Raw genomic sequence first — 144,179 nt, 5'->3', positions numbered from 1 at the left:
ACTTCTATCCCAAGTATGCTCTATGCAAGGTGTTTCTATGCGATGATCCAAGGTGATCGAGTATGACAATCTTAATGTTGTATGATGCTATGGTTCTTGCTTAAAAGCTCTTTTCTTATCTTTCCTCTTTGCTTAAAAGCTTGTTTGGCTTTTTGTTGTTTGAGCTCTTTTCTCATGCAATGCTTCACGAACCAAGATAGCAATTGTGTATGCGATGACAACTTTGTGACACAAGAGATGATACCAATATATGCAACAATGATGTATGTATGCTATGGGAAGTATGATCACTAACGTGCACAAGTCTCGTTGCCGGCAATACTCAATGGCTAGTCTCGCTGGGTAAGCAACTCAAAGGAGTAAGGCTATTATGGCTATCAATGTAATGGCAAGAATGATGTATCACGATACCAAGACGAGGTTACCGTTCTTTGGTTCCACGTCCGTAAGAGAGAACGGATGAAGGTGGTCCAAACATGAATATCAAGATGTAGTCGAGGTGGTCATTGTTGATGACGCGATCGTGGCGAAGATGAGCGGTGGTGATGTTGATGTCGAACCGTACCTAGATAGCCCAAACACAAAAGGATACGGAACCGCAACTCAAATTCTCAAAGCTCGAAGTGGAAACACGTGTCGGAGTATGAAACGGGTAAGCAATGGTGGTGGTATGCGGAAGTGGTGATGGTGTATCGGTGGTAGGAGTGCGTATGCAGAAATGTGGGTCGGTGGTGGTGACTAAAACTGGAAAAATTCAGTTTTGTCAGTGTGGGTCGGACGTCCGGTTTGGGCCGGTCGTCAGACGTCCGGAAGGGGTCGGACGTCTGGTGCCTGGGCGAAAATTGGGCACGGCATGAACAGCTAGGTTCGTGGTGGAGATGCGGGAAATCGTCGAATCGGGAGGATTTTGTGGGTGGAAAATGTGGAGACAAGGGGGAAAAGCTAGATCCACTCAAAACAAAGCAAATCCATGGATCCAAACCAAAAAAAATTCAAAACACCAACAAATCACAAAAAACAATTTGGGGCTATTTTTGTGGGGAATTTTTGAATTTGGGACAAAAACAACAAAACTAGGCTAGCAACACAACGGGGAGGCTCTGAAATCGTGATCAACCTGGCTCTAGATACCAAGATGGTGTAGGGTGGAACAATAATCGGCCGATCTTTCACGAAAGGAGCGGATCCCGTGAAGAACACGAGGAGGGAAACGAGGGAAAACACAAGGGGAAACACAAGAGGAACACTCAAACTAACAAGAACAAGTCACACATGTGCTAGATCCTTGAATACATAAGAGAAGATACACGATCCACGGACAACTAAGGACGATACAAGGGTAGCTGTTCTTCTCCGTGAGGAGGTCTTGAGTTCTTCCCTAAAAGGGGTCTTGAATCCGCTTGGGGGATCTTCTCCGGTGGAGGCTTGAATCTCCGAGGAGAAGGTATCCAAGTGGATGAGCAAGCTCTCACAGAAAATATGAGCTAATCCTTTGCTAACCCTAGCTAGAAGCAATATGAGGTCTATATATAGTCTTAGTGCAAAAGAGGGGGCGAAGGGGTACATGGGCTGCGTCCCAACACGAAACAGCACACAGGCGTCGGACGTCCGGGAGTCACCGGTCGTCTGGAGGCTCGCGAGGGTCCAGATGTCTGGTGCCTGTCGGAGGTCCGTAGATTCGGCTTGGGTGGTCCTTGGTCGGACGTCCGGTCGGGATCGGTCGTCCGTGGAGCGTCGGAAGTCCATCGTTTTGGCTCGGGTGTGGAAGTGTCGGACGTCCGGTCAGGGTCGGACGTCCGGAGCCTGGAGGTCGTCGGACGTCCGGTCCTGGATGGTCGTCCGGAGCCTGTAGCTTCCTCTTCATCACTTCTTCTTCTCCGTCTTCACGTCCATCTTCCTCTTCTTCTTCTCCTTGCTCCTTAGCTTCTCCATGGTACCTGAGTATGCACAATGTATCCGTATGAGGTAGTAGCCATGTCTCATGTGTATCGAAGTGGAAACGTGAGAGGAGTGATGTCACCTAGGTTTCGAGAGCTCTTGCGTGTGCTCGTGTCATGGGTCTGCTAAGCACTTGGTGAGGCGATGGTAGGTCCATGGGGATTACCTTGGGATGCTCTGCATCAAAACAACAGCCATCGGAATAGGGATGTACGTGGAGAGGCTGACAGTAGGGACCCCCATGGTCCATGGCCGCACGCAAGAAACTGCCTTCTTATTACGCGAAAAAAATTATTCCTACCCCTGACATCTAGGGCGCACTGGTTCGGAGGCTGACTCGTGGGCCTACTAAGTTGACGCGTACGCAAGGCTTTGTCAACTTAGTCAACAAACGATTCTAGCAGCAGTGACCGTTGGATGTTAAACGAACAATGTTGCTGCTTCTTCAATCTTTGATCTTTTTCCATCAGCCACCCAAACTAGCGATGGAGGGACTGCCTACTCCTACCTCCAGTGGCCGGTTGTGCTGCCGCACAGGCCTCACCACCCCACCCTACTCCCTCCGCTGGCCAGGCCTTCCCTCTACTCACCCAAACCCCCTGTTATTCTTCGGTGACGGCAGCCTCGAACCGCAGCCGAACCAGTCAACCCTCATACTCCCCTCCTCATGGGCTTCCACTGATGCGTATTCCCCGGCTCCAGGTCGTTCCTTTCCTAGGTCGCGCCATCGTCCAGCACCTTGGTGCTCTCAGACGGTACGGCGTCATCAACGCGGTTAGAGAATAACAACCATCATAAGAGGACTGTATGTGGAGAGGCTGACAGCTGGGTCCATGGTCGCACGCAAGGAAGTGTCTCCTTATTACGCGCAAAATAATGATTCCTCCACCTGATAGCGGGGACCCACCGGAAAGGCCTCTGTATTTCACGAAAAAATGTTCCTCCCGCTGACAGCTCGGACCACCAGCTATATCTTTGCATGCAAGGAAGTGCCTCCTTATTCCTGCCCCTGACACCTCGAACCCACCAACAACATCTTCACACGCAAGTGCCTCCTTATTACAAGAAAAATATGATTCTTCCGCCTGACAGCTAGGACCCACCAGCTATATCTTCGCACACAAGGAAGTGCCTCCTTGTCCTCCCTGGCAGCTGGGACCCACCCATTCGAAGCATACGTAGCGTTATCTGTCTGGTCGCGACCATGTGCATACATACTGGTCGATCGGTCTCTCTACAGCGACGAACCGTGGCCGAGTAAGGAGCGGCAGTTGTCGTAGTAGACCCGCCGACATAGCATGTCACGCAGTCCTGTCTATATCGTCTACATGTACGTACAACCACGCTGCAAGAAAGTAAATACGGCTACGTACGTACATGCGGGCGGTGTCTCAAACGCGTACAGCGACGATATCCTATTCATCGGCAGCCAACCGGCTAGGAAGGAACGGAGGAAACAACATTGTGTTCATCGGGAGGCAACCGACTGGGTCAGAATATGACGTGTTCATCGGGAGCCAACCGGCTTGGACGGAACAGCCGAAACGAGGAGTGGCGTACCGCAGAACGGAGGAAACGGCCTTCTGTTCGACCGCATATGGTCGAAACGGGTCTTATTCATCGGGAAGGGTCTAGCATACGGCAAAATGGAGGAAACGGACATCTGTTCGAGGGCCTATGGTCGAAACGGGGTCCTATTGATCGGGAGGGATGTGGCGTACCACAAAACGGAGGAAACGGACTTCTGTTAGAGCGCCTACAGTCGAAACAGGGTCATGTTCATCGGGAGGGGTGTGGCGTACCACAAAACGGGACTCCACTGGCTACTATTCATCCACCGTCTATTGCCTCGCCCCAGCGGCTACTGTTCATCCACCATCGACTTCCTTAAGCCTCCATGGTCTATTGTTCATCCACCGCTGACTTCCTCCAGCCTCCATGGGCTACTGTTCATCCACCGTCGACTTCCTCCAACCTCCACCTGCTACTGTTCATCCACCGCGACCTTCCTCCTGCCCTCCACCGGCTATTGTTCATCCACGGGCTGCCACTACTGTTCAACCAACCCTCCACGGGGTCATGTTCATCCACCCCCAACCTGCTCCGGTGTGGCGGCCTCCTCAGGGTCCTATTCATCCAGCAGCAACGGCCTACTACCACGAGGTCCTATTCATCCAACCCCCAACAGTGGTCACTGTTCATCAAGAGGAAGGTTCGATCGGCTTCAGTTAGCAACATTAGCGAAGGAATCGCTCAGGTTCAATCAACAGCGAAGGAATCGTTCGGGTTCAGTTAACAGCCAAGGGATCGATCGCTCAGGTTCAGTAACGTAGCTTGTGCAATCGCTCAGGTTTAGTAAGCGAACATCTCACTCGGGTTTAGTTAGAGCCCAACGTCTCGCACAGGCACATGAGAGAAACGTGCAAACCTCCGTGCACCGCTCGGCCCCGAATTTCATGCAGGTGCATCCCCAGCCCACCCAGGACGAAAAGCCCACTTTCTATCATGATTTTTTGTCATGGAAGTAGGAGCCCACCACATCTATGATGATACATGTTTTTGTCAAAATTATCATCATAGAAGTGTCATAACCATGACAGAATTTTTTTCGTTCGGGCCAAAATGTCATTGATGTGTCCTTTTTTGTAGTGATATACACCGATTATTTCCTCTCCATCATTATGTCAACAATCCTTGTGCAGATTCTAGAAGGAAACAAGTTACGCAACAAGGCAATTATCATGTTCTAAAACTACATGCAGGCAACCTCTAGTAGTCCACTTCTTCCTCAAGGTTCAGTGAATCAAACCGCGGTTGGGTAGCATAGTATCTTCAATTCGGTCCTCTTTTTCCAACATATGCAGTTAGTTTGTTTTGTCAATATATAGTGTTTAGCCTTGATACGTGTCTCCCGATCTTTGATTTTGTTTTCCATGAGAGGAGGAAGGAGTAGCAAATTAAGGAGGCAAGATGGTACATGGATCTTCAAAAGATCTATATGTTAATTTCCTGTTGCTGGTCACAACGAGCCAGGAATAGAAATTAATGTAGTGACATGAGCCCAAGAACAAAGACGTGGTTGCTCCTTGATGATGTTTAGTGGTAGCTGTCGCATTGCTAATTTGGTACTCCTTCCTCCTCACTGTACTCACCAAATGTTTGGCATCAAACAGAAACTATCAAGTACAATACATTTTCAAGGACTTGTTTGCAAATATTTGAAAGTAAGAGGACTGTTGTGCAAAAGGTCATATTTTTCGGATGGAGGGAGTACAAGTTGCATTTTTGTTAATAAAAAATCCACCGATTTTAGATATATTATCAAACTGCAAGGATTTTGTGAACGTTATGCATGAAATATGACTGCCTTTTCCATGGATTTCCAGTGATATATTACATGCCACATTTTGAAAAAATACATAGAAGTTCTAGGTTTTGTGGAGATGAGAGATTTCAATGCAATGTACAAAATATATTCTGCAACCGATTGTAGAATAGCTTGTTACGCAGCAGTCCTGGCGGAACTACATAGTACATGTCGTGACCCAACACATAGCAATACACATCATATGTACGCAGAACATGCAAGTATGTGTTGGTACAACATGGCATCACAACATAACTGTACGACTCAAGGTATTCATTTCAGAGGCTCCAAAGAACCATACATAACATGATATTACAAACATGGGTCTCATGACCCAACATACAAAGTCATACAAGCAACAAGCGGAAGCATAAACATGTCTGAGTACAGACAGCTAGAAATAAAGAAGGCTAGAAGCATGTCTACCTACAAGACCCTCCAAAGGAACCAGACCTCTGTCTGGGATTCCCAAGCTACTCATCGAAGCCCACGTGGAACTACTAGTGAGACCGAAGTCTCCTCTGCCAAACATAAGTTAAGCAAACGTGAGTACAAATGTACTCAGCAAGACTTACTTCAGAACTAACTTTTTTTTAGAAAAGGAGGATGACCCCGGGCCTCTGCATCTGGATGATGCATGCAACCATTTTATTAATTATTCAAAAAGATCATACAAAGTAATACATCATTAATCTGAAGCCACCATCTTGGCAACATCTATTGCTACTACTATCCACTTGATGAAGGGGTGCCGAATGTCCGAGCCGAATACAAAACAGACATCGCACCAAAGCCTAACATCTAAAGCCGGAGGCCCCAACCAAGCCTCTTGCCGGGTCTGGGGCAACACCAGTCCAGCGCAGTCTCAGATGCCACCGCCACCGTCTTCCACATTGGTCCGTCTTCAGAGGAGATACTGACACATCGACCTTGCCAAGCATGTTGCCGATGCCACCACAGCGTTAGACAACACCACCTTCCTACGCGCGTCCATCATCATACATTCGTCGCTGAGACCCTGCTGCACCACGTCGCCGAGTTTCCACATTGTCGATGTGTGACATGAAACGCCGCTCCGCCGCTAAAACCATCCACTGGTCCCTCAAGCCAATGCACACCTCCATGAATGATGCCCCAAGGAGGGAACAAAAAAAGAGCGCCGCCATCATCCAATCGACGAATCAAGGGTTTCCCCTAGAGGAAGTAGGAGGAGTTGGGAGTTTCACCTCGATGATGCCTTCATGAAGGAAACGACGCCAAAGGGGGTCACCATCACCGGCTCTGGCCACCGACCGAAGACCAGGTTTTCACCCGGATCTGTCCCAAGAACATCCAACTGACAACCTGTGCATTTGCAAGACAACCTTCAAAGCCCTAGAGTTGGCCGCCCAGATTCGGCGATCATCCACAGCTGCACTACCACCGCGGTGCAACCTAACACTCCTGCCACTACCGAAGAGCACCATCGTTAGAGCATGGAGGGAAGGCTGCCACCCCACCGCGTCATGTCGGAAGAGCCGTTAGTATAAATCCCAAGCACGCTCTTCACCCTCTCTGTACCGAACGGGATCCGGGGTCGCTCCGCCGAAGATAGTATGGATCAGGATGGAAGATAGTATGAAGCCAAACAATAACAGTCTTCACACAATGAAGTCAATCAGATCATGCAAGCAGACAATGACTTCACAAAGACAAACTATAAGTAAAGAGAGAGGTAAGGATAGAACCAGTTGCTTGCTGAGGACAACGATTTGTTGGACCAATTCCAGTTGCTGTGACAACTATACGTCTGGTTAGGGAGGCTGAGATTCAACTCAGAAGACCGCGTATTCACCTTATTCCCCTGGAGCTAAGGACACACAGTCCTCGCCCAATCACTCTGGTAAGACTTCAAGGCAGACTTCCAAACCTTCACAGACTTCATTCACCGGCGATCCACAATGACTCTTGGATGCTCAGAACGCGATGCCTAACCGGCTGGAGGATTCACAGTCCTCAAGTGTAACAAGTCTTCAGATCACGCAGACAGAAAGACTTTAGTGATGCCTAACACTCTTTGGCTCTGGGTGTTTAGGGCTTTGTCCTCGCAAGGATTTCTCTCTCAAAGGCTTTGGAGGTGGGTTGCTCTCAAACAACAAAAGCCGTGCACTAACTCTGAGCAGCCACCAATTTATGGTGTAGGGGGTGGGCTATTTATAGCCAAGAGGCAACCCGACCTGATTTTTCCGAAATGACCCTGGGTCACTAAGGAACTGTCATGTGTCTAACAGTCAGATCTCAAACACACGCGGTAGCTTGAGTTGGGCTACAAGTAAAGCTGACTTATCCAGCTCTGGATAAGATTTGCTCTCATTGTCTTCGCTCGAAGACATAGGATTTGGTTGAGCATCACTTCAGTCACTCTAACTTTGTTCACTTGGACCCCACTTAACAGTACGGTGGTTCCTATGACTCAACAAAGAAGAAAAGGAAAATACGAAACAACTATGTCTTCGCAGTCCATAGTCTTCATGCGATGTCTTCACATGTCATAGTCTTCAATGTGAATCTCTTCACAGACCATCATTGTCTTCAATGTCTTCACACATTTTTAGGGGTCATCTCTGGTAGGTAATCCGAATCAATGAGGGACTACTACCTGTGTTATCCTACAATTCTCACAAACACATTAGTCCCTCAACCAAGTTTGTCGTCAATACTCCAAAACCAACTAGGGGTGGCACTAGATGCACTTACAGTCTCCCCCTTTTTGGTGATTGATGACAAACTAGTTGAAGTTTTCAACGGGGATAAAGGTATGTGAAATTGTAGGGGTAAAGGCATTGTCTTCATAAGTAGCAAAAAGGCTCCCCCTGAAGATGTGCATATGAGTAGTTTGCTCTTGAATGCAAATGCACATGGCAGGTTTTAATTGTGGAGATCCTCTTCACTTTATGAAGACAATTCATTATGAAAATAAAGATATAACTAAGATAATGACATGCATAATGAGAAATGGACGTCTGTGGAATGACTTCATGCGGAATTTATCATCGCATCACAAAGTGGCAGACAAAGTGGCAGACGACCATCAAGTTTTAAGTGTTACAACCCAAAGAACCAAATGTATCAAAAACGAGAGTTGTAACCACTTAGCAAAAAAAGATAGCAACCACCCATATGGACCCGCTTGAAGACTATCAACTCATATGCTTCTCCCCCTTTTGTTAGTAAGGACCAAAAAGGTTTGAAGACATAGAGCGTCTACTTGTTCCCATCAGGAGTAGATGAAGGAGCAGGGTCGATGTTGACGTTCGGTGGTGAAGAGGGGCCTGGTGCAGTGTCGAGACGTGGTGAAGCCATGGCTGGTGAAGTGGCATCATCTTCTTCGATGACTCTCGCAACAACAGTTGCAGCCGAAGATGAGTACTCCGAATCTTCAATGGGTGGAGCTCGACGCCAGCTTGCATTGCGAGGAGTGGAGTCAAATTTGAAATCCTTAGTGAAGCCATCTTCGCGAAGATCGTCTTCAGAGCATAGAAGTGTGAGACTCTTCCAGGACCTCCTACAGGCTTCATGAGCAACAAATGAGTTCTTGGTGGCCAAGTTTCTGATGTGATTGACGTCCACCAAGACGGTCTGCATCTGACGCTTTAGCCAGTCGTGGTGCCTATCTTGTTTCTGATGCAAAGCCACGAGAAGCTCTCGGTCATTGAGCACACGAGATCGCTTCCGAGGCCTTTGAGCAATGGTGCTTTCAGTGGCTTCAGTAGCTGCATGACAAGGTGCACGTGTATTGCCAGCCAGAGGATAGACACGAGTAGCAGCGAGAACTCCTTCAATTGGTTGCGTAAAGCTTTGGCGATCAATGTTATGAAGATGAAGGGGATCCTTGTGTTGTAGGGTGGAACCCTAAGTGGAGATCTTTCACGAATTGGAGGGGGATCCCCAAGAACAAGATGAACACAAGAGGGAAAACAAGAGGAACACTCAAGAACAAGTCCAATCACACATCCACTGGACCAACAAACACACAAGATCCACAAGGTACATGAACAATCAAAGGGAAACAAGATACATGGTAGAGTTCATCCCAAATCCTATGAAGGAGATGAGGGCTTGATGATCTAGATAGATCCTTCCCTAGATGGGGGCTTTATCCACTAGGGATCTTCTCCAATGGAGGTCTTGTACTCCAATGGAGGTCTTGTACTCCAATGGAGTCTTCTCTCTCAAGAGGAATCCCACAAGGGGAGGTACATGAGCTAAGCTCTAATATCTAGATCTATTCTTAGCTAAGTCTAAATGGAGGAGGAAGGGGAGTATATATAGGTCCAAGGGATGAAGGGGGAAGTAGGGACGAGATGGGGATACAAGGGCCAAGCCCAACAGCCACGCATAGGGGTCCCCGTGTGCACGGGGTAAGTGGAGCCCGTGCACACAGGGTATCCAGAGACCTAATGCATGAGCCCGTGCGCACAGGATCCGGGAGGCCCGTGGGCTTGACGATCCTGTGGACACGGTACACGCCCGTGTGCACGGGGTCTTCAGGACCGCCAGCCTTGGAGGACCGTGGGCACGGGGTCAGAGGGGCCTATGCGCACGGGGTCGCCTGGGAGCTGCTGCCTTCTTCTTGGCGCTTCCTTCTCTGCTTCCAGGATTCCCTTTTGGATGGTGTAGATGTTCTCTTCTTCTTGGACTCCTCCTCTATGAATGTGTAGCTCCGCTCACACCTATGTATGCACAAGAGAGAGGGGTCAAGTAGTATACCATCCTTGAAAGGTACAAGTGGACACGTGTAAAGGAGATGATTCACCTTTGTATGTATGAAGTAGATGTGGCACGTGTCACTTGCCAAATGGACTCTTGACATGGTGATGTCCATAGGATGCCCCGCGTCATCCCCTCCCCCTTTGGAAAGATCTGACCTCGGATCAAAATCCAAATCACCATGGGAAAGAGATGATGTTGCCGTGTAGAAGTGGCCGATCACCAAGCATTCATCATCTTGTAGTTTCAAATGGGCACTCTCCAATGTCGCACCGTCTTGTAATTCCTTCAAAAGGAGCAAAGATAACAAGCACTCAGAAAAAAAATGTGGTTGGCGTAAGAGCAAAACCAAGCATTCAAGAGGTGATTCACCCAACAAGTGTTGTCATCAAGCATAGCATATGGTTTGACAAAGAAGTGTGGCATGGAATTTATGCATATAAGTTGAGGACACTCAAGGACAGCATGGAAACAAGCATGCAAATGGGAGGTGAAGATGCTAATATGTGTGAAAAGTGAACAAGCATCTACCTCAAGGTCAAAGCAAGCATGCATAAAGCACTCAACAAACGGTCTATGGTATGCATAGGAATCATTCACAACACCAAATATAATTAGATGTCTAAACACATGGGGCAAGTGCAAGACAATCCAAGCATAATGTGCATATGGTGTAGTGAAGATATCATGGAACTCAACACAAAGGAAATAGTAATTTTTCGATATGTGTGAGGCAATCAAGTCAATCATGTGACAAGCAATGGGACATGGCGTATGTGAAGAAGTGACATTGTTGCAACCAAACATATGATAGGAGCAAGTAATCCAAGAATTGGATGCAACATGGAAAGCAATCATAGTAATCAAGTCATGCAAGCTAGTAGTGCGAAGATGCAACATACTAGAGGAAATCATGGCAATCATGTCATGTGAGCAAATCATAGGCATAGGCAATGCACATGACATATCGCAAGCACGAACACAAAGCAAGATCATAGTAACATCATAGGCATGGGGCACAAATGGAACATGGCAACAACAAGCAATATCTCCACCAAGCTTGCGAATACACATACAAGTATGCGAATCTAGAAACATGTGTAATGCAAAGCATGGGTCACAAATGCATGGCAAAGGTATAGGAATTATAATATCATGCAAATGAACATGGCAATATGGGCATAAAGTGAGAAATGATATATAACCCATAACCATGTGATGGCCATGTAGAAGAGATGCGCAAAGTCTTTGCGCGAAGGGAGTAGTGGTAAGGACAATCCACGGAATCCCAAGTCATCATTGCTCTCTAGAGCTCGTTTCGTCAACTCATGGGCTTTTGAGGTTGACGAGTGTTCATGGGTACCTACACAAAAGAGACACAAACGAAAGAAATTGTGTGTGTGGTAAATGTACACATCATCCATCATGATGTGTATGTGCACGTGAGAGTTAGCACAAGATAAGCATTGCTCGAAGAAATGTGATGCATGGTATATAAACCTGTCATCCATCATGAAAGAATAGGTGTTATGTATAACACGATGGGGACACAAATTGAGCAAACAAGTATATGTCACATCAATAGCATGGTTATTCATGGGGAGCATATGGTGCACACAAGTATTGGGATCATGCAATGAATGGGATGAATCAAAATCTCCTAAAATGTATGAGGAAACTATGGGGGTCTCCTCATGAGCAATATTGGAAACATCATATGGAGAAAATGGACAACATCCAAAACAATGCATATCCGAAGCTAGGTGGCTATGGCATGGCATATGAGATAAATTATGCAAATGAAGCATGTCAATATCATCACAGGAGAAACAAATGCCAATAACCACAGGCTTGTCATCTATGCCATGTGTGCAAATTGGGTTTATTTAATATCATATGCATAGTCACTATGAAGAGATTGCAAATATGACATATGATTGATCTCATGCATAGCATATGACAAGTCAAGCGGATTGGCAAACATGATGTGACCAAGAGAATTATCACAAGTGATCCTATGCAACATGGCATCACAACTAATGGACTCCACATGGCAATCATCAAACTCATCATAAATGGGTAAATCATTGCATGGGGAAATCATACTAGCATGAATCATAGCAATAGGGGGATCAACATCATGCAATCAATCAATGTCATGATAGTCCACTAGTGGGACTAGAGCATCACCTTCACCTATGTTACCTTGTTCATTCCACTCAAGTGGTGTAGGTGAGGTGGCGAAGACCAAATGGTGGTCATCATCTTCATCTTGATGGAACCATGTGGGGGTGCATCATAGTCCACCATGGCCATCATCATGTCCAAAGGAAGGACGGAGTCGTCGAGGATCGGCGCATCATCATATATGGGACCTAGCACCAAAGGATAAGACATAATAGAGGGAGAGGTTAAGTTGTTAGAAAGCAAAATGGCCTCATATGCCTCATCAACTACCTCACTCTCTCTATGTGGTGCCTCACTCACTCCCTCAAAATAGGTGCACTCAAACTCACATATGGTGGAGTCACTCATCTCACTCAAGTGGTGGGGGTTGTGGATCTACTCACATGGGAGTTGTGGCAACTCATCATATATGGGGCTAGTGGTGAAGTCACTCTCACTCTCAATATGGTGGCACAAGTCGCTCAAGTCATCATATGTCGCCGTGGTCGAAGGCAAAGTCCATGCTCAACCGTCTCGTAGTCGTTGCCGTGGATGAAGGCCGAAGATGTCACATCATCACTCTCGTCGTGTATGAAGGCCGAAGATGGCACATCATCACTCTCACCGTCTTGTAGCGTGGTCAGTGCGAAGTGAGCTCAGGGTCGAGTAGAGTTAGCCTTCATGAGTTCTTGCTCCGCCTTGAGAGCACCAATGTAGTTTTCGTCAAGGGACTTGTAGTTCTCGAAGAAGACAGTCTTGGAGATGTCGTTGTTCAATCCCATCATGAAGTAGAACTTCATCCAAATGGGGTCGTCCACGCCGGCACGTCGCAAGGCTTCTTTCATGTTCTTGAAGTACTTGTCGAGGGACTTGCATCCTTGTATGGTGTTCTCCAATTGGCGTTGAAGATGTTCCGTGTAGGTGGAAGGCACAAATTATCGCCTCATTGCTTTCTTCATCGCGGGACATGTCATGGTGAAGCTTGTTGAAGGTCTATGAAGCCACCATGTCGATGCATAGTCATGGAAGATCCTTGTGGCACACTTCACTTGATCGTCGAAGGGTACTTGGTGCAGCTTGAGGTAGTCGTCCATCTTGCACTCCCACTCGAGGTACTCTTCGGGGTAATGAGTCCCAAAGAATGGACACTCATCATCGTCGGTGAAGTCAAAGTATCTCGTGGAGGTAGTGGACTTAAGCTCGTGGAGTAGGCGAAGATGTCGTACATCCGAAGGCGAAGATGCCTTGAAGTCACTTGGCGAAGATGCCAAATGTGTTGAAGAAGCTGCAGCCTTGTAGTTGATGTCGCGGTTCTGTAGAGCCCGTGTGCACGGGGGTGTGGGAGACCGTGTGCACGGGGTCCCGTGTGCACGGGGGTCGATGGCCCGAGTGCACGGGGTTGGCAGAGCAGCCAATGCGTGTCCTGAATCTCGCTCTTCACGGTCACGTCGATGTCGATGCTTCTGTGTACTCGCCAGAGATGGTAGTTCGGGAGTCTTTGCACTTGAGCGTCTTCTCGAAGATGAGGAAGATCGCTTGCGGTTCTTGATGAGGGCCTTGAGCTCCTCCATTTTCTTGTCCATCTTGGCGTCGATGAAGTTCTTCATAGCATCGAACTCGTCGTCGTGGTTGTAGACCGGAGATGATGTGCTTTGCCTATCCATCACAAGACTCGAGCAAAGGTGAGTAGGAAATGAGATAAACAATACCAAGCTGCCTTTTCTCAATGTTGAGGATGTATCTCGTATCACTCAATGTGAGATGAAAGAATAGTGGAATCGGTACCGGACTTGTTCACTCACACCTACAAGTAAAAGCTTATCGAGGGGCTTGGTTAGGACAAGTGGCCCAAATTTCATGCAAATTGAAGTCTAAGATATTGTAAATGTTGAAATAAATCCAAAGGACTCAAAAATGCAAAGCAAGTGATCACAAATATAGAGGAGGGCAATAAAGAAACACACACGGTGGGATAATGGGGCTTGTGCAACTATAGAGATGAGCAATGCAAAATTGCCTAACGAAGACTAAGATCGTGTTGCACAAACACTAGGAGAGCACTAGCTTGATTACACACTTGGGCATGATTCACCACTTGGCACCAACCTATATGTATGCAAGCTAAATGTTTCCTATTCCATGTATCCTCATGCACAAGTATCTCTTTTCATGCTCAACTCACTTTTGCTTATAAGCTTATGATCATTCTTTTCTTGCTTAAAAGCTTTTTTTGGACTTTCCTCTTCCTTTCCACTATGCTTAATGAGCCTCAACCAAACACATGAGATAAGTATCACAAGATATGCACGGGAGCAAGCAATTGCACTATATGATATATCCAATGATGCAACAATATGATATCGTATCACCATGGTGCACAAGTATTCGCGAAGCCCGGCAATACTCGAATAGCTAGTCTCAATAGGTATGAAGGTATTCGCAAAGATGGTGGGGCTATCAAGATGTAATGGCAAGGAAGGAAAAGTTTTATGACGGAATGGATACCTTCGTCACACTTAACCTTTCACGAAGTCGGGTGTAACCGGCCTTGCTTTCGGTTGAAGATGGTCTCAAAGAATGGATGGTCATCGTCGATGTGGAAGCTCGTGGTGGATATAGTCGATGGACCGATACAAGTCACCGGTGGTGGATGAATATGTAACCATGCCTAAGTAGCGGAAACACCTTAGGAGACTCAAATCACAACTCAAACAACCACAAATGCACTAAGAACCAAAATGGGTTAGTTTACGTAAGTTGTATGTGGTGGTGCGAAAGTTATGGCGTAAGGCCTATGAAAAATATGCAAAAATGGCAAAAATTTGATGGAGTCAAATGGTGGCAAAACCAAGATGAGCATCTAGGGCACGTCGCTAGCTTTTCAACGAGCCAAAGAACACCCAAATCGGAGTTCGGGAGTAGAAGTTATGGCCGAAAACGTAAAGTGCACGCGGCTGATTCTAGGAGGGCCGTGCGCATGGGGTCCAAGGCCCGTGGACACGGGGTCCCGTGCACACGGTACATGTACCGAGGGCACAGGGTCACCTGGGACTATGCGGGGGCCCGTGGGCACGGGGCTGGGAGCCCGTGGGCACGGGGTAGGCGGAAATTTCACGATTTTCTTGTCAAATTCGATGGGGGGAAGAAAAATTTGGGTATGGGGACGCAAGAGGGGGGAGATCTACTTGCTATACATCAGATCCACTAATCAAAATCAACAAAAACTCACAAGAAACTTCAAATGACAAGAAAATTTGTATGGCTCTTTTTGTGCGGATTTTCGAAATTGGGCAAGAACAAGCAAAATTAGGCTAGAAAACTAAGAAGGGGGGCTCCAATTTCGTGAGAAATCATGGCTCTTGTGACACCCCAAAATGTTGGCCTTGTTTTATTAAATTAAATATTTTTTTGCCAGGAATTAAAACTTTGATTTTTTTGGACTCCATTTTGATTTTTTTTAAACATTTCCTTTCTTATTATCATTGAGTTGTTCCCTAAAATGAAAACCTTTCAAATATGTTATTGGACTTGTTTAACCTCTCAAGAAAAACTTTTCTTTTATCAGTATAACTAATTACATAATTAATTTGCTTGATCTTTATTTTCTTGAAAAATGGTTTTTCAAGGTTATATGGCCATATTTGAACTACAACCATTTGATAAATTCACCTAAAATTCTAACCAAAATTTGGAGATGTCATGTGATGTTTTTAAATCACTTGTATACAAAAATATCTTTTATTCATTAAATATTTTGAGCTCTACACTCAATTTTTCTTCTCCAGTCCAGAGTGCAATTTTGCACTACAACCCATCTAAATATTTCTTTCTAGCCTCCACCAAAATTATGGGATATTGGTAGTAGCATATGATTCAACATTATGCAAAAACCTAGTGCTGTTCTTTGAAAATTTTGAGTGAAACAACCTCATCTCCATTCTGGTCCAACATGATGGTTTGTACAGCAACCATATTCTTGCTTGCTCTTTAGCTCTTGATTCTTTTTCCTACTTGTATTCCTCCCTGCAAAACCCTTAAGTCTAGGAGCATGCACCCTTTGGGTCATTTTTGGTTCATGAAATGATGCCATTCTCATCCTGTCCAGATTTGAAGTTCTGCAAAACTTGCACTAGCAAGTTTGTGCTTTCCACCAACTAACCTCACCACCCTCTTATTCATCTAAAGAGACCACCATCTGGAGTTTTTGGCCACTCCAAGACCTACCTAAGTGCCCTTAGCATTTTGTCAAACACCTTATGGGCATGATCAGTTTTGACATGGGTTTGTGTTCGCTCTATGAACTTGATCCCCTGACCAAACCAGCATGTCCAATGGTGTTTCCCTAGCCTATAGCCTCACCCTGCTAACCCTCTTGCGGTTTGGAAACCCCAGCATGCCATGGCATTTCGTCGAGCACGTTTCGTGCATGCTCTGGGCGCGAGCAGGGCATGCGTTTTGCACGTGCCGTGCCGAGCCGACGCGTCGCGCCCCTGGCCTTGCCCGCTCTGCAGAGCCACGCCACTCGCTCCCTTCTCGCCACAACACGCCAAGAGCCCTCGCCACGTCCCCGGCAGGCCAGGAGCTAGCCGCCACGGCCGCCCGACAGCCCCTGCTCATGTCGGCGCCGCCAAGCCTCTCCCGCTCGCCAGCTCGCCCCTGGAGCAGTGCCCGCTCGTCCGCTAGCTCCTGCCGCCATCCCCAGCCCCGCCACGTTGCCCTGCAAGCTACAGAACGTCGGTCGCCGGCAGCCTTATCCACCGCCGCGGAACCGACCTCATCGCACTATAAAAGGAGGGCCCCGAGCTCGTCCGAGCACTCAGGCGACCTCAAGCCACCCCCATGGCACCCCCACAGCCAGCAATCGTCGAGGGAAAGCCGTCTTCCCCAACTCCGGCCGGTTCGGCCGCCGCCGCGTCCCAGCTCCATTCACCGCAATCAGAGCCCCTCCCGTCCGTCCAACGCCACCAAATGACTCCACTTCGACTTGCGGAGCCGCCCAGCTACTCAAACCCGACCGGGAGCCACCGTAGTTCAAACGCCCAAAACTCCTGAAGCCACCGGCCGCCGTGAAGCTCGCCGCCGGCGATTCCCTCCACCCCCGACGACCCTACAACCACCGGGAGGACCGCCTAGGAGTGGCAGATCCATCCCTGCATTCAGATGCCCGCGAAGAACCGCCGTTCGCCGGCGACGATCGCCGGATGTACCGCCTCCTCTCGGGGCAGAGGAAGAGCAGGGAGGTCGACCAGTCAAACCTGACCCGTGGGCCAGGCGGGCCCACTGTCAGTGACTCGCGCGCCGTCCACGCTGGAGTAAGTGGAAGCGTATAACCAAAATACGCTTTCGACGTGTACATATATTCGAAACGTTTTTCTTTTTCTGTTTTAATTTTAAATAACAGATTTGACCAGAACTTTGACTATCTATAACTCTTTGAATATAACTCCAAATGAATTGATTCTTTTTCCTACATCTCTCAAACTCTGTCTAGTTTATTTTAAGATTTATTTGAAAATTTTCCAAACAACTTTTTTGTACTGTTTTTGAAATATGTGTTATTTGCATATTTTTGAAAATAGGATTTTGGAATAGAAGAAAACTTTCAAAAGTTTTGGAGAACACCCCACCTCTCCACACCTTTAAGGCAAGCATTCTGAACCCCGGAATAATATTTTTGGTGTGTTAGTTGACACGTTTATAACACCACCTTATATCGGAGAACTTGTTATTTCATGTGATATGATCATTTGCATGAATACATATTAGTGATTTCCTTGCTGTTGGAAATGAATATACTTGTGATGGTAATCATCCTCATGTGCCTTGCATGCATGACGAAAAGGAATCCGGGAAAGCCTCTGCCTTGGGTAGGAGTGAGCTTGTCGCCGGTCCCCGTCGGGACGGTTATGTCCGGTATGGCATGGTAAGGTATATTGAGTGGTGATTTTGTTGGTTGAAATATATTTGTTATACATGTCATGCAGGGAATTTATAAACCTCCTGAGTCGACCGTAGATCGAGTCTTGTTCCAGTAACCCCCATACTTGTTTTCTACTACCACTTGTCCCTGCCGCAGGTAGGGTACAGTTCAGTAAGTCGTCAACCCCTTTCAAGCACACACCGTACAGAGAGGCCATGGTGGAAGATACCGGTTGTAGCCGGTAGGCAGGCCACCTGGTCCGGGGGCATGGGTGTTTCCGGTTGGGACCGAGAGGGGAGGCCACCCCTTAGAGCGCGCGATATAAATTTGATCCCATGCTACGCGAGGTTGTAGCCTCCCCACTTAGAGTTTTGCTTAACAAGTGTCGTGGGTGATTCCAGACACCGATGAGTTAAGCTGGTGTGTGCAAGTTAGGCGTGTTTTCAACTAAAAGGCCATAGACGGAATTAGTCCCGATGGACTAAAGGAATCCGTTACTCGTGGGTAAAGAGTACACCCTCTGCAGAGATTAAACCTATTCGAATAGCCGTGTCCATGGTTAAGGATTACAGTCTGGGATGGATCAAGTGTTGGTCTTAGTGTCGGTCTTCGGAGGAGATATTGTTAAACCAAACTTGGATACCGACTGGTTACTTGTGAGGACCATGATTATTATTTTGTGATGGACTAACCCGTTGCATTATCTGTATTATCGAGTATCCCTGGGACGGTTCTACCTCCTGGATATTCATCGTGATTATTATTCTTTAAAGCCCTTTATGTGGTGTCGCTCAGACGCCCGACTGTGGCATTTCTTTTAAAGCCCTTTATGTGGTGTCGCTCAGACGCCCGATTGTGGCATTTCTTTTAAAGCCCTTTATGTGGTGTCGCTCAGACGCCCGACTGTGGCATCTCTTTTAAAGCCCTTTATGTGGTGTCGCTCAGACGCCCGACTATGGCATTTCTTTTAAAGCCCTTTATGTGGTGTCGCTCAGACGCCCGACTGCGGCATTTTATTCCCACTCTATCACTGCTTATTCATGTTGCATGAAAATAACCTGCTTGCATGCATAAAAGATGTTTTATTTATGACTGACGATGTGATCATGAAATTTTTCAGTGCATGATTATCAATTATATTATACCTGTGTTCTTAATGTTTGCGAGTACATTCAAAGTACTCACTGGCTTGTCCCTGGCTATTGTCTTGGCCAGATTTTTGCTTGGAGAGGAATGTGGCGATGACAGCCCCGGAAACTAAGCAACGGTGATAGCAGCCTCGCGAAGATAGGAGTTGACCTGGTCAGCTGTTCCTGTGGGAAATGGAGTCCCATAGACACTGACGACTCACAAACCGCTTCCGCCATCGACCACTAGAAACCCAATTGTTGTACTCACAGGCCAGAATGGTCTTGTACTTCATATTTTGTATTTTGCTTGGAATTTCTGTATCAAGTTGGAGCCTCATCAGCTAACAGTAATCCTGGGGCTGATGAGCACGACGGTCTTTTTCTGGAAATTTATACCCGGAAAACCCGGTCGTGACAGCTCTGCTACCAAGATGTTGTAGGGTGGAACCCTAAGTGGAGATCTTTCACGAATTGGAGGGGGCATCCCCAAGAACAAGATGAACACAAGAGGGAAAACAAGAGGAACACTCAAGAACAAGTCCAATCACACATCCACTAGACCAACAAACACACAAGATCCACAAGGTACATGAACAATCAAAGGGAAACAAGATACATGGTAGAGTTCATCCCAAATCCTATGAAGGAGATGAGGGCTTGATGATCTAGATAGATCCTTCCCTAGATGGGGGCTTTATCCACTAGGGATCTTCTCCAATGGAGGTCTTGTACTCCAATGGAGGTCTTGTACTCCAATGGAGTCTTCTCTCTCAAGAGGAATCCCACAAGGGGAGGTACATGAGCTAAGCTCTAATATCTAGATCTATTCTTAGCTAAGTCTAAATGGAGGAGGAAGGGGAGTATATATAGGTCCAAGGGATGAAGGGGGAAGTAGGGACGAGATGGGGATACAAGGGCCAAGCCCAACAGCCACGCATAGGGGTCCCCGTGTGCACGGGGTAAGTGGAGCCCGTGCACACAGGGTATCCAGAGACCTAATGCATGAGCCCGTGCGCACAGGATCCGGGAGGCCCGTGGGCTTGACGATCCTGTGGACACGGTACACGCCCGTGTGCACGGGGTCTTCAGGACCGCCAGCCTTGGAGGACCGTGGGCACGGGGTCAGAGGGGCCTATGCGCACGGGGTCGCCTGGGAGCTGCTGCCTTCTTCTTGGCGCTTCCTTCTCCGCTTCCAGGATTCCCTTTTGGATGGTGTAGATGTTCTCTTCTTCTTGGACTCCTCCTCTATGAATGTGTAGCTCCGCTCACACCTATGTATGCACAAGAGAGAGGGGTCAAGTAGTATACCATCCTTGAAAGGTACAAGTGGACACGTGTAAAGGAGATGATTCACCTTTGTATGTATGAAGTAGATGTGGCACGTGTCACTTGCCAAATGGACTCTTGACATGGTGATGTCCATAGGATTCCCCGCATCACCTTGGCAGGCTCAGGGTAGATGGCTTCGACGGACATATCAACCTCAGGCAAGAAGATAAGATGGTTGCGCAGAGGGATGATAGTTGACAGAAGAGTGAAGCTTGATTAAGGCATCACCCATGGAGCATAAAACTTCAGTCCAAAGAGATCAATTCCAGCTGCATCAAGTTGTCTCATGAAGAAATCTTGAGCATTGAAGCTGATGCCATTCAGAATATAGAATACCAATGTCTTCATCGCGCCTTCAAGCTTGGCTACAGGGGAATGTCCTTTGATAGGCCATAGAGTTCGCCTAACAATGTGATAAATGGTCTCTGGCAGATACTCAAGGTCGTCGATAAAGAATTCCTCAGGATATTCAGCATCTTGTGGCAGTGGCTTCATCATGCTGAGCATCTAACTCATGTTTGGCTCAGGCTTCTGAAAGATGCTCTCCAATGCATTCATGTGTAGCTGACAACCAGGTTCATAGTATTCACCTGGAGTGGGCATGGGAGTAAGCTCGATGATATCTTGAGCTTTGGCTTCATGGTGCACATCACCTGTCATCCACTCAAGGACCCAAGTCTTCGGATCCCTGTAGTAGCCACGAATGTGAAGAGTAGCATAGAACTGCAGCAAAAGCTCTTCGTTCCAATGCTCTTTATCAATGACAAACTATAGAAGGCCAACATCTCTGAAACAGCCTAAGGCTTCTTCCAAACAGGGCAGTCCAGCAATGGCTTCACAATCCAGATGCATGTGAGGAAAGATCCGCTCTTGATTGTATAAGACGCATGAGTAATAACTGCGCTGCGGAAAGCTCCAGAAGCGATCAGATGAGATCTTTGGCTTCGAGTATGGTTTCTTGGCACTGTCAAAGAATGTGTTGTGTGCCCTGAAGCTGTTGACACTGAACGAGCCTAGTGATGATGCAACACTGGGAAACCTTGGCAGTCTGGGCTTTGGCTTCTGGACCTGAGGCCTATGCTCCAGATGGTATTCATATTGTGGTTCGGGAGCAATGGGAGGAACCATGATTGGCCATTTCACAGTGACCAGATGTCCATGGTCGAAGGCTTGTTCAATTATGTGAGGCCTAGGAAGTGTAACAGTGGCTTCAGCATCCACATGGGCTTCAGGTTGCACACTAGTTTCGGGTGCAACATCAGCTTCAGGCGCCACATTGTCTTCAGCCATGACAACGTCATTGGCTTCAGCAGTGTTGGTTGTGGCTGCCGTAATGTTTTCAACCTCCTCTTCAGTAGCAGGAGGGTCGGGCACTGACACGTTCTCCTCGAGAACAGCTTCTTGAGTGACAGGGGTGTGGCAACTCTCTCTTCTTCTTGTCTTGGTTCTTGATTATCTTCGGCTGATGCAACCGGAATGTCTTCAGCAATTTTGACTTCAGACTCAGAGACATTCACGGTAGGAGTGGCTTTAGGAAACACTTCACGTGTGACTAAGCTTTGTTGCACTTCTCCTTCTGGAATGCTCGACATGGTGACTGGAGGCCTAGGGCCTTTACGAAGCCTGCGGAATGTGCGCGACGCTTGTGGTGAAGGAGTGGTCTGCACCATGTAGTCATCGTCAAGTACCAGAGTGGGGACTTGATGGGTTGGAGTTCTGGGGTTTCATCTTGAATGGGGGTGTCTTGTTGGGGGTGATTAGCCCACGATGCATCCTGGGGAATTGGCGTCAAAGGACGACCAATGCTGATGAGTTCGTTGTTCCTGAGAACAGGTGATGATACCGATTGGTGCTCGATCTGAGGAAGGACTTCATCATCTTCTACATTGTCTTCGCGAGCAATGTCTTCAGCTGTGATGGGGTCAGCAGCTGGTACTTCTTCATCTTCAGGAGCCTCTATGGTAGCAGGCTCATGAACTACGAGTTGACACTCTCAGTCGGAGGAGGCAGGACGTGCAACTAAGATGGGCTCAACAACAAGTGGTTCTGTGGCAGCAGCACCCTCTCTCCGCGAAGACTTTGTCTTCGGCTTCTTGGTTGATGGAGCACCATCAGAGGCATCCTTGTGCTTTCGCTTCCTAGCATCAGCTTCAGCTGCCCTGGTTTTCTTCAGCTCTGAAGCTGCTGAGGGGACCTTAGGCTTCGAGCTTGTCATGCCGGCAGGGAAGACAGTGCGAGGTGCTTCCTGCCTTGGTGCTTCAGTGTGAGCTGCAGCAGACTTCTTCTTCTGTTTGGCAGCCATTCTAGGATCAATGCTAGGACGCCCCAGTGCCTTGCACTTCTCAGCCTCATCGTGCGCTTGAACACATTTCTCTGTGAAGTACCTTGCACTTCTCAGCCTCATTGTGCGCTTGAACACATTTCTCTGCGAAGTATTTCATCCGCTCTCTTGAGCCTTTGGCTTCCTCACGTTTCTGGTGAAACTGCTCCTTGAGGTTATGCAGCATCTGCTTGAAGTTTTGAACATCAGCTACGCTGAGCTTTGCCATGTGCTTCTTCAACTGAGCCTTCTCAAAATCAATTTTGTTTTTTAGCTCGATGATCTTCTGAGCCAAGGCCAACTCATTTGCAATGGCTCCGTGGAACGTGGCGCTGATGTCCACTGGTAGCTGAAGATCATCGATGCTGATGCTTTGGTCGTTGAACCACTCATCAATGAAACTTTTCAGAATTTCCACATCAAAGAGGGGCAGATCTTTGAAGATCTCCGCCTCTTGCTTGCTCTTGATTAGAAGCTCAAGAGCATCATCGCCAAAGTCTTCGTCGCTTGACAGATCAATGGTTTCATCTTCGTTCCTCAGAATGGCGGCTGGAGTCAGTTCATGCCCGGAAATCTTCATGGGCTTCTTCTTGGGCTTCTCCTTCTTCTTGGAGACGCGAGAAAGATCTTAAGAATGCACACTTGGTTCAGGACGTGCAGTGTCCAATGGCTTCGCATGCAAAACTTTTGGTGCAGCAGAGGGCTTTCAAGCCTTTGATTTCTTCTGCTTTTGCTTTGGTGGGGCTGGCGCATCTTTAGAATCTGCGTTGCCAACTGAGTGGTCCAACGTAGCCCCCTGTACAACGATATGGGTGATGAGGCCTTCGAGGTTGTAGAAGGGGCCAATTTCATTGGGATTGGCATCACGTGTGCCATCAGCCCGTGGAGCAGATGGACCAGGGTTGAAGTCAAGGACAAACTGCTTCTTGTTCTTCTTGGCAGACTCTTTAGCAAACTGAAAGTTGGGCTTGAATAGATTGTCATCGCGACACCATAGCAGACTAGATGGGTCGGCATCTTCAGGCTGTGGTCCTCGGACCATGCAAGGATAGAAGCCTTGAGCAATAGCTTCGGTCTTGGACTTGGGCTGCAGACCTCTGTATATAATATCTCCCCATGGTCGCTTGATGGTGTTCTTTTCTGCATACTCAACAGTCACAAATCTGTACTTGGACCATTCCTCTGCCCAATATCTTCGAATCCATTGGATTCGGGTCTTGCGCTCACCATAGGTTTCTTCAGGATCGGACTTGTACAGTTCAAAGAGATCTAGTGGAAGGTCCTTGGTTGTATCCCCACGGTGCTGCCTACTGCCCTTTCTAGCTGATTTCTCAGTGGCCATAGTATTCAAGCTGAAAGGCTTCAAGACTGTGAATGGCTTCCTTCTACTGGTCAAACAGGAACTGGCTTCAGGAGAATTGATTTGTCGCTCTAAGGATTCTGCAAACGAATGCAGACTATGAGAACCAAGGGATTCTCCCACGGACATGTACCTGTGACAACATTAGAGGTGTGAGGAAAGGGGAAGAGGTCATATGCATTCTTAGAAGATTTTGAAGATAAAATCAGTTTGAAGACATTGACCTCATAGAGCGAAGACATTCACTTATTTGTTGAGAGCTGGTTCCATATTTGTACGAATCCAAGAATAAGTACAAGTGAGGAATCTAACTAGTAGTGAAGCATAAGTGAATATACTTGGCATGATATGAGATGCAAACAAGATAGATCCAGATTTGCATGCTTAGAAACCACTTCTGGTTGAAGTGGATGGATCTGATGAATCAAAAGGGACAGTAAAAGTGAGATTTAATTACCACACGAAGAACTGCTAGACGAAGTCGAGAGGGAGGCCGAGCAGTTCAATCTCCCATGCCCTAACTTGGTGACGGAAGACACCTATGGCGGCAGCAGAGAGGACGAGGTCCGCAGCCGGCATGAAGACGGCGTCGAAGATGTCGCGGCAGCTAAGCACTTCGTCTCCGGCGTCATCGCGAGCTAGCGGAGGCGCTAGGGTTTTGGTGCGAGGAGAGAGGTGTAAGAAGAGATAATGACCGCGGTGAGGTGTGTATTTATAGAGACAGGGACGGCACAGCGTTATTACGTAGGTGCCCCTGGCGCTTCACATCTGAAGGACACGTGGCATGCATGCAACACATTGGAAGTTGTTCCATGTTCCCACGCATGCCTGGATTGTCGGGTGGTCGTTCCAGCTTCTCCGGGTTTCAGGAAAAAGGATATAGCATTAAAATAGATTCAATTTTTGTCTCTGTGTCTTCTGCTAACAAGAACTCAGAGAAGACAATCGACATTTTCAATAGAATGCATATGATTTGGATAGATAGAATCTGAGGTAGAAGCATAGAGGGGGTTAGGGTCCAATCACATTCACTTAGATCAAAAGATTCAAACAAGAAGACATAGCTATAAGTGAATGATGTAGAGGACAGAACACAAATGTGTGTGTATAGGAAAAGGCTATTTTGTTACTAGTAACAGAATAATATTCTGTTACTCCAGCACCCTATTGAGAACGAGATGAATTTTCTTCGAACCAGTACGCCTGTGCGAAAAAAAATTCAAATCACCCACTCACAACCACCTCTTCCCACTCGTCGGCCTTTCCCTCCGCCCCGCGCGCCACCAGCAAACCTCCACCCCGTGCGCCCCCAGGCCAGCCTCCACCCCGCGCGCCGCCGGCCAACGTCCATCCCGCGCTCCCGCCGGCCACTCTCCACCCCACGCGCCGCTGGCCAACCTCCATCATGCGCTCCTGCAGGCGACCCTCCACCCCGCGCGCCCGCCGGCCAACCTCCACCCCCCACGCCCCCGACTACCCTCCACCCGGCGCGCCCGCCAGCCATCCTCCATCCTGCGTGCCCCCGGCCACCCTCTATCCCACATTCCTGTCGGCCTTCCTCCAGTTGCGCCACCCACCGGACACCAACATCGCCCATCGCCTGCCTTCATCGTCTACGAGACTGGATATGCCCCCTGGCACCTCTTCCTCCCCCTGCCCCCGCACATGGAAGCTAGTGGCTGGTGTCATTCGATGCTGCTTTGCTCCATCAACTTCAACCACCGGCTCATGAGGTGCACACCATGTGTTTGCTAAATTGACTCGGTGCAGTGGAGCACCATTTTTACTTTGTTTCATGTTCATTTGTAGGTAGCTCGTTCTTGCCAAATGTTGTAGCTTAGATGACTTCAGAATGTTTATCGTGCGTGCTCTACCGTCGCGTGCAAGTCCAAGAATTCCTATCATCACATAAGTCAATGTATTACTACCATGGGAGTTCAAAGAAATTCCTGTAACACGCGCCGTGCCCCGGCCCCATGTTCTGGCGTCGCCCTCCACGGCCTCAGCATGCAGGCCGTTCACCTCCGCCACCCAGGCCGTTCACCTCCGCCACCGATGTCCGTTCAATGCCACCAGGAGAACCCTGTGCGTCAACACCCCTGTCAACCCCGTGCGACTTTGTTCTCTCAGCTTCAAAGAGGGTCAGTTCAGAACTTTGAACGCCCAGAGGTTCAGTTCAGAACTTGGCCTGGTGATACATTTGGTTTCTTTTCTGCAGCTCACACAACCCAAATAACAGCTAATCATTTGATAAATTTTGGGTTCAGCTTCACACTTCGCAGGAGTGCATATTCTTCTGCTTGTAAGTTCTAATAATAGATGGGTGGTTTTGCTAATCAGTTCAAGCTCAAATAACAAAATTCCTCGCTGGATTGCATCATTCTTATATATTGTTTTTTTGCTCGATTGATACCAGCCACTACAAGTCCTTTTCTCCAGCCATGATGGAGATCCATTCAAATTAGTTGTTCTATGTTTACACATTCAGATATACTAGTTGATCTGCTGAAAGATACAATATGTGTACTGTTGATAATATCAAACATGTTTTACTCAACTTTAGAAAACATGTAATATTGTTCTGCTGCTTTGCAGTGTCTCCAGCAATCCTACTTCTCCATGACGACAAGGACGACGTCGCCATGCATGCACACTCTCCTTTCTTTCTACTTCTGAGACGGTGAGGAGCTCCAGCAAGTGGCCATCGGTGGGATCCGCAGGTCAGCCCCCATCTTCCACCTCCCCTAGTCTCCTCTTCAGTAGGAGCAACACCATTAGGAGCTCGAAGTAAAATGAGGACGGCTGCAGCGATGCACCGTGCAATTCGCCCGCTCCTGTCCGACAAGTTCCCACCGTGCATTTTTGTGTGTAGAAATTCGGTTAATCCAGTTCGCGAATTTGGTCTACTTGTTGTAAATCTGTCAGTTCAAGACAAGAGCCTTCTGATCGTAAAAATTAGGTCCTTTGTGAATATTGCTTGTTTCAGAAATAAATAGACTTTGTAATTGCATCACATGGTGTACTGATCAACATAAAGATGGTGTAGTGAACAAAACATACATATTCTATCTATTTAGCCGTGAGTAACACTTAAAAAAGTTTGATATGCACAACAGCAAATTGAGTCTTTGATACAGGAATACACACACCCAATGCCACTGTAGATAGATAGATGGCCACCCCCTACCTGATGTGTTTAATTCAAAGTTCCAAACCCAATGTAAACTGCTCCTGCTGCTTAACAAACAAATCACTTATTTGGACTGAGGAATATTACTTATTGCCATGATCTATTGAAGCCAGGATCCGCTGCAGCATTCAAATCCTTTCAATTCACTTCTATCTCCCTTGATAAGTTCAATGTGTGTAATGGAAAAAACAAAAATATAATAGTTCAGTTCACTTCAACCAGTTGATATTGGATTATATTGGTTGATTGCAAAATACTTTGTTGTTTGCCCATCGTCGTGGCCCTACTCCCTAACCAACACCACCGGCCAACAACATGGCCCTGCGCCCTGACCATCGCCACGACCCCTCCTTCTCGCACTGCCACATCGTGCACTCACCACGCCGTGTGTGGCATCCTCTCGGCGAAGCGCCCGTGCTGTGTCATGGGCCAATTTTCCTGTGTCACCCTCCACCGACTCAGCGCACAAGCAGTTCACCTCCGCCACCCCAGGCCGTACACCACTACGAAGAGAGCCCGTTCAACTACGTGATAGAGAATTTTTGTACCAGACTTAGTATTAGTTCGGTGTGTAATCTATCGTCAGTCCATGAAAAATCACATAAATAGTTGGTGTGTGTGCAGAAATATCGTCAGTGCAAGTTTCAAAATTATGTAAGTTTAGATATGTCACCTAAATAAGTAATGATTTGCAACGAGTTTCTTCAACATTCTGTAAAGTTTAGATATATCACCTAAAGTATCGTCAGTGCAAGTTTGAAAATTCTGTAAGTTTAGATATATCGTAAAGAAAAATTGATGAGTCACCGTCTGCTTTATATTCATGTTCTCTACAGCACAGGTAGCAGTGAGACTGACTGGGAGTGATCCCTGAACCATTTGATTAAATGCCATGGTTTCCAACTATGGTAATGCTACTAGAAAGTGTTAGAGGCCATGAAGCCTCTTGGCTTCTCCAATAAGCAGGTTTGGCTAGTCCTGAAGCGCCTCCTCAAGTTTCTGAGTACACGATGCGTCAATGGACGCATCCTAGGCGGCCAAGCACGACGTGTTTTGTCCTGCACCCAGAAGCTTTGGAGGCGATGTGTTGCCCTTAGTACTTTCTTAACAAATCCAGTAGTGTTGGTTCATATAGAACTTGAAATTACCTATCTGCCACGGGGATGTACTGACCTCAGTACTCTCTCAACAAATCTAGCAGTGTAGGTTCTCTGGTGCACTAAGTATTTTCGGCGGCGATGCCTGCTTATATATTTCTGCTTTCATGTATTAAACCTTACAGTCTGGTACTATTTCATGATAATATGTGAACTGAAAGAAAGGATCAACTATTTGTTATTTTAGCTGACTTTAATTTCTTATTCTCGTTTAGTTCAAATTCGTATTCTACTTCAGTTCAATTTCTAAAATTTTGTTTAGTGTTATACATACCCGAGACTAGAACTCTTGAATGATTACATTAGATGAGTTAATTAATTAACTATGTTTTCCAACCTCAGGTGCAACCTTGCCAGCAGCATGTTGGCGGTTCATCTATTTCTCTTGTTGCTGCTCCAAGCCGCAACACCTCATGCCGTCATCATATCTACAGGGCCACCGCTCCAACATGTCCCTTGTCGCAGCCCCACCACTCCTTACTAATGCACTCCAACCCGAGGACCTCCAAGATGGAGGTCGCCTCGCAGCCTAGCGATGAGGTAACTCATCTTCCTTGTGCGTCCTTAGCCCACTGTGCACCCTGCTGCCCTCGACCTCCTTCCTCACATGCATTCTACCCCAACTTTTATCTTGATTTTTAGTTTAACTTGTGTGTTCTTTTCAGTGCATTATGCTTTAAATGTGTAGAGTCCTGAGGCAAAATGATACATTTTAGTTTGCTTTGCCGCAAGGGCATTGCTCAAACTTAACTTCTGTCTAAACCTATAACCATCCATTTATAAAATAGATGCTACTTTACTTTGCATGGATCCTGAATAAACAGCATAGGGATGGCTAAACTTATTTGCTTAGTCATCCCTGGTGCCCTTGCTGAATAAACACCACCAGGAATAGAAAGCAAATAGCTTCTATCTAAACTTATTTGCTCTAGTCGCGATTCCCTCCGACGACACCGGCTCCTCCACCCCCATCGCAATGCTCTGGATGTCATCCTGGAATAGCAAGGATGACTTGGTGGTCACCGGGATTCCCTGCAGTGGCCAAATCGTGCTGCTCGTGATCTTTGCCTCCGTTAGCTCCAATTTGCCGGAGCAATCAATCCAGAGGAGGAGGTGTAGCCGGTCCACCCAATCTCCAACGTCTTATTCCACCTCCAAAAAAAATTCTTTTTGATTTCTATTCTTCGTCACAGGTTCACTTCTATTACCTCGGTGCAAAAAGTGCCAAAAAGATCAGTTCGGACTTACTAAATGTCCATATTGTACATAGTATTTGCATAGTCTTAAATTTCTGGAAAACAAGCTTCCATACAAAGAAGGTTCAGTACAAGAAAAATGGGTCAGTCAGTTCATCCATATGCAAACCCTCGTAACGAACGTACCCATGGAGTTCCTTCCACAACGCCTCGACCTCCTGTTCAGCCATCGATTCTTGCCATCCACCACGCCATCAGGAACACGATTGGTGAGAAACACCTTCATGCTCCTCCTCTCCTACTCTTTAGTTCACATACTGCCATCCATGAAGGCCATTTTTCTTGTAATCTAGATTTTGATCCAACTAAAAGTTCAGGAGTTCTTCGGGGGACTGCTCATAGATGCAAAAAAGAGACATAGAGAGAGAGATGCAAAAAAGAGACATGGAGAGAGAGGCTACTACAATTCACTTGGGGGATGCTTTGTTGTGCGGGATGGGTGCCTAGTCTGGCAAGGGTTTTCAAGTATAACATGTGTGAAAGTGGCAATTTTCAAAAACTTTAGTAGTTCAAGTACATAAGAAAACATAAGTCCACTCTGTAAAAACAACAGTAGACGCAGAAAGTTCAGTTTTGCCATATACGATTGGTAACGCCGATGTGTTCCTTGGTGGTTTAGATTTCGGCAGTAAACTATGCAAACAATTTAAAAGTACTCAAGTCCAACTTGCAAACTAGTAGTAGTCCTATAGTGCAACATGCATAAAATTCAAAAAAATAGCAAACCTGACTTGAAGCAAATTCGCATCTGGTTGTTTATTTCATAGCTCATCGTTTCTAATATACGCCAATGCTTCTATTCTAATCTAGTTTTTTATTTTGTAGATCACTTTTTCTATATAATGTTAAAAGTCAACTAGATGAAAAATTCTCTGTGTTAGCGATCAGTACTAGTGCTCATCAGTATAGAAAGCATCAGTACTGATCAGTATGACTTAAACCAATACTAGCACTGATTAGTACTTTCTTATGTTAAAGATGAGCAGTAAAAGATACAAGTTGCAGTTCCAGGGTAACCTGTCTCGGATCCTTTTCAGGTTCAGGTAATAAATGTTTGGTATTCTTATATACTTGCATCAGTTCAAACTCGCGGATACAATAAGTTGAGGGAAAACCCATACAAAAGTTCAAAGTTGAGAAACAAGGGTTCTTTGTTTCAATGTTCGCTAGTGTATGCAGATTGCTTTGCATGCATTTCATAGTTGGATGGCTACTGATCTCTATAAAACCTTGGAAGCAGTGCTTGCATTACTAGTCCAACCATACTAGGTAAAACTGAATGTATGTAGCCAATTCAATAACATCATCTCCTTGTGCAAAAAAGTAGTTAAAAAGGTCAAACTGACATCTGCTTTAGAATGTCATCATTTGAAAATCTACATGCCTGAAGTTCAAGGACGGACACCCTAGGTTCTCAAGCAGCAAAGTTATCGCACAAAGTCAAACTTGCTGCTGCACCATCTTCACCATGTCAAACTTGCAGCAGCCAGGGGATCCACAATCGTTGGGAGCTGTCCAAGTCGAGCTAAGACCGCACTACAAGTGTTACTGCGACCACCATCTTCACCCAGTGCTGCACCCATTGAGCACCCACACAGTGAGAATGCCATCTCATTTTTCTTTGAACATTTTCTTTCCGATTCATGCTCACTGATGGATCAACTACTATTCATTTAGTTTGTACTCTCTAAACTGTGGCTAGGGTTCTTCACGCGCTAGCGCCGTTGCCGGCCCTGTACAGCTAAGTCCTTAGCCCACTGCACGCCCTGCTGCCCTCGACCTCCCTCTCACAGGCATGCTACCCCAACTTTCATTTTGATTCTCAGTTCAAGTAGTGTGGTCTTTTCATTGCATTGTGCTTTAAATGTGCAAAATCTTGAGGAAATCCTGAAATATTATGTGTGCAATAAAGGTAATTAAGTGCCTTTAGAAATTCTGACAGTCCATCCCAGACTAAGCAAAGAATACATGTTAGTGTTTGTTTTTTAAGAGAATTTAGTATTAGTTTATCAACATTTTGATGCTTTTTCACCATGTGTGCACTTTTTTGTAGTTAAGCATTGATCAATTTCTCAGTTGCAAGTAAAATAATGATCTTGCACTTCATTATAATGCCCTCCCCCTCTGTTTCTCTTCCTCTCTAAATCCCCTTTCTGTCACTAATTTATTTTCTCCCTGAATGCAGCACGAGGGAGGCTGGAGCGACTGCAGATCGGTGACAAGAGCCACTTCAGTTCTGTTGTTCGTGTATTGGAAGTATGTATCCTCTATCCGGGCAGGAGATAGAGGTAATTTCTCCCCTAATGCAACATATTTTGTAAGTGGCCTGAGACCCATCATGTCCTATATATAGATTCAGAGTTTAACACATCAATGGAAGTTTGTTCTAAAAACTGAAATTGTTCTGGATGCACTGATAGATTAGTTGTTAATTATTGTAGTGTTTCGTTCTTGCAGAATAAAAATAAGATGTATGGGTTACTTCTTGGCCCAGCTGAGAGAACCTTCATGTTGAAAAGTATAAAGAAGTTTTGAAGCAATTCCTAGTGTCTTTAGAAGCATTCATGGTTAAAAGCAATGGCAATCTCCTCCGTTCAAGTTGAGCACTGGTCATCGTCCAAGTTCAAAGAGGGTTGTATGCAAGTACAGAAGTTTGTTTTAGTTAGAAAAATGCGGGTTTTTGGACAATATTATGTATGTTTGATTTGCTCAACCTTAGAACTTGGAGATATCCACTCTATTTTTCTATGATGAAGGCACACATGAGATTGTGTGCAATGGTTATCCCCCTATTTTGTTTCTTCAAATGTGTATTTTGTTTCTTATAATGTGTTGTTCCCATGTTCGATGAGGTAAAACAAAGAAAAATAGTGAAAATATCATCCAAGACTTGTCCGGTAGAAAGTGTGGAGAAGAAAACATAAGTTTTTAAAACAAGGGAATGGTACAAATATAAGTCCGTTCAACTATATAACCATGCAGGTATGATGGCGATGACGCCGTCAGTAAGGATGAGAAGGAAAATTTAAAACTCAAACAAAAAGAGCTTTGAGTGATTATTTTTTGAGAAGTACAAACTCTCTAGTACCATAAGTTTGAATATTATTGTGCAAAAGGTACAAAAAATGAATGCCCAGAAGAAAAGAACACTTACTGATAGAAAAAATACCTTGTGAAAGTTTAGAGCATAAAAAGGTCAAGCAGAAAGAATGAAGTGCAGAACTTTGATGCAAAAGAAAATTTTGAATTTCAAAAAGAAACACATAAAATATTTTCTTTTATAGTTAGTACAAAGTTGAGACACTTATTTTGGGACGGAGGGAGTATAAAGCAGTTTTGAAGTAATTCCAAGTGTCTTTAGAAGCATTCATGGTTAAAAAGCAACGACAAAGTCCTCCGTTCGAGTTGAGCACTGGTCATCATCCAAGTTGAGCACTAGGTGCTGTCCAGGTTCAAAGAGGGTTGTATGCAAGTACATAAGTTTGTTTTGGTGATAAAAATGCGGGGTTTTGACAATATTCTGTATGATTCATTTATTCAACCTTAGAACTTGGTGATATTCGGTCATGATGAAGGCACACATGAAGTCATGTGCAATGGTTACCCCCTAGTGCTTCAAAGATTCGTATTTTGTCCTCAGAATCAGTACAATGAAATAATAGTATTAGTACAAACGCTCGAATTCATCAGTTCAACAATACTAACACGATGGCGTGATGAACTGCTAAAAAGAATAATGTCCCCCTCATAAAAATATAATGTAACATCCCAAAATTCTAAAATTTGGAATGTTATAATAAATAGATAGATTTGATTGATTGTTTGATTGATTGTCTGAAAGTGAGTGAATTCGAAACTTTTGAATGTTAAATGAGAGGGAATAAAAGGACTTTCCCAAACTTTCATATTTGCTTTCTGATCTCCATGAATTCAAATGCTTTTCAAACACAAAACCCTAGAGAGAAGATGATATGACTTCTTCCATTTAAAAATGAAAAGGGTGTTTTAAAATAATTGAATTTCATTTGGAAATATTCCAATCCTAAAACTTTATGCGACTCAATGATTTTCACGAGAGAAGATAAAATGACTTCTTCAAATTATATGAAATATGAGTTGGGAGTTTCAAAGAATTAAATTCAAAGTTCTTTTGAATTTATTTTCAATTTGGAATGTTAGATCATCATGCATATCTTATTTTCTTGCATTTTGGTCGATCCTAGAAATTTCACGCAACTCAAGGACCTTCGGAGAGAGTTGGAGATCTCGTTATTTTCTTATTTGAGAGTTTTCTCGAATTGGAAAAGAGGATCATTTGATTTATTTATTTCATCTTCAATTATTTTTCCGATGTCAAAATATGAGAGAGGGAATAATATGACTTCCCAAATTTAGGAAAAATGAAGATTTAATAAATAGATCAAGTTTTGGTTTTGCCGGAGTTTTATTTGCATTTTATTCGGATAGGGAAAAATGCGTGTTTTCAAAAATTGCATTTTAGGCCCGAAGAAAAGTTCATTTTGTTCGGCTCATTTTTAGGAGTCTGGGAAAATATACTTTAGATTTTTCGGAGTTCGTTTAGTTCTCTTTTTGTTTTTTTTTCTGCGCGCGAAATCTGTTAAAAAAAGGAGAAAAAAATCCTCAGTGCCTTGGGCCAAAGGCCCAAGCCGCCACCGGCCAAGGCCAGGAGGCCATCGCGCGAGCGCCCAGGCTCCAGGGAGCCGCCGCCGTTGTCTTTTGGAAGTCCTAGTAGGACTTTTGTCCTACTCCCGTTTATTTCGTTTCTTTTTCTAGATCTTTCCTACTCCTATTCCAATTCCTTGATCCCTCCTTCAAGTAAACCCTCCCCTCCCCAATATAAATACCCAAGCACCCCCCCTCTAAACATCAAATCAAAACCCCTCTCTCCACCACCCAAGCCGCGCCTCTCACCCGCGCCGCGCCCTGCGTCACCCGCCGCCGCCGCGCCTTGCCTACACCACCGCCGCCCCTCACCCGCGTCGCGCCCTGCGTCACCCGCCGCCGCCGCTCCTTGCCTACACTGCCGCCGCCCAACGCCGCCGCCGCCGGAGCCCCTCACCGGAGACCTCGCCGGAGGTACCGCGCTGCGTCTCTTCTCTTTTCCTCGGATCGTTTTCTTCTTATCGTTCCGATTCTTTTCTTCTCAACCGTTCCGTTTTCTAGATCGGTTTTCCGTTTCTTTCTCGGTTTTCTTCTCCGAAACCCTAGATCGGATTCGTTTTCTTTTCCGATTTAGTTGCCTTTGGACCGTTCGCCGGACCGTTCGTCCTAACGAACGTGATCACCGGATTCTTCTAGGTTAACAAACGTCCGTTCGTTTAACCGTTCTTCTTTTTCTTCTCGTCGGATTTATTCCGCGATCGCGATCTCAGATCCGATCTTCTTTCTAGTTTATCTTCTCGCTCGTTTATCGGAATCGGGTGATTCAAGTGCCTGGAGTTTCGTTTCGAAACCGCCGTTCCGTCTAATCAACTTAAACAAGTTTTTGCTAATGTAAAATTTTGACGTAGTTTCAACTTTCTAGAACCGAGTTGTTTCTTCCGCCGTTTGTTTTCGGTTTCTTTGTTCGGTTCTTTCCTTCTTTGCAACCGGAGTTCTTAAGTTGAACTTTCTGATTCGTTCTCTTGTTCGAGTTTTACTTGTGCATTAGATGAGTACTTATTGTGTGGTTACTATTGTTTGCTTACGATAGATTGACCGGAGTGTGACGAGTAGATCTATCAAGAGTTTTGAGTGCGAATCATCTTCATCAACCTTGCAGGCAAGTTCACACTTTGATCATACCTTTTCTACAACCCAGTTTTATTGCATTAGATCAATCCTCTCACATTGCATGATTAGGATCTAATTAAACTGTGGGATGGGAAGTAGATGAGGTAGTACCTATTACCTGTTTATTATCAAACCTTTGGGAGTTACTTCTACGTTTGCTTATTATGCCATGCTATGCTAATAGACGTGGATTGGGTGAGTGATATCCATGACAGATGTGAGCTGATAATTTTAATGGTTTATCTAAGGTGGCAACTTAAACACACATCTGGGTGGATTGAGGCACCTGATGTCTATCAGGACTTGCCTGTTTTTTTGGACCGCCACCCAGGCTCAAAGGGATCATAAGATCTTTCATGCTAGAAACTTCCGTGTGCAGCCACATGCTACTATGGGCTCTGGCATAGTTGACTAAGTTGTGCGAACTCTTACGGGGTGGACTAGCAGATGTAGGGGTTGTAGGTGGTACGGTCTACCCCACATGTAAGGTGCTAGCGCTTCTGAAAGACTATGTCTCGGTCATCCGTTTCTCAAACACCATGTAGTGCGAGAAAACAAACGGAGGTGATCGAGTCATGTGGGGAAAAGTGCACAAACCTCTGCAGAGTGTACAAACTAATCATGATTAGCCGTGTCCCCGGTTATGGACAACTTGAGTATCTAGTACTTGAATATCATGTGAATCTCAACATGTTACTTCTAATTAATGTTGTTGGGTTTTAATTATTTTTAATTGGGATTGAGAATGCTGTCAACCATTCTCAATGTTCAACAACCACCATGATAGTTAAATAAATTTATTCCTTTGCAGTAGGGAAAAATTGGCTTTACGCAAAAACCTTATAACCATAGAGCTTTTCCACCAGCCAAATATGCATGTAGTGATAGCCATTGTTCATCATTCTCTATGGTGTGAATTTGCCAGTACATTCAATGTACTGACCCGTTTCGGGCTGCAACGTCTTATGTTGCAGGTTTCTTACGACGAGTAAGTGATACATTAGGGTTACGATTTCTACACTCAACTTTGCCGTTGGTGTTGATGGAAATCCACAACCTTGTTGCTTCCGCTATTTGGATTGAGGTAATAGTATTTACGTTACTTTATACATGTGATTTACCTCTGTTATAAATCCTTCGAGTACTGTGTGGTGTCAGCATACTGATCCAGGGATGACATCGTAAGCACAGAGACTTGACCCATTCGGGTCGGGTCGCTACAAGATGGTATCAGAGCACATGTTGACTGTAGGACGTGACCCTAGAAACTGGCAAGCCCATAGGAAAGATTTTTCTCTACAACTTTCCCTTTCAAAAATATCTTTTACCTCTCTTCTCTTCTGAGCTTATTCAAAAATTCCCTTTTAGTGAGACCATACCCCTTTCCCTTTTGACCACACGAAGATTCGACTGATGAGACCACTCCAAGAAGTACAGGATATCAGACAACTAAGACCACTTCGGAATGAAGAGGATTTTACCATACATTATGATAATGGAAACTACAGCTGTGAAGACTCTGAAGACTAGGAGAATTGGAGGCTCTGAAGAATCCCCAGATTTATATGACCTAGGACGGCTACCCTTATGGAGCTTGGTAGACTATGGAAGTTGTCAATACCCGAGATCAAGGTGTATTGGAGAAAGACCAAAACATGGAGCATAGAACTCAAGGATTTGTCGAGGAAAACCCTAAGGCAGGAGATATCAACTATGGAGAGATAGCTCATGGAAATGATAAGAGCAGAAACATGGTTATCCGTGATGTCATCACCCGCCAATGCTATTGTCACCGTGCTGAGTTAAGGATGCAAGTCTTCATAATGGATTTGATGGAAGAAGGCTGATGGAGCACCTATCATAAGATGAAGTTTTAGCCCTAGCCGGTGTATCACCAGGATCTGGAGTAGTACGTCAAGAAGTTTAAAATGGAGCTCCAGGAAGTCGTATTAGACAAGGAAGTATTTCAGGATCCTGAAGATGAGAGTAGCCAAGCTGGAGGAGCAAAACCTCTAGATACCGAAGATTTGTCGGGAACTTAAGGACAGTATGACCATGGTTCATGAGAAGGATGTTGAAACCAGAAGTTTGAAATGCAACTCCAGAATATTACAGGATGTCACGAGAGACTTCGCGTCAACAGAGTTGATCCGGCAAAAGGACTTGAGAAGGACAAGCACGATCGGAAGAAGCCATTGGAGGCATGAACAAGGCTTGAAGAGTTTGGCAACGTTGACCATTAGAAGACCAAACCCCTATTATATACCTACGTTAGATGCGACGATTGTGAGCTGTCATTTGTTTGTTGTTTTTCTGATAGCCACAATAAAATCTATCTTTTCAAAACCATTGTTTGTATTGTGTGTATCCCTCTCTATCCCTCTTATCTCACCCCAAAACCCTTGGACCCAATAGAGTATGAATGGAGATGAGCTCGTATTTTCGGGACCGATGAGTCAATTGGAGACGGACCGATGGATTCAGAACATGGAGGATCATATGGAGAACAACCCTATAGTCGGAAAGGATATGACCCAGCATGTTCTTTAATGCTTTGAAAGAGGTGCTGCTACTTGGTGGAGGATATACCAAATCATCAATGGATGGCAAGGAGTAACCACTTGGAAAGAATTTAAGTTGACTTTGCTAAAGTCACAGTTTGTGTCCCAGAAGTTGAAGCCTTATGGAAAGGACATGAAGAAACCTTGTGCATGCAAGATTTGTGGAGAAATAGGACACACCCATAAAGAACACAAGGATGAATTCCCTAATTGTGGAGGAAGTCACCCAGTTGAAGAATGCCCAGCTAGGCAGATCACTTGTTTCTTGTGTGAAGGGACTACCCACTATCCTGCTCAGTGTCACATTTACCCCTTGGTACAAAGAACCATCCAGCAGAAGGAAGAAGCAATGAAAGGAGCTCATATGGAAAGTTTAGAAGAACCTGTGATGAAGAAAGAGGTGGAGGACACACCCAAAGAAGAACTAAGTAAACCCTGCACCAAGTCATGCTATTCATGTGGAGAAGAAGGACACATCTCCCAGAATTGTATGAATGGGGATCTAGTAGAATTCCCGACAGAGGAAGTAGAATATGACTCACAGGAAATAGAAGCCCTGATTGGAATGGAAAAGTCCAGAAAGAGAAGTAGATTGGATTCCGGGAAGGATCTGAGTCATGTCACCTGTTACAGGTGCAAGGAGTCAGGGCACTACCTCCACAGTTGCCCAAAAAGGAAGCCAAGAACCCCAGGAGGCTATATAATCACAAGGAAACCTCGAAACTTGTCAGAAGTAATATGTTTCCATTGTAATGAAGCAGGGCCCTTTGCCAGAGAATGCCCCAAGGAGAAGGAAACTTGTGCTAGATAGTTGAGTTTGCAACAAAAGAAATGGAGTAGTAGAAGTGAGAACATTTTCTTTTGTATTGAGGTGTTGAGTTGAGACTGGTAATGGAAAAGCAAGAGATTGTAATCATTGGAGAGTGAATAAAGTAGCATCGTTGGTACTGATATGGATTTTATGAGTTGTTACTCTATGAAGAAGAATTTTGACCATTTTGAGGATGAGAGAAATATGGTCTATGGAAGATTTGTGCATTTTAAGGGTGGTAGTACCCTGTAATGGATTTCGGACAAAATGAATACGAGTTTTGTCTTGATACCCCAAGAGTATTGGGGATGAAGTTGGAGACCGACAGTTGTTTGGACCAAATGTGATCAAAGGAGTCAAAGAGAATGTTAAGTTGATTCGAGATAGACTGAAGGTAGCTCAATCCAGGTAGAAGAGTTATGTAGACTCAAAAACTCAAGGAGGTAGTCTATGAAATTGGAGACAGAGCATGTCTTCATGTGTTCCCTCTGCGAGAAGTTAAACGAATTGGAGTTAAGGAACAGTTAGCCCCGAGATTTGTAGGACCATACCGAGTTTTGGAGCGTATGGGAGAAGTGTCCTACAAGTTTGAGTTACCCGAAGGACTGTCAGGAGTTCATGATGTGTTTCACGGTTCCCAGTTGAAGAAGTGCCATGCAGAGATGGCCAATATTCCCCTGTAAGGACGCTTGACCGCGGAAAGGATAATGATGTTCCACGAAGTGGAATATGGACTTCATAAGTATAAGTTTTATCTCGTTATGAGGGATATCCCACAAGGATGAAGAGATGAATTACTATTGGATATAAAGGAGGTATGATGTTGGAAATATGGATCAATGGAAAATTCCATGATGAGTCTGAGTAATCATGTCCTAGTTTGATGCCAATAGAAGGAAGGAAGACAGTACAATTGGATGGATTTAAGTATACTGGGAAAGCTGGAAGTTGGATGTTGGATTAGAGATCCGCTACCCCGATGAAGAGTTCAAGGTTTGCAAGTGATGAGATGTGCCATAACCCACAGGCCCCAAGACCTTCCAAGAAGCAAGCACACTCTTGCTAAAGGAAAAACCCTGGAAGAGGATATGCCCTTATCGATAGACGATCTTATAGGAGTAACGCAAAACCTGAGAGTTGTGAAGGAACGATAGATGGTTGTTTGGCTTGCAGAATCTATGGATTTATCCGAACTTGGTTCGTCGACAAGAGAAATTCTGCAATGCTTGTGAGGATGACCGAGTGTTAGAATGCGAGATTCGCTAAACCGTATACAAGGTAATGATTTGGGTGTGGGATGGATTGATCACCATACCGACTTACTCTTATTATTCGCCTTGCTATATGGGATGGTAAATCTAAGTGACTTACCTATAGTAGAGAGACGGCGATATTAAACCTCGTTTAAACCTTAGAATGGTATAAGTATTTTTCCCTTGTACACGGCAGCTTGGCCAACCGTAGGTTATACGGTGAGGATCACCCAGACCCATTTCCTGCAGGAGAAACCATAAATTGTTGACCACCATGAGATATCGATAGTTGTTTAGTTTTGGCGCCCGACCCGTCAGCTAAGAAGACCCAGTCTTGGAATAACCTTACCAGGATGAAAGTACAGAAGAGTTGAGGAAAAGGTTATGCCACTACTGGAAGAGCCCGGATAAGGAATTATCCTGAAGATCTAAGAAGACCGACACTGTTAACAATATGGATGAAGTATATGAGTTTCGATGGAACAGTAACCATGCCTCTAAGGGTGGTAGCACCCCAGACCCCGGAGACGATCGATGAATTTTGAGGAGACCCCCAAACCCTAACCTTTTCTTGCTAGCCTCTCCGAATCTCGAGGAGGAGATTCATTTTAAGGGTGGTAGGTTTGTAACATCCCAAAATTCTAAAATTTGGAATGTTATAATAAATAGATAGATTTGATTCATTGTTTGATTGATTGTCTGAAAGTGAGTGAATTCGAAACTTTTGAAAGTTAAATGAGAGGGAATAAAAGGACTTTCCCAAACTTTCATATTTGCTTTCTGATCTCCATGAATTCAAATGCTTTTCAAACACAAAACCCTAGAGAGAAGATGACATGACTTCTTCCATTTAAAAATGAAAAGGGTGTTTTAAAATAATTGAATTTCATTTGGAAATATTCCAATCCTGAAACTTTATGCGACTCAATGATTTTCATGAGAGAAGATAAAATGACTTCTTCAAATTATATGAAATATGAGTTGGGAGTTTCAAAGAATTAAATTCAAAGTTCTTTTGAATTTATTTTCAATTTGGAATGTTAGATCATCATGCATATCTTATTTTCTTGCATTTTGGTCGATCCTAGAAATTTCACGCAACTCAAGGACCTTCGGAGAGAGTTGGAGATTTCGCTATTTTCTTATTTGAGAGTTTTCTCGAATTGGAAAAGAGGATCATTTGATTTATTTATTTCATCTTCAATTATTTTTCCGACGTCAAAATATGAGAGAGGGAATAATATGACTTTCCCAAATTTAGGAAAAATGAAGATTTAATAAATAGATCAAGTTTTGGTTTTGCCAGAGTTTTATTTTCATTTTATTCGGATAGGGAAAAATGCGTGTTTTCAAAAATTGCATTTTAGGCCCGGAGAAAAGTTCATTTTGTTCGGCTCATTTTTAGGAGTCGGGGAAAATTTACTTTAGATTTTTCGGAGTTCGTTTAGTTCTCTTTTTGTTTTTTTTTGCGTGCGAAATCTGTTAAAAAAAGGAAAAAATTCCTCAGCGCCTTGGGCCAACGGCCCAAGCCGCCGCCGGCCAAGGCCAGGAGGCCATCGCGCGAGCGCCCAGGCTCCAGGGAGCCGCCGCCGTTGTCTTTTGGAAGTCCTAGTAGGACTTTTGTCCTACTCCCGTTTATTCCGTTTCTTTTTCTAGATCTTTCCTACTCCTATTCCAATTCCTTGATCCCTCCTTCAAGTAAACCCTCCCCTCCCCAATATAAATACCCAAGCACCCCCCCTCTAAACATCAAATCAAAACCCCTCTCTCCACCACCCAAGCCGCGCCTCTCACCCGCGCCGCGCCCTGCGTCACCTGCCGCCGCCGCGCCTTGCCTACACCGCCGCCGCCCCTCACCCACGCCGCGCCCTGCGTCACCCGCCGCCGCCGCGCCTTGCCTACACCGCCGCCGCCCAACGCCGCCGCCGCCGGAGCCCCTCACCGGAGACCTCGCCGGAGGTACCGCGCCGCGTCTCTTCTCTTTTCCTCGGATCGTTTTCTTCTAATCGTTCCGATTCTTTTCTTCTCAACCGTTCCGTTTTCTAGATCGGTTTTCCGTTTCTTTCTTAGTTTTCTTCTCCGAAACCCTAGATCGGATTCGTTTTCTTTTCCGATTTAGTTGCCTTTGGACCGTTCGCCGGACCGTTCGTCCTAACGAACGTGATCACCGGATTCTTCTAGGTTAACGAACGTCCGTTCGTTTAACCGTTCTTCTTTTTCTTCTCGTCGGATTTATTCCGCGATCGCGATCTCAGATTCGATCTTCTTTCTAGTTTATCTTCTCGCTCGTTTATCGGAATCAGGTGATTCAAGCGCCTGGAGTTTCGTTTCGAAACCGCCGTTCCGTCTAATCAACTTAAACAAGTTTTTGCTACTTTAAAATTTTGACGTAGTTTCAACTTGCTAGAACCGAGTTGTTTCTTCCACCGTTTGTTTTCGGTTTCTTTGTTCGGTTCTTTCCTTCTTTGCAACCGGAGTTCTTAAGTTGAACTTTCTGATTCGTTCTCTTGTTCGAGTTTTACTTGTGCATTAGATGAGTACTTATTGTGTGGTTACTATTGTTTGCTTACGATAGATTGACCGGAGTGTGACGAGTAGATCTATCAAGAGTTTTGAGTGCGAATCATCTTCATCAACCTTGCAGGCAAGTTCACACTTTGATCATACCTTTTCTACAACCCAGTTTTATTGCATTAGATCAATCCTCTCACATTGCATGATTAGGATCTAATTAAACTGTGGGATGGGAAGTAGATGAGGTAGTACCTATTACCTGTTTATTATCAAACCTTTGGGAGTTACTTCTACGTTTGCTTATTATGCCATGCTATGCCATGCTATGCTATGCTAGTATGCGGGTTACACAAGCTGAGCAAAATCAGAGGCATAATTTGTTCCATACAAAGGGAGTTGTGAAAGAATGTTCTGTTTGCGTCATCATAGATGGAGGGAGCTGCAATAACTTGGCTAGCATGGAGATGGTGGAGAAGCTATCTCTCACCACAAGACCCCATCAACATCCTTACTACATCCAATGGTTCAACAACAGCGGCAAGGTTAAGGTAACATGTACTGTTCATGTGCATTTTAGTATCTCTACATATGCTGATTATGTTGATTGTGATGTGGTACCTATGCAAGCATGTTCCTTATTACTTGGTAGACCATGGCAATTTGATAGAAATTCTGTACACGATGGTACAAACAATCAGTATACTCTTGTTCATCAGGATAAAAATATTACTTTGCTTCCTATAACTCCTGATTCCATTTTGAAAGATGATATTAGTAGAGCTAATAAAGCAAAACAGGAGAAAACTAAGAGTGAAAATCAGATTGTGGCAAAATAATTTGAGCAACAAATGAAGCCTAATAATAAACCATCTAGTGTTGCTTCTGAAATTAAATTGAAAAGTGCATGTTTACTTGCCACCAAATTTGATATTGATGATCTAGATTTTAGCAAATCTGTTTGCTATGCTTTTGTGTGCAAAGAGGCATTATTTTCATTCGAGGACGTGCCTTCCTCTTTGCCTCCTGCTGTCACTAACTGTAACTCCCCGAGACCGATGCTCGCGAAGACTTCCATATGTTCCGGGTTTCGCCGTGTGTTTCATTTGTGCCTCCCCTTTTATTTTTGCATTGCATCATGTCATCATGCCATCATCTCATAAATCTTTTGCATCTCATCTAAATAAATTGTGTGGATCTTTGATCCATTTAAACCAAGGGAATTCACATGGTGATTCTATTTATAACATATCCTCCCGATATTAGGGATCTATATTAAATATTCCATTAGTGGGGATTTAACCATAACACACCTGCAATATTCCCTATGCCTTTTCTACTTCAAGTTTCACCTCCAAACCTTGGCAACAATTCTTTATCTCCTTTATCGAGGCTCCTCTAAAAATCCAAACATTTTTTGACCTTCCTTTTACCTAGTCCGAGTTCAAACCCATTTGAATTAAATTCAAATGAGTTTGAATTTATACCTTTCGTTTATGCCACTTCTAATTTTCTTGGGTCAAACTTATTTTTGTGAGTCCAAGAAAATTAACCGCATGTCCAAATTCCTCTTCCAACCTTCTCTTCTCTCCTTTTTTCCTTTCTTCTACTTCTCTGTTTTTTTAGAAGAAAGAGGAGAGAGAAGAGAGCTAGCTGGGCCTCCCTACTGTTGCACCAGCCGCAACCTGTAGCTAGGCCGGCCCATTCGGCCTAAGGCCAAGGCCCAGTCTTTCCCCTGTTAACCCTAGGCCGAACCCCTCTCATCTCCCTCGATCCCTTCCCTCGTCTCCCTCGCGCCGCCAGAGACAGCGAGCGCTGCTGCCTCGCCCTCTCCCCATTGAACCCTTCCACTGGCTCACACATCACAGAGAGAGCAGCGCCCGACCTCCTGCTCTGTTGGCCCCGCGCTCGGGTCTCCTCCTCCCCGTTCGTCCTTCTCGCTGGGAGCCCAAGCCCCGCTGGACCCCCTCGCCCTCGCCGCTCAGCACCGGCGCCACCCTGCTGCTTCGTCCCTGCACCACCAGACCTCCTCCGTGCCGACCCACCTCCATGGCCGCTGAGCCACCGCCTTGCGCCGTCCGTTCGTCGCCTCTGACGTAGGAGCCTCGCGCCTGACCCCCTCGTCGAGGCCCTGGATGCCCGCGACCCCACCTTCTCATCGAGCCTCGCGCCTGCTCCTTTCTCCTCCTCGCTGCTGCTCTGCTCCGCACCAGCCTCAACCTCCTTCCCTACGCGTGAGATGTGCTCCTCCATCAGCCACCTCGCGCCGACTCCTTCTCCCTCATGCCCGAAGCCTTGCCGCTGCCTGCGTCCGTCTACCACTTGCAGCCGCCGGAGCAGGACCTCCTCGGCGTGGCTCTGCCTCTGCTAGCAGCCTCCTGTTGCCTGTCATCTCCATGGCCTTGAGCAGCCTAAGCCGCCGGGCATTCTGGCCCGTGCACATCACCGTTGACCCGAGGAGACCACCGCCAAGTCCAAGGACTATCCCCGAAGATTTTGGACGCGCCAAGTTCCTCTTCGAAAGTACTACGTCTACATGATGACACGCCAAGTACATCGAACCGTGTACAACTACTGTCACCGAAGACCGTCGAGTCAACATCTACCCACGTCATGTATTTGACCAAGTTCGATGACGACCTCCGAAGAACTCGGATTCGCCAAGTTTTCACTACCGTCGCCGTGGGTCCGACAAGTTCGCGAGTACGACTACTTCCCACGACGACCTTGTACCACTACCATCGCAAGAACCCAGACCGGTAGTCCGAAGACCTAAAGTACCACGACTACCCTCGAGGACATAGGTTCCATCAAGTTCAACTACACCATGTGTACGACTGCCGCCGCCGTGATTTTCGACAAGACGTCGTGAGCCTATAATTCCACTACCGCTCCGATGATCGCCGATGAACGAAAGGATGACTATTTCGACTACCGTTGCGAGAACAACTACTTCAACTATGGCCCGTGTACGCCTACTTCCCTCTACGAACTCGTTCCACCCGAAACGCATGCTTCGAAGGTATACCACCGATACGACGCCGGTGGGTGAATGCTTGCGATGCATGAGTTGGACCGTGTGTTGCTCCGTGTCCGAGTTGTTCATTGCACGAAGCCCCTCTTTTGCCTTGCCGACGTCATGTGGGAACCCGGAATCCGGGAGCACCCCATCTTCTTGCATGACACACTCGCACCCATTTCCTTTTGCACCGGTATCCCCGTGAGCTACCGGATCATCGAAATGTTGCCGCGGCATCATTTCCATTTCGTCGATGTGGCACCCCTTTCTTTCTACCATGGTGATAAATGCTCTCATCACGCTCATGTCAACTTTTAATAAAACTTGCATAAAACTTGAACATGTCATCTGCATCATGTTAACAACATTAAGATGTTTAAATTGTTGTTTGCTTAAATTGCTAAATGCATATGGGGATTTACCGAATTGGCTGTTTGTTATATCCAGCCCCATTTAAATTGCTTAGATTGTGTAGTTTACTTTTGCTTTCCCTCTTGCCATGTTTAATAACATTTAACCTTGTTGGGTACCTAAATGTGGGAGAACTAAATAATTGATGTGGCGTTCCGTCAATATGCAACTCGTTGCATATTGAGCTCCACTTAATTTGTAGTGTTGTTTGTTGCACTTTGCCATGCCATGCTTCATTAAACCGGACATGCATCATACTTGGTTGTGCATCATGCCATGTTGATGTGATGGTTGTTTACTACGTTGCTTGCTTCTTTCCGGGTTGCTTCTCTCGTTAGCTTCGGTTTCGTTCCGGAGTTGTGAGGATCCGTTCGACTACGTCCGGTTTGTCTTCTTCATGGACTCGTTCTTCTTCCTTGCGGGATCTCAGGCAAGATGACCATACCCTCGAAATCACTTCTATCTTTGCTTGCTAGTTGCTCGCTCTATTGCTATGCCTATGCTGCGATACCTACCACTTGCTATATCATGCCCCCCATATTGCCATGTCAACCCTCTAACCCACCTTGTCCTAGCAAACCGTTGTTTGGCTACGTTACCGCTTTGCTCAGCCCCTCTTATAGCGTTGCTAGTTGCAGGTGAAGATGGAGTTTGTTCCATGTTGGAACATGGATATTTTGTTGGGATATAACAATATATCTTATTTAATTAATGCATCTATATACTTCGTAAAGGGTGGAAGGCTCGGCCTTATGCCTGGTGTTTTGTTCCACTCTTGCCGCCCAAGTTTCCGTCATATCGGTGTTATGTTCCTTGATTTTGCGTTCCTCACACGGTTGGGTTATAATGGGAACCCCTTGACAGTTCACTTTGAATAAAACTCCTCCAGCAAGGCCCAACCTTGGTTTTACCATTTCCCACCTAAGCCTTTTTCCCTTGGGTTCTGCAGACTCGAGGGTCATCTTTATTTTAAACCCCCGGGCCAGTGCTCCTCTGAGTGTTGGTCCAAACTAGAGCACCGTGCAGGGCCATCCCTTGGAAACTTGGGTTACGTTGGCTCCTGTACGCTTAGCTTATCCGGTGTGCCCTGAGAACGAGATATGTGCAGCTCCTATCGGGATTTGTCGGCACAGCGGGTGGTCTTGCTGGTCTTGTTTTACCATTGTTGAAATGTCTTGTAACCGGGATTCCGAGTCTGATCAGGTCTTCCTGGGAGAAGGAATATCCTTCGTTGATCGTGAGATCTTGTGATGGGCTAAGTTGGGACACCCCTACAGGGTTTTGAACTTTCGAAAGCCGTGCCCACGGTTATGGGTAGATGGGAATTCGTTAATGTCCGGTTGTAGAGAACTTGAAACTTAACTTAATTAAAATGCATCGACCGCGTATGTAGCCGTGATGGTCTCTTTCCGGCGGAGTCCGGGAAGTGAACACGGTGTTGGAGTTATGCTTGAACGTAAGTAGTTTCAGGATCACTTCTTGATCATTTCTAGTTCACGACCGTGCATTGCTTTCTCTTCTCGCTCTCATTTGCGTAAGTTAGCCACCATATATGCTTAGTGCTTGCTGCAGCTCCACCTCACTACCTTTTCCTACCCATGAGCTTAAATTGTCTTGATCGCGAGGGTGTGAGATTCCTGAGTCCCCGTGACTCACAGATTACTTCCAAAACCAGTTGCAGGTGCCGATGATACCGTGCAGGTGACGCAACCGAGCTCAAGGAGGAGCTCGACGAAGATCATGTTCGTTGTGTTGTTTCATTTCCAGTCGATCAGTAGTGGAGCCTAGTTGGGGTGATCGGGGATCTTTTGCATTAGGGGTTTTCTTTCTTAATTTCGTTCCGTAGTCAGACCTTGATTGTATTCTGGATGATGTAATGCTATTTTCATTTATTGTGTGAAGTGGCGATTGTAAGCCAACTCTGTACCTCTTTCTTGTTTAGTACATGGGATGTGTAAAGATTACCCCTCTTGCGACATGCCTACAATGCGGTTATGCCTCTAAGTCGTGCTCCGACACATGGGAGATATAGCCGCATCGTGGGTGTTACACTAATATTTTGCAGGAGTTCGCTGACGTCTTTCCACAAGACGTGCCACCGGGATTACCACCTATTCGAGGGATTGAGCATCAAATTGACTTAATTCCCGGTGCATCATTACCCAACCATGCACCATACCGTACCAATCCAGAGGAGACGAAGGAGATCATGCATCAAGTACAAGAGCTGCTCGACAAAGGTTATATACGTGAATCCCTTAGTCCTTGTGTTGTTCCTATCATTTTAGTGTTGAAAAAGGATGGTACGTCGTGTATGTGCGTTGATTGTAGAGGCATTAATAATATTACTATTCGTTATCGTCATCCTAGGCTAGATGATATGCTTGATGAATTGAGTGGCTCTACAATATTCTCCAAAGTTGATTTGCATAGTGGATATCATCAAATTCGTATGAAATTGGGAGATGAATGGAAAACAGCATTTAAAACTAAGTTTGGATTATATGAGTGGTTAGTCATGCCTTTTGGGTTAACTAATGCACCTAGTACTTTCATGAGATTAATGAACGAAGTTTTACGTGCTTTCATTGGACGATTTGTGGTAGTTCACTTTGATGACATATTGATTTATAACAAATATTTGGAGGAACATTTGGAACATTTACGTGTTGTTTTTATTGCTCTACGAGATGCACGTTTGTTTGGTAACCTTGGAAAGTGCACCTTTTGCACCGACCGAGTATCTTTTCTTGGCTATGTTGTTACTCCACATGGAATCGAAGTTGATAAAGCCAAGATTGAAGCTATTGAGAATTGGCCGTAGCCCAAAACAGTCACACAAGTGAGGAGTTTCCTTGGCCTCGCTGGTTTCTATAGGTGTTTTGTGAGAGATTTCAGCACCATTGCTTCACCTCTCAACGAGCTTACAAAGAAGGATGTGCCTTTTGTTTGGGGTACCGCACAGGAAGAAGCCTTCACGGTATTGAAAGAAAAGTTGACACATGCTCCTTTACTCCAACTTCCTGATTTTAATAAGACTTTTGAGCTTTAATATGATGCTAGTGGAATTGGATTAGGAGGTGTGTTATTACAAGATGGCAAACTTGTTGCATACTTTTCTGAAAAATTGATTGGGCCTAGTCTGAACTATTCTACTTATAATAAAGAATTATATGCTCTTGTACGGACCTTAGAAACATGGCAACATTATTTATGGCCCAAGGAATTTGTTATACATTCTGATCATGAATCTTTGAAACACATTAGAAGTCAAGCAAAACTGAACCGTAGACATGCTAAATTGGCTGAATTCATTGAGACTTGCCCTTATGTCATTAAACACAAGAAGGGTAAAGAAAATGTTATTGTTGATGCATTGTCTCGTCGTTATACTATGCTTTCACAACTTGACTTCAAAATATTTGGTTTGGAGACCATCAAAGATCAATATGTGCATGATGCTGAATTTAAAGATGTTTTGCAGAATTGAAAGGAAGGGAGAACTTGGAACAAGTTTGTTCTTAACAATGGATTTATGTTTTGTGCTAACAAGCTATGCATTCTAGCTAGCTCCGTTCGTCTTTTGTTGTTGCAGGACGCGCATGGAGGAGGATTAATGGGACACTTTGGCGTCAAGAAGACGCAGGATATACTTGCTACACATTTATTTTGGCCAAAGATGAGACGGGATGTTGAGCGTTTTGTTGCTCGCTGCACTACATGTCAAAAAGCTAAGTCACGACTCAATCCTCATGGTTTATATATGCCTTTGCTTGTACCTAGTGTTCCTTGGGAGGATATATCTATGGACTTTGTTTTAGGTTTACCTCGAACAAAGAAGGGGAGGGATAGCATATTTGTTGTCGTGGATAGGTTCTCGAAAATGGCACACTTTATACCATGTCATAAAAGCGATGATGTTGTTAATGTTGCTGATTTGTTCTTTCGTGAAATTATTCGCTTGCATGGTGTGCCAAATACTATTGTTTCAGATCGTGATACTAAATTTCTTAGCCACTTTTGGAGATGTTTATGGGCTAAGTTGGGGACTAAACTTCTTTTTAGTACTACTTGTGATGTAGGGTGGAACCCTAATCCGTCGATCTTTCACGAAAGGAGCGGATCCCGCGAAGAACACGAGGAACATGAGGGGGAAAAGAGGGAAAACACAATAGGAAACACTAAACCAACACAAATAAGTCACACATGTGCTAGATCCTCTAGTACATAAGGAAAGATACACGATCCACAGACAGCTAAGGACGATACAAGGGTAGCCAGTCTTCTCCGTGAGGAGGTCTTGAGTTCTTCCCTAAAAGGGGTCTTGAATCCGCTTGGGGGATCTTCTCCGGTGGAGGCTCGAATCTCCAAGGAGAAGGTATCCAAGTAGATGAGCAAAGCTCTCACACAAAATATGAGCTAACCCTTTGCTAACCCTAGAAAGTTGGATGAGGTGGAGTATATATAGTCTAGGGAGGAGAAGGGGTACACGGGCCTCGGCCCTTCACTATGCGCAGATAGGGGAGGCCGGACGTCCGGGCGTCGGCCCGGATATCCGGGCTGGGGAGGCCGGATGTCTGGGCTGGAGCGGTTGGTTTGTTGCTCTCGGGTTCGGAGGGGTCCGGATTTCTGGGCCGGAGGCCGGATATCCGGGCGCTCGGGAAGGGTCGGACGTCCGGGCTGGCGGGGCCGGATGTCCGGGGCCTGTAGGGGCTTGGCGGCTGGAATGCTGTTGTAGTTGGAGTCTTCAGCGGCCAGACGTCCGGGATCGGGGCCGGATGTCCGGGCCCTGGAGATTGCTTCTTCTCCTTCCGGCGTTCCTCTTCATCCGTAGACTTGGCGGCTTGTCCGTCTTCACGTGCATCTTCGGGAGGGTCCTCTTCGCACCTAATCATGCACAATGTCTCAGACTTAGGTAGAAGCCATATCTCGAGAGGGTCATATGTAATGTCACTAAGGAGAGAGGTCACCTCGGTCTCGAGAGCTCTAGCTCTAGCTCTAGTCATAGGTCCTCTTAGCGCTTCTTGAGACGATGGTGGGTCCATGGGGATGACCAAAGGATGCTCCGCATCATCTGCCCTCCCTTGGGGAAGATCCGTCCTCGGATCAAGTTCTTCATCACCATGGAAAGGCGAGAGGTCCTTGACATTGAAGTGTAACATCCCAAATTTTCAATTTGGAATGTTATACATAGGTCATCCATGCATATCATATTTTATTGCATTTTCGTTTTGCAATCCTCGAAATCCTAAGCAACCCAAGGTCCCTCGGAGAGAGTTGGAGATTTCCTGATTTTCATATTTGATTTGATCAAATATTGAAACGAGGATTTTTTATTTTAATTATTTTTCTCTCCGAAAAATATTCCACATTCAAAAATATATGAGAGGAGAGAATATGACTTCTCCAAAATAATTGAAATATTGGAGGAAAAATATTAAAATCATTTATTTGATTTTATTTGGATTTTATTTGCATTAGAAAAATTGCACGTTTTCAAAGTTGCATTTTAGGGCCAAGAAAATGTTCATCTCGATCTAAATATTTTATTTAGACGGTGAAAATTTGTTTTGGCATTTTTAGATTTTTATTTTATTTTCTAGGATTTTATTTCTGTCGGCGAAATTATTTAAAAAAATCTACAGCCGACTGGGCCGAAACCAGCCGGGCCGCCGGCCCAAGCCGCCGCCGCCACCTTCCTCGTGCGCGCGCGCCGCCACCGCCGAGCTCGGACCGGAGTCCGAGCCGGACTCTGCCTCCGCCGCGCCTTGCCCCCTCCTCCAAGTCCCCCCCCCTTCTATTTATACGCGCCACCCCGGCCCCCCCACCACCACACCACCGCCGCCCGCGCCTCGCTGCCGCCCATGCCGCCAAGCCCCGCCGCCCCGCGAGCCGCCGTCCCGCCGCACAACCCCGCCTCGCCGGAGCCCCTCGCCGGAGGTACTACGCCGGACCCGAGCCGCCAGTTTTTCTAAAAACTATTCGGTTTTTTTAGAAACCCTAGTTCGTTTTTTAGATCGGTTCGTCGGTTTTTCTCGGTTCTTCTATTTAGCGGACGTTCGTCCGTACGTTCGTTTTAATGAACGGTTTTCACCCGTTAGTTACAGCTAACGAATGCTCGTTCGTTAGTCTGATCGTCAGTTTTCTTTTTATCGGATTTATCTGCGATTATTCTCGATCGTGATTTCTGATCCGATCTTAGTTTCTGTTTATCTTTTCGCTCATTAGTCGGAATCAGGCGATTCAAGTGCCTAGATCCTCCTCTCGAGACCCTTTTTCTTTTTAATCAACTTGAACAAGATTTTGGTACTATAAAATTTTCCCTTAGTTCAGATTAGTAAGCGGATCTTGTTTCTTTCACCGTTTGAGTTTCGTTGCCCCGTTTGATTTGATTCTTTTTGCTAACAGGAGTTCTTAAGTTGAACTTTCTTGTCAACCTCTCTTATTTGAGTTTTGCTTGTGCATCTTTGCTTGTTGCTTATGTATGCTATTGTTTGTTTGTGATAGAACACCTGGAGTGTGAAGCGTGCTACTACGAATCTCTAGGTTTTGCGGATCATCAGCAAGGCAAGTAACACATTGATCATACTCTTTTCATACCCATTTTTTATGCATTAGTTCCCATCCTCAAACATTGCATGATTAGAATGTCATTTAACTTGTCGGTTGGGAAGTAGTTGTTGAGGTAGAACCTATTACCCTGTTACTATCAAACCCTTGGGAGTTACTTCTGCGCGTTGCTTATTGCTATGCTATGCTCGTAGACGTAGTTTGGGTTTGAGTGAAATCCATGACATATGTGAGATTGTTAATTAATGGTTCAACTTAAGGTGGCAACTTGAATACACATCTGGGTGGATTGAGGCACCTGGGGAACCCAGTGTTGTCTGGTTTTTTTTTTGGAAATCCCGGGGTACCCGTGTGATCTTCCTATGGACCGCCACCCAGGCTCAAAGGGAACTGGGATGATTCATGCTAGAAACTTCTGTGTGCAGCCACAAGCTATTATGGACTCTAGCATAGTTGAGTATGTTACATGAAGCTCTTGAAGAGGTGGATCAGCAGGTAGTGGGTTTTGTAGGTTTGGTATGGTCTACCCGGAGTAGAGAGTTAATGTTTCTGAAAGACTGTGTCTCGGTCATCCGTTTCTCAAACACCATGTAGTGCGAGAAATTCAACGGAGGCGATCGAGTCTTGTGGGGAAAAGTGCGCAAACCTTTGCAGAGTGTACAATCTAATCATGGTTAGCCGTGTCCCCGGTTATGGACAATCTTGAGTATCTAGTACTTGGGTTATCACATGTATCTCATCACTCTTAATTCAACTTGTTGGGTTGTTAAATACTTTAATTGGGATTGAGCTGGGGTTACCTTCTCAATGTTGTTCAACCACCATGATAGTTAAATTAAAATCTATTCCTTTGTTGTAGGGAAAAATTGGCCTTTCGCAAAACCTATAACCATAGAGCTTTCCACCAGCCAAATATGCATGTAGTGATAGCATTATTCTGTTCTTGCTCTACTGTGTTACCTTGCCAGCATATTCCATGTGCTGACCCATTCTTGGGCTGCAACGTATTATGTTGCAGACTTTTCAGGTGAGGAGTAAGGTTCGTTAGGTCGTTGCCGTGCAGCTCAGCTATGCCGTTGGAGTTGATGGACTCACTTATCTTCCAAGCCTTCGGCTATTATCGCATTATATGGCCTTAAGCCATGTTATTGTAATAAATTATCTTTTGAGACATTCGATGTAATAAGTGTGTGATTGCTACTCTGTTATAAATCTTTCGAATACTGTGTGTGTCAGCATTACCGATCCAGGGATGACACTGAAGCACAGAGAGTTGACCGTTTGAGGTCGGGTCGCTACAAGATGGTATCAGAGCACACGCTGAGTGTAGGACACGACCACTAAGCTAAAGCCATAGATCACTATTCTCTTCTCATTTCTGACTCCTCTCAATTTTCTACTCTTTAGGATGGCGGATGGAAGGAACAAGTTCGCACAACCGGATGAAGACACACCTTTTGGACGCCACTTGAAGGAAGTCACTAGGTACTTGAACATTGGAATACCAAGCTTCACCGGGACGTACAATGCCACTTTACCAGAAGAGGAGCGATGGATGATTCAAGTACAATTTCCAGGAAGGACCTTCACGCGAGTCACTAAACCCATAGAGTTTTCCTTCGATGCACCAACCTGGAGTTTAGGAAAGAGTATGGCCGCTCACATCACCATGGGACGCATTGGAGAAGTTTATCATAAGGAGCTTAAGGATATTATCTATCAAATTTGTGGGCGCCGAGATGAGCAATGGGAGATGATCAGCACCAAGAAGTATAGATCCATTGCAGCTTTCATCCAGGAGTTAAACTAGCACATTCGACGTCAGGAGAATCAGATGTGCGTGGACATGATGGACTTGAAGAAGGCGAAGACTAGGATCATCGAGCTGGAGGAAGAACTCAAGTTTACATGCGATGGATATGAGGAGGAAATCAAGACACTACTGCAGAAGAATGACGACCTAGTTAAGAAGATTGGAGTATTCATGGGAGGACCAGCACCGGGAGTAGAAGACGACGATTCCACTTGCCTGGATAACTACATCATCATCGACGACACCAATTCCGATCCTAGTGAGGATGACTTTGAAGACGAAGCTGGAGCAGACATCATGGAGTCTTCCCCCGATCAAAATTTCTAGATGACCACCATATATTATTAATATTCCCCCATGTATTTAGTAGTAGTAGAGCACTTTTGCGATAGTTCTAGACCGCTTGTATGCCCTTGCTTGATTGATTGAGTGAAATGATTGTGTTTGTCTCATGTGCATATAGGTAGTGTTTCTCATTAGACCCCCTTTCTATTCTGATCTCTTCCATCTACACCCATCAGATGCCTCCGAGACGTGACACCGGTTTTGCCTTCCCGCCAGAGCTCACCCAGTTAATCCAGCAGCAGAATACTCTGATGCAATTGCTAGTTCAAAACCAGGGCAACAACAACAACAACCTGCCACAAGTGGACAACCTAGCCCGCTTTCTAAGGTTACAACTGCCAGTGTTTTCCAGTAGCACCGAGCCTATAGTTGCAGATGATTGGCTCCGCGGGATTGGAAGGGAGTTAACCACTGTAGGATGCACTGATGCTGAGAAGGTGCGTTTTGCCACACATCAGTTGGATGGACCAGCAGCGTCATGGTGGGAGAATTACACTGTCACCTACCCCATAGCCACGGTGACATGGGACCAATTTCAGCAAGCTTTCCGCACAGCCCATGTCTCAACTGGAGCTATGCAGATGAAGAAGCGGGAGTTCCGCAACTTACGCCAGGGGAACCATACTGTGGCTCAGTACGTGGATGAGTTTAGCAAGCTATCTCGCTATGCCCCTGATGATGTGGCCACAGATGCCGTGAAGCAGGAGAAGTTTATGGAAGGGCTGAATGATGAGATAAGCATGCAGTTGATGGTAGAAACCTTCAACAACTACCAGGAGTTGGTAGATAAGGCTCGTATGATTGAAGGGAAGCAGCAACAGATTGAGAACCGTAAGAGGAAGTACGGACAAGGGAAGTATAACTCAGGAGCCCAGCAGAAGCCTCGCCTAACTCCGAACTCGGGAGAACTTGTCCATAACCATGGAGGTCACAACCACACTGGAGGAGGATCGCATAATCACAATGGTGCTAAGAATGGAAATGGGAACGGAGCTAACAACAATCAGAACCGCTCCAACCCAGCCACACCCGCCAAAAGAGACCAAAGTCAAGTTACTTGTTTTAAGTGCGGGAAGACAGGACACTATGCCAATGATTGCCCTGAAGGGAGGAATGGAAACGGAAATGGGAGCGCGGGGAAGAAGCCTAATCCATTCAACAAAGGACAAGTAAACCACGTTAATGTGGAGGAGGTTGAAGAGCAGCCGGACGCGGTAATAGGTAAGTTTTTGGTTAAGTCATTTACCGCTCTTGTTCTTTTCGATACTGGTGCATCGCATTCATACATATCAAGGGGATTCATGGATAAGTTTAAACTACCAACCCAAACCCTTAGGACCCCTCTCCTAGTGAGTACACCCGGAGCAGAGTACATGGCTAGCCGATGGTGCGACCAGATACCCCTAACCATTGGCACACATGTTTTTCCGTCCGACCTAATTATCTTGGAGTCACAAGGATTGGATGTGATATTAGGTATGGACTGGATGTCAAAGTATGGAGGAAGTATTGACTGTGCTAGCAAGTCGATTTATCTCACCACCCCGGAGGGAAAAAGGATTAAGTATGTATCTAGGCATGTGCCTAGGAGGAGCCAAGTGAATGCCCTCACGGGAGTTGTTCAGGAGGAAGTGCCTGTAGTGCAGGACTACCCGGATGTTTTTCCAGAGGAGTTACCAGGAATGCCACCGGATAGAGACATTGAGTTTTTGATAGAGCTATTGCCAGGTACAGGGCCAATATCCAAGAGACCCTATCGGATGCCCGCAAATGATCTGGAGGAAATTAAGAGACAGATCAAGGAGTTATTGGAGAAAGGTTACATTCGAAGAAGTTCATCACCTTGGGGAGCCCCAGTGCTTTTGGTTGAGAAGAACGATAAATCCCTAAGGATGGTTGTTGATTATCGAGCTTTGAATGAAGTGACGATCAAGAATAAGTACCCACTGCCAATGATCAATGATCTGTTTGATCAGCTACAAGGAGCTAAAGTGTTTTCGAAGATCGATCTATGATCGGGATACCATCAGTTGAAGATTTGAGAGAAGGATATACCAAAGACAGCGTTCACCACACGGTATGGATTATACGAGTATATGGTCATGTCGTTTGGACTGACTAACGCCCCTGCCTATTTCATGAGCATGATGAACAAGGTGTTCATGGAGTATTTGGATAAGTTTGTTGTGGTGTTTATTGACTATATTATGGTATACTCGAAGAATGAAGAGGAGCACAAGGAGCATTTGCATTTAGTTCTCGAGAAACTCAGGGAACACCAGTTGTATGCTAAGTTTAGCAAATGCGAATTTTGGTTGAAGGAAGTCGGATTCCTTGGACATGTTATATCAGGAGAAGGTATAGCAATAGATTCCACCAAGGTTCAGTCGGTCACTGAATGGTTGGCACCCACTTTAGTTAGCGAGATCCGCGGTTTCCTTGGACTCGCAGGATACTACCGGAGATTCATTGAAATTTTTTCCAAGATTGCGAAGCCAATGACTGAAATATTGAAGAAGGATACCAAGTTTAAATGGACAGATGATTGCGAGGCAAGTTTCTAGGAGTTGAAGAAACGTTTGACTACAGCCCCAGTGCTAACACTGCCAGATATACATAAGGAGTTCCAAGTGTATTGCGACGCCTCTCGCTTAGGACTTGGATGTGTGCTTATGCAGGACGGAAGAGTTGTTTCGTATGCCTCATGACAACTAAAACTTCATGAGTTGAACTATGACACGCATGATTTGGAGTTAGCAGCCGTAGTGCATGCATTGAAGACTTGGAGACATTACCTTATTGGAAACCGTTGTGATGTGTACACGGATCATAAGAGTTTGAAGTACATTTTCACACAGAAGGAGCTGAACCTTAGGCAGAGGAGATGGTTGGAGCTTATAAAGGATTATGGTATGAAGCTACACTATCATCCCGGAAAGGCCAATGTCGTAGCAGACGCTTTGAGCCGAAAGAGTTATGCTAATATCCTTGAAAGTAAGGGACTGCCGAAGGAGTTAGCAGAGGATATTATGGAACTTCGGTTGGAGATTGTTCCAAGAGGTTTCTTTGCAACAATGGAGGTTCAGTCCACATTGTTGGGCAAGATTTGAGAAGCTCAGAAGGATGACAAAGAGATTGCCGAGATAAAGGAGAAGATGAGCAAAGGAAAGGCCAAGGTTTTTCGTGAGGATGAGCACGATACCTTCTGGTTTGAGGACCGAGTTTATGTACCCAATAACCCAGAGATCCGGAAGCTAATACTTCAGGAGGCTCATGACTCACCATACTCGATACACCCCGGAAACACCAAGATGTATTTGGATTTGAAGGAACGTTTCTGGTGGACGGGTATGAAGAAGGATATTGCCGAGTATGTAGCCGTATGTGATGTATGTCAGAGAGTGAAGGCAGAGCATCAGAAGCCAGCAGGATTGTTACAGCCTATGCCGATACCCGAATGGAAGTGGGATAAACTTGGCATGGATTTTATTACCAGATTGCCCAGAACCAAAGCAGGATATGATTCTATATGGGTAGTAGTTGATCGCTTGACCAAAGTGGCTCACTTTATCACAGTGAAAAGCACCTATACAAGTGTGAAGTTGGCCAAGATATATATGTCCAGGATCGTATGTCTGCATGGAGTTCCGAGGACCATCGTATCAGATAGAGGAACACAGTTTACTTCAAAGTTTTGGCATCAGTTACACCAGACTTTGGGTACGAGATTGGAGTTCAGTACAACGTTTCACCCGTAGATGGATGGACAGACTGAGAGAGTCGATCAGATTTTGGAGGACATGTTGAGAGCCTGTGCGCTAGATTATGGATCTAGCTGGGATGACAATTTGCCTTACGCAGAGTTCTCGTACAACAATAGCTACCAAGCCAGTTTGAAGATGGCACCGTTTGAAGCCCTGTATGGACGAAGGTGCAGAACGCCATTGATGTGGGATGAGGTAGGAGACCGGCAGTTGTTTGGACCAGACTTGATCAAGGAGTCTGAGGAGAAGGTTAAACTAATTCGTGATAGACTGAAGATTGCTCAGTCCAGGCAGAAGAGTTACGCGGATTCAAAATGCAAGGAGGTAACCTATGAAATTGGAGACAGAGCATATCTGCGATTATCACCCTTGAGGGGAGTGAAACGTTTTGGAGTTAAGGGAAAGTTAGCCCCAAGATTTGTAGGACCGTATCGTGTCTTGGAATGAATGGGAGAAGTCGCCTACAAGCTGGAATTACCTGAGGGATTGTCAGGAGTTCACGATGTGTTCCACGTTTCACAATTGAAGAAGTGTCATGCTGAGATGGCCGATATACCGTTAAGAGATACAGTACCCTTGGAGGCGATTCAGTTGGACAGTGATTTGACTTATGAGGAGAAACCAGTTAAGATTCTTGAGTTTGCCAGCCGAGTCACCCGCAGCAAGGTTATCAAGTTTTGCAAAGTTCAGTGGAGCCACCATACTGAGGGTGAAGCCACCTGGGAACGAGAGGATGATCTACGCAAAGACCAGTCGCACCTATTTTCTAGCCAACCCGAATCTCGAGGGCGAGATTCATCTTAAGGGGGGTAGGTTTGTAACATCCCAAATTTTCAATTTGGAATGTTATACATAGGTCATCCATGCATATCATATTTTATTTCATTTTCGTTTTGCAATCCTCGAAATCCTAAGCAACTCAAGGACCCTCGGAGAGAGTTGGGGATTTCCCAGTTTTCATATTTCATTTTATCAAATATTAAAACAAGGATTTTTTATTTTAATTATTCTTCTCTCCAAAAAATATTTCACATTTAAAAATATATGAGAGGAGATAATATGACTTCTCCAAAATAATTGAAATATTGGAGGAAAAATATTGAAATCATTTATTTGATTTTATTCGATTTTATTTGGATTTTATTTGCAATAGAAAAATTGCACGTTTTCAAAATTGCATTTTAGGGCCAAGAAAATGTTCATCTCGTTCTAAATATTTTATTTAGACGGTTAAAATTTGTTTTGCCATTTTTAGATTTTTATTTTATTTTCTAGGATTTTATTTCTGTCGGCGAAATTATTTAAAAAAATCTCCAGCCGACTGGGACGAAACCCAGTCGGGCCGCCGGCCCAAGCCGCCGCCGCTGCCTTCCACGCGCGCGCGCGCCGCCGCCGCCGAGCTCGGACCGGAGTCCGAGCCGGACTCCGCCTCCGCCGCGCCTTGCCCGCTCCTCCAAGTCCCCCCCCCCCGCTCCTATTTATACGCGCCACCCCGGCCCCCCCACCACCACGCCGCCGCCGCCCCGCAGCCGCCGCCGCACCTCGCTGCCGCCCGCGCCACCGAGCCCCGCCGCCCAACCCTGCCTCGCCGGAGCCCCTCGCCGGAGGTACCGCGTCGGACCCGAGCCGCCGGTTTTTCTAAAAACCGTTCGTTTTTTTTTAGAAACCCTAGTTCGCTTTTTTTAGATCGGTTCGCCGGTTTTTCTCGGTTCTTCTATTTAGCGGACGTTCGTCCGTATGTTCATTTTAACGAACGGTTTTCGCCCGTTAGTTACAGCTAACGAACGCTCGTTCGTTAGTCTGTTCGTCAGTTTTCTTTTTATCGGATTTATCTACGATTATTCTCGATCACGATTTCTGATCCGATCTTAGTTTCTGTTTATCTTTTCTCTCGTTAGTCGGAATCAGGCGATTCAAGCGCCTAGATCCTCGTCTCGAGACCCTCTTTCTGTTTAATCAACTTGAACAAGATTTTGGTACTGTAAAATTTGCCCTTAGTTCAGATTACTAAACGGATCTTGTTTTTTTGCCGTTTGAGTTTCATTGCTCCGTTTGATTTGATTCTTTTTGCTAACCGGAGTTCTTAAGTTGAACTTTCTGGTCAACCTCTCTTATTTGAGTTTTGCTTGTGCATCTTTGCTTGTTGCTTATGTATGTTATTGTTTGTTTGCGATAGAACACCTGGAGTGCGAAGCGTGCTACTACGAATCTCTAGGTTTTGCGGATCATTAGCAAGGCAAGTAACACATTGATCATACTCTTTTCATACCTAGTTTTTATGCATTAGTTCCCATCCTCAAACATTGCATGATTAGGATGTCATTTAACTTGTGGTTGGGAAGTAGTTGTTGAGGTAGAACCTATTACCCTGTTACTATCAAACCCTTGGGAGTTACTTCTGCGCGTTGCTTATTGCTATGCTATGCTCGTAGACGTGGTTTGGGTTTGAGTGAAATCCATGACACATGTGAGATTGTTAATTAATGGTTCAACTTAAGGTGGCAACTTTAATACACATCTGGGTGGATTGAGGCACCTGGGGAACCCAGTGTTGTCTGTTTTTTTTTTTTGGAAATCCCGGGGTACCCGTGGGATCTTCCTATGGACCGCCACCCAAGCTCAAAGGGAACTGGGATGATTCATGCTAGAAACTTCCGTGTGCAACCACAAGCTATTATGGGCTCTAGCATAGTTGAGTATGTTACGTGAAGCTCTTGAAGAGGTGGATCAGCAGGTAGTGGGTTTTGTAGGTTTGGTATGGTCTACCCGGAGTAGAGAGTAATGTTTCTGAAAGACTGTGTCTCGGTCATCCGTTTCTCAAACACCATGTAGTGCGAGAAATCCAACGGAGGTGATCGAGTCTTGTGGGGAAAAGTGCGCAAACCTTTGCAGAGTGTACAATCTAATCATGGTTAGCCGTGTCCCCGGTTATGGACAATCTTGAGTATCTAGTACTTGGGTTATCACATGTATCTCATCACTCTTAATTCAACTTGTTGGGTTGTTAAATACTTTAATTGGGATTGAGTTGGGTTACCTTCTCAATGTTGTTCAACCACCATGATAGTTTAATTAAAATATATTCCTTTGTTGTAGGGAAAAATTGGATTTTCGCAAAAACTATAACCATAGAGCTTTCCACCAGCCAAATATGCATGTAGTGATAGCATTATTCTGTTCTTGCTCTACTGTGTTACCTTGCCAGCATATTCCATTTGATGACCCGTTCTTGGGCTACAACGTATTATGTTGCGGACTTTTCAGACGAGAAGGTTCGTTAGGTCATTGTCGTGCAGCTCAGCTATGCCGTTGGAGTTGATGGACTCACTTATCTTCCAAGCCTTCCGATGTTATCGCATTAGATGGCCTTAAGCCATGTTATTGTAATAAGTTCTCTTTTGAGACATTCGATGTAATAAGTGTGTGATTGCTACTCTGTTATAAATCCTTCGAATATTGTGTGTGTTAGCATTACCGATCTAGGGATGACACTGAAGCACAGAGACTTGACCGTTTGAGGTCAGGTTGCTACATGAAGATATCGCTCACGTTGTACTTGTCGCGGGGGAGGTCGATCTTGTAAGCATTGTCATTGTAGCGTGCAAGTACCTTGAAGTGGCCGTCCGCTCGTGGTCGAAGTTTGGACTTGCGTTCTTGGGGAATGCGGTCCTCGCGAAGGTGTAGCCACACGAGATCACCAATGTTGAAGACCATGGGGTGCTTGTTGATGTTGAGCTTGGTCGCAAGTCGTTGTACTTGACACTCGATAGTATGTCTTGTATCCTCATGCACCTTCTTGAGATGAGTCACACGTGCACTTGCGTCCAAATTCATGCGCTCTTGGAGTGGTAGAGGGAGAATGTCCAATGGGGACAAAGGGTTGAATCCGTAGACGACCTCGAAGGTGGACTTGCCGGTTGTTGAGTGTCTTGCGCGTTTGTAGGCGAACTCGGTGATAGGTAGACACTCCTCCCACTCCTTGATGTTCTTCTTGATGAGTACTCAAAGTAGAACCGAGAGTGTGTGGTTGGTCACCTCCGTTTGGCCGTCGGTTTGAGGATGGTAAGCCGTGGAGAAGAGTAGCTTGATTCCAAGCTTGGCACATAGGGTCTTCCAAAAGTAGCTTAGGAACTTGACGTCGCGGTCCGAGACGATCGTCTTTGGCACTTCGTGTAGACGCAATATTTCCCTACAAAAGAGGTTTGCAATATGTGAAGCATCGTCTATCTTGTTGCAAGGAATGAAATGTGCCATCTTGGAGAAACGGTCCACAACGACAAATACCGAATCCTTTCCATTTTTAGTCCTAGGCAATCCAAGTACAAAGTCCATGCTAATGTCTTCCCATGGTTGATAAGGAATTGATAGAGGCATGTAAAGGCCATGGGATTGAGCTGTTGACTTAGCTTTGCGACATGTAGAGCATCGGTTGGTGAAGCGATTGACGTCACGAAACATCTTGGGCCAAAAGTAGTTCTTGGAGAGCATGGAAAAAGTCTTGTCACATCCAAAATGTGCCATTAAGCCTCCTCCATGGGATTCCTGCAAAAGCAACAAGCGAAGAGAAGACTCGGGGATGCAAAGCTTGTTAGCTCTCATAAGATATCCATCTTTGATGTAATAGCATTCCCAAGAGGTGTGCGTCAAACACCTGGCATAAGGAGTAGCAAAAGTAGGATCATGCTCATACAAGTCTTTTATGTGCTCAAAGCCAATGACATCCAATTCAAGTTGAGTAACAAGCATGCATATGCGGGAAAGGGCATCCGCCACAATGTTTTCTTTATCTTTAATGTACTTAATGACACAAGGAAAAGACTCAATAAATTCACTCCATTTAGCATGACGCTTGTTCAACTTGGTTTGGCTCTTAAGATACTTGAGCGTCTCATGATCGATATGAATGATAAACTCATGAGGGCGAAGATAGTGTTCCCATTCATGCAAAACATGGACTAAAGCATATAGCTCTTTGTCATATATTGGGTAATTGAGTTGCGCTCCGAAGAGTTTCTCACTAAAGTAAGCTATGGGGCGCTTCTCTTGCGTTAACACACCTCCTATGCCATTACCGCTAGCATCGCAATGAATCTCAAAGGGTTTGTCAAAGTTTGGTAAAGCAAGCACGGGAGCATGAGTAAGCAAATTCTTAAGCTCATTGAAAACGGTATCTTGGAATGGTCCCCAAACAAAAGGCGCATTCTTCTTGCTCAAATCATGCAAAGGCGAAGCAATGGTGCTAAAATCTTTCACAAATCTTCCGCAAGGCCAAGAAAACTACGCACTTGAAGCAAGTTGGTTGGTTTTGGCCAAGTCTTGATAGCATTGATCTTGGACTCATCAACATGAACACCCTTAGAGGAAACAACAAAACCCAAGAAAACGAGCTTGTCAATGCCAAAAAGGCATTTCTCCATATTAGCATAGAGATGCTCTTTTCGAAGAGTTTGTAAAACAGTGCGAACATGGGTGACATGATCTCTAAGAGATTTGCTATAAACAAGGGTATCATCAAATTAGACCACAATAAACACAGCAATGTAAGGGCGAAAAACATGATTCATAAGACGCATAAAAGTACCCGGTGCTTCCAATAGACCCATAGGCATGACTAACCACTCATACAACCCAAACTTGGTTTTGAAGGCGGTTTTCCATTCATCACCCTCATGTATGCGGATTTGATAGTAACCACTCTTAAGATCAATTTTGGAAAATATAGTGGCACCACTAAGTTCATCAAGCATATCGTCAAGGCGTGGAATGGGATACCTATAACGAATGGTGATAGCATTGATAGGTCTACAATCGGAGCACATGCGAAAGCTACCATCTCGTTTTGGCACAAGAATGACCGGGACGGCACAAGGGCTCAAACTTTCACGCACATGTCCATGGTCTATGAGATGCTTTACTTGCCTTTGTATTTCTTTGGTTTCTTCGGGGTTGACACGGTAGGGAGCTTTGTTCAGAAGAGGTGCTCCGGGGATGAGGTCGATGCAGTGCTCAATGCCTCGCAGTGGAGGTAGTCCTGGAGGTAGCTCGTCGGGAAAAACATCATGAAATTCCTGCAAAAGAGAAGACAACACTAGAGGAAGAGTGTGAGAGGTGTTAGTTTGTGGTTCATTGTCCTTGCACAAAAGGACGTAGTGTAGGACACTAGATGGGTTCTCACACACTCCTCTTATCTCACTTTTGGTGGCAAATAGGACTAAGTTCTTCTTTTCGCTCATCGTGGAGGCGCTCGATTTGGGCTTGTGGCGCTCACTCTCTTTTTGGTGGCTCGCTCTCTCACTATTCTCTTTTTGGTGGCTCGCTCTCTCACTATTCTCTTTTTGGTGGCTCGCTCTCTCACTGTTCTCTCCACGATGGGTGTCTTGCTTGTCGGCGTTCACTTGGCTTGGAGACATGGGACAAAGTATGTACTCCTTTCCCTTCATCTTGAAGATGTAGTGGTTCGTTCGGCCGTTGTGGATGACTCCTCTATCAAATTGCCATGGGCGTCCAAGGAGAAGGTGGCAAATGGTCATTGGAACGACGTCACACTCCAAAGTGTCTTCATAGGCACCAATTTTGAAGGAGACTTGTACTCGATGCTCGACTTGGATAGTGCCAGAGTCGCTAAGCCATTGCACTTTGTATGGATGTGGGTGCTTCGTCTTGGGCAATTGGAGCTTGGAGAAAAGTTCTTCACTTGTGAGATTATGACAACTCCCTCCGTCGATGATGACCTTGACGGATCTTCCATTGATGTCGGCCTTGGTGTGGAATATGTGGCATCTTTGGTCTTCGTCTTGGTGATGTTGGAGAGTCAAGACCTTGGAGACAAAAAGAGCGGGACTTGAATCTTCATCGCAAAAGACTTGTTCCTCTTCATCGTTCACTTGCCGGTGCATGGCGACTTGTTTAAGAGCGTCCATTTCTCCTTCACTCATCGATTCGTAGGTGCCGTCGTCGTTGACGATCATGGTCCGCTTGTTGGTGCACTCATAGGACTTGTGGCCTCGGCCTCCGCATGTGAAGCATTTGAAGGAACTTGTCTTGACGGTCTCATCGGTTGGGGTTGAGGATGATTTAGCTCTCGACTTGAAGTTGCTTGTTGTAGGAGGATGACTTGGAGTTGACGAAGCTTTCTTGGAACTCGACTTGTCGATGTTGCTTGTAGAAGGCTTGGTAGACGCTGTTGGAGTCGTTGAAGCTTGGGTGTTGGAGAAGCCGTAGGACTTGGATGAGAACTTGGCATACTTGTAATCGTCTTGCACTTGACGTTCCGCTTTTGTAGCTTGATGCACAAGCTCGATGAGGTTTGAGTATGGTTGGAAGTCGGCGATCTTCTTGATAGGATAGTTGAGTCCATTCAAGAAATGTGCCACTGTTTGCTCATCATCTTTCGTGATGTTGGCTCTTATCATGGCAATCTCCATCTCCTTGTAGTACTCTTCAACGCTCTTGGTTCCTTGCTTGGGTAGTTGGAGTTTCTTGAAGAGGTCGCAGTTGTAGCAGGTAGGCACAAAGTGTGCTCTCATGACATCCTTCATTTGCACCCAAGTAGTGATGGGTGGTTCACCTCTTGCCTCTCGGCGCTTGATAACTTGTTCCCACCAAATGAGGACATAGTCTTGGAATTCGAGGGATGCCATCGCGATCTTCTTCTCTTTGTCGTAGTTGTGCAAGCAGAAGATTTTGTCGACCTTCAATGCCCATGAAAGATATTCTTCGGGATCGTTGCTTCCATTGAACTTGGGCATGGTGAACTTTAGCTTGCCGTAGCGTTGCTCTTCATTGTGTTGGGGTCGGGGATGATGACGCCCATGTTGTTGATGATTGTCAAGCTCGTGTCGCTCTTGGTGAGGAGGGTTGTCAACCTCATGTTTCTCTTATCGTCGAGGATTTCCATTGTTGTCATGATCTTGATGAACTTGATGTTCTTGGAGAGCTTGTGGAGGAGCTTGTCAAGCTCGAGGGGGAACTTGACGATGCACGCGAGCTTGAAATCTTCGTTCTTGAATTTCTTCACAAAGTGCTTCTTCTTGTTCACGAGCTTGTCGGCCTCGGTTGGCTACGGCTCGACTTGAATCTTGGAGGGCTTGTTGCGCCGCAAATGCTTGAGCTTCATGGAGTTGTTGTTCTTGGCATTGTGCCTCGGCATCTTATGCTTCTTGGTGTAAACGCGCTCGCTCTTCCTCTTCATGTTGGCGTTGTCGTTGCCGTTCTCGTGCTAGTGCAAAAGCCTCTTGGGTTTGACGTTGTCAGGTCTCTTGAGAGTCGGTGTCGCGTAGAGGATTGAGGCTTGCTTGACGATCATTGCGCACGGCACGGCGAAGAGTGTTCGATGTCGGTGTACTTGAGCCGGAGAGGGTGAAGTCGGAGTGTCAACTTGAGCGGATCCTTCTTGATGAAGACGTGGAAGAAGAGCGGTTGAGCAACAAAGCGCGAATCTCGTCCATCCTTGCGTCATTCTCTTGCTTGTGATCGTCGAGCTTGTGGACAAACTGAAGTGGTTAATAGAACGTTGTCTACTATGCTTAGTGCTGTTTTGAAGAATAATAAGAAAATGTGGGAAGAATGCTTGCCTCATATTGAATTTGCTTATAATCGTTCATTGCATTCTATTACTAAGATGTGCCCTTTTGAAATTGTGTATGGTTTCCTACCTCATGCACCTATTGATTTGTTGCCTCTTCCATCTTCGGAGAAGGTTAACTTTGATGCTAAAGAACGTGTTGAATTGATTTTAAAAATGCATGAGTTAACTAAGGAAAAGATAAAGCGTATGAATGCTAAATATAAACTTGCTGGAGATAAGGGTAGAAAACATGTTGTGTTTGCACCTGGAGATCTTGTTTGGTTACATTTGCATAAGGATAGATTTCCTAATTTGCGCAAATCAAAGCTAATGCCACGTGTTGTTAGTCCTTTTAAGGTGAGGAAGATGAGCTTTCGTCGAGGGCGACTTCATTTCAAGAAGGGGAGGATGATGAGGACATCAATACCATTGTTACACCCACAGCCCCTGCTGCTATACATACTGGACCAATTACTAGAGCTCGCGCACGCCAATTGAATTATCAGGTACTTTCGTTTCTTGGTAATGATGCTAATGTTCATGAGAATATGATACTGCCTAAATTGGATACATTTTTTTTTCTTACAAATGAAGGGCCTAGTTTGGACAAGAAAGATGAACCTTGGAGCAAGTTCAAGCATGAAGATGATGGCATGCGCAAGGGGACCAAGAACGGAGTTACAAGTGATTATTCCAGGACTTTGAAGCCACCATAAGGAGTGCTTGAAGCCTTGGACGAAATATACAAGATGCCACTTCATAAATTTCGTCCAGAGGCTATTCTAGGTGTTGTGTCACCTTATTATTGGGCCAGTCCCATGTATTTTCGAAATGCTTAAGTATAGGCTATTTTTAGAGTCCGTATGTGTGGGGAAACAAGAGTTAGGGTTGGTTTCGGACCCCTCCTCCAAGGGCCACGAAATTCGCCCCCCTCTTCCTCCATATATACAGCCCTTAGGGCGTCGTTTAGACTTTGGGTTTTGTTTAGATTAAAGTTCAACATAGCTGCAACTTCGCGTACTTCGTTTGTGTTCAACGACCATACAAAGGCGTCACAAAACCCCACCTTTGATCAATAAAGCTTTCCTCTTATATTCACAATATCTAGATTGCAATCTTAGTTTCTTGCTTGTTCTTTGTTTGCCTGCAGGAAATAGACCTTCGTGGTCAGTTTGATCGTGCTCTGGCATGGTCAATAACCTCTCAGAGTTGGTTTAGTTATTGCTAAGGCGCGACGTCCTCGCACGTTCGTAGTCAGATCGTCAAAGTCGACTTCCTCCAAAATGATAGCCACCATCTCATCGAAAGACGGGACACCTTTGCCTCTATCATCAAGTGTAACAAGTCTTCAGATCACGCAGACAGAAAGACTTCAGTGGTGCCTAACACTCTTTGGCTCTGGGTGTTTAGGGCTTGTCCTCGCAAGGATTTCTCTCTCAAAGCCTTCGGAGGTGGGTTGCTCTCAAACGACAAAAGCCGTGCACTAACTCTGAGAAGCCACCAATTTATGGTATAGGGGGTGGGCTATTTATAGCCAGGAGGCAACCCGACCTGATTTGTCCGAAATGACCCTGGGTCACTAAGGAACTGACACGTGTCTAACGGTCAGATTTCAAACACATGCGGCAGCTTGACTTGGGCTACAAGTAAAGCTGACTTATCCAGCTCTGGATAAGATTTGCTCTCATTGTCTTCGCTCGAAGACATAGGATTTGGTTGAGCATCACTTCAGTCACTCTGACTTTGTTCACTTGGACCCCACTTAACAGTACGGTGGTTCCTATGACTCAACAAAGAAGAAAAGGAAACTACGAAACAACTATGTCTTCGCAGTCCATAGTCTTCATGCGATGTCTTCACATGTCATAGTCTTCAATGTGAATCTCTTCACAGACCATCATTGTCTTCATTGTCTAGGGGTCATCTCTGGTAGGTAAACCGAATCAATGAGGGACTACTACCTGTGTTATCCTGCAATTCTCACAAATACATTAGTCCCTCAACCAAGTTTGTCGTCAATACTCCAAAACCAACTAGGGGTGGCACTAGATGCACTTACAATCTCCCCTTTTTGGTGATTGATGACAAACTGGTTGAAGTTTTCAACGGGGATAAAGGTATGTGAAATTGTAGGGGTAAAGGCATTGTCTTCATAAGTAGCAAAAAGGCTCCCCCTGAAGATGTGCATATGAGTAGTTTGCTCTTGACTGCAAATGCACATGGCAGGTTTTAATTGTGGAGATCCTCTTCACTTTATGAAGACAATTCATTATGCAAATAAAGATATAACGAATATAATGACATGCATAATGAGAAATGGACGTCTGCGGAATGACTTCATGCGGAATTTATCATTGCATCACAAAGTGGCGGACAAAGTGGCAGACGACCATCAAGTTTTAAGTGTTACAACCCAAAGAACCAAATGTATCAAAACGAGATTTGTAACCACTTAGCAAAAAAAAAGATAGCAACCATCCATATGGACCCGCTTGAAGACTATCAACTCATATGCTTCTCCCCCTTTTGTCAGTAAGGACCAAAAAGGTTTGAAGACATAGAGCGTCTACTCATTCCCATCAGGAGTAGATGAAGGAGCAGGGTCGATGTTGACGTTCAGTGGTGCAGAGGGGCCTGGTGCAGTGTCGAGACGTGGTGAAGCCATGGCTGGTGAAGTGGCATCGTCTTCTTCGACGACTCTCGCAACAACAGTTGCAGCCGAAGATGAGTACTCCGAATCTTCAATGGGTGGAGTTCGACGCCAGCTTGCATTGCGAGGAGGAGTGTGATACGTCTCCAACGTATCTATAATTTTTGATTGTTACATGCTATTATATTATCTGTTTTGGATGTTAATGGGATTTATTTTACACTTTTATATTATTTTTGGGACTAACCTATTAACCGGAGGCCCAGCCCAAATTCATGTTTTCTTGCCTATTTCGGTGTTTCTATGAAAAGGAATATCAAACGGAGTCCAAACGGAATGAAACCTTCGGGAGAGTTATTTTTGGAACGGAAGCAATCCAGAAGACTTGGAGTAGACGTGAGGGAAGCTTCGAGGTGGCCACGAGGCAGGGAGGCGCGCCCCCACCCTCGTGGGGCCCTCGTGGCTCCCCTGACCGACTACTTTCGCCTATATATATCAATATACCCTAAAAACATCGGGGAGCAGAATAGATCGGGAGTTCCACCGCCAGAAGCCTCCGTAGCCACCGAAAACCAATCTAGACCCATTCCGGCACCCTGCCGAAGGGGGGAATCCCTCTCCGATGGCCATCTTTATCATCCCGGCGCTCTCCATGATGAGGAGGGAGTAGTTCACCCTCGGGGCTAAGGGTATGTACCAGTAGCTATGTGTTTGATCTCTCTCTCTCTCTCTCGTGTCCTTAAGGTGATACGATCTTGATGTATCGCGAGCTTTGCTATTATACTTGGATCTTATGATGTTTCTCCCCCTCTACTCTCTTGTAATGAATTGACTTTTCCCTTTGAAGTTATCTTATTGGACTGAGTCTTTAAGGATTTGAGAACACTTGATGTATGTCTTGCATGTGCTTATCTGTGGTGACAATGGGATATCATGTGAGCCACTTGATGTATGTTTTGGTGATCAACTTGCGAGTTCCGTGACCTCGTGAACTTATGCATAGGGGTTGGCACATGTTTTTGTCTTGACTCTCCAGTAGAAACTTTGGGGCACTCTTTGAAGTTCTTTGTGTTGGTTGAATAGATGAATGTGAGATTGTGTGATGCATATCGTATAATCATACCCACGGATACTTGAGGTGACATTGGAGTATCTAGGTGACATTAGGGTTTTGGTTGATTTGTATCTTAAGGTGTTATTCTAGTACGAACTCTATGATATATCGAACGGAAAGAATAGCTTCATGTTATTTTACTACGGACTCTTGAATAGATCGATCAGAAAGGATAACTTTGAGGTGGTTTCGTACCCTACCATAATATCTTCGTTTGTTCTCCGCTATTAGTGACTTTGGAGTGACTCTTTGTTGCATGTTGAGGGATAGTTATATGATCCAATTATGTTATTATTGTTGAGAGAACTTGCACTAGTGAAAGTATGAACCCTAGGCCTTGTTTCAACGCAATGCAATACCATTTACGCTCACTTTTACCATTTGCTACCTTGCTGTTTTTATATTTTCAAATTACAAAAACCATTATCTACTACATATTGCATTTGTATCAACATCTCTTCGCCGAACTAGTGCACCTATACAATTTACCATTGTATTGGGTGTGTTGGGGACACAAGAGACTCTTTGTTATTTGGTTGCAGGGTTGCTTGAGAGAGACCATCTTCATCCTACGCCTCCCACGGATTGATAAACCTTAGGTCATCCACTTGAGGGAAATTTGCTACTGTCCTACAAACCTCTGCACTTGGAGGCCCAACAACGTCTACAAGAAGAAGGTTGTGTAGTAGACATCAAGCTCTTTTCTGGCGCCATTGCCGGGGAGGTTAGTGGTTGAAGGTATATCTTTAGATCTTGCAATCGAATCTTTTTGTTTCTTGTTTTATCACTAGTTTAGTTTATAAAAGAAAACTAAAAAATGGAATTAAGGTTACCTCTTATGCTTCATCTTTTTAATGTCTTTCGTGAAAATAAGGATTCCGATAATTGTGCCAAAGTGTTAGAAGAAGAATGTATTTAAATGGTTGGCACTAAATCTTTGGATGATGAGCATGATTGTAGTGTTTTTAGTATGAATTCTTTGAATACCCATGATGCTAATGATATGCAAAGCCACAAGCTTGGGGATGCTATGTTTGATGAAGATGATATTTTTGTCCCCCAAGTTTTGATGAGCAAATTTATTTTGATGGTAGCATGCCTCCTATTTATGATGATTATATTGATGAAAGTGGGTTTAGAAGAGTGTCAACTTTAGAAAGTAATGATCCCACTATTTTGGAGGGTGTTGAATCTTATTGTGATAATTATGAAAGTGGATTTGGAGAGGTCATGACTTCATTTAGTGATGAATCCACTATTTCGGAAGAGGTTCCAATTGATTATGTGAACAAAGTTGCTATCTATGATGATTATTGTGATGACATATATGCTATTAAGAATAATGATAACCATGAAACTTGTCATCTTGATTTTAATTTTCAATTGGATTATGCCTCACATGATAGTTATTTTGTTGAGTGTGCTCCCACTATTATCCATGACAATAAATTTGCTTATGTGGAGAGTAATGAAATTTCTATGCTTATGCATCATGAAAAGAATGCTTTAGGTGCTGGTTATATTGTTGAATTCATTCATGATGCTACAGAAAATTACTATGAGGGGGGAACATATGCTTGTAGGAATTGCAATAATGTCAAGTTTCCTCTCTATGTGCTTAAAGTTTTAAAGTTATGCTTGTTTTGCCTTCCTATGCTAGTTGATTATTGTTCCCACAAGTTGTTTGCTCACAAAATCCCTATGCATAGGAAGTGGGTTAGACTTAAATGTGCTAGTCATATTCTTCATGATGCTCTCTTTATGTTTCAATTCATATCTTTTATGTGAGCATCATTGAAATCATCATGCCTAGCTAGGGGCGTTAAACGTTAGCGCTTATTGGGAGGCAACCCAACTTTATATTTGTTCCTTGATTTTTGTTCCTGTTTATTAATAAATAATTCATCTAGCCTCTGTTATGATTGAGTTTTTGTGATTTTAATTATTGTTTGTGCCAAGTAGAACCTTTGGGAAGACTTGGGGAAAGTCTTTGCGATCTTGCTGTAAAAAACAGAAACTTTAGCGCTCACAAGATTAGCTACAACTTTTTACTGGAGAGTGTTATTTAGTTAATTCTTTTTGCAGATGATTAATAGATAAATTCCTCACATCAATCAATTTATTTTAGAATTTTTGGGGTTCCAGAAGTATTCGAAACCTACAGATTACTACAGACTGTTCTGTTTTTGACAGATTCTGTTTTCTATGTGTTGTTTGCTTATTTTGATGAATCTATGAGTAGTATCGGAGGGTATGAACCATAGATGAGTTGAAATACAGTAGATATTACACAAATATGAATTTAGAATGAGTTTACAACAGTACCTAAGTGGTAATTTATTTTCTTATACTAACGGAGCTTACGAGTTTTCTGTTATGTTTTGTGTTGTGAAGTTTTCAAGTTTTGGGTAAAGATTCGATGGACTATGGAATAAGGAGTGGCAAGAGCCTAAGCTTGGGGATGCCCAAGGCACCCCAAGGTAATATTCAAGGACAACCAAGAGCCTAAGCTTGGGGATGCCCCGGATGGCATCCCCTCTTTCGTCTTCGTTCATCGGTAACTTTACTTGGAGCTATATTTTTATTCACCACATGATATGTGTTTTGCTTGGAGCGTCATTTTATTTTATTTTGTTTTGCTTGCTGTTTGAATAAAATACCAAGATCTGGAATTATTAAATGTTAGAGAGTCTTCACATAGTTGCATAATTATTCGACTACTCATTGATCTTCACTTATATCTTTTGGAGTAGTTTGTCATTTGCTCTAGTGCTTCACTTATATCTTTTTAGAGCACGGCGGTGGTTTTATTTTGAAGAAATTGTTGAACTCTCATTCTTCACTTATATTATTTTGAGAGTCTTTTAGAACAGCATGGTTGTTTGATGTGGTTATGAATTTAGTCCTAATATGATAGGCATCCAAGAGGGATATAATAAAAACTTTCATATAAAGTGCATTGAATACTATGAGAAGTTTGATACTTGGTGATTGTTTTGAGATATGAAGATGGTGATATTAGAGTCATGATAGTTGAGTAGTTGTGAATTTGACAGATACTTGTGTTAAAGTTTGCGATTCCCGTAGCATGCACGTATGGTGAACCGTTATGTGATGAAGTCGGAGCATGATTTATCTATTGATTGTCTTCCTTATGAGTGGCGGTCGGGGATGAGCGATGGTATTTTCCTACCAATATATCCCCCTAGGAGCATGCGCGTAGTACTTTGTTTCGATAACTAATAGATTTTTGCAATAAGTATGTGAGTTTTTTATGACTAATGTTGAGTCCATGTATTATACGCACTCTCACCCTTCCACCATTTCTAGCCTCTCTAATACTGCGCACCTTTCACCGGTATCTTACACCCACCATATACCTTCCTCAAAACAGCCACCATACCTACCTATTATGGCATTTCCATAGCCATTCCAAGATATATTTCCATGCAACTTTCCACCGTTCTGTTTATTATGACATGCTTCATCATTGTCATATTGCTTTGCATGATCATGTAGTTGACATTGTATTTGTGGCAAAGCCACCGTTCATAATTCTTTCATACATGTCACTCATGAGTCATTGCACATCCCGGTACACCGCCGGAGGCATTCATATAGAGTCATATCTTGTTCTAAGTATTGATTTGTAATTCTTGAGTTGTAAGTAAATAAAAGTGTGATGATCATCATTATTAGAGCATTGTCCCAGTGAGGAAAGGATGCTGGAGACTATGATTCCCCCACAAGTCGGGATGAGACTCCAGACAAAAAATAAAAGAAAAAGAGAAAAAAGAGGCCAAAAAGGAGAAGGCCCAAAAAAACAAAAAAATTGAGAGAAAAAGAGAGAAGGGGCAATGCTAATGTCCTTTTACCACACTTGTGCTTCAAAGTAGCACCATGATCTTCATGATAGAGAGTCTCCTATGTTGTCACTTTCATATACTAGTGGGAATTTTACATTATAGAACTTGGCTTGTATATTCCAATGATGGGCTTTCTCAAAATGCCCTAGGTCTTCGTGAGCAAGTGAGTTGGATGCACACCCACTTAGTTTCTTTTGTTGAGCTTTCATACACTTATAGCTCTAGTGCATCCGCTGCATGGCAATCCCTACACACTCACATTGATATCTATTGATGGGCATCTCCATAACTCGTTGATACGCCTAGTTGATGTGAGACTATCTTCTCCTTTTTGTCTTCTCCACAACCACCATTCTATTCCACCTATAGTGCTATATCCATGGCTCACGCTCATGTATTGCCTGAAGATTGAAAAAGTTTGAGAACACCAAAAGTATGAAACAATTGCTTGGCTTGTCATCGGGGTTGTGCATGATTTAAATACTTTGTGTGGTGAAGATGGAGCATAGCCAGACTATATGATTTTGTAGGGATAGCTTGCTTTGGCCATGTTATTTTGAGGAGACATGATTGCTTTGTTGGTATGCTTGAAGTATTATTATTTTCATGTCAATATTAAACTTTTGTCTTGAATCTTATGGATCTGAATATTCATGCCATAATAAAGAGAATTACTTGGATAAATATGGTAGGTAGCATTCCACATCAAAAATTCTGTTTTTATCATTTACCTACTCGAGGATGAGCAGGAATTAAGCTTGGGGATGCTGATACGTCTCCAACGTATCTATAATTTTTTATTATTCCATGCTATTATATTATCTGTTTTGGATGTTAATGGGCTTTATTTTACACTTTTATATTATTTTTGGGACTAACCTATTAACCGAAGGCCCAGCCCAAATTGTTGTTTTCTTGCCTATTTCAGTGTTTCAAAGAAAAGGAATATCAAACGGAGTCCAAACGGGATGAAACCTTGGGGAGAGTTATTTTTGGAACGGAAGCAATCTAGAAGACTTGGAGTAGACGTCAGGGAAGCTTCGAGGTGGCCACAAGGCAGGGAGGCGCGCCCTACACCCCTAGGCGCGCCCCCACCCTCATGGGCCCCTCGTGGCTCCCCTGAACGACTTCTTTCGCCTATATATCAATATACCCTAAAAACATCAGGGAGCAGAATAGATCAGGAGTTCTGCCGCCAGAAGCCTCCGTAGCCACCGAAAACCAATCTAGACCCGTTTCGGCACCCTGCCAGAGGGGGGAATCCCTCTCCGGTGGCCATCTTTATCATCCCGGCGCTCTCCATGACGAGGAGGGAGTAGTTCACCCTTGGGGCTAAGGGTATGTACCAGTAGCTATGTGTTTGATCTCTCTCTCTCTCTCGTGTTCTTGAGGTGGTACGATCTTGATGTATCGCGAGCTTTGCTATTATAGTTGGATCTTATGATGTTTCTCCCCCTCTACTCTCTTGTAATGAATTGACTTTTCCCTTTGAAGTTATCTTATCGGACTGAGTCTTTAAGGATTTGAGAACACTTGATGTATGTCTTGCATGTGCTTATCTGTGCTGACAATGGGATATCACGTGAGCCAGTTGATGTATGTTTTGGTGATCAACTTGCGAGTTCCGTGACCTCGTGAACGTATGCATAGGGGTTGGCACACATTTTTGTCTTGACTCTCCGGTAGAAACTTTGGGGCACTCTTTGAAATTCTTTGTGTTGGTTGAATAGATGAATGTGAGATTGTGTGATGCATATCGTATAATCATACCCACGGATACTTGAGGTGACATTGGAATATCTAGGTGACATTAGGGTTTTGGTTGATTTGTATCTTAAGGTGTTATTCTAGTACGAACTCTATGATAGATCGAACGGAAAGAATAGCTTCATGTTATTTTACTACCGACTCTTGAATAGATCGATCAGAAAGGATAACTTTGAGGTGGTTTCGTACCCTACCATAATCTCTTCGTTTGTTCTCCACTATTAGTGACTTTGGAGTGACTCTTTGTTGCATGTTGAGGGATATATGATCCAATTATGTTATTATTGTTGAGAGAACTTGCATTAGTGAAAGTATGAACCCTAGGCCTTGTTTCAACGCATTGCAATACCGTTTACGCTCACTTTTACCATTTGCTACCTTGTTGTTTTTATATTTTTTCAAATTAAAAAAACCATTATCTACTATCCATATTGCACTTGGATCACCATCTCTTCGCCGAACTAGTGCACCTATACAATTTACCATTGTATTGGGTGTGTTGGGGACACAAGAGACTCTTTGTTATTTGGTTGTGGGGTTGCTTGAGAGAGACCATCTACATCCTACACCTCCCACGGATTGATAAACCTTAGGTCATCCACTTGAGGGAAATTTGCTACTGTCCTACAAACCTCTGCACTTGGAGGCCCAACAACGTCTACAAGAAGAAGGTTGTGTAGTAGGCATCAGAGTGGAGTCAAATTTGAAATCCTCAGTGAAGCCATCTTCGCGAAGATCGTCTTCAGAGCACAGAAGTGTGAGACTCTTCCATGCGAAGATCGTCTTCAGAACAGAGAAGTGTGAGACTCTTCCATAATCTTCATCTGATGTGTTCACATGTCATAGTCTTCAATGTGAATCTCTTCACAGACCACCAATGTCTTCAATGTCTTCACACATTTTTAGGGGTCATCTCTAGTAGGTAAACCGAATCAATGAGGGACTACTACCTGTGTTATCCTGCAATTCTCACAAACACATTAGTCCTTCAACCAAGTTTGTCGTCAATACTCCAAAACCAACTAGGGGTGGCACTAGATGCACTTACAACATCCACACTATTCAGCCAAGGATGATGAAGGCCTCATCGGCCACCATCGCTCGGGGCCGCTGATACGTCTCCGGCGTATCTACTTTTCCAAACACTTTTGCCCTTGTTTTGGACTCTAACTTGCATGATTTGAATGGAACTAACCCGGACTAACATTGTTTTCAGCAGAAGTGCCATGGTGTTATTTTTGTGCAGAAATAAAAGTTCTCGGAATGACCTGAAAATCAACAGAGAATTATTTTGGGATATATAAAAAATAATGAAAGAAAGATCCACGTCTGGGGGCCCACCACCTATCCACGAGGGTGGGGGCGTGCCCTACCCCCCTGGGCGCGCCCCCTGCCTCGTGGGCCCCCTGATGCTCCACCGACCTCAACCCTGACTCCATATATTCTCTTTTGGGAAGAGAAAACCCAGGGAGAAGGATTCATCGCGTTTTACGATATGGAGCCGCCGCCAAGCCCTAAACTCTCTCGGGAGGGCTGATCTGGAGTCCGTTCGGGGCTCCGGAGAGGGGAATCCGTCGCCATCGTCATCATCAACATCAACCTTCCTCCATCACCAATTTCATGATGCTCACCACCGTGCGTGAGTAATTCCATCGTAGGCTTGCTGGACGGTGATGGGTTGGATGAGATTTATCATGTAATCGAGTTAGTTTTGTTAGGGTTTGATCCCTAGTATCAACTATGTTATGAGATTGATGTTGCTATGACTTTGCTATGCTTAATGCTGGTCACTAGGGCCCGAGTGCCATGATTTCAGATATGAACCTATTGTGTTTTCATCAATATATGTGAGTTCTTGATCCTATCTTGCAAGTCTATAGTCACCTACTATGTGTTATGATCCGGCAATCCCGAAGTGACAATAATCAGGACCACTCCCGGTGATGACCGTAGTTTGAGGAGTTCATGTATTCACTATGTGTTAATACTTTGGTCCAGTACTCTATTAAAAGGAGGCCTTAATATTCATTAGTTTCCAATAGGACCCCGCTGCCACGGGAGGGTAGGACAAAAGATGGCATGCAAGTTCTTTTCCATAAGCATGTATGACTATATTCGGAATACATGCCTACATTACATTGATGAACTGGAGCTAGTTCTGTGTCACCCTAGGTTATGACTGTTACATGATCGATCGCATCCGGCATAATTCTCTATCACCAATCCAATGCCTAAGAGCTTTTCCTATATTGTTCTTCGCTTATTTACTTTTCCGTTGCTATTGTTACAATCACTATAAAACCCAAAAATATTACTTTTGCTACCGTTACTTTTGCGACTGTTACCACTACTATCATATTAGTTTTTTACTAAATACCTTGCTGCAGATATTAAGTTTCCAGGTGTGGTTGAATTGACAACTCAGCTGCTAATACATGAGAATATTCTTTGCCTCCCCTTGTGTCGAATCAATAAATTTGGGTTGAATACTCTACCTTCGAAAACTGTTGCGATCCCCTATACTTGTGGGTTATCAGGAACATTTTCTAGCGCCGTTGCCGGGGAGCATAGCTCTATTCTTTGAGTCACTTGGGATTTATATCTGCCTATCATTATGAAGAACTTGAAAGATCAAAGAACCAAGATCTTTCCCTCAAATACGAGGGGAGGTAAGGAACTGCCATCTAGCTCTGCACTTGATTCACTTTCTGTTTTGAGTAAGCTTGCGACACCTAAACCTGCTTCTGCTATTAATTCTGATATGTCGCATGTTATTGATGATGCCACTTCTGCTTTGCATGATACTTATGATGAAAGTACTTCTATGCTTGATACTACTGTGCCACTTGGTGAATTTCTTGATGAACAACTTGCTAGGGCTAGAGAGGATGAAATTATTGAATCCGATAATATTGATGAAAGTGATGATGAAGATTCTCCCCTAGATATGAATTACCTGTTGTTCCTGAAGGTTATGTTATGGATGAAGAAACTGCTAGAGACTTTCTTGCTTGCAATGATATGAGTGATCTTAAGAAACTATTAGGTAAGCTGAAACAAAAATCTCTGAATGCTAGAATGAAATATGATCCTGCTTATGCTACTTCACCTATCTTTGTTACTGATAAGGATTATGAATTCTCTGTCGATCCTGAGTTAATTACTTTGGTTGAATCTAATCCTTTCTATGGTTATGAATCTGAAACTGTTGTGGCACATCTTACTAAATTAAATGATATAGCTACCCTATTCACTAATGATGAGAAAACTCGCTGCTATTATATCCTTAAATTATTTCCGTTCTCATTAAAGGGTGATGCTAAGATATTGTTTAATTCTCTTGATCCTGGTTGTGTGCGTAGTCCCCAGGATATGATTTACTATTTCTCTGCTAAATATTTCCCCGCTCATAAGAAACAAGCTGCTTTAAGGGAGATATATAATTTTGTGCAAATTGAAGAAGAGAGTCTCCCACAAGCTTGGGGGAGGCTTCTCCGATTACTTAATGCTTTGCCTGATCATCCTCTCAAGAAAAATAAAATACTTGATATATTTTATAATAGACTAACCGATACTTCCAGAGATTACCTCGATAGTTGTGCTGGTTGTGTTTTTAGGGAAAGAACTTTTGATCAAGCTGAAATTCTATTGAATGATATGTTGACCAACGAAAATAATTGGACACTTCCTGAACCAACTCCTAAGCCAACTCCGAAGAAAAGGGGCATTCTATTTCTCAGTCCTGAAGATATGCAAGAGGCAAAGAAATCTATGAAAGAAAAAGGTATTAAAGTTGAAGATGTTAAGAATTTACCTCCTATTGAAGAAATGCACGGTCTTAATTTGTCGCATGTTGAAGAAACACATGGTCTCGATAACCCGACACAGGTAGTAAAGGTAAATTCTCTCTATAGATATGATAAAGATGAAATCCCTCCTGCTAAGTTTGCTAGCCAATGTTTGGATGAATTTGATAACTTTATGGTTAAGCAAGAAGATTTTAATGCTTATGCTGGTAGACAATTGAAACATGATGCTTACATGATTGAACACTTGAGTGATTATATGGCTAGTGTTAAAGGTGAACTTAAACTTATTAGTAAACATGCTTCTATGGTTACCCCTCAAGTAGAACAAGTGCTTAAAGCTCAGAATGATTTGCTCAATGAATTAAATAATAAGAAGAATGATAATGCTGTTAGAGTTATGACTAGAGGAGGCAAAATGACTCAGGAGCCTTTGTATCCTGAGGGTCACCCTAAGAGAATTAAGCAAGATTCTCAGAGAACTACTATAGATGCACCTAGTCCTTCTAAAAGGAAGAAAAAGAAAAATTATAGGACTTTGCATGCTTCTGGTGAACCTGTTGTAGACACACCTGAGAATCCCAATGATATTCCTATTTCTGATGCTGAAACACAATCTGGTAATGAACATGAACCTAGTGATAATGTTAATGATGATGTTCATGTTCATGTTGATGCTCAGCCTAGCAATAATAATGATGTAGAGATTGAACCTGCTGTTGATCTTGATAACCCACAATCAAAGAATCAATGTTATGATAAGAGAGACTTTGTTGCTAGGAAGCATGCTAAAGAAAGAGAACCATGGGTTCAGAAACCCATGTCGTTTCCTCCTAAACCATCCAAGAAAAAGGATGATGAGGATTTTGAGCGCTTTGTTGAAATGATTAGACCTATCTTTTGCGTATGCATTTGACTGACATGCTTAAAATGAATCCTTATGCTAAATATATGAAGGAAATTGTTACTAATAAAAGAAAGATACCGGAAGCTAAAGTTTCCACCATGCTTGCTAATTATACTTTTAAGGGAGGAATACCAAAAAACTTGGAGATCCAGGAGTACCAACTATACCATGCTCCATTAAAAGAAACTATGTTAAAACTGCTTTTTGTGATCTTGGAGCCGGTGTTATGCCTCTCTCTTTATATCGTAGACTTGATTTGAATAAGTTGACATCTACTGCAATATCTTTACAAATGGCTGATAAATCAACTGCTATACCTATTGGTATTTGTGAGGATGTGCCTGTTATGGTTGCAAATGTTACTATTTTAACAGACTTTGTTATTCTTGATATTCCCGAGGACGATAGTATGTCTATTATTCTTGGAAGACCCTTTTTGAATACTGCAGGGGCTGTTATTGATTGCACCAAAGGCAATGTCACTTTTCATGTTAATGGTAATGAGCATACGGTACACTTTCCAAAGAAACAACCTCAAGTCCACAGTATCAATTCTATTGGAAAATTTTCAACTATTACTATTGGAGGTTTTGAATTTCCTCTTCCTACTATCAAGAAGAAATATGATATTCTTATTGTTGGGGACATGCATATCCCCGTTGAGATGACCTAGTGTTATTCGAAAATTCTCCGGTTTCATGTTATTCGAAATGAGTTTGTTAACAAGACCTAATCAATCTTGTTAGTGGATTCCTTTTGATGAGCATGAGATGGATGAAGTTAGAAAACACAACTCTCTGTACCCTTTCTTTTTACTTTCTGTTATTTATTTTAAATAAAGCAAAAATAGTATTTTCTGTCTGTTTTCTGAATTATCCATGCAATAAAAAAATAGCCCGAAAATAGAAGTTCTCCAAATGCCCTGAAAATTAAATATGATTTTTTTCTAAAATATTTGAGAATATCTTGCACTGAGAACACAGCAGGGGAGCAAGCACATGGCCACGAGGGTCCAGGGCGCGCCCACCCCCCTGGGGCGCCCCCTGCCTCATGGGCCCATGGTGGCTCCCCTCCACTTATTCCAGCCACCACACACTCCTTCCTCCCACAAACATCGCTAGCAGCTCAAACCCGAGTCCAAGCTCATCTTGCTGCCATTTTCGATCTCCTTGCTCAAAGCTCCATTCACAAAACTGCTTTGGGGGATTGTTCTTTGGTATGTGACTCCTCCAATGGTCCAATTAGTTTTTGTTCTAGTGCTTTATTCATTGCAATTTTTTGCTGCTTAGGTGACCCTGTTCTTGAGCTTGCATGTCAAATTTATGTGGTCAAAAGTAGTTTTGATGCATGATACTGCCTCTAGGCACTTGTAGGACTAGTTGCTATCAATATTGTTGAGTTTGGTTCACTTTTATTTTGAAGTTACTACAAATTTCAGAAAAAAAATTCAGAGGAAGAAATATGTTTAGGAAAATGTACCAAGGTGGTTCTTCAAGGAAGCAAGGACCCAGACTCACAATACGCGATGCGAACGAGGAACCACCAAGGGATGCTCAAGTGCGGCCCTGTGAATGGCCGTTAGAGGACTTCATGGTTCAAGCGGGAATCAAGGAGGAATTTGAAGCTTATGTGTGTAATGCTGATCTTGAGAGCTTCGAGGCAGATAAGTGTCGTCAGTACCTCTATTTAACTGATTCATTTGTGAGAAGATTTAAATTTTCATCATCACGCAATTCTCAAACTGTCCTGTTCGATCTTTACGATAAATCTTATACCATGGACTTAGAAGATTTTAACACTGCTTGTAAACTCCCACAGTAGGGTGATGTTAGTGAACCACGCAAGTCTGAATTTAGAGATTTTCTTGCTAGTATAACTGTGGGGGGAATCTAGGGATGTGACGCAAGCTACCATAGGGAGCATTCATTTTCCTGCTATACATTATTTTGCTCTCTTCATAGGTAGATGCATTAATGGTAAAGATGAAGCATGTCACATGTGTGTGCCTGATCTTCGCGTTCTCAGAAGCGTTGTTTTAAGTGATAAACAATACAACTTGGGGGCTATCATTGCATGTAGGTTGCATAATAATCGTATTCATGGAGATTTCTTTGGTGGAATTTATGCAACCCGTATAGCTAACTTTCTTGAGATACCCATACGTGGACATGATATTGAGTTGCATCCTTCTTATCTAGATTATGATGCTATGGTTCATCATCAGTTTGTTGAGAGGAACGATCAGTTTCTCCAGTACCGACTAATATTTGACAGACGACGCACCTATCACGTCGCTCTTCCTGCTCCTACTTTCTTTGACTTTCAGGCAAAGGGGAGATATGTTATAGCCAGGGAGGAGGCGACCAAGTACGAGAGGAGGGCGGAGACAGCTCGCCTCCAAGCTGCAGCTCATCAGGCAATTGCCGCTGCAACTCATCAGGCGATTTCCGCTGCATCTCAGTACGACCCCAGCTACAACTTTGGATATCTGCCAGGCCAGTCGTGGCCATAGACCAACTTAGGCCAAAAGCCTAAGCTTGGGGGAGTACGTATTTATCACTGACGTTACATTCATGTTCACATACTCATGCTAGTTGTTGGTGCTCATACTTTTTCACTGTGTCATCCATGCTAGTTTATTTCTTTTTTATACTTTCTCTTGTGTGTTTGATAAACCTTAAGAAAAAACAAAAAAAAATTAGTTGTAGCTTTTTAGCTAGTTTACTTTCCATGCTTGTAGTCGTAGTAATTAAAAAGAAAACCTAAAAAGATTTCTCGTTCTTCTTTTGCTTGTTGGGAGTGTTCCCGTGTAAATAGTTTTGTTTCTTTTCTTTGGGGGTCGAGAGAAGAAGACCATGATTAAAATGTTAAGTGGCTCTTATATGCATTATTGTTGATCTAACAAAGAGCCCGTATTACCTTGTCTTCTCTCTTGAATTGAATGCTTACAGATTCCAACTTAGTCCAACGCACGTGCATTATTATTATTATCCACACTATTCGGTCGTGCAAGTGAAAGGCAATAATGATGATTATATGATGAACTTATTGAGATGAGAAAAGCTGGTATGAACTCGACCTCTCTTGTTTTTGTAAATATGATTAGTTCATCGTTTCTGATTTAGCCTATTATGAATAAACATGTTTGCAATGACAATTAGAGATTGTAGTTGCTTATGCCATGCTTAATTAGCTAGGAGCTTATAATGGTTTGCCTTGCGTGCCAACATGCTATTAAAATGGTTGTGATGTGGTATGATAGGGTGGTATCCTCTTTTGAACGATTCGAGTGGCTTGACTTGGCACATGTTCACACATGTAGTTGAAACAAAATTAACATAGCCTCTACGATATTTTATGTTCATGGTGCATTATATCCTACTTATGCTTGCATTCGGTATTGATTAATTTTAATGCATGTTCATGACTGTTGTCGCTCTCTAGCTGGTCGCTTCCCAGTCTTTTTCTAGCCTTCACTTGTAATAAGCGGGAATACTGCTTGTGCATCCAATTCCATAAACCCCAAAGTTGTTCCATATGAGTCCATCAAACCTACCCGTATACGGTATCTACCTGACGTTCCAAGTAAATTTGTATGTGCTAAACTCTAAACCTTCAAATAAAGATTCTGTTTTGTATGCTCGAACAGCTCATGTATCAACTAGCGTTGTCTGTATCTTCCATGCTAGGCGGGTTATTCTTAAGAGTGGACTCCGCTCCTCACTCACGAGAAAATGGCTGGTCACCGGGATGCCTAGTCCCATGCTTTATGCAAATCAAATCAAAATAACTGCAAACAAAACTCCCCCAGGACTCTTATTAGTTGGAGGCACTCGTTGTTTCGAGCAAGCCATGGATTGATGCTTGTTGGTGGAGGGGGAGTATAAACTTTATCATTCTGTTTGGGAACCGCTATAATGTGTGTAGCATGGAAGATATCGAGATCTGTTGGTTGTTACATTGACAATGAAAGTATACCGCTCAAAATATTATTCATATCTATTTCAAAACCGAGCTCTGACACCTCTACAAATCCCTGCTTCCCTCTGCGAATGGCCTATCTATTTATTTTTATGTTGAGTCATCATCCTCTTATTAAAAAGCACCAGTTGGAGAGCACCGCTGTCATTTGCATCCATTACTATTAGTTTACATTGAGTATGACTTGACTGGATCTCTTTTACCATGAATTACAATGTCTAGTCAGTCCTTGATCTTTAAAGGTGCTCTGTATTTATGTTTTACGGTCTCAGAAAGGGCTAGCGAGATATCATCTTGTCATATCATATCATGATTGTTTTGAGAAAGTGTTATCATCCGAGATTTATTATTATTGCTCGCTAGTTGATTATGTCATTGATATGAGTAAATATTAGACCTAAGTGTTATTGTGAATATGGTTAGTTCATAATGTTTGCTGAAAACTTGAATGCTGGCTTTACATATTTACAACAACAAGAGCAAACAGAGTTTGTAAAAAATTTTCTTTATCACTTTCAGTTTATGAACTGAATTGCTTGAGGACAAGCAAAGGTTTAAGCTTGGGGGAGTTGATACGTCTCCGTCGTATCTACTTTTCCAAACACTTTTGCCCTTGTTTTGGACTCTAACTTGCATGATTTGAATGGAACTAACCCAGACTGACGTTGTTTTCAGCAGAATTGCCATGGTGTTATTTTTGTGCAGAAATAAAAGTTCTCGGAATGACCTAAAAATCAATGGAGAATTATTTTGGAATATATAAAACATGATATTACAAACATGGGTCTCATGACCCAACATACAAAGTCATACAAGCAACAAGCGAAGCATAAACCTGTCTGAGGACAGACGGCTGGAAAGAAAGAAGGCTAGAAGCTCGTCTACCTACAAGATCCTCCAAAGAAACCATACCTCCGTCTGGGATTCCCAAGCTACTCATCCAAGCCCATGTGGAATTACTAATGAGCCTGAAGTCTCCTCTGCAAAAATATAAATTAAGCAAACATGAGTACAAATGTACTCAACAAGACTTACATCAAAACTAACTACATATGCATCAGTATCAATAAAGGGATAGTGGAGTTTAACTGCAGTAAGCCAGCTTTAACTCAGTGGCTATCTTGTACTACGACTATCAGTAAACTTTTTGAGGTGAGAAAGTGCACACGAGTCCACATATTCACCATATCAATACACCATTATGGATCCGCTCCCGTCTCCCTCTGAGAAGGCCGTCCATAGCACTCACGCTTATCTTGCGCATTTTAGAGTATCCTTTTAAGTTGTCTATGAACCATATAAGTCTCCAAGTAGTCCATATCCGAGGATGCGACTATTCGAATAGATCATTTATAACTTTGCGGGGTGTACTTCACACATGTTTGCACCATTTAGCGCCTGCACAAGACATGTGCTCGGTAGACTTCCAAGCGAAAGTCGGCATGGGTGTAGACCACAACCTGACTAACCACACAAGACTCTAGTCCAGGTTTATCGCCTATCTGAGAACTGACCTGCAATGGAAGTCCGACCGATGTTTCCATTACGACCTCAAACGATGTGTATAGGGTTCCCAAGTCCACCTCGTCGGATGGTACTACGCTTGGTACACCGTGCCAAAGTGCCTGCCACATCAAAGCCTACCCCTTCGGTCAGCGCTAAGCACGGCCCCTAGCACAACCAATAAACACTAGAAACTGGTTATAACTCTTGGACAGAGATCAAGGCGATTAATAAGTCGAGTGGGGTCATATTTCAGGGCCCAATGTGTGGTAATAGTTGTTCTTGGATAACATACACATGACTCAGTTCTTAAAGACGGTCTCAATGAGACAACCCACCATGCACTTCTACATGGCCTCTCATTGCTACTTTTACCAAACCGTGTTCACACATTTAGCCCTCACACAGTAAGACATGTTCACCATCATTCCAATTCATCCCGGATGAATCAGACCTGACACAACTCTAAGCATAGCGGGCATAACAAGCAAGCATGAATGAATAGGCACATCATGGCGATGCAACTTGAAGTGGCCGAAAACAGCGCCGGCGCTGAGGTATGCGGCGGCTGGAGCTATGGGTATGCTCAGTTTGGCACTACGGAGCGTATCCGGGCTCCGCGGGTTGCTAGGGAGGTGCCGAGCACATTCCAGTACTCAAACGCAAGTGATGGCGGCTGTGGCTACGTCAACATCAAAGCCGACGGCGAGGAGTTATCGGGCTTGATGGAAGCAACGGCTATGCAACACAATCGAGCACGGGGAGAGAGAGAGAAGCGGTAGAGGAGCTCACAACGATCACAAAGAGATGCTCGATGTGGCGGAGGAGACGCTGGAGACAATGGATCAACGCCAGCGGTCTTCGAGCAGAGGCGGCAGGGACGAGCTCAATGGCGACGCTTCCGGGCGTCCGGCCTTGCGTGATTGGGCGAAGAGGCGCGCGAAGTCGACGCAGAGCTCGGGGACATGTAGGCGAGGCGTGGGTTGCACGATGGCTGCAATGAACTGTGACAATGCTCTCTGAGGGTGCTCAAGGCTGAGAGAGAGAGAGAGAGAGAGAGAGAGAGCAGTAGGAAAGACGAAAGGGCTAGAGAGCGAGGAAGAGGATAGAGGAGGCATGGGCGGGAAAGCAAGCAAGGAGGAGGTGGACGTGAGCGTGCGCGTGCGCACACGCAGCTGCTCCTACTAAGAGGTAGGGGACGACGGGGAGTTGGGTTGGGCCCCAACTACAACAGTTCTAGGCCGCACAGGTAAACCAGGTACAATTTCTGCTTTTCCTTATTTTCTTTATGTTTTCTTTTATTTATTTCTTTTGTCATTGTTTTCAAATATAACAAATTCAAACCCAGTGACAAAATTCCCCTGAATATTTTTATGTTGCACAGTAGAATTATCCAAAGGCACATAAATTATTTGAAATTATATTCTGATTATATAATATAAATACAAATACAAATACAATATCATTTAAATTCAAAGTCCCAAAAATAATTCCTCAAAAATGTTCCTAAATTTTGGTTTGATATATAACTCGCCAAAATTCTTAGAACTATTTTAAAGGCATTTTTGAAACATTGAATGCATTTTTTTGGGTTCTTTGCCCTTTATTTAGCAGAGGCTTTGAAAATTCCCTCAATTCAAAATTTTGAAATTTAAGGATGATGCATGATGCTCACAATACATGTATCCCAACTGCAATTAAACTAGCATGTTGTGTAAACAATTTTTTCAGTATGCTTGCCTACTAGCAATATGTTCAAGTTCCACCTTCGGAAAGGATCATCTACAGTTCCACTTCAAATACTCCCTTCAACATTTTTCTTAAACTCAAGAGCAGCTCTGACGACGTTCCCTCTTGTGATGATTCCAACCTTACAAACCGAAGTTTGTTTTAAGATAAATTAACTAGAGCAAGAAAAGGAGAAAAATAGCAAGGCTTGGCCCACTCACCAATTTGCCCGAACTGTCGACTACTGGCAGCCTGCGGTATTTAGTAACAAGAAGTAACCTGCATGCCAAAATATCACCACCATCTAATTAAGTTATCTTTAAGAAACATTAACATACAAGTTGGTCCATATAATCTCTGGAAACCAATCAGTGATGTACACGTACCTTGCAGCATCTTCAAGGTTAGTAGTTTCACGCACCACAAGAGGTGCAGAAGTCATAACATCACTAACTACTTTCCCATTGGTTTTGCTTAAGAGCTTTTGTATCTGATGGAAAGTCTACAGGCAGGGGTTCGAGTAGAATCAGAGAAAAGCATGAAAATAAACAATATATACTAATACAAGAAATTAAGCATGCAGATACACATGCTTGGAGAACTCATTGCATTCTGATTCGCGCCAATGTCATTTACTCTTTTTCTAACTGGTTATCAATGATTTGGTGATGTTCCATTGAAAATGCAGGCTACCTCCTGTGATATCTCACCATTCAATATGCATAGGGATTTGCACCGTTATATTAGCATGGTGTATTCTTTAATATAGCTCATTCTACATTTTCTTGTATAAGTAGTATAAGGAGGTATTCCTTGCACAGACTATCCCCTCCTGGCTCACTCATCCCCATGCTCCTGTGCCAACCCCCAACAACGAACAACGACATCATCATTAACTTATGAATCACATGCATGTGGATTTTGTTGAGATCAGAGTTTTGAATCATGCAACACATCTAATATTCAGTTTGTACCAAGCTTTTAGACTGCAATATTATTTCAACTTTACAAATATCACAAGTTTATGTTTTTGCACCCATTTTACAATTGTAATATGGCTTCAACTTTAAAAATAATTTATGTTTAATGCATTTAAATAATTTTCAAGATGTAGTAAATGTTAAATCAAATATATTTTCATGAAGTTATGTGTCTTCTATAAAACTAAGAATCGCATCATGGGGTAACTAATAAATAGTGGATTGAGTGATTGTTAAAATTTCAAATAAAAAAGAATGAGAAATCCATATACTAGAAAAGATTAGTATATGTGGATTGAGTAACTCTTGGAAAAATCATGATACAAATTCCACAAAATCACGTCTTTCTTTTTATTCCTAGTAAAAACCCAAGAACTTCGTGATAATAATTCTAGAAAAACTACATACTAAGTTTTTCTCATGTAAAAAAGCTATGTTACTACTAATGTTGCCTGCTTTTATCTTCATGGTCCAACAAAGATGAATTAACACTGATTACATTGCATGCAGTCGTTTGTTTTCATTTATTAAAACATGGTTAATAATATAGCCAGGTGCTTGTTGTAAGCCATCATGTCATCCATAGCCATCATCTATAACCACTCATACAATAGTGTGGGCTATAAGGTTGGCTATTACATTACTACTTTTTTTTCTCTTCTCTCTTTCTCTTTCATCACATTTATTGTATTTGCCTAAAAATACGCATATAGCTAGCCTCTTGCATGAAAACCCACTTTCCTTACTTTTCACATCTCTCTCCTCCACATAAACAAAAATGTCATGTAAGCAGGCTATAAGCCCACTATTGTATTTGCTCTTAACTCATCATTACTTCTCTACAATGTCATGCGAGTCATACTTATTTGTATTAAAACTGTATTGGCTCAATAGGGAAACTAAAACGATTTCAGTCTGCATTCCAATGGTTCGAATTACAGGGAGGTGCGCCTCCATGTGCTCCTCGTCTGCATCATGTTCCATCATCTACAAAGCAAGATACTGCTATATACTTCTCCACAGTTGTACAAACAGGTACGATCCAGCAGAAGACCGAACCATTCATAAACAAAGCAGGACACTGCTGTACACGTGTCCACGATGGAAAAGAAACGATTGAACCATATTACAAAATAAAACTAGCCAGATGGTTTTATAAAGATCACTCTGAAAATTCTGCAAGACTGAGAGTGATGTTATTCCGCATCTCTTTTCCAGAGAATATGAAAAAATATGTTCGCATAAAGAATAACATGAAACTAGATTCAAATCCACACAAACCACAACCAGCGGAGTGGTAGCAATGGAGATCGAGACCAACCCAAGGCCACTCCGGGATGTCCAAACAAGCCACAACCAGCAGAGGCTCATGGCGCAGGAGAACTTGCCGAGGTGGAGATCTCCAAGCCCTCCCAGATCGGCTGGACGACAAACATGCTACCAATTAACCTTGCATTTTCCACCATAAATCCTTTCGGTACAGCCCCAAGTAGAAGGAGTTGGCCATGAAGAAGCCAAGGAGCAAGGAGGATCAGAAGAAGAAGAAGAAGAAGAAGAACGGACGAAGCCTCAGCCACCGGACAACCGGCCGGGACCGGACGTCCGGAGCCTGAAGCCCCAGCCGAGCTACAGCGAGCAGACGTCCGGCCCGGACCGGACAACCGGCGACACCGCACCCGAGCCAAACGAGCGGAAGTCCGACGCCACCGGACGTCTGGCGACCGGACGACCAGCCCCTTCCGGAAATCCGCAACTTCCACATCCGAGCCAGAACCAGTGGATGACCGGCTACTACCGGACGTCCGGACGCCCGTGAGCCACCGGACGACCGGCCCCCCGCGGGCGTCCGGTACCTGGCTGTGTCCAGTTTCGGGCCTGAAGCCCATGTACCCCCTCCTTTCGCCCCCCATTTGCACTAAGACTATAAATAGATCTCATATTCATCCTAGCTAGGGTTAGCATTGGTTTAGCTCATATTTAGAGATAGAGCATTGCTCATCCACATCGGATCTACTCCACGAGAGAGACCGCGGCCCCTCTTTGAAGAAGATCCCTTTGGATTCAAGACCCATCTAAGGGAAGATCCCCTCGTGGATTCAAGACTTCCTCACGGAGAAGACCGGCTACCTTTGTATCGTCCGTTGTTGACTTTGGATCTCGTATCTTCCTTTGTGTTCATGGATCTAGCGCATGTGTGATCATACTTGTTGGTTTGAGTGTTCTCTTGTGTTCCCCTTGTGATTTTTCCCTCGTTTCCCTCGTGTTCTTCGTGTTCATCGCGAGATCCGCTCCTTTCATGAAAGATCGGCCGATTAGGATTCCTACCCTACATGAAACGCTCAAGTATCTTAAGGGCCAAACCAAGTTGAACAAGCGTCATGCTAAATGGAGTGAATTTATTGAGTCTTTTCCTTGTGTCATCAAGTACATTAAATGTAAGGAAAACATTGTGGCGGATGCCCTTTCCCGCATATGCATGCTTGTTACTCAACTTGAATTGTATGTCATTGGTTTTGAGCATATAAAAGACTTGTATGAGCATGATCCTACTTTTGCTACTCCTTATGCCAAGTGTTTGACGCACACCTCTTGGGAATGCTATTACATCAAAGATGGATATCTTATGAGAGCTAACAAGCTTTGCATCCCCGAGTCTTCTCTTCGTTTGTTACTTTTGCAGGAATCTCATGGAGGAGGCTTAATGGAACATTTTGGACGCGACAAGACTTTTGCCACGCTCTCCAAGAACTACTATTGGCCCAAGATGTTTCGTGACGTTAACCGCTTCACCAACCGATGCTCTACATGTCACAAAGCTAAGTCTAAAGCTCAATCCCATGGCCTTTACATGCCTCTCCCAATTCCATATCAATCATGGGAAGACATTAGCATGGATTTCGTACTTGATTTGCCTAGGACTAGAAATGGGAAGGATTCGGTATTTGTCGTTGTGGACCGTTTCTCTAAAATGGCACATTTCATTCCTTGCAACAAGATAGACGATGCTTCACATGTTGCTAATCTCTTTGTAGAGAAATATTGCGTCTACATGGAGTGCCAAAGACTATCGTCTCGGACCACGACGTCAAATTCCTTAGCTACTTTTGGAAGACCCTATGCGCCAAGCTCGGAATCAAGCTACTCTTCTCCACGGCGTATCATCCACAAACCGACGGCCAAACGGAGGTGACCAACCGCACACTCTCCGCTCTACTTCGAGTACTCATCAAGAAGAACATCAAGGAGTGGGAGGAGTGCCTACCTATCGCCGAGTTCACCTACAACCGAGCAAAACACTCAACAACCGGCAAGTCCCCCTTCGAGGTCGTCTACGGATTCAACCCATTATCACCATTGGACATTCTTCCTCTACCACTCCAAGAGCGCATCAATTTGGACGCAAGTGCACGTGTGACCCATCTCAAGAAGGTGCATGAAGATACAAGACATACTATCGAGCGCCAAGTACAACGACTTGCGACCAAGCTCAACATCAACAAGCACCCCATGGTCTTCAACATTGGTGATCTCGTGTGGCTACACCTTCGCAAGGACCGCTTTCCCCAAGAACGCAAGTCCAAACTTCGACCACGAGCGGACGGACCCTTCAAGGTGCTTGCACGCTACAACGACAACGCTTACAAGATCGACCTTCCCCGCGACAAGTACAAAGTGAGCGATATCTTCAATGTCAAGGACCTCTCGCCCTTTCATGGTGATGAAGAATTTGATCCGAGGACGGATCTTCCCCAAGGGAGGGGAGATGATGCAGAGCATCCCAAGGTCATCCCTATGGACCCAACTACATCTCCTACAACACCACTTGGACCCATGACACGAGCACGTGCAAGAGCTCTCGAAACCAAGGTGACATCTCTCCTCTCACATTTCCACTTCGATGCACATGAGACATGACTACTACCTCAAACGGAGACATTGTGCATACTCAGGTATCAAGGAGTTGGCCATGAAGAAGCCAAGGAGCAAGGAGGATCAGAAGAGGAAGATGGGCGTGAAGACGGAGAAGAAGAAGAGCTGCGGACGAAGCCCCAGCCACCGGACGACCGGCCGGGACCGGACGCCCGGAGCCTGAAGCCCCAGCCGAGCTACAGCGAGCGGACGTCCGGCCCGGACCGGACGACCGGCGACACCGCACCCGAGCCAAACGAGCGGAAGTCCGACGCCACCGGACGTCCAGCGACCGGACGACCGGCCCCTTCCGGAAATCCGCAACTTCCACATCCGAGCCAGAACCAGCGGACGACCGGCTACTACCGGACGCCCGTGAGCCACCGGACGACCGGCCCCCGGCGGACGTCCGATACCTGGCTGTGTCCAGTTTCGAGCTCGAAGCCCATGTACCCCCTCCTTTCGCCCCCCATCCGCACTAAGACTATAAATAGATCTCATATTCATCCTAACTAGGGTTAGCATTGGTTTAGCTCATATTTAGAGATAGATCATTGCTCATCCACATCGGATCTACTCCACGAGAGAGACCGCGGCCCCTCTTCGGAGAAGATCCCTTTGAATTCAAGACCCCTCTAAGGGAAGATCCCCTTGTGAATTCAAGACCTCCTCACGGAGAAGACCGGCTACCTTTGTATCGTCCGTTGTTGACTTTGGATCTCGTATCTTCCTTTGTGTTCATGGATCTAGCGCATGTGTGATCATACTTGTTGGTTTGAGTGTTCTCTTGTGTTCCCCTTGTGATTTTCCCCTCGTTTCCCTCCTCGTGTTCTTCGTGTTCATCGCAAGATCCGCTCCTTTCGTGAAAGATCGGCCGATTAGGGTTCCTACCCTACATCATTTTGCAGATGCAAAGCATGAGGTGCTACTTGAGTCAGAACCTATTCTACACCTTGTCTTCTCATTGTGCGGCTACTGAAACACCTCAGATTGCAATGACAACACATGCCACTCTCTCCTCTGCTATAGGCAATCCTGTTCAAGCTGATTTGGAGAAGAATGTTGTTCAGACCCAGGACAAAGAGGTTCAAACTGCAGACAATCTCCAGCTTACTGCTGTCTTCTCTCAGGAAGGAAGAGCTGCCAGGGAGAAACACTTTTGTCCTGCTTTACCAAACTGCCAGTCTGTCTGTTCCAGTATCTTGGACTGACTTTTTCATAGCTAAATTGCTGTCATCTGAGGATTTTGTGTGGGTAAAAAATATTCTCCAATCGAAGCTTTGGCAGTTAATCCAGGAAGGCAATTCAAATGGACTGTCTTTTCAGTTTTTCTGGTCCCTCAAGGCTGCCCATCAGAAGCCCCATCAGTGTGCTCTCTGTTTTTGGCTGGACAGAATGCTACCAAGGGTTATTCCACCCCACAGGCACTTAGATCCTCTCATGTTGTGCAAGTGGAGCATTTTAGTACTTCTGTGGTGCACATCAGGAAAAGGCAACAGAAAACTCCCCTAGTGGTCTCAGAAGTTAGGAGTGCTAGACTCAAGCAACTGGCCAGGGGCTACAAGGGTAAGACATGCCTTGACAAAGATTGTCTTGCATGTGCTGCAGATGCTCCTCCACTTAACAAGAAGGTGGTCAAGAGCCTCTATGATAAATTTGGGATGGTGGAGAGCAAGCCTCCAGTGCAGAAGAAGCAGAAAACATCCAAGAAGGTTCCTAATGATGCCAAGACCAAGAAGAACCCCAAGAAGAAGGCAGTGAAGGAAAGAGGAACTGCAGCTCTAGTCAGCTTCCTTTGTTATCCTATGGCTTATTACTTAGCCTTCCAGTTATGTTCAGTTAAAGGTCTATGTGACTATGATGATTATCTGCAGTTTGTATATGTTGTTGCCTTGGCCTGGTCCCTCTCAGGTCATTGCTATGTACCCTTGTGCACCCCACTCCCTCTATTTGTTCACAATGACCAAGCAAGCTTGGAAAGTACTTAACTGGGACATAAGAGGCGTCAATTCTCCAGATAAATGGCTGCATATCCAGAATAAGATTGATGAGAGTGGTTGTTCTATGGTCTGTTTTCAGGAAATCAACAAAGAAATTATAGACATTTCCTTCATCAGAAAATTCTGCCTAGCCAGATTTGATTGTTTTGCTTATTTACCATCAGGAGGATTACTAATTGTCTGGGCCTCATCTCAATTTTCTGGAGAAGTGCTCAACGAATATGCCCTCTCAGCAATGTTTTCGAGTCGATGAGTCGACGAGTCGCTCAGGGGGGCGACTCTAGACTCATGGTCGATGAGTCGACATGGCGACGAGTCGACGTGAGTTAAGCAGCAGCCAGGGGAGGAGCACAAGTGCTCAACAGCAGCAGCAGCAGCAGCAAGGGGAGGAGCACACCAGCAGCCACATCAACCAGGGGAGGAGGGGAGGAGCACGAGTGCTCAACAGCAGCAGCAGCAACAAGGGGAGGAGCACACCAGCAGCCACATCAACCAGGGGAGGAGGGGAGGAGGGGAGGAGCACAACAGCAGGAGCAGCAACCAGGGGAGGGGAGGGGAGGAGAACAACAGTAGCAGGGGAGGAGGGGAGGAGCACACCATAGGAGGGGAGGAGGGGAACGACAGCAGGGGGTGTGGCGGCTGGAGAGGGTTGGATCGGGGGGAGGGGGAGGGGTGGGGGATGATCGATCTAGGTTTCCAGGGGAGATGGGCCGGCCCATACTGTAAACAAAACATATAACAGTTGGGCTCAATTTAAGTGAGTCGCTCGACCCAGAAAGAGCGACTAGTCGTGACTAGTCGCTCGAGTCGCTTGACTCATACCAGGAGTCGAGTCGAGAGTGTGAGTCGAACCTGGAGCAGCGACTCATCGACTAGTCGTCGACTAGTCAAACGACTCGAAAACAAAGCCTCTTAGTTGGCTTTCAATCGACCAGATGTGGCTCATGTTGGACCCTAACTAACATATATGCTCCTTGTCAAGATGATAAGAAGCTTGAATTTCTCGCATGGCTTGATGGCATTCAAATTCCTGAAGAGGCAGATTGGTTATTAGTAGGGGATTTCAATCTCATCAGAAGTTTTGATGCTAGGAAAAAACCAGGGGGTAGTATCAATGAGATGCTTATGTTCAATGCAGTCATCAGTAAACTTGGCCTAGTGGACATACCTTTAACTAGTACCTTTAAAGGGTAGGAAATATACCTGGAGTAACATGCAGACTGCTCCTCTTCTTGAAAGATTGGATTGGTTCTTCACCTCACCAGCCTGGACCCTTTCCTACCCTAATACTCTGGCACTACCTCTGGCCATGACCACCTCTGATCATGTACCCTGTGTCATCAACATACAAACCTCTATGCCCAAGAGTAATCTCTTCAGATTTGAGAATAGATGGCTGGAACATGACCAATTCCTGCCCCTGGTAGAGTCAGTTTGGACACGAAGTACACTTTGCAGATGCAGCCAAAAGACTCAATGCAAAGATGAAAATTCTCAGGAAAAATCTCAAGGTTTGGGCCAAACTTTATCCAATCTCAAGCAAGATATTTCAGATATCAATGCCCTAGTAGCAATGTTGGATGCCCTTGAAAATTACAGAGTGCTTATTGATACAGAAACGGTTCTTAGAATGGACCTTAAAGCACAGCTCCTCAGTTTATTGAAACAACAAAAGGTTCATTGGCAGAAGAGGGGTAAAATCAAATGGGTTATTCTTGGGAATGAAAACTCACAATTTTTTCATGCCTTGGCTACCATTCAGTATAGGTCTAATTGTATTGCTTCTCTCACCAATGCTGCTGGAGACACGGTAACTGATCATGAGGCCAAAGCACAACGCTTACATGGTGCATTTTCGCGCGTGCGTCCGCGGTGTCCTCCTGCGGCAACCGTCGACCCAGTACCAGTCGACTCCAGCAGCTTTCCCCCTCCCTGCGACCCGCCGAAGCAAGCGCACCGGTCGGTCGAGGCTTCAGCGGTGGGTGAAGCATGCGGTGGCCTGCCAATGGGCCACCCCTCAAGTCGCGGCGATCGAGCCCGACGAATCTCTACGGCCTGTTCGATCTGTCGACTGGCTCCGTAGAGACCGTATCCGAGTGCGGCAGCAATGACTCGGCGGCGGAAGTCCTGATGGTCAATGGACCACGCAGTCCTCCTGGCTTCAATCGTGAAGACGGAGGTGACGGGAACGGCGATCCGTCGCGCGTTCACGAGGAGTACCGCCCCGAACCTCTCTCCTCACAGCAGAGGGAAGAACTTCGTCGCCGGAACATGGATGCCCTGCACACTCCTATAGTTGGAGAAACCCCCGAGGCCCAGGCCTTGGAGCAGGCGTGCTTGGCCAATCTGGCTGAGCGCAATCGACCGGAGAACCTCCAGCGCGCACTCGACGATCGCGCTCGACAACGTGCTTCTGAGTCCAGTCGGCGCCAACTTTTTCCACCTCCAACTCAGGTATACCGAACCCCGATCCAGAATCTAGCTGTTGCTGCCCGGATAGCGGAGTCGATCCAACCCTCCCAGTCAGAAGCTGGTCGAGGTCTGGTGCAGATCCGAGCCTTGCTCCGGGCGGCGGGAGAGCAGAATACAGTTGTATCTCAGTCGCGGGATAGGATCCACAGCAGATCCGTGATGGCAGATACAGTTCAGTCGGCCCATAGCCCAAGATCGCCTCCGAGGCGTGAGGGACGTGGGGATCGACGAGATCAGTACAGAAACCGAGAGCAGTATGATCGCCGAGTCGATCGTGATGATCGACGTCGAATGCCCACGCCTCCCCCGAGGAGCGGGTCGTACGTGCCTCGGCAGCATGAAGACAGACGCCCTCACAGTGTTGGGCGAGGTATTCCAATCGACCCCAGGGAGCCAGGCTTTAATGCGAGATCTATTCTCGTGCAGGACTTGGTCGACAGAAACAGAGCTCACCGAGAGGGCCATGATGGAGGTCCACAAACCAGCAACAGGGTGCATGTCTCTGGTCCAGAGTGCTTCAGCAGAGCTATCAGAGCTGCGGTGATTCCCCCCAACTTCAGGTTGGCGTCTGGAGTTAGTAAGTTCACCGGAGAGTCCAAGCCTGACACTTGGCTTGAAGACTACCGAGTGGTTGTCCAGATTGGCGGCGCAATGATGAAGTGGCCATGAAACACCTTCCTCTGATGTTGGAAGGCTCAACTAGAGCATGGCTGAATCAGTTAGCGCCTGGCAGCATCTATACTTGGGAAGATCTCGCCCAAGTGTTTGTCAGAACATTCAAGGGCACTTGCAAACGACCGGCGGGTTTGACAGAGTTACAGTGTTGTGTCCAGAAGCCGAATGAAACTTTAAGGGATTATATCCAGAGATGGATCACCCTACACCACACGGTAGAAGATGTGTCAGATCATCAGGCAATTTGTGCCTTTAAGGAAGGCGTCAGGTATAGAGAGTTGAATATGAAATTCGGACGGACAGGAAATATGACTCTGGCTCGGATGATGGAAATTGCCACCAAGTATGCCAATGGTGAAGAAGAAGAGTGACTCCGGAGCGGCAAGCACAAAGTAGTCGCCCACGAAGCCGGAGGAGAAAACTCCAGTCGAAAATAGAAGCACAAGGCCGAGCCAGCTGCTCTGGGTAAAGCCTTGGCTGTGGTTCAAGGAAAGTTCAAGAGGAAGCCCAAAGGGCCGTGGAACTCCAAGAAAATAAAAGTTCAAGATGGAAATGACGTGTTGGATCTGCCGTGCCATATCCACACCAAAAAAGATGAAGAAGGTAATTTCATTTACCCGAAACACACCACTCGGCAGTGTCGGCTCCTAATCCAGCAGTTCCGAGAGAAACAGCCCAAGGAAAAAGAGAAGGAGGCAGACAAGGCTGAGGATGAGGAAGAGGATGACGATGGTTATCCCCACGTGAATTCCACTCTGATGATTTTTACTGACGTTGAGAGCAAAAATCGATTGAAAGTCATCAACAGGGAAGTGAACATGGTCGCTCCGGCGACACCCAGTTACTTGAAGTGGCCGCAGACTGCCATTACATTCGACCAGTCTGATCATCCAGCGCACATCGCCACCCCTGGGAGGCAAGCACTTGTGGTCGACCCGGTGGTCGAAGGCACTCGACTGACAAAGGTCCTGATGAACGGTGGCAGTGGCCTGAACATACTGTATGCAGAAACATTGAAAGGAATGGGCATTCCGATGTCCAGACTCAGCGAAAGCCATATGAGTTTCCATGGTGTCATTCCAGGCAAGAAGGTTGCATCCCTCGGTCAGATTGCACTCGACGTGGTTTTCGGTGATTCCAAAAATTACCGTAAAGAAAAGTTGACGTTTGAAGTTGTGGATTTTCAGAGTGCTTATCATGCAATTCTGGGCAGGCCAGCTTATGCACGATTTATGGCTCGACCATGTTACGTGTACCTCAAAATGAAGATGCCTGGTCCCAGAGGAGTGATCACTATCTCTGGCAATCGGAAGGTGGAAGAATGCTTCCAGAAGAGCTCAAAGATCGCCGATGCCCAGATGTCTGTGGTAGAATTGCAAGAATACCAGAAAAATGCAGATCCGAGTAACTTGCTGCGAGCCAAGAAGCCAGCCACAGATTCAGCATTCCAGTCGTCTGGTGAAATGAAGCCGATTCACATTCACCCGACAGATCCCAATACTGCTCCGACTCACATTTCGGCTTCACTCGACTCCAAATAGGAAGCGCTCATCCAGTTCCTCCGTGAGAACTGGGACATCTTTGCATGGAAGCCTTCTGACATGCCGGGTGTTCTCAGGGAACTGGCTGAGTATCGTTTGCGAGTCGACCCGAAGGTGAAACCAGTCAAAGAACATCTTCGACGGTCCGCCGTCCAGAAAAGAAAGGCAATCGGGGAAGAGGTGGCTCGGCTTTTGGCAGTTGAGTTTATCCAAGAGATTTACCACTCCGAGTGATTAGCCAATGTTGTCATGGTCCCAAAGAAAGACGACTCACTTCGCATGTGCATCGATTTCAAGCATATCAATCGGGCCTGCCCGAAAAATCACTTTTCTCTCCCTCGCATCGACCAGATAGTCGACTCGACTGCAGGGTGCGAACGTTTGTCCTTTTTGGACGCCTACTCCGGGTACCACCAGATCCGTCTGTATGGACCCGACGAAATAAAGACAGGTTTTATCACCCCGTTTGGGTGCTTCTGTTATGTCACAATGCCACTCGGTTTGAAAAACGTCGGAGCCACATTCATGCGGATGATTCAGAAGTGCCTGCTCACTCAGATCAGTCGGAATATGGAAGCATACATGGATGACATTGTGGTCAAGTCACGTAAAGGTTCCGACCTACTGACTGACCTTGCTGAAACCTTTGCCAACCTCAGAAGGTATTGATATCAAGCTCAATCCATCGAAATGCACGTTTGGAGTTCCAAGCGGAAAGTTACTCGGTTTTTTTGTTTCCGAACGAGGAATCGATGCTAACCCAGAGAAAATAGGCGCTATACTCCGAATGAAGCGCCCTGTGCGTGTGCATGATGTCCAGAAGCTTACTGGTTGCTTGGCCGCCCTAAGTCGATTCATTTCTCGCCTCGGTGAAAAGGCGCTGCCTCTTTACCGACTGATGAAGAAATCAAACAAGTTCGAGTAGACCCCAGAAGCTGATGCAGCGTTTGCAGAGCTAAAAGCCCTGCTTTCCACCCAGCCGGTGCTTGCTGCTCCAATCAGCAAAGAGCCTCTACTGCTTTATATAGCAGCCACTGGACAAGTCGTCAGTACAGTACTTACGGTCGAGCGAGAAGAAGGAAAAGCTTATAAGGTTCAACGCCCAGTTTATTATATTTCTGAAGTCCTGACCCCGTCAAAGCAGAGATATCCTCATTATCAGAAGCTTGTTTATGGGATTTACATGACCACGAAGAAGGTTGCACACTATTTCTCAGATCACTCTGTTACAGTCGTCAGCGAGGCTCCATTGTCAGAGATTCTGCACAACAGAGATGCAACTGGTCAAGTGGCCAAATGGACGATTGAACTCCTTCCCCTGGATATCAAGTTTGAGGCAAAGAAAGCCATCAAGTCCCAAGCAATAGCAGATTCCCTCGCCGAGTGGATCGAACAGCAACTGCCGACTCAAGTTCACTCTGAGCACTGGACCATGTTCTTTGATGGATCCAAGATGCTGAACGGTTCTGGTGCTGGAGTAGTTCTGGTATCCCCCGAGGAGACAGACTCAGATATGTCCTCCAGATTCACTTTGATTCCTCCAACAACGAAGCAGAATATGAAGCACTCTTGTATGGGTTGCGCATGGCCATTTCACTCGGCGTCCGTCGCCTCATGGTCTATGGCGACTCAGATTTGGTAGTTAATCAAGTGATGAAGGAGTGGGACTTCAGAAGCCCAGCCATGACTGGTTACTGCAACGCAGTGAGAAAGCTCGAAAAGAAGTTTGAGGGGTTAGAACTCCACCACATATCCCGACTGAAAAATCAAGCAGCCGACGATTTGACAAAGATAGGTTCCAAGAGAGAAGTCATCCCCAGCAATGTGTTTTTGAAATATATTCACTCGCCGACAGTTCAGAAAGATCCTTTACTGAAGAGCCCCCACAACCTAAGAGCGCCACAGATCCGACTGAAGTCGAGGTCCCAGCGTGGTCGACCTGATCATGGAGGTTATGGCCATTACTCCCGACTGGACGGTGCCCTACATTGCGTACATCCTCAGGAAAGAACTCCCAAAGGATGAAGAAAAGGCTCGACAGATCGTCCGTCGGTCTAAGGCCTTTACTGTGATAAGAGGATAGTTGTTCAGGGAAAGCGTGACTGGAGTCAGTCAGAAATGCATAGCATCAGAAGAAGGTCGAATGATCCTCAATGACATCCACTCGGGGACCTGTGGTCATCATGCGTCCTCCCGGGCCATCGTGGCTAAAGCATACCGAGCTGGATTCTATTGGCCACGAGCAAATGAAATGGCGAAAGATATAGTCGACAGATGTGAAGGCTGCCAGTTTTACTCCGACATGTCTCACAAGCCAGCGTCTGCCCTGAAGACCATCCCCCTCATCTGGCCCTTTGCTGTTTGGGGACTGAATATGGTTGGACCACTGAGAACTGGCAGGAGCGGCTTCACTCATGTGCTCGTTGCAGTCGGACAAGTTTATCAAATGGATCAAAGCTAAACATATCAAGAACCTTGATGCTAGCACCGCTGTCAGTTTTATCAGAGAATTGACGTTCAGATATGGAGTCTCACACAGCATCATCACGGACAACGGGTCGAACTTCAACTCCGATGAATTCAGAGCTTTCTGCACCTCTCAGGGTACTCGAGTCGACTATGCTTCGGTCGCTCACCCGCAGTCGAACAGACAAGCAGAAAGAGCCAATGGCCTAATTCTCAAAGGATTGAAACCCCGACTGATGCGTGATCTCAAACACGCAGTAGGTGCTTGGGTTGATGAACTTCCGTCAGTTCTGTGGGGCGTGAGGACAACTCCTAATCGGTCGACTGGACGAACTCCTTTCTTTTTGGTTTACGGAGCCGAAGCAGTTTTGCCAAGTGACCTGCTCCACAACGCACCCCGAGTCGAGCTCTTCTTCGAAGAGGAAGCAGAGCAGGCCCGGCAAGATTCAGTCGATCTCTTGGAGGAGGAAAGAGAGATGGTCTTGATCCGGTCGACCATTTACCAGCAAGATTTGCATCGATTCCATGCCAGAAATGTGAAGGGTCGAGCCTTTCAAAAGGGAGATCTGGTTCTTCGAGTTGACCAACAGAAACCACACAACCTCGCCCCGACTTGGGAAGGCCCCTTCATCTTCACCAAAGTTCTTCACAATGGAGCATACCATCTTTACAGTATTGAGCATCAGAAAGACGAGCCACGGGCTTGGAACGCGGAGCTGCTCCGCCCCTTTTATACTTAAGCACTCGGTCGAATAAAATGTAATAAGAAACACCTTTTATAATTTGTTTATCAAAGACAAGAGCTTATGGTCCTATCATTAGATTGTTGTGTTCTTATTTACTTCTGAAATCCCCCAGTGGGTGGCTTAGTCGCGAATCCGTTTCGCCTAAATTCGAAAGAAAATCCTACCGAGTGAAGAGCAACCCTCCCACTCGGGGGCTTAGTTGCAGTCCAGCACTCGCCTAAGTTCTCCCACTAGGAGACTTAGCTGCAGTCCAGTACTCGCCTAAGTTTGAAAAAATCCTACCGAGTGGAGAGCAACCCTCCCGCTCGAGGGCTTAGCTGCAGTCCAGCACTCGCCTAAATTCTCTCACTAGGAGGCTTAGCTGCAGTCCAGCACTCGCCTAAGTTTGAAAAAATCCTCCCGAGTGGAGAGCAATCCTCCCACTCGGGGGCTTAGCTGCAGTCCAGCACTCGCCTAAGTTCTCCCACTAGGAGACTTAGCTGCAGTCCAGTACTCGCCTAAGTTTGAAAAAATCTTACCGAGCGGTGAGCAACCCTCCCGCTCGGGGGCTTAGCTGCAGTCCAGCACGCGCCTAAGTTCTTTCACTAGGAGGCTTAGCTGCAGTCCAGCACTCGCCTAAGTTTGAAAAATCCTACCGAGTGGAGAGCAATCCTCCCACTCGGGGGCTTAGCTGCAGTCCAGCACTCGCCTAAGTTCTCTCACTAAGAGGCTAGCTGCAGTCCAGCACTCGCCTAAGTTTGAAAAATCCTACCGAGTGGAAAGCAATTCTCCCACTCAGGGGCTTAGCTGCAGTCCAGCACTCGTCTAAGTTCTCTCACTAGGAGGCTTAGCTGCAGTCCAGTACTCGCCTAAGTTTGAAAAATCGTACCGAGTGGAGAGCAATCCTCCCACTCGGGGGCTTAGCTGCAGTCCAACACTCGCGTAAGTTTGAAAAATCCTACCGAGTGGAGAGCAATCCTCCCACTCGGGGGCTTAGCTGCAGTCCAGCACTCTCCTAAGTTCTCTCACTATCTCATCGAAAGACAGGACATCTTTGCCTCTATCACGTGCATATTTACGTTCACCTGACAATCGCTTTCTTAATCTTTGGAGTTATTTGACACCGCTGGTTGCCGGTCACTACCTACTGCATGGTAAGAATTTGTAAGACTTTAATATTTGCTATATTATGAGCGTTTTACCACCTCGTCGCAATAGTTATAGGAATATTATTTTTGGATTTTGTTTCTTATTTCTACTAATCATGACAGAATTCAAAGTCAATTTATGGGCTTTGTCGATTGTGGGAGACTTGCCACCACATAAGAAAACACAACAACCGTCACAAGAGGAGCAACGACATCAAAATGCGCATAATCAGGTTAATGTTTCCATGCCACCCTTTAATGGTCGTTTTAGGCCTCATTTATATATTGGATGAGAGTATGAAATAAATGATATATTTGTTTCACATAATATTGATGAGTGTGTAAAATTTCAAGTTGCGGTTAGTACTTTAAGTAGCTTTGCCTTAATTTGGTGGAGTGAATATTGTCGGTTAAACCCTGATTTTATACCTAATACTTGGGATGATTCAAAACTTGTTATGAAAGATAGATTCGTTGATGTTTATTATACTCGTGGCATGATTAAAAAATTACAACATTTAAAACAAGGCACTAACACCGTATTAAAATATTATGATGATTTACAAACTACTTTGTTGCGCTCATTTTTAGAAGAAAGTGAAGACAATTTTATGAATAGATTTTGGGGAGGATTAAACTGTGATATTTAAGAGATACTAATTCATGAAGAGTGTTATTCTATGGACCATTTGTCTTGTCTTGCTTGCAAAGCTGAACAGGAAATAAAACGACTTGTTGTCTACTAGGCAGACTATGACAACCGCATCCGTTGTTGTGAGGACTACATCACCTTCGCCATGTGACACATCACCACCAAGAGTGCCTACATCATCTGAGTTGACCATAAAAGGTAAAGACAAAGGTACTGATCTTCCACCTCCACATGAGTATGATGAATGCCTTGTCAATTTCAATGCACAATGTGATGACCTACCCACCACTTTGATTACACCACCTATTTTAGAAGACTACGTTGATTATTTGACTTTGCCATGTGATCAAACAAATGCAATATCAACAATGTCAAGTGCACCCATTGAATTAACTGTTGATGCAAAAGAACCATGTGAATCAGGGAATAAATCAGATTTGAATCAAATACATTTGAAAATAATTGTGCCAATGTTTAATCATTTTGATATGACCCTAATCTTGGTAGAATTATGTGACCAATGACTTATTGCATGTTTGCTTATTTAAATATGTTGTAGCATGTAAATTTGATGCAAGTAAGATATATTCATCAATGTTGGGATGGTTTGATGATGAACATTGTCAATCTTTTGATATGAATAAAAGCTTCACTTATATGTGGAAACTGAGTTGCAATATTTTCATGCCTTCTAATTCTTGTGATAATATTTTGGCTTTATATTTTATGAACTATGAAAGTTACTCATGTATATATATGTTATATGTAGAAAAACCAAAGGAAGTAAAAATGGATGACATGGTCCTTAGTACTTGATAGACCATGACAATTTAATAAAAATTCTGTACACCATGATAGAAACAATCAATATACTCTTGTTCATAAGAATAAACATATTACTTTGCTTCCTATGCCTCCTGATTCCATTTTAAAAGATAATATTCATAGAGCTAGTAAAGCAAAAAAAAAGGTAAAATAAGAGTGAGAATCAGACTGTGGCAAAAGAATTTGAGCATGAAGCCTAATAATAAATTATTTAGTATTGTTTCTGAAATTAAATTGAAAAGTGAATGTTTACTTGCCACCAAATCTGATATTGATGATCTAGATTTCAGCAAATCTGTTTGTTATGCTTTGTGTGCAAAGAGACATTATTTTCATTCGAGGACGTGCCTTCTTCTTTACCTCCTACAGTCACTAACATTTTGCAGGAGTTCGCTGACGTCTTTACAGAAGATGTGTCACCGGGATTACCACTTATTCAAGGGATCGAGTATCAAATTGACTTAATTTCCGGTGTTTCATTGCCATTACCACCTATTCGAGGAATTGATCACCAAATTGACTTAATTCCCGGTGCTTCGCTGCCAAACCGTGTGTCATGTCGTACCAATCCAAAGGAGATTATGCGTCAAGTACAAGAGCTACTCGACAAAGGTTACATACGCGAATCTCTTAGTCCTTGTGTTGTTCCTATTATACTAGTGCCAAAAAAATGGTACATCGTGTATGTGTGTTGATTGTAGAGGCATTAATAATATTACTATTCGTTATCAGCATCATATTCCTAGGCTAGATGATATATGAATTGTGTGGCTCTACAATATTCTCCAAAATTGATATGCGTAGTGGATACCATCAAATTCGCATGAAATTGGGAGCTGAATGAAAAACAGCATTTAAAACTAAGTTTGAATTATATGAGTGATTAGTCATGCCTTTTGGGTTAACTAATGCACCTAGTACTTTCATGAGATTAATGAACGAAGTTTTAAGTGCTTTTATTGGACGATTTGTGGTAGTCTATTTTAATGATATACTGATTTATAGCAGATCTTTGAAACAACATTTGAAACATTTACGTGATGTTTTCATTGCCCTACATGATGCACGTTTATCTGGTAACCTCGGGGAGTGCACCTTTTGCACGACCGAGTATCTTTTCTTGGCTATGTTGTTACTCCACAGGGAATTGAAGTTGATAAAGCCAAGATTGAAGCTATTGAAAGTTGGCCGCAGCCCAAAATAGTGACACAAGTAAAGAGTTTTCTTGGACTCGCTGGTTTTGATAGGCGTTTTGTGAGAGATTTCGGCACCATTGTTGTACCTCTCAATGAGCTTACGAAGAAGAATCTGTCTTTTGTTTGGGATACCGCACAGAAAGAAGTCTTCACAGTATTGAAAGATAAGTTGACACATGCTCCTTTACTCCAACTTACTGATTTTAATAAGACTTTTGAGTTTGAATGTGATGCTAGTGGAATTGGATTAGGAGGTATGTTACTACAAGGTGGTACCACCTGTCACATACTTTTCCAAAAAATTGAGTAGGCCTAATCTGAACTATTCTACTTATAATAAAGAATTATATGCTCTTGTTTAAACTTTAGAAACATGATAATATTATTTATGGTCCAAAAATTTGTTATACATTCTGATCATAAATCTTTGAAACATATAAAAAAGGGTAAAGAAAATATTATTGATGATGCATTGTGTCGTCGTTATAATATGCTTTCACAACTTATGCTTTCACAACTTGACTTCAAAATATTTGGTTTTGAGACTATCAAAGGTTAATATGTACATGATGCTGAATTTAAAAATGTGCTACAAAATTGTAAAGGGAGAATATGAAACAAGTTTGTCCTTAATAATAGATTTGTGTTCCGTGCTAACAAGCTATTCATTTCAGCTAACTCCGTTCGTCTTTTGTTGTTGCAAAAAGCTCATGAAGAAGGATTAATGGGACACTTTGGCGTCAAGAAGACGGAGAACGTACTTGCTACACATTTCTTTTGGCCAAAGATGAGACGGGATGTTGAGAGTTTTGTTGCTCGCTGCACTACATGTCAAAAAGCTAAGTCACGACTCAATCCTTATGGTTTACATATACCTTTGCCTGTATCTAGTATTCCATGAAAGGATATATCTATGAATTTTATACTAGGATTATGTCAAACAAAGAAAGGAAGGATGGCATATTTGTCATCGTGGATAGATTTTCGAAAATGGCACATTTATGCCATGCCATAAAAGCGATGATGCTACTAATGTTGTTGATTTGTTCTTTCGTAAAATTATTCGTTTTCATGGTGTACGAAATACTATTGTTTCATATCGTGATACTAAATTTCTTAACCACTTTTAGAGATGTTTATGGACTAAGTTGAGGACTAAGGCCCTGTTTGGTTCATAAGTCCTAGGACTTTTTTTAGTCCCAACTTATAAGTCTCAAGTCCCTACCTGTTTGGTTCCTGGGACTTAACATGGACTAAAAGACCATATTACAATTATAAGTCCATATAAGTCCCTCCTTGAGAGTCTTATTCCATAAGTCCCAAGTGCTCACTTTAAGTCCCTATAAATCCCTCCTGTTTGGTTTAGATGGGACTTATGGGGACTTTTTTAAGTCCTTAAATCAATAAGTTTCTGAAAACAAACATCCTTTAAACTGCTTTTTAGTACTACTTGTCACCCCCAAACTGATCGACAAACTAAAGTAGTCAATAAAACATTATTTACTAAGCTTAGGGTTGTTTTAAAGAATAAAAAAATATGAGAAGAATGCTTGCCTCATATTGAATTTGTTTATAATCGTTCGCTGTGTTCTAATACTAAGATGTGCCTTTTTGAGATTGTGTATGGTTTTCTATCTCGTGCACTTATTGATTTGTTGCCTCTTCCATATTCGGAGAAGGTTAATTTTAATGCTAAACAACGTGCTGAATTGATCTTAAAAATGTGTAAGTTAACTAAGAAGAACATTGTTACGGCATATCTCTCTCAAGGTAGTTTTGGTGATTGATGACAACATGTTTGCGAACTAATCTTGTGCGTTGAATTATTCACAGATTCTCCCCTGGCACGAGACGCTTTCTTCCCCTCAGAGTGTATTTCAAGACGGTGTAGCTCTTTTGTTTCTTTCTCGGTGGTCGCCGTTGCATAGAGGGCACCGTACTATCAAGAGGGGGTCCGCTGGGGTTTTGCTTGGATGGAATCATCACGTATACATCAGCTTCTCACCCTCCGAGCTTTTCCTGTCCATTGAAGAGATCTCTCCTCTCTTCCTTGTTCTGTCTAGGTTTAAGCGGCAGTACCGCGCACCCAGCGGTAGTACCGCTGAGAAGCCACAAGCGGCAGTACCGCTTCGCAGCGGTAGTACCGCCGTGGCTCCACAGCAGTAGTACCGCTGGGGCCTGGCACCTCCGCCTGGTCCTCAGCTTTCTTGAGAGATCTCTTCTCCCTCTCTCTCGTGCCCCAGCAGTAGTACCGCACTGCCTGCGGTACTACGACCGAAGGGTCACAAGCGGCAGTACCGCTCCATAGCGATACTACCGCCCTTGACCCCTCTGCCGTAGTACCGCTGGGTAGTCTGGCTCCTACCGCCTCAATTTGAGAGGTCTTTTTCTCGTGTCGGGTTTTGCGGCACTAGTCACGGGTGTAGTGGCGGTAGTACCGTTCCAGGAGCGGTAGTACCGCCCTACCACCGCGGTAGTACCGCATTTGGGTCCGTTCCCTACTAAGTCTCCTCAGCGCGGCAGTACCGCTGGTTGGCGCGGCAGTACTGTCGCCTGGCGGTAGTACCGCCCCCTCTCAGCGGTAGTACCGCCCTGTGCGGGGCTGGTTGGTGGGGGGCAACGGGATTGTTGCCCCCACTATAAAAGGGAGTCCCCTTCCTCCTTCTCACCTACCTCTTCCTCCCCCAAAGCTCCATTTATTGCTCAAGCTCCATTAAATACTCCAAACTTCATTTCCGCCCAATCTATCTCTCTAGCCAATCAAATTTGTTGATTTGCTCGGGAGTGGTTGAGAAGGCTCCGATCTACACTTCCACCAAGGGATTTTCGATTCCCCCACTCATCCCTAGCGGATCTTGTTACTCTTGGGTGTTTGAGCACCCTAGACGGTTGAGGTCACCTCGGAGCCATATTCCATTATGGTGAAGCTTCGTGGTTTTGTTGGGAGCCTCCGATTAAGTTGTGGAGATTGCCCCAACCTTGTTTGTAAAGGTTCGGTCGCCGCCTTTAAGGGCACCAATAGTGGAATCACGGCATCTCGTATTGTGTGAGGGCGTGAGGAGAATACGGTGGCCCTAGTGGCTTCTTGAGGAGCATTGTGCCTCCACACCGCTCCAACGGAGACGTACTTCCCCTTAAAAGGAAGGAACTTCGGTAACACATCCTTGTCTTCACCGGATCCACTCTTGGTTATCTCTTACCTTTACTTGTGCAATCTCTTTAGTGTTTCTACCCTTGCTTGCTTGTACGCTTGTTGTTATTGCATCATATAGATTGCTCACCTAGTTGCACATGTAGACAACCTACTTTGATGCAAAGTTTAATTTGGTAAAGAAAAGCTAAAAATTGGTAGTTGCCTATTCCCCCCCCCCCCCCCTCCAGTCAACCATATCGATCCTTTCAAACATTGAGCGTATGAATGCTAAATATAAACTCGCTGGAGATAAGGATAAAAAATATGTTGTGTTTGCACCTGTAAATCTTGTTTGGTTACATTTGTCTAAGAATAGATTTCATGATTTACACAAATCAAAGCTAATGCCATATATTGATGGTTCTTTTAAGGTGTTAAAGAAAATAAATGATAATACATATAAACTTAAGCTGCCTGTAAATTTTGGGATTAGTCTTACTTTTAACATTGCATATTTAAAACCTTATTTGGGTGAGAAAGATGAGCTTCCGTCGAGGACGACTTCATTTTAAGAAGGGAGGATGATGAGGACATCAATATCATTGTTACACCTACAGCCACTGTTGCTATACATACTGGACCAATTACTAAAGCTCACGCACGCCAATTGAATTATCAGATACTTTCATTTTTTGATAATAATTCTAATGTTCATGAGAATAAGATGCTGCCTAGGTACATTTATGTTGATTACTAATAAAGGACCTAGCATGGGAGAAGAGGGATGAACACAAAAACAAGATCAAGTATGGAGATAAGGCGTGCACGAAGGGAACCAGAACGGCATTTCTAATGCATATTTTAACACTTTGAAGCCTCCGTGATGACATACAAAGACAGGGATGAAATATACAAGATGTTCCTTCATAAATTTCGTCCATAGCTTATTTTAGGTGTTGCGCCACCTTGTTTTTGGGTCAGACCCATGTAATTTCGAAATACAACCTCTTAGGTTGTTTCTAGAGTCCGTACGTGTGGGAAAACAGAAATAGGGTTAGTTTCGGATCCCTCCTCCAAGGAGTCACGAAATTCCGCCCTATTCCTCCGTATATACAGCCCTTAGGGCGTTGTTTAGACTTTTGGAATTTGTTTAGTTAAAAGTTAGCCATTGCAACTTCGTGTATTTCGTTTGTGTCCAACGACCAGACCAAGACCGCTTCCAGATCCCCACTTTTATCAATACTTCACATATATTCGCAACATTCAAATTGCATTATCATATTCTTACTTGTTCTTCGACTGCATGTAAGAATAGATCTTCGCGGTCAGGTTGATCATGCTTCCGGCATCGTCAATAACCTCAGGAGATTGGTTTAGCGATTGCTAAGCCGCAACGTCGTGCATGTTTGTAGTCGGATCGTCAAAATCATCTCCATCAAATCGATAGTTATCATCTCATCAAAAGATCAGGACACCCTGGCCTCTATCAGATTTGGAGAAGAATATCTCTCAAGACCTCCATATCTCCTAGAGATTGGAGAAGAACTACCCTTGTTACTTGTTATTTTCACTGGTTCTTGAATCAAAGATGCACCTTAGCCTGAGGTTTGAGGAGTACTTGGTGTGGACCTTGTCCAATAGCGTTATTCTCTTGTGTTTCCTTTGGATTTGTGCCTTGTTCTTATGCTACTTTTTAAATCCACCTCCAATTCGTGAAGAACGGGCCACCCTTGCGGTCTTGCCCCGTATCAGGAGAGATTGTGCAAGCCCTGGCAGTGGTAGGAGGGCTTGGGAGAATGTCTAGCCATTCCTGCCGTGATTGTCAGGGCAAAGTCTGCATCAAGCCCAAGTTCATGTGGCTGCCAAGCCAAGGTGGCTATAAGCTCAGATCCGTTTCCACCATCGCCAGTCTGATTTGACTGAGCCCAAGCCTATCATTCCCTTTCACAAAAGTAATTTTTATTTGAGCTCTCCTACAATCCTACATGTCATCCCACATCCAGTGACAAACTACATCTACAACTTGTGTGTATGCGTATGCGCGTGTGCATGTGAGGGAGGGGGGTGGTCAAGGTAGATGCATAACCATGCGACACAATTAAGTCTATTATCCGTCCAAGCCTTTCAAAATGTACCTTCCAAGTGCTGTCCACCTCAGGAAATATGTCCGCTTCAGCCTGTCCATTTCCTAAAGGGAAAGAAATTGAAACGTTAATCAATGCAAGATAGCTGATAATATGGACAAAATATTATATAAACAAGGTGAAACTTACACAACAATTCCAAACAATACCTGATATCAAGTCCAGTGCTAACAGATCATAATCTGAGACCACACCAACCTGTTGTATGAAATAAATTGCAGCACGAGTGAATACTGTGCTTAAAAAATGTCGTATATTAACACTGCGTACAAGAACATCATGATATTAAAGCTCTATGAAAATCTACAGATTAATACCAGGGACAACATAGGTTAAGTCAATGGGATACTGGGATATACATGCTTTCAGAGTTCATGTTCATTCGACAGAACAGGAACTAAACATCCAATGGAAAAGACATTTTCCAGGTAAATGTCTCCTACTAAATATCAATATTTAGAACTATCCAGAAGAAATTGCTCGAGATGGCTCCGCTCCGCGCTCCCTAGCTCTCCCCTGCCCAGCTAGCCTCCAGCACCACCGCCGGTGACCCCTCGCCGGCTGCTCCCCCAACGCACCCCCTGCCGGCTGCTCCTACTAAATATCAATATTTAGAACTATGCAGAACAAATTGCTCGAGATGGCTCCGCTCCGCGCTCCCTAGCTCTCCCCTGCCCAGCTAGCCTCCAGCACCACCGCCGGTGACCCCTCGCCGGCTGCTCCCCCAACGCACCCCCTGCCGGCTGCTCCTACTAAATATCAATATTTAGAACTATGCAGAACAAATTGCTCGAGATGGCTCCGCTCCGCGCTCCCTAGCTCTCCCCTGCCCAGCTAGCCTCCAGCACCACCGCCGGTGACCCCTCGCCGGCTGCTCCCCCAACCCACCCACCCACCCACCCTCCTCCCTCCTACTTCCCCCGCCCCTGCCCCTGCCATGGCGGACTCCGGTGCTGACCCTGTCGACCGCCGCACGACCCTCTCCGGCGAGCGCGTGTCCTCTGGTGACCGCTGGCTCAGCTCGGAGAGCGAGTCCCCGGCGCGCTCGTACAGCGACGTCGCCCGCACTCCGCCCCCCCCCCCCCCCCCCCCCCCCCCCCCCCCCCCCGCCCCGCAGAGGCAAGCTCCCCCGCCCGCCAACGGTTCCATGAGGGCGCGTCCCAGGCTGCCGGCCATAAACCGCCTTGGCCCCCGCTCGGAGGTGCACCGTGTCTCAGGCGGAGACGTGGTCGACGAGGATGGATACCAACTGCCCCGGCGCTGGAACCGCCGTCGTCGCCAGCGATAGATGGCCACCCCCCAGCCCTCCGGCGCCTCGCCGACGGAGTCCCTCGCCTGAGGAAGTTGCTGGGCTCTGCTTCCGTTGCCTGGACCACCGCCACCGCGTGCGCGACTGCACCAACGACATCCGGTGCCGCACATGCCTGCAGTCTGGCCATGACTCCCGTTCCTGCGACCCGAGCCGCCGGGACAGTGCGCCACATCGTCAACAGCACAGCAACCCGGCTGCTCCGGCGCACGCGCGGTCGTCGTCCGCGCTCGTTACGTTGCCGCCGCCAGCAACCCCCGCCACGGCGCTACCGACGGCTATCCTGCACCAGCCCGAGCCCGTGCGGGTCATCATGGCGCGCACCGTCGAGATGGAGGGCGCGGAGACAGTCATGTCCCGCGCGATGGTCGCATCCATCACTGGCAATCGCCCGTCTGTCTCCACCGACGAGGTTGTTGCGCTGCTCTGGGACTCATTCGACCTCGTCGACGGCGACTTCACCGTCCACCGCCACCATCCGGAGGACTTTCTGATCCTCTCCAACTCGCTGGCCCTCAAGGAGCGCCTCGCCGGCGACCACTTCATCCGCTCGCCGCGCTTTTCCCTCTCGATGCGGCCATGGTGCAAGCTCGCACATGCCGGCTGCGGCGAGTTCGAATTCCACGTCGAACTCGAGTTGCGTGGTGTCCCTGCCCAAGCTTGGCACCTCTCCACCGCCGAGCACATCCTCGGGCAAAGCTGTTGGATCGAGCACCTTCATCCCCATACCCGCTCCCGTGCCGACCTCGCCACCTTCCGGCTATCTGGGCGCACGCACGACCCCGACAAGATCCACCGCGCTGCCATTCTGGAGGTGGTCGAGCATGTGCCGGCGGCCTTAGACTCCGACGCACCAACCATACGCACCCTGACCTACCCCATCGCCATCGCGCTGGCCCGCTCCGTCAAGATCAGGGCGCCGGCGACACCCAGACCACGAGCGCGACGCCGGCGGGACCCGTGATCCCGCTCCCGACCGTGGCCCGGGACGCACGCGCCGCCGCGGACGCAAGCGCAGATGCTCGAACGCGCCCGCTCAAGGCCAGGCCGACGGCATGGCCATGGACGACCTGGGCTGGCGCGTTGCCAAACAGGCATGGGCGGATGGTCTATCCTCGTCGCCGGCGTGGCCTTCCAGCTCCGGCGCGGCACCGCTCGCGAACCCGCCGCGTACGGGCATGCTGCCCTGGCCAGGCCAGCGCGGGGGCCACCGCCCACATCACCATGCCAGAAGAGGAAAAGGCAGCGGACAGCAAAAGCAGCAAACAACCAAGGGCCAGCCTGGCAACACTGACGCGGCCGCCGCAGACGCCCTGCTCAGCCCGGTCGGGACGCGTGTCGATCCTCAACCGGCCGCGAATTCGAATCCGGTGGCCTGCAACGATCCCCATGATGATCACGTGGGCCAAAGCTCGGGTCCCCCTGACGCTTTGGCTTGTCGGGAACTGGCCCCTGTCAGCAACGCGCATGTCGCCTCGCAGGAGGGATCTGCAGCGCCAGAGACCTGGTCGTGACAAAGCGAAGATACCGCCCCACCCGATCTAGAAGTGGGGCTGGATTCCGCTGACCAGTCCGCCTCCACCAACCCCACACGCGCGGCCTCGGGCGGGGAAACGCAGCTCCGCGGCGCCAACCCTCCCGCCCATGCAGACGGGCTATCTCCACCTGCTGCCGCTAGGCCGGCCCACGGCCCAGCGGGGACGGTAGTGCTCCTACAGCGGCCCGCGACTACACCACCTCCATTGCGGCCCTCTGAAGACCCGCTGTCCCCAAACGCTGGCGCCGTGGCTAACCAAGGCCCAAGTGGCCGCACGCCGAGCCGTTTCGCATCGCCACCAATTACGCTGCGGCGATCCCGGGGCCGCACCACGCCCGCGTCCTGGACCCTTGGGGAGTTCCTGGCCACCGCCACGAAGCACCTTAAACTTCGCCCCTCGTCGGGGACGGTCTGCAGCTACGACCTGCCAACCGAGCGCTCCTCCAACAGCGGAGCGACGCGCCCACGTGCAAATCCTGCGCACCCTCAGGATCATTGGAATAGACCAGAAGATTACTGCCGTAGAGATGAAGGCCTATGACGGCATGTTCGCGGCACCGCTGCCCCTGACGGTCCTCAAAGCCATCGCTAAACTGGTTGACCGTGAGATCCCAGTCTGCATGGCATCGACTGCGCTCGGGAGGCACGCGCCTTCGTTGCTTGCGAGGGCTAGTCCGGTCTAGGCGCGTCTACCCGTCGATCCCGCTCTCATGGATCACGGCCTTAAGATCGCTATCTGGAACGTGTGCGGCATGAACGCGCAGGCTCGCCAACACGCTATCTGTTCGCTGCTGGACACGACCGGGGCCTCCATTGTATGCATTCAAGAAACGAAAATGGAGTTGATCTACTCGGCTATTGTCCTGGATACGCTTGGTTCCGAATTCGATGACTACACATACCTCCCAGCCGATGGCACGTGGGGCAACATCTTGCTGGCGTGGAAGAGCAGGGCCGTGACCATCATGGACCCAATGTTCACCACCAACGCGATCACCGCTAAGGTGGCCACGGCCACAGGCACACCATGGTGGCTTACGGTGGTATACGGCCCCCAAGAAGATGCCGACAAGGTTGCATTCCTGCAGGAGCATCGCGACATCCGAGCCGCCTGCCCAGACCCGTGGATGGTTTGCGGCGACTTCAATCTCATCCTCCGCGACGACGACAAAAACACGGTCACCGTCAACCGGAGCATGATGGGCAAATTTCACCGTCTCACAAATGACCTCGCACTCAAGGAGATCTACCTCAACGGGCGGCGCTACACATGGTCCAACGAGCAAACACCGCCAACACTTGTGCAGCTCGACCGTGTTCTTTGCACCGCTGATTGGGAGGACGCGCACAGCGGATGCCACCTTCGATGCCTTGCGGCTATGGTGTCGGACCACGCCCCGTTGCTGCTGGACTGCTCGCCCACGCCCACCTCACACCGGCGGTTCCATTTTGAGGAATACTGGCTACGCTTGGACGAATTCCATGATGTGGTGACCGCGGCCTGGGGTGCTACGCATCACGTCGATCCCTTCCACCGGCTCATGCTCCGGCTACAGGCAATGGCGGCTAGCCTCACTAGCTGGAGCTCCAGGTCTACGGGCAACATCAAGGCCAAGCTGGCGATATCACGGAGCTCATCTCGCGCTTCGACCAAGCCCAGGAATCGCGCAACCTCTCGCCACCGGAGGCCTGGCTCCGCAAGCAGCTCAAGATATCCTACCTTGGGCTCGCATCCATGGAGCGCACGATCGCCCGCCAACGCTCCCGCATCGCCAACCTCAAGGACGGCGACGCCAGCACCAGTTTTTTCCACCGGCAGTGCTCGTTCCGTCGGCAGAAGAACCACATCTACAGCCTGGCCGTGGACGACAGGGTGCTCACGGACCACACTGACATGGCCAAGGCGGCCTTCACCCATTTCGAGGCCTTGCTTGGCACGGCGACCGCCCGGGAACACTCCCTAGACCTGTCACAACTCATCGAGCCGACCGACCTCGCCGACCTTGATGCGCCGTTCAGCGCCAAGGAGATTTGGGAGGCTGTCAAGCGCCTCCCCGCACGCAAGGCGCCAGGCCCAGACGGGTTCACAGCAGAATTCCTACGCGCATGCTGGACAACCATCAGGCAGGATTTCCTTGACGTGTTCCAGCAACTATATGACTTGCGAGGAAGAGGGTTCTACAAGCTGAACCAAGCATTGCTGACGCTGCTGCCAAAGAAAGTCGACGCCCAGGGGCTGCTCGACTACCGTTCGATCTGCCTGATACACCTTGTGGCCAAAATCTTCGCCAAGGTGCTCTCGATCCGCCTCGGTGCCAAGCTGGACAACCTGGTTAGCCACAACCAAAATGCTTCCATCTCGGGAAGGAGCTTGCACGACAACTATGTCCTTGTCAAGCAGTCACTCAAGCTGCTGCACCAACTGGGAGCTCCAAGAGTCATGCTCAAGCTCGACCTCACGCGCGCCTTTGATTCCCTGTCATGGCCATTCCTCTTTGAGGTTTTACGCCAATACGGATTCGGGAACAGATTCTTGGAGTGGACGGCCATCCTCCTGTCTTCTGCGAGCACGTGCATCCTCCTGAACGGCGAGCCCGGCCCCCCCATATGGCACCGGCAAGGGCTCCGGCAGGGCGACTCCATATCCCCGCAGCTCTTCGTGCTCGCCGTCGACACCCTGGGACGGCTCCTACAACGCGCACACAGCCTGGACATCCTGCAGCCACTACACCCACGACGCCACATCCCGGCGATCTCCCTCTACGCCGACGGCGTCATGGTCTTCTGCCACGCCACGATGGACGACACTACTGCGATCAGGGAGATCCTCGCCTTGTTCGGCAGGGCCTCCGGCCTGAAGGTGAACTTCACCAAGAGCTCCGCCACCATCTTGCACGGCGACCAAGCAGCCACGGAGATGATCGCGCACCTCGACTGCCCGGTGGCGACTCTCCCCATCACCTACCTCGGCATCCCCCTGTCCACGCGCCGCCCATCTGCCGCCCAGCTACAACCCATGGTAGATGCGGTCGCCGCGCGCCTACCGACCTGGAAGGCTTGGCTGATGACTAAAACCGGGCGCCTCGCGCTGGTCAAGTCGGTCTTGTGTGCCATCCCAGTGCACCAACTGCTTGCATTCGCGCCCCCCAAAAAAAACCCCAAGCAGATCGAGAAGATTTAGCGTGGTTTCCTTTGGGCTGGACGTGCCACTGCCAATGGCGGACACTGCCACGTGAACTGGAACAAAGTTTGCCGCCCCATCGAGCTTGGGGGCCTGGGCGTGCGAGACCTCGAGCGTGCCGGTCTCGCCATGCGACTACGCTGGTTATGGTTCTCCAGAACGGACCCGGAGCGAGCATGGCAAGGGCTAGACCTTCAATTCTCGCCCACGGAACGAGCCCTGTTCTGGGCATCCACGTTCACGGTCATTGGGAATGGGCAGACCGCCCTGCTCTGGGAGGACCGATGGATTGGTGGCCAATCCGTGCGCGAGCTCATGCCTAACCTCTACGGCTGCATCCCCAAGCGAGGACGGACGACGAGAACCGTGGCGGACGGACTCAATGGCAACTCCTAGGCACGCGACATCCAAGGCAACCCCGGCCTCCATGAGATTGGTCAGTATCTACAGCTCTGGCAGATCATGCAGCGCACCGAGCTCTCCACCACACCGGACAGGTTGATCTGGAGATGGACGGCGAGCGGCACCTATTCCGCGCAGTCCTGTTACACGGCCACCTTCCATGGATCAACGGGCTGCCATTCCTGGAAGCTAATCTGGAAGTGCTGGGCGCCGCCGCGAGTCAAGTTCTTCCACTGGTTAGCCAACCAGGACCGCTGCTGGACGGCAGAGAGGTTGGCTCGCCACGGTCTCCAACATCATCCCCGCTGCCTCCTATGTGACCAGCAGCCGGAGACGATGCGACATCTGCTGCTGGAATGCCCCCTAGCCCGACAGGCATGGCACGAGACCCTGGCCTAGCTACGCATACCGGCCCCTATCCAACACAGGAACTGTCGCTTACGGACTGGTGGAACCATGCCAAGGAAGACACGCCGCTGACCCTTCGCAAGGCCCTGAAATCTGTCGCGCTGCTCGTGCCTTGGATGGTCTGGAAGCACAGGAACAGATGCGTCTTCGACAATGCAACGCCATCCCTTAACGCGCTCCTAGATGGCATTCAGGACGAGGCCCGCTCATGGGCGGCAGCCGGGGCACCTGGCCTCCGACTTGTGCTGCCCCAAACCTGGGACGTACATTAATTCACCTGATGTAACCCGCACATCCTAGGATGTCTGTAACTGAACCCCCCCCCCCCCCCCTTTTCAATAAAAAGAAACGCAAGGCTTTTGCGTTTTCTCGAAGAAAAAAAAACTTCCTTAAGCCTTAACATACATTCAGAGTCAGAACTGAACATGAAGATATCAACCCTGTAGTTATATTACAGGTTACTGGTAGTAATTAGCAAGAACATGAAATGTGCCAACAGAAGAGGAGCTAACAGAGAAGAAAAATTAATTTCTATATGCTTGCTTCTATAATATTATTTCTAGGCACATCCATGTAGCCTAGAGTTAAGGCACAAGCTTGTTGAGGAGGTTGCCCCTCTCTTTCAAAAGAAGATAAGTGGTTCCTCGGCCCATTGTCAAATTTTTTTATATGAATAATAGCACTTTATTTTGGGAGGATAGCAATCTGGTAGACTTCAAAATAAAACCATCAGGTGCAAACGAGAAGGAATAGGCCACACCATATATGCTATATTGATGAGGATATATAATATATGCACGTCAAGACATGTAGATAACAAGGAAATTAAGTCCCATCCAGAACACATACATGTTGACTCCAAAACACATACATTCGGAACCCCGGTTGCATATCATCAACTGTCTGTTTGCTACAGTAAACTAATAGCACCACCTACCAAATTCCAGTGATCATCGGTAACAGGAAAGCCAGTTATTCGATGCTCCACCAGCCTCTCAAGAGCTGCTCAATTAGAAAAGGCTGCCATTAGGAAATGGGTGATATTCTAATGACAGAAACCAAGGCAAAACGTCAAGGCAAACAAAGCACCTTCATCTACTGAAGTGGATGGTTTCACAACATGGAGTTGTTCCCTTTTAGTCATAAAGTCACGAACAGTGTAAACTCCACCACCCTCCTGAAAAGCAAGAAATCCTGAGATCAATGAATTCTTAAAACAAACTACATACAAATACTTCCATCTGGAAACAGAAAGTCGAATAATTTATGGTTTTATGCCCAATATACATTAAATAAAGCCATGATCCTTGCACAAAAGATTAGAACCAGATACATCATCATGCAAAAGATATTTGTTGGAATGTTTCCCAGCTCAATAAATGTGATGTTGCTTGTTCTCTGAATAAACTCAGTGTTATACATTTATATTACTTTGTAATGTGCAGTGACACAAAAACATCACGCTGTCAAAAGAACATTAAAGAATAAAATGTAAACAACTAATAGCGGGACTAATACACCCAAAATAGATATAGAAGAACAACGCATAAGAGTTATCAGAACTTAAGAGAGGCTCACGAGTCGTTCATGAGAGCTTAAAAGCATTGTGTACTTTCAAATGGAAAAAATCATCAACTTTGCTCCCGATTTGTATGCGATGATGAAGCATTTGATTGTTTATTGTAAACAGTAGCTCAGTGCCAGTGCGTTGCTATGGAACCACAAAAAAGCTGAGGAGTTGGCCACATGGCATGGAAGGGCAAAGCATAAGGCTGTGTTTGGTTCAGCTTCAGCTGCCAACTTTTGGGTCCAAAAGCTAGAAGCTGAACCAAAGGGTTGGAAGGTATTTACCCACCTTTGCCACTAGTAAGTGGAAAAACATTTTGTTCTTATTCCTGCTACACAGTGCGCGTGAGAAGACAGCCACCGCCGCCACCGCCTAGGGTTGGCTCGCCGGTGGCAGCACATCCCCTCCAGCCGGCCGGCCGTGGCCGTGCCACCGCCACTGCCGGATGGAGCAGATCTCGACAGCGAGTAAATCCCTAGCATCCGCCGCCACTTCTGCCGGCCCTGCTGGCCAGAACCTCCCCAGCCCAGCAGCGCCTCTGTTCCTCCAGGCTCCAGCCGTGCCTTCCTCCCTCGAGCAACACCTCCCTCCCAGCCAGCGTGTGCGGCCCAGCAATGCCACTGCACACCGGGATGAGATGATGGTCATTTCTTTTTCTTTTTTGCAGTATTCCTGAACATGTATTCCTGGAGTATTTCTTTTGTGGACTTGGAAGTTGAAAAGGCTGTAGATTGCAGATTGTGACACCTACTTGCTTGTTTAACGAGAGTTGGTGAAAAACTGCACTAGTTACATGGGTGGTGTTGTGTGATTGCAGATTGATGAGTATCTACCTCCAGTGCTACGACAGGGGGTGGCATCAACACAAGTGATCCCATTCAAGAGGAGGAGAACGAAGATACCATAAACAATATTCGTAGTAGTAGGATAGCTAATGCTTCTTCTGTGAGGTTAGCTATGTTGATGGAGGCCATCATCATGTGAACCATACTATTTTTGTATGGTCCGTGTCTTATATAATTATATTACAGGCTCTATTTATACGTATGCAACATTAAAAATGTGTAGTTCAATTGTCTATATGTTAGCTACGAATTGTCTGAAGGGGAGCCTTGGCGCAGCGGTAAAGCTGTTGCCTTGTGACCATGAGGTCACGGGTTCGAGTCTTGGAAACAGACTCTTGCAGAAATGTAGGGAAAAGCTGTGTACAAAAGACCCAACGTGGACAGACCCTTCCCCGAACTCTGCGCAAGCGGGAGCTACGTGCACCGGGCTGCCCTTTTTTAGCTGTGAATTGTCCCAACCATAGGAGGGTTGCAGGCAGTGACTGAAACAACCATAGGACGGTTGCAAGATATGAAACTGAAATTCAGAGACACGGAAGGATGGGCATATGTTAAAAATAAGACACGAAGAGAGCTATTTGGGAAGAAAGAGGGTAGCACAATGACGTCTTTGTTTGAATAAGTAAATTTGTTTGATCTATATGAATTGTCTATTGTCATAATTTTCTTTCCAAGATGATCGTTCATTAGCCTACCAATGTACGAATTGTTGCTTTACAGTCAATTAGCATATAAACATTAGCATAGCACAATGACGTCTTTCATCGCATATTTGTTGCTTTACAGTCAATTAGTAAATTTACTTGATCTATATGCTATTCTATAGCATGCGGAGAGTTGGTTAGTAAGAGTGGAGGAGCTAAAACTCATAGCAATGTTTTGAGTTCGAGGCTAATCCCGTATTTGTTTATTTATGCCTTCTACAAGAGATTGGTCCCACGCTAAAGTAAGACGATATTTGTTTACTTATACCTTTTACAGCTGGTTCTACATATGAGTAAGTGTGCAATTGTTTATTTGTTCCTTTAGCAAGAGTGATGGTCCCCAATGAGTATGTAGTACATCTATTGAACTTTTGCAGGCTTGTTTGCCCCATGTGTGAGTACGAATGGAGAGTGAGGAGTGAACTCACAACCAACTCCAATCTTCACAGGTAGGAAAGATACAAGGACATCTAAAAAGTAAGAACCACATGTTAGAGCTTCACTAACGGTACATTAATTCTTCAAGTGGCATATGTGTCCCAAATGACATTCATAATCGTTGACAAGGATCCTAGCAGGCTACTTCCTTAACCATTTTTTTACTAGAAACATGAATGCCCTCATCACCAAAGCAGCGCAGCGCACACGCTTTTTTACTAGAAACATGAATGCCCTCATCACCAAAGCAGAGCAGCGCACACACAGGTGATCAAATGGAAAATTTGGCATACATCTATCTATGCAGATTGACATGCAAGAACATGGGCATCTCCCTAATGGCACTGTAATTGTTGGATAAGTCTGTGTACTAGGGTCTTTGTAGGGCTGCAGCACATGGTCCTTGTGGCAGTTAGGATAGAGTTCCTGACCATCAAGCACTGGCAGTTAGGATAGCATCTTAGACCAGCATCTTAGACTAGCATCTTAGACTGGCATCTTAGTAGCATCTCAGCATATGCTTGGCTGGCTAGCAGCCTATAAGTATGTATCCCCAACCCCTCAGGTTGGCATGGCATTGTGTGAGAAATAAACCAACGAAAATTGTCCCAACTCTCCTAGTGTCATCCACAACTATCAATGCTCAGGTTCAAAGGTCCAACAAGTGGTATCAGAGCCAAGTTATCTTGTACCCTGAGCATTTCTTGTGAGCAGCCCAAGTCGGTAGCAGCAGCTGCTCCATCTGCCTCTGGTTACTTTCCTCCCTCCGGACTGTCGAGCAGCAGTTCGTCTTCAACAGCCTCCTCTTCACGCAACAGCCCCCCTGCAGCGAGCCATGTCTGCAGGTCGCTCTCAGCACACGGCTACCTCGAGCATGCGGCGCCGGCAGGAGGCCGAGCGCGCCGTGGCAGAGGAGCGTGAGCGAGCAGCTGTAGCAGCAGCTGCTGCGGCAGCAAGGGTGTCGAGGCTGGCTGCAGCGGAGTTGGCAGCAGCCAAAGCGGAGGTAGAAGCAGCCAGGGCGGAGGTAGAAGCAGCAGCAGCAGCGGACGCAGCACGTGAGGCTACGGCAGATGCCAAAGCACTCCGCGGCGGCTCCGGCAGCTCCAACAGCTCCACGCCTGCGGACGACGGTGCTGACGCAGACCGCGCCAAAGTGGCGCAAGAGCGGACGGCGCAGTGGGCAGCCGAGCACGCCCGCGCTCCAGGTGGAGGTGTGCACCGCGACGGCGGCTGCAACGACCAGGACCGCGGCCTCTACGAGGTCCGAACTGTGGTCAGGGATGTTGGTCCCAGTGCTGGGTGGCCTACCCTCACTAAAACCAACTACGTCGAGTGGGCCGGGATCATGAAGGTCAGGCTCCAGGTGCGGCGCATGTGGGAGGCAGTCCAGGACAGCAACGTCGACCACCAAGAGGACCGACGGGCGCTGGACGCCCTCATCGCCACAGTCCCGCCCGAGATGCAGTTCTCGCTTTCCAGCAAGCGGACTGCCAAGGAAGCTTGGGACGCCATCGCCGCGGCACGCATCGGCAGCGACCGTGCTCGCAAGTCCACTCTGCAGGCACTTCGTAAGGAGTGGGAGAGCCTGGCTTCCAAGCCAGGTGAGGACGTTGATGACTTTGCTCTCCGTCTCAACACTCTGCTGCAGAAGTTGGTGAAGTTTGGTGATGCCACCTACACCGAGGAGAGAGCTGTCGAGAAGCTCTTTCGGTGCATCCCCAAGAAGTACAAGCAGATGGCTCGGTCGATCGAGTCCTTGCTGGACCTCTCCACGATGACAATCGAGGAGGCGATAGGTCGCCTCAAGGTCGTCGACACCGACGAGCCACAGCCTTCCTCGGGGCCCATCACCACCGGCAGGAAGCTGCTCCTAACTCAGGAGCCGTGGGATGCCAGCCTTGGTGACAGGAAGAAGGGGGAGCCTTCTTCCACGACGGGCGGCCGCAAGCGTGGCAAGCAGCGTAAGACGCGAAGAGGCCCCCCGGGCAGGGCACAAGGACGTGCCGAAGGGGACGCCCGCGGAGGCGCCAAGGACGGCGCCGCTGGCAAGCCCAAGCCGGCACAAGACAACAGCTGCCACAACTGTGGCCAGTTTGGCCATTGGGCCAATGAGTGTCGGCAACCACGACAAGGCCAGGCTCACGTCGCACAGGCGAAGGAGGAGGAGACGGCTCTGTTCATGGCGCATGCAAGCATTGAGCTATCTTCAGCGACACCAGTCGCAAAAGCTCTCATCCACCTCGACGAGCCAAAGGCACACGCTCTTCTCGGCGATGCCTCCGGGAAGGACAAGACTACGGGGTGGTGCCTCGACACCGGCGCCACCCACCACATGACCGGTCGAAGGGAATTCTTCGCCGAGCTCGATTCCGATGCGCGAGGCTCCGTCAAGTTTGGGGATGCCTCCGCTGTGGAAATTAAGGGCGTCGGCTCCGTCATCTTCACCACCAAGACAGGAGAGCACCGGCTGCTCACCGGTGTCTACTACATCCCCGCGCTAAGGAACTCCATCATCAGCTTGGGACAGCTGGATGAGAACGACTCACGCGTGCTGATTGAGCATGGGGTCCTACGCATCTGGGATCGCCAGGGTCGCCTTCTCGCCAAGGTACCCAGAGGTGGAAATCGACTCTACGTCCTTGATGTGCAGGTGGCACAACCGGTCTGTCTCGCTGTCCGTCGGGACGACGAGGCGTGGCAATGGCATGAGTGCTTTGGGCATCTTCACTTTGAGGCCCTGAAGCGTCTAAGTGCCAAGGAGATGGTACGAGGCCTGCCATGCCTCAACCATGTGGAGCAGTTCTGCGACATCTGCGTACTGACGAAGCAGAGACGACTCCCCTTTCCCCAACAAGCGAGTTTTCGGGCCAAGGAGAAGCTGGAGCTCGTGCACGGAGACTTGTGCGGCCCGGTGACGCCAGCCACACCAGGAGGTCGACGCTACTTCCTGCTGCTCGTCGACGATCTCTCTCGTTACATGTGGGTGATGATTCTCGGCAGCAAGGGAGAAGCGGCGGACGCCATCAGGCGCGCGCAGGCTGGTGTGGAGGCGGAGAGCGGCCGCAAATTGCGCGTGTTGCGCACTGACAACGGCGGCGAATTCACGGCGGCTGAATTCGCGTCGTACTGCGCCGATGAGGGCATCCAGCGCCACTACTCCGCGCCGTACAGCCCGCAGCAAAACGGAGTCGTCGAGCGGCGCAACCAGACGGTTGTGGGGATGGCTCGGGCTCTCCTCAAGCAGCGAGGGATGCCGGCTGTTTTCTGGGGAGAGACGGTGCTGACGGCCGTCTACATCCTCAACCGCTCGCCTACTAAGGCACTCGACGGCAGGACACCGTATGAGGCCTGGCATGGGCGGAAGCCGGCGGTTTCCCATTTGCGGGTCTTTGGCTGTCTTGCGTTCGCTAAGGAGCTTGGCCACATCGGCAAGCTCGACCACAGGAGCACTCCGAGAGTCTTCATCGGCTATGCGGAGGGCTCAAAGGCCTACCGCATCCTCGACCCAAAGACACAGCGTGTGCGCACGGCACGAGACGTTGTGTTCAATGAAGGGCGAGGGTGGCAATGGGACAAGGCGGTGGACGACGGCGCGACGCCGATGTATGACGACTTCATTGTCGAGTACGCTCACTTCAAGGAAGCCGGGGGAGCAAGCAGCTCCTCTCCGCCGGGCACGTCTACCCCGGCCCCCAAAACTACATCGACTCCGGTGCCCGCTACGCCGACGACACCACAACTGGCGACGCCGCATACTCCAGCCCCGGCAGTCACCACTCCGGGTTCGTCTTCATCAGCACCAACTCACGCAGAGCACAACCCGATGAAGTTCGCTTCCCCGCTCACTCACGACGAGGAGCGGGTTGACGCGTGGTATGGAGGCGAACAGCTGCGGTATCGCACGATGGATGATCTACTCGGCGACCAGCCGGTGCCGGGACTGATGCCACGTGACCTGGAGGCGCAGCTACAACTCGCGTGTGAGGACGGCGAACCACGGTCCTTTGCAGAGGCCGAGAGAGATGCGGCATGGCGCGCCGCGATGCAGTTGGAGATGGATGCGGTCGAGCAAAACCGCACCTAGGAGCTCGCTGACCTCCCCCGTGGTCACCGCGCAATCACCCTTAAGTGGGTGTTCAAGCTGAAGAGGGATGGAGCCGGCGCCATCATCAAGCACAAGGCTCGTCTGGTGGCCCGAGGCTTCTTGCAGCAGGAAGGAGTCGATTTCGACGACGCCTTCGCTCCCGTGGCACGAATGGAGTCTGTGCGACTCCTCCTTGCGCTGGCTGCCCAGGAGGGCTGGCGTGTCCATCACATGGATGTCAAGTCGGCATTCCTCAACGGTGACTTGAAGGAGGAAGTCTACGTGCATCAGCCACCGGGTTTTGCGATTCCCGGCCAGGAGGGTAAGGTACTCCGCCTGCGCAAGGCCCTCTATGGCCTACGGCAGGCACCTAGGGCGTGAAACGCCAAGCTGGACTCCACGCTAAAGAAGATGGGCTTCGAGCAAAGCCCGCATGAGGCCGCTGTCTACCGACGGGGCAGTGGAGGAAATGCCCTGCTGGTGGGCGTCTATGTTGACGACTTGGTGATCACCGGCACCAAAGATGCAGAGGTAGCGGCATTCAAGGAAGACATGAAGGCCACCTTCCAGATGAGTGATCTGGGGCTCCTCTCCTTCTATTTAGGGATTGAGGTGCACCAAGATCACTCCGGGATCGCGCTTCGACAGTCCGCCTACGCCAAGCGCATCGTTGAGCTAGCTGGGCTCACCGGCTGCCATCCAGCTCTCACTCCGATGGAGGAGAGGCTGAAACTGAGCCGCGACAGCACAACAGAGGAAGTGGATGCTACGTAGTACCGATGCCTTGTGGGGAGCCTTCGCTCACCCACACACGGCCGGACCTAGCATTCTCCGTCGGCTATGTCAGTCGGTTCATGGAGCGACCGACGTCGGAACACCAGCAGGCAGTGAAGAGGATCATCCGCTACATAGCAGGGACCCTCGACCACGGCCTCCACTACCCTAGGTGTCCGGGGGCAGCACACTTCGTCGGGTACAGCGACAGCGACCACGCCGGCGACATCGACACCAGCAAGAGCACGAGCGGGATCCTTCTCTTCCTCGGCAAGTGTCTCGTGAGCTGGCAATCAGTCAAGCAGCAGGTGGTGGCCCTGTCCAGCTGTGAGGCTGAGTACATAGCGGCCTCCACCGCCTGCACTCAGGCGCTTTGGCTCGCTCGACTGCTTGGTGATCTTCTCGTTCAAGACACCAGAACGGTGCAGCTCCTGGTGGACAGCAAGTCCGCCCTGGCCCTGGCAAAGAACCCCGTGTTCCACGAACGGAGCAAGCACATCCGGCTGAGGTATCACTTCATCCGCAGTTGTGTGGAAGAAGGGAGCATCGAGGCGAGCTACATCAACACCAAGGATCAGCTCGCAGACCTGCTCACCAAGCCTCTTGGGAGGGTCAAGTTCCTCGAGCTTTGCTCCAGGATCGGGATGATTCAACACTCCCACAAGATGACGTACAAGACTTAGGGGGAGAATGTTGGATAAGTCTGTGTACTAGGGTCTTTGTGGGGCTGCAGCACATGGTCCTTGTGGCAGTTAGGATAGAGTTCCTGACCATCAAGGACTGGCAGTTAGGATAGCATCTTAGACCAGCATCTTAGACTAGCATCTTAGACTGGCATCTTAGTAGCATCTCAGCATATGCTTGGCTGGCTAGCAGCCTATAAGTATGTATCCCCAACCCCTCAGGTTGGCATGGCATTGTGTGAGAAATAAACCAACGAAAATTGTCCCAACTCTCCTAGTGTCATCCACAACTATCAATGCTCAGGTTCAAAGGTCCAACAGTAATCAGACATGCATATGCATAAACTCCGTCCTACAGAAGTAATGAGAGACACGGTTCAGCCGAGATAAAAAAAATTGTCCACATACTCCCAGGTTATCCTGCAGAACAACTTTAATTAGCTCAGGCACATACAAAGATCTTTGCGGGCAGCTAAAATGATACAATAGCAACGACATCAGTTGGAACCTATAATCCAAATATGCCGCATCCACCCGTCTGATCTAACATAGGATCGTATAAACCCCGAATCACCGCTTCTGGCAACTATCAGCATCCAATTGCAAATACGGAAAAACAGTAAACACAAGAAGCAAGGAACGGAGCTGGGCTCACCACAACCACGGAGGTGTGGTGCGGCAGGTTGCCTCTAGCGGCGGTGACCGCGAACGCGCCGACGGATGAGGCTGGGGGCCGCACGAGGGGAGCACCGGAAGACATCCGTGGCACTGCAGACAGACGAGACCGCCGCCCGCCAGCGACGGCCGGGCAATCGAAGGAGAGGAGCAGCAGCCTGGCGGCCATGGTGCTAGTCCCCTCTTCTCTCTCCCTCGAACCGCACTCGCGTCGGGTTCGCTCGCGGCTGGAAACTGGTGAGGGGAGGGAAGGCCGAGGGTGCGGAGGAACCTGTGGCTCGGCCTGCCCTGCTTGAAGAGATGAAACCCTTTTTTTTGTGGGGGGAGGGGGGCGTTAACCTATGGACGTCATAACTGTAACCCGTGTGGCATAATAAACACCCGATCGTATCCAGGAGTCAGTCGTTCTAAAAAAAAGTATCCAGTAGTCAGTCCACACGACCCTGTGGGAACGAACATTAAAAATGTCAACACGTTCGAGCGCAACTAGGACGGCCCACACAATCATATGTCATAACTGTTCACCCCACCCCGTGAGCCCAAACACGTGTGTAATCAACTTTAGTTATCATGTGTAATTAACTATAATTGTCATGTATCATTAAATATAGTTGTCATGTGTAACTAATTGAAGATGTCATGTGTGGTTAAACCATAGTTACCATGTATGGTCAACCATATTTGTTGTGATTAACTAGTTGACACATATGCATCGTGTGTAACTAATTGGAGTTGTCACGAGTAGTTAAACCATAGTTGTCATGTATGGTCAATCATAGTTGTTGTGTGTGATTAACTAGTTGACACATATGCATAACTGTAGTTGCCATCTATCACCGTGCCCACACGTTTGGGCAAGCATCGTGTGTCCGTTCGGACGAGGAGCGCCCAGACATGTGGCACTAAATGATAACGCCCACACGACGCTAGGTGCTTATGTGGCTCTCAACCTAGATGGCAACTGCTTCAATATTCTTGAAAATGAATCGAACGACATTGACTGCGTTTAGGCCATGTTGATAAGTGCCACACGTGTGGACGTAATCATTTAGGTAACTTATTGACATTGGTTTTTGGCTATATTAGACTATGTCTAGATTTTGATTTCCCTGTGTATTGTACATGTATTGTATGTGGGTTGGGAAACTGTTTACGATCATCTTACCATTTAATAGCAACTTTTTATTATCCAGCTCAAGTTAAAGATCTTTGGATCCCAGGTCAAAAGAATTGGGATACATACTTAATTAACTCTCTTTTTACTCCTGAAATGGCTAATACCATTCTACAAACTCCTATCATTAATGTAAATGGTAAAGATATTTTTGTTTGGAAACTAACTCCTATAGGTGAATTCTCTTCCAAAAGTGCTTACAAGCACTGCTTCAACAATCTTCAGCTTCCACCAAGGCAAAGGCCCAAAATTGTTCCTATGGGGGTCATTTTCCTTCTTAATCAGACGTGGGAGGATAAGCAAATGGCACTAAGAGTTCAAACATTCGCTTGGATGCTTCTTATAAAAGTGCTTCCTACGGATAAGAGGGTAGGTAGGTACTCCAAACATATCAATGAAAACTGCTCTAGATGTGGCCAACTAGAAGATGAAATGCACATATTGTTTCTTTGCCCTTTTTCTAAAGCTGCATGGTTTTGCGATCCTTAGTTTATTAAACGGAATCTCTGGTTGAACATTATCATTCTATTCCTGATATAATTCGTGCTTTGGTTACATCTTAACATCCACAAATAAACTCGACTACTCTCTATACTTTTCTCTGGTGTCTTTGAAAAGCTCGGAATGACTGTCTATTTTGCAGAAAATTATGTAAGCCTTCCCAGTTGTATGTAGCATCAAATGTAACAACTGAAGCAACCAAATTAGAAGATAAGAACTCCACTCAGCAGCAAGAAAGCGATCAAGCTCAGGAGCAATTGCAAGTTTCTCCAACAACCATACATACACATGACTCTAATAATCTTGCAGGGAATGTCATCTTTTGCGACGCTGCTTGGGAGAGACGTACAGATTCAGAGTTGGGCCATGCTGGCTTAAGAGTAATCATAACCATGCAAGACAATCTGCACCTCCAACAACTGCACGTCTCTGCGCTTTCGCCTCCAGCTTCATCTGCACTCCAGGCTGAAACTTATGGGCTGCTCCTAGCTACAAAGTTAGCAGATCTTCTGCAGGTTCAAAACCCTCACTTTTACACGGACTGCTCGGTGTTAGCTTCGGCAGCAAGGTCATCAACAGTGTTTGCTGCTCCGGTATGTTGGGAGAACATACCTCTCCTTGCAGAGATCCCAGCCTCTTGTTCTTTCAACTGTAACAAGATCACTCACATCAGCGGGAGCAAGAATGTAAAAGTTGATCATCAAGCTTAGTTAGCTCTTCGTATTCAGACAAGGTCCTTAGCTATCTGTTGCTTATGTACACAAGTAGGTCAAGGTCAATGTCCTGGCAAGGACATACTTTCTGCTTCTAGCATAGCTCCATTCATGCTCCTTTCTGTAAAATGTACCTGATCCTAAATAAAGCCTTCTTTTGTTAAAAAAGAGAAATAATCCACCCATTTAGGGTTGTGCTAGTTCCCCCAAAACTTGTTTGTTTACATGGTATCAAAATAGGTCTCGATGACCACTTCTTCCGCCTCTTCAAGCACAGCCGCCGCCGCCACTATGGCCATCGTCGCCACTACAACTATTGTCGCTGCATCCCTCATGGTCATTGCGGTCTCTTCCTCCACTTCCCCGATGATCTCGTCGTTCCTATCAAGTCTTCTCGTCGGGAGTGCGTCAAGCCTCTGGTTTGATTGCTCCCTAGGTGCTGGACTGTTTGCCTCGCCACCTGCGCCTGGCTCCTCACCTTTCCTGGCACCTCCCACTACTAGGGAAAACCTTATACACAGCATCTTAGCAATAGCATTGGACAAAATGAGGCGCTATTGCTACTTAGTAGTAGCGCGTGTAAGAAAATGGCGCTATTGCTATCACTTTAGCAATAGCGCGTACTGGCAAAACGCGTTGCTGCTAAACTTGAACTGGGCGCATAGGACAGCCCCACTTAGCAGCAGCGCATATCGTACCCAGCGCTACTGCTATGCTCCGTAGCAGTAGCGCTTTTCTCGAACCCGCGCTACTACTAACCCTACCTTACCGTCCCCACGCGGCTGACCCCCTCACTCTTCCTCTCAGTCACTCTTCCCCCGCATGCCCTGCCGTCCGCCGCCGTCGCGCTGCTCCTCCTCCACCGAGGTACTCCCTCCATCCCTCCTCCTCCCACCACGCCCTCCTCCCTCCTCCTTTGGCCGCCCCCTCCTCTCTCCTCCTCCGGCCGCCCCTCCTCCCTCCTTCGTCGGTAACCCTCCTCCCACCGCCCCTCCCCCTCCTCTCTCCTCCCTCCTCCCACCCCTCCCACCCCCTCCTCCCTCCTCCAATCCCACCGCCCTCCTCCTCTCTCCTCCCTCCTCCCAGCCCCTCCTCCCTCCATCTCTATTTTTCTTGTTTTTTACTGTAGTTTTTTACTATTGTATAATGTAGTTTTTTACTATTTTTAGTAAGTGTTTAATAGAATTAGTAAGAAAATTAATAGAACTAGTTGAACTAGTTTATTTTTAGTAAGAACTAGTTTATTTTTATTTATAGTAAGTGCTTGGTTGAACTAGTTGAATTAATAGAACTAGTCTAATTAAAATTTTACTATAGAACTAGTTTATTTTTAGAAGAAAATTAATAGAACTAGTTTATTTTTAGGTGTATTAACAGAATTCTAGGTTGATTCGTTTTGAAGTGGACATGTCATATTTTGAACATGTCACATTTGTTGTTATTTTTTTAGTTAAAGCAATTATCCCGCATCGACGTCGATGATGCCTGCTTGATCAGAGGGGCCATGTCCGGGACTGGGCTCCGTCGGGCTGGTACTCGGAGGTGCTACCTTCCGGGGGCACAGCTTGGTGAGGAGCCAGCCCGTCGTTGACCCGAACCTTTTTTGGTGGCGGTCGCATGGGCCAGTGATGGTGCGGAGGCTTGAGGACCCCGCGAAGGTGATATGTCACCGTGTCAGCAAGGAGGACGAGCACGTCCGTCGCTACATGGTTGCGTTGGAGGGCAGTGTTGGGATCGTAGCACAAATTTAAAATTTTCTACACATCACCAAGATCAATCTATGGAGTCATCTAGCAACGACAGGGAGAGGAGTGCATCTACATACCCTTGTAGATCGCAAGCGGAAGCATTTCAGAGAACGGGGTTGATGGAGTCGTACTCGTCGTGATCCAAATCACCGATGACCGAGCGCCGAACGGACGGCACCTCCGCGTTCAACACACGTACGGTTGGGAGAGATGTCTCCTCCTTCTTGATCCAGCAAGGGAAGGAGAGGCTGATGGAGATCCAGCAGCACGACGGCATGGTGGTGGAAGTAGCGGGATCCCGGCAGGGCTTCGCCAAGCGCAAGCGGGGAGCAAGAGGTGTCACGGGAGGGAGGGAGGCGCCAGGGACTTGGGTGCGGCTGCCCTCCCTCCCCCTCCACTATATATAGGGGGCCTGGGGGCGCCGGCCCCTAGAGATCTCATCTAATGGGGGGGCGGCCTAGGGGGTGGCTTGGCCCCCAAGCCAGGTGGAGGCACCCCCACCCCCTTAGGGTTTCCAACCCTAGGCGCAAGGGAGGCCCAAGGGGGGCGCACCAACCCACCAGGGGCTGGTTCCCTTCCCACTTCAGCCCATGGGGCCCTCCGGTATAGGTGGCCCCACCCGGTGGACCCCCGGAACCCTTCCGGTGGTCCCGGTACAATACCGGTGACCCCCGAAACTTTCCCGGTGGCTGAAACTGGACTTCCTATATACAAATCTTTACCTCCGGACCATTCTGGAACTCCTCGTGACGTCCGGGATCTCATTCGGGACTCCGAACAACTTTCGGGTTACCGCATACTAATATCTCTACAACCCTAGCGTCACCGAACCTTAAGTGTGTAGACCCTACGGGTTCGGGAACCATGCAGACATGACCGAGACAACTCTCCGGCCAATAACCAATAGCTGGATCTGGATATCCATGTTGGCTCCCACATGTTCCACGATGATCTCATCGAATGAACCACGATGTCAAGGATTCAATCAATCCCGTATTCAATTCCCTTTGTCAATCGGTACGTTACTTGCCCGAGATTCGATCGTCGGTATCCCAATACCTCGTTCAATCTCGTTACCGGCAAGTCACTTTACTCGTTCCGCAACACATCATCCCGTGACCAACCCTTAGTCACATTGAGCTCATTACGATGATGTCTTACCGAGTGAGCCCAAAGATACCTCTCCGTCATGCGGAGTGACAAATCCCAGTATCGATTCGTGCCAACCCAACAGACACTTTCGGAGATACCCGTAGTGCACCTTTATAGTCACCCAGTTATGTTGTGACGTTTGGCACACCCAAAGTATTCCTACAGTATCCGGGAGTTGTACAATCTCATGGTCTAAGGACAGGATACTTGACATTAGAAAAGCTCTAGTAGACGAACTACACGATCTTGTGCTATGCTTAAGATTGGGTCTTGTCCATCACATCATTCTCCTAATGATGTGATCCCGTTATCAATGACATCTAATGTCCATAGTCAGGAAACCATGACTATATGTTGATCAACGAGCTAGTCAACTAGAGGCTCATTAGGGACATGTTGTGGTCTATGTATTCACACATGTATTACGATTTCCGGATAACACAATTATAGCATGAACAATAGACAATTATCATGAACAAGGAAATATAGTAATAACCATTTTATTATTGCCTCTTGGGCATATTTCCAACAGTCTCCCACTTGCACTAGAGTCAATAATCTAGTTACATTGTGATGAATCGAACACCCATAGAGTTCTGGTGTTGATCATGTTTTGCTCGAGGAAGAGGTTTAGTCAACGGATCTGCGGCATTCAGGTCTGTATGCACTTTACAAATATCTATGTCTCCATTTTGAACATTTTCACGAATGGAGTTGAAGCGACGCTTGATATGCCTGGTCTTCCTATGAAACCTGGGCTCCTTGCCAAGGGCAATAGCTCCAGTGTTGTCACAGAAGAGAGTCATCGGGCCCGACGCATTGGGAATAACTCCTAGGTCGGTAATGAACTCCTTCACCCAGATTGCTTCTTGTGCTGCCTCCGAGGCTGCCATGTACTCCGCTTCACATGTAGATCTCGCCACGACGCTTTGCTTGCAACTACACCAGCTGACTGCCCCACCATTCAAAATATACACGTATCCGGTTTGTGACTTAGAGTCATCCAGATCTGTGTCGAAGCTAGCATCGACGTAACCCTTTACGACGAGCTCTTCGTCACCTCCATAGACGAGAAACATATCCTTGGTCCTTTTCAGGTACTTCAGGATATTCTTGACCGCTGCCTAGTGTTCCATGCCGGGATTACTTTGGTACCTTCCTACCAAACTTACGGCAAGGTTTACATCAGGTCTGGTACACAGCATGGCATACATGATAGACCCTATGGCCAAGGCATAGGGGACGACACTCATCTTTTCTCTATCTTCTACCGTGGTCGGGCATTGAGTCGTGCTCAATCTCATACCTTGCAATACAGGCAAGAACCCCTTCTTGGACTGATCCATATTGAACTTCTTCAATATCTTGTCAAGGTACGTACTTTGTGAAAGATCAATGAGGCGTCTCGATCTATCTCTATAGATCTTGATGCCTAATATATAAGCAGCTTCTCCAAGGTCCTTCATTGAAAAACACTTGTTCAAGTAGGCCTTTATGCTTTCCAAGAATTCTATATCATTTCCCATCAATAGTATGTCATCCACATATAATATGAGAAATGCTACAGAGCTCCTACTCACTTTCTTGTAAACACATGCTTCTCCATAAGTCTGCGTAAACCCAAACGCTTTGATCATCTCATCAAATCGAATGTTCCAACTCCGAGATGCTTGCACCAGCCCATAGATTGAGCGTTGGAGCTTGCACACCTTGTCAGCATTCTTAGGATCGACAAAACCTTCCGGCTGCATCATATACAATTCTTCCTTAAGGAAACCATTAAGGAATGCCGTTTTGACGTCCATTTGCCATATCTCATAATCATAGAATGCGGCAATTGCTAACATGATTCGGACGGACTTCAACTTCGCTACGGGTGAGAAAGTCTCATCGTAGTCAACCCCTTGAACTTGTCGATAACCCTTAGCGACAAGCCGAGCCTTATAGATGGTCACATTACCATCCGCATATGTCTTCTTCTTAAAGATCCATTTATTTTCTATGGCTCGCCGATCATCGGGCAAGTCAGTCAAAGTCCATACTTCGTTTTCATACATGGATCCTATCTCGGATTTCATGGCTTCCAGCCATTTGTCGAAATCTGGGCCCGCCATCGCTTCTTCATAGTTCGAAGGTTCACCATTGTCTAACAACATGATTTCCAGGACAGGGTTGCCATACCACTCTGGTGCGGAACGTGTCCTTGTGGACCTTCGAAGTTCAGTAGCAACTTGATCTGAAGTTTCATGATCATCATCATTAACTTCCTCCCTAGTCGGTGCAGGCACCTCAGGAACATTTTCTTGAGCTGCGCCACTCTCCGGTTCAAGAGGCAATACTTCATCAAGTTCTACTTTCCTCCCACTTACTTCTTTTGAGAGAAACTCTTTCTCTAGAAAGGATCCATTCTTGGCAACAAAGGTCTTGCCTTCGGATCTGAGGTAGAAGGTATACCCAATAGTTTCTTTAGGGTATCCTATGAAGACGCATTTTTCCGATTTGGGTTCGAGCTTTTCAGGTTGAAATTTCTTGACATAAGCATCGCATCCCCAAACTTTCAGAAACGACAGCTTAGGTTTCTTGCCAAACCACAATTCATACGGTGTCGTCTCAACGGATTTCGACGAACCCTATTTAAAGTGAATGCGGCAGTCTCTATAGCATAACCCCAAAATGATAGCGGTAGATCGGTAAGAGACATCATAGATCGTACCATATCCAATAGGGTGCGATTACGACGTTCGGACACACCATTACACTGTGGTGTTCCAGGCGGCATGAGTTGTGAAACTATTCCACATTTCCTTAAGTGTGTGCCAAATTCGTGACTCAAATATTCTCCCCCACAGTCTGATCGTAAGAACTTGATTTTCCTGTCACGTTGATTCTCAACCTCACTCTGAAATTCCTTGAACTTTTCAAAGGTCTCAGACTTGTGTTTCATTAAGTAGACATACCCATATCTACTTAAGTCATTAGTGAGGGTGAGGACATAACAATAGCCACCGCGAGCCTCAACGCTCATTGGACCGCACACATCAGTATGTATGATTTCCAATAAGTTGGTTGCTCACTCCATTGTTCCGGAGAACGGAGTCTTGGTCATTTTGCCCATGAGGCATGGTTCGCACGTGTCAAATGATTCACAATCAAGAGACTCCAAAAGTCCATCTGCATGGAATTTCTTCATGCGTTTGACACTAATGTGACCAAGGCGGCAGTGCCACAAGTATGTGGGACTATCATTATCAACCTTACATCTTTTGGCATTCACACTATGAATATGTGTAACATCATGTTCGAGATTAAATAAGAATAAACCATTGACCAGCGGGGCATGACCATAAAACATGTCTCTCATATAAATAGAACAACCATTATTCTCAGATTTAAATGAGTAGCCATCTCGCATTAAATGAGATCCAGATACAATGTTCATGCTCAAAGTTGGTACTAAATAACAATTATTGAGGTTTAAAACTAATCCCGTAGGTAAATGTAGAGGTAGCGTGCCGACGGCGATCACATTGACCTTGGAACCATTCTCGACGCGCATCGTCACCTCGTCCTTCGCCAGTCTCCGTTTATTCCGCAGTTCCTGTTTTGAGTTACAAATATGAACAACTGCACCGGTATCAAATACCTAGGAGCTACTATGAGCGCTGGTTAGGTACACATCAATAACATGTATATCACATATACCTTTGGTATTGCCGGCCTTCTTATCCGCTAAGTATTTGGGGCAGTTCCGCTTCCAGTGACCACTTCCCTTGCAATAAAAGCACTCAGTCTCGGGCTTGGGTCCATTCTTTGGCTTCTTCCCGGCAGCTTGCTTACCGGGCGTGGCAACTCCCTTGTCGTCCTTCTTGAAGTTCTTTTTACCCTTGCCTTTCTTGAACTTAGTGGTTTTATTCACCATCAACACTTGATGTTCCTTTTTGATTTCCACATTGTTCAGCATTGAATATACCTCAGGAATGGTCTTTTCCATCCCCTGCATATTGAAGTTCATCACAAAGCTCTTGTAGCTAGGTGGGAGCGACTGAAGGATTCTGTCAACGACCGCATCATCCGGGAGATTAACTCCCAGCTGAGACAAGTGGTTGTGCAACCCAGACATTTTGAGTATGTGCTCGCTGACAGAACTATTCTCCTCCATCTTACATCTGTAGAACTTGTCGGAGACTTCATATCTCTCGACCCGGGCATGAGCTTGGAAAACCATTTTCAGCTTTTGGAACATCTCATATGCTCCGTGTTGCTCAAAACGCTTTTGGAGCCCCGGTTCTAAGCTGTAAAGCATGCCGCACTGAACCAGGGAGTAATCATCACTACGCATATGCCAAGCGTTCATAATGTCTTATTCTGCAGGGAAAACATGTGCTTCATCTAGCGGTGCATCAAGGACATATGCTTTCCTGGAAGCTATGAGGATAATCCTCGGGTTACGGACCCAGTCCGTGTAGTTGCTGCCATCGTCTTTCAGCTTGGTTTTCTCTAGGAACACGTTGAAGTTGAGGGCAACATTAGCGTGGGCCATTTGATCTACAAGACATATTGCAAAGATTTTTAGACTATGTTCATGATAATTAAGTTCATCTAATCAAATTATTAAATGAACTCCCACTCAGATAGACATCCCTCCCGTCATCTAAGTGATACATGATCCGAGTCAACTAGGCCGTGTCCGATCATCACGTGAGACGGACTAGTCATCATCGGTGAATTTTCATGTTGATCGTATCTTCTATACGACTCATGTTCGACCTTTCGGTCTTCCGTGTTCCAAGGCCATGTCTGTACATGCTAGGCTCGTCAAGTCAACCTAAGTGTATTGCGTGTGTAAATCTGGCTTACACCCATTGTATGCGAACGTTAGAACCTATCACACCCGATCATCACGTGGTGCTTCGGAACAACGGACCTTAGCAACGGTGCACAGTTAGGGGGAACACTTTCTTGAAATTATTGCGAGGGATCATCTTATTTATGCTACTGTCATTCTAAGCAAATAAGATGTAAAACATGATAAACATCACATGCAATCAAATAGTGACATGATATGGCCAATATCATTTTGCTCCTTTTGATCTCCATCTTCGGGGCACCATGATCATCATTGTCACCGGCATGACACCATGATCTCCATCATCGTGTCACTTTATGGTTAATGAAGGTATTGTCTTGGGGCATAAAATTTCTGAAAGAGGTATTGAAGTTTATAAAGCTAAAGTTGATGTTATTGAAAAGATGCCGTGTCCTAAGGACATTAAAGGTATAAGAAGTTTCCTTGGTCATGCCGGTTTTTATAGGAGGTTCATTAAGGACTTTTCTAAAATTTCTCGGCCTCTGACTAATGTCTTACAAAAAGATGTTCCTTTTGTTTTTGATGATGATTGTGTAGAAGCATTTGAAATACTTAAGAAAGCCTTGATTTCTGCACCTATTGTTGTGACGCCCCCGATTTGACCGTACACTAATCATACACACAAATGTGTACGATCAAGATCAGGGTATCACGGGAAGATATCACAACACAACTCTAGACACAAATTAAAATAATACAAGCTTTATATTACAAGCTAGGGGCCTCGAGGGCTCGAATACATCAGCTCGAAAACAAACGAGTCAGCGGAAGCAACAAAATCTGAGTACAGACATAAGTTAAACAAGTTTGCCTTAAGAAGGCTAGCACAAAAGTAGCAACGATCGAAAAAGGAGAGGCCTCCTACCTGGGACCTTCTAACTACTCCTCGAAGCCGAACTCCATGTAGAATCATCCTCGGGATCCTCTGGCTCCTGGAATCCATCATATGATCGCAATAACCGGGAAAGGGGTAAAAGAAGTAGCAAAGCAACCGTGAGTACTCATCCAAAGTACTCGCAAGAAGGATCTACATTACATATGCATTGGTATCAATGAAATGGGTAGTATCTGTGGACTGAACTGTAGAATGCCAGAGTAAAAGGGGGATAGCTAGTCCTATCGAAGACTACGCTTCTGGCAGCCTCCATCTTGAAGCATATAGAAGAGAGTAGATGGTAAGTTCACCAAGTATCATCGTATAGCATAATCCTGCCCGGCGATCCTCCCCTCGTCGCCCTATGAGAGAGCGATCACCGGGTTGTATCTGGCACTTGGAAGGGTGTGTTTTATTAAGTATCCGGTTCTAGTTATCATAAGGTCAAGGTACAACTTCGGGTTGTCCTTTTACCGAGGGACACGACTATTTGAATAGATAAACTTCCCTGCAGGGGTGCACCACATTTCCCAACACGCTCGATCCCCATTGGCCGGACACACTTTCCTGGGTCATGCCCGGCCTCGGAAGATCAACACGTTGCAGCCCCACCTAGGCACAACAGAGAGGTCAGCACGCCGGTCTAAATCCTATGCGCGCATGGGTCTGGGCCCATCGCCCACTGCACACCTGCACGTTGCATACGCGGCCGGTGAGCAGACCTAGCAACCTCCATTACAAAGGAAGTTGCGTTACGTGGTCCAGCCCGGCGCGCGCCACTCAGTCGCTGACGTCACGAAGGCTTCGGCTGATACCACGACGTCGAGTGCCCATAACTGTTCCTGCGTAGTTGGTTAGTGCATATAGGCAAGTGGCTAGACTAAGATAAAATACCAAGATCTCATTAAGCGTGTTAACTGATGTAACCGCGGACGCCAACCAGGGCCGGGCCCACCTCTCTCCTAGGTGGTCTCAACCTGTCCTGTCGCTCCACCACAAAGTAACAGTCGGGGGCCGTCAGAAACCCAGGCCCACCACTACTGGGATGGAACCACCTATCCTTTTAGCCCCCCACATTGGAATCACTTGCGGGTACTCTACGAGTCGACCCGACTTTAGTCACCACCATGTATCATGTATAATAGTGTAGTATGCATATACCCGTGATCACCTCCCGAAGTGACCATGGCCCGATAATATAGCATAGCAGACGAACAAGAATGTAGGGCCACTGATGGAATACTAGCATCCTATACTAAGCATTTAGGATTGCAGGTAAAGGTAACAACAATAGTAGCAAAGACAGGCTATGCATCAGAATAGGATTAACGGAAAGCAGTGACATGCTACACTACTCTATTGCAAGCAGTAGAGAGAAGAATAGGCGATATCGGGTTGATCAAAGGGGGGCTTGCCTGGTTGCTCTGCAGACAAAAATGGACCCTCGAAGGTGAAGTAGTCAATCATTGGTTCAACCGCGGTCTCGGGGTCTACCGGAAAGAAGTAACGGAGGGGAACACAATAAATAATAGAGCAATCAAAGTATCACAAAGAATAACATGGCAATACATGGTGCTAGATGTGACCTGACGTAGTAGTAGGTGCTACTGGCGAAGGGGGAAAACATCCGGGAAAGCATTCCCGGTGTTTGACATTTTCGGATAGACGAACCGGAGGGGGATTGTTGCACGTTCGCTATGCTAGGGATGTGTGGCGGATGAACGGACTGCATATTCGGATTCGTCTCGTCGTTCTGAGCAACTTTCATGCACAAAACATTTTCATCCGAGTTATGGATTATTTTATAAGATTTTCCAAAGTTTTTTTAAAAAGATTTTTTAATTTTCTGGATTTATTTTATTTTAAAAACAACTAAATACTAGGTACACCCGGTGCAGTGCATGCACAGGTGCACCAGAGGCTGACCAATGGGCCCCTGTTGACCTGGGTCAACTGCCCAGTCAGCCGGTCAACTAGGACAGTTAACCGGTTAACTGGGGCCATGGGGCCCACTGTTAGTGGCACTAGGAGGGGCCTCACCCCGCCATGTCAGTGTGGCGCGCATGGGCGTGGACGCCAGCGGCTGGAGGCAGGTGCGGCGGTCGACGGTAAGCGCGGAGGGCGGCGACTGACGGTAAGCGCGTAGGGCGGCGGCCGGGGTAGACGTCGCGGGAGCGGGGCGCGCGAGGCGGCCGCGGGCGCGGCGGTTGTAGGCGACGCGGTCCAACGCAGCAGCGGCAGTCGGAGGCATGGGAGGGGTGCGACCACTTCGGCGGCTGGCCGGGTGAGGCGCGACGAAAGCATCAGGGGAGGCGCGGCCGACCAGAGCGGCAGGGCGGAGCCGGCGAGGTCGGGAGGCCAAGCGCGGTCCGCGGCAGACTGGGGCACAAGGGGGAGGCGACGGGGGCTGGAGACGGGAGCGAGGCGAGGGCGGCCAGCAGCACAACAGCAAGCAGCGAGAGGCCGCAGCGGCACCGGAGCAGCACATTAGAGCAAAGCATCAGCGGGAGGAGGCCGAGCGGCTGGCAGCGATCTGTAGCAGCAGAGCAACAAAAAGGCAGCGCGGGTGTGCGGGAGCAATGGCAGGGCGCGGTCACGGCACGCACGGGCCGCGGTGATGCGCGGGCAGGGGCGGAGCGCAGCAGCGCGGGGCGAACTACATGGGCGGCGGCGACTAGGCTACGATGTTGCGGCGAGCGCGCTCGAGCTTGAATCCGAGCTCGATAATTTGCGGGGAAGTGGCGGTGCTCACTGTGGTTGCATAGGGATGCTTGAGGTTGCCGGAGATGGTCGGGACGACGTGGAGCGAGGCGAGGCATGTGGCGGCCGTAGTCGAAGAAGATCGACGAGGGCGTCATCGTTTGGGGCGTACTAGCTCGCGTGCACCGGTGTAGAGGACGAAGGCGACCACAGAGGAGCTCCTGGACACACTTCTAGCCGGAGAGGAGTTCGACCGCATGGACGAGGAGGGTCATGGAGACGGCGGCTTGGATGTGCGCGGGGAAGAAGGAAGCGGCACGAGGGGAGGAGGAATGGCAAGCTAGGGTTCGCAGGGCACCGAGGGGAGTCAAGTAGGACGCCGGGGGGGGCTGGATGCACGCCGCGTGGTGATCCCCGACCATGGACAAGCCCCAGTGTCCACGGGGTGTGGTGAACAGAGAGGTAGGGGATGAGGGGCGTTGGTACGCTGGCCCGGCTCCTGTAACCGCGGGCCTTAAGTGCTAGTAGTTTTCTCTTTTACCTTTTTTTACCTTTTCTTTTATTTATTTCTTTTCTGTTTTCACTTATCTTTTAAGTTTATTTAGTTTTATTAATTATAGCAATAGATCCTAAATTGGTAGTTCTAATTATACCACAACCACATTAAATTGGGAACTTTAAATAAAATGGTTTTGATTTGTTTTAATAATTTCAAAGCGTTTAAATAATTGTCTTTGCTACTGTTTAAATCATTTTAGAGTATTTAAATATTTTATAAAAGTGTGGTTTATCCACCATAAATACCTATGCATTATTTGACACAACCCAAACATTTTAGTTTTAATGTTTGAAAACTTTTATAGTTCGACTTGATTTTGAATTTGAATTTGAATCAGTTTTGAACTAACACGAGATTAGCAACACTAACTGCAATGACGTGGCATCATTAACAGGGAATTACTGTAGCTTAAATATCCGGGCGTCACAATTGTTCAGCCTCCTGATTGAAATTTACCATTTGAAATTATGTGTGATGCTAGTGATTATGCTGTAGGGGCCGTTCTAGGACAAAGAGTTGATAAAAATATAAATGTTATCCAATATGCTAGTAAAACTCTAGACAGTGCTCAAAGAAATTATGCTACTACTGAAAAAGAATTTTTAGCAGTTGTGTTTGCTTGTGATAAGTTCAGACCTTATATTGTTGATTCTAAAGTAACTGTTCACACTGATCATGCTGCTATTAAATATCTTATGGAAAAGAAAGATGCTAAACCTAGACTTATTAGATGGGTTCTCTTGCTTCAAGAATTTGATTTGCATATTATTGATAGAAAGGGAGCTGAGAACCCCGTT

General features: G+C 46.2%; 1 protein-coding gene across 3 annotated transcripts; it reads right to left on the bottom strand.

Annotated features, from left to right (window-relative positions):
* Positions 1–86,118: 86,118 nt before the first annotated feature.
* Positions 86,119–129,438, bottom strand: LOC125519719 (CBS domain-containing protein CBSX2, chloroplastic-like). 3 transcript variants are annotated; one of them, XR_007288290.1, is made up of 9 exons: positions 129,075–129,437; positions 120,414–120,501; positions 120,262–120,326; positions 112,637–112,685; positions 112,479–112,531; positions 89,008–89,123; positions 88,843–88,900; positions 86,905–88,763; positions 86,119–86,370 (listed from the first exon to the last, which is right to left on the bottom strand). XR_007288290.1 is itself a non-coding variant. In XM_048684460.1 (9 exons), the coding sequence occupies exons 1-8, from the start codon at positions 129,261–129,263 to the stop codon at positions 88,689–88,691; spliced, it is 693 nt and encodes a 230-aa protein (XP_048540417.1). In that variant the 5' UTR covers positions 129,264–129,437; the 3' UTR covers positions 86,119–86,370; positions 88,660–88,688. The 3 variants fall into 3 exon arrangements, 2 of the variants coding, with proteins under 2 accessions (XP_048540417.1, XP_048540418.1); XM_048684460.1 differs by having other exon boundaries at positions 88,660–88,763; XM_048684461.1 differs by lacking the exon at positions 86,905–88,763 and having other exon boundaries at positions 129,075–129,438.
* Between the last annotated feature and the right edge of the window lie 14,741 nt (positions 129,439–144,179).

The sequence above is a fragment of the Triticum urartu genome, chromosome 7 (genome assembly GCF_003073215.2).
Source record: "Triticum urartu cultivar G1812 chromosome 7, Tu2.1, whole genome shotgun sequence".
Lineage (NCBI taxonomy): Eukaryota > Viridiplantae > Streptophyta > Magnoliopsida > Poales > Poaceae > Triticum > Triticum urartu.
Note: the sequence above shows the minus strand (reverse complement) of the source record. Positions and strands in the feature narration are given on the sequence as shown.

Bases quoted from the DNA above. Each gene is read 5' to 3' on its own strand.
- LOC125519719 (XM_048684460.1), bottom strand. From the start codon at position 129,263: ATGGCCGCCAGGCTGCTGCTCCTCTCCTTCGATTGCCCGGCCGTCGCT. The intron at 120,502-129,074 runs GTGAGCCCAGCT...CTTGCTTTTCAG, and splicing joins ACCACACCTCCGTGGTTGTG to GAGGGTGGTGGAGTTTACAC. The intron at 88,764-88,842 runs GTGAGTGGGCCA...TCGGTTTGTAAG, and splicing joins TCGACAGTTCGGGCAAATTG to GTTGGAATCATCACAAGAGG.